Genomic DNA, 134,137 nt, shown 5'->3' on the forward strand with positions numbered 1-134,137 from the left:
AGTGGGATTTGAATCTAGCAGTGTGACTCCACTGGCCATGTATTTAACCACTAGCCTATTTTTCTGGGAAGTGAATAATTTACGTAATCTGGGAAGTAAAAATTGAGACACAAAGAAATCAGGTAATTTGTCTAAGGTCACACGGTTATTAAGTGGGTAAAGTGGGATTTGAATCTAGCAGTGTGACTCCAGAGGCCATGTATTTAACCACTAGGCTATTTTTCTAGGAAGTGAATAATTTACATACAGTAAGACACAGTAGATAAAATATAATACCCATTAGCCAGCAATTTCCAAAAATATATAAATATATTTTAATTTTTTATATCTTTTTACTTATTTTGTTTATATCTTAGGTTGAGATCTCTAAAGAAAAATTTTGCAATTTAAAAATCTTTAATTTAAACTTTTGAAGAAATACCTGGTAAGCCTGAAGTAAGTCTACCTAAAAAAGGTATGTATATATGATACATATATACAGTCATGTGCCCATTAAATGATGTTTGCATCAAATACAGACTGAATATACAATGGTGGTCCCATAACATTATAATGGAGCTGAAAAATTCCTAACGCCTAGTACACTGTAGCCATCATCAAGACACACATTACTCATGTGTTTGTGGGGATGCTGGTCTAAACAAACCTACTGTGCCCCACTCATATAAAAGCATAGGAAATACAATTATGTACAGTATGTAATACTGGTTATGACAATAAATGAGTATGGTATTTACTACACTATACTTTTTATCATTATTTTAGAGTGTACTCTTTCTACTTATTAAAAAAGAGTTTGCTGTAAGAGTACGCCGTGTTACACCAGCAGCAGCCTCACACATCTCGTGTTTACCATGTCTCTTGACTTCATCATTTTCTCTTGTGCTTTATTTAGTATCATGTTGTTTTGCACAGTACTATGCTGTACAGGCTTGTAACCTGGGAGCAATAGGCTGTACCATACAGCCTAGGTGTGCAGTAGGTTGTACCAGGTAAGTGTGTAAGTGCTCTCTGTCATGTTCCCCCAAGGACCAAATCGCCTAATGATGAATTTCTTAGAATACATCCCCACCATTAAGCGGCACATAACTATACATACCTCTGTGACTAGTGTAAAACAGTATAATCTTCTGAAAAAGGTGATTGTTCAATCACATTCATTACAAATTCTTAAGGGCTATAGAGATGTTCATTTGGCTGACATGACCTAGGGTTATTTCTATTGAATTAGGGTGATTTTCTCTAACTTCTACCTTTAACATCTCCAAATCAAAAGAATATGGTTAATTTGTAAAACGTAACTGTACACAGAACAAAATAAACTTCCTAGGTCAAAGCTGGTTTAGTAGGACATACTCACAATTAAATTTATTTTAAAAATAATACCTTAACAAATTAGAGAAATCACATATAAAGTTGAAATGGATAATATTCTCAGAGACTGAAGTCATGTATTTAGTTTCACTTGTAAAATCTACATAAAATCTCTACCAAAGTGCACAGGTATACAAGGTTAACAGGATTTAAAAAACCAGAAATAATGATGCTAGGCAGCTGTTTATGCCTGGGTGGATTTATGCACAAAACGATTAAACTAATGACAGGGAAAGGTCACTACACCACTTCTAAGGTATACTATTTGTCAGGTACACGCTAGTCACTTTGAATCATTTACCTAATATATTTTTCATAGTAACAATCCTAGACAGGTATCATTCCCACTTTATGAATAATAAAATTAAGGTTCAGTATCTCCAAATAGCCCCACGGTACAGAATTCAATCCCAGGTATATATGGCTCTTTTCATAATTCTGTAAAACCTACATATATTAAATAACTAATAAATTTAAGAGACATGCCAAAATATCTGAATAATTTGGTGTCATGTCTTAAAATAATTTTGAATATTTTTTACATGTGCTGTTTTCCCCCAATCAGACCCTCAAACTCTTTCAGAATACTCTATATTGACTTAGAATTTTAGTTACTACAGTTACTCTTTATTGAGCACCATGCATCGTAAGAGGTGCTCCCCATGCATAAACTCTTTAAATGATCGCAACAACATTATGAAAATATCTTCCATTTTACAAGTGAGAAAACAAGTTCAGAAAGGTTAAGTAACACAGAGGTGACAAATTCAAAGATAGAACCCCAAGGTCTGTACAACTCTAGAACCAACAGTATTGCTATTATTCCAGATGGAATTAATTTTTTTTCAAACTGCAAATTCCTTTTCCCAGGTCATTTCCAAAAAGCAAATATGATCGTGCCTAATACATGTCAAGGAATGTCCACATTTATTTTCCTATTTAATCCTAATACTTCTCTGAGGAATGGAGAGCAATGTTTGTTAATATCCAATTGCACAGGTAGAAAAAATGAGGTTCAGAAAAGTTGTGAAGTGCCTTTTCTATGATGCATTTGCTGTCAATCCACTAGAAATAGAACTTTCTGAAAACAACACCAAAACTATATACACACATATATATATTCTTCAATACCTTGTTTGCATATATTACTAATTTTACTCAAAACCAAACACAAAACAAAAACTCCAGTGAAAATGAGTTTCATTGATGAAAGGAAGTCTCTAACAGGATACAATTATTCTCAACTCTATTATATATGTTCAAAGACATTAAAGGTTTTCTCTCATCTTATTTTTGAATTATATTATAAACTCAGGAAGCAAACTTCTTCAAATTTTTATGCAACAGAAATGTAGTGATGCTTGGGACAACTTTTGACTTCAAGTCTACTTTTCCTGACATTTGTATAGTCACTTATGCTTTCTTTTGTTTACTATTTGCGTGGAATACTGTTTTGCCATTCCTTCATTCCCCCCCCCTTCTTCCACCTCCCACCCCCCACTCTGGTTCAAGCCGTTGTTTCTCAGTCTAGTTGTGTAGGACACAGCTCCCTGGCCCACGCTGGTATTATGAGCCTTGCGCTCCCCCCACACCCGGCTGAGGCAGTCAGTCGCCCGTCTGTCGGCTGCTCACAGCAGCTCAGGGCAGCTATCGTTGGCTGATGGCTGCTCACGCTGGCCGCTCATGGCTGCACACGGTTAGCCCACCGCAGCACACAGCAGCCCGCAGCAGCCCATGGCAGCTCACGCCAACCTCCGGCTGCTCACAGCAGCCCAGCTCGAGAGAGAGCTGTAGTTCACAATCTTAGCTGTAGAGGGTGCAGCTCACTGGCCCATGTGGGAACCGAACTGGTGACCTCAGCGTTAGAAGCACAGCACGCCAACCACCTGAGCCACCAGACCGGCCCCATTCCTTCCTTTTTAGCTTGTGTGTCCTTAAATATAAAGTGAGTCTCTTGTAGATAGCATATATAGTTGGGGCTTGTTTTATTATCCCTTCAGTCTCTCTTTGTCTTTTGATTGAGTTTAATCCATTTCAGTTTAAGGTAATTATTGATAGAAAAGGGCACTTTATGTTGTTTTCTGTTTTGTAGTTTTTTTTTTATTCTTGTCTTGCTGTCTTCTGTTACTTTTTCGTAGTGATATTCTTTTATTCATTTTTCTTTTTGTGTATCTTCTGTATGCATTTTTTTTTGTGTGTGTGGTTACCATGTGGCTTGTTAAAATGTCCACCCAAAGTGATCTACAGATCACCATATCCATCATTTCATTGCTATCCCCATCACAATCCCAATGGCATTTTTGCAGAAATAAAAAACAAACAAACAAACAAACAAATAAAATCACAAGAGTCATATGGAACCACAAAAGACCAAGTATAGCCAAAGTGATCTTAAGAAAGAGGAACAAAGCTGGAGACATCACACTTCCTGATTTTGAACTCATTACAAAGCCATAATAATAAAACAGTATGGTAACGACAAATATATAGCAATGGAACAGAATAGAGAGCCCAGAAATAAAGCAACATATACAGTCCCCACATAATGGAGATAGGATAGTTTCTTCAACAAATGGTGTAGGGAGAATTGGATATCCACATGCAAAAAAAATGAAATTGAACCCCTACCTTAAACCTTATACAGAAAATCAACTCAAAGAGGACTAAAGATCTAAATGTAAGACCTGAAACTATAAAACTCCTAATAGAAAACATAGGGGAAAAGTTTCTTGACATTGCTCTAAGCAACAATTTCTTGGGTAGGCAACAAATGCAAAATTAGACAAGTGGAACCACATCAAAGTAAACAGCTTCTGCACGGCAAAGGAAACAATCAACAGAATTGAAAGTCAACCAAGGGCATGGGAGAAAATATTTGCTAACGATATATCTGACAAGGGGTTAACATCCCTTCTATTTGCTAATAATAACTCAAGATGAATAAGTCCTAGGGAACTACTGTACAGCATGGTGCACACAGTTAAACAAATAAATAGGGACACAAGGTATATATCTATTACCTTGATTGTGGTGACAGCATCACAGGTGTTTGCTTATGTCCAAATTCATCAAACTGTACATATTACATATGTACAGTTCTTTGTACGTTATGACTCAATGAAGCTGTTAAAAAAAAAGAAGTGTAATGATACATGAATGTGTGGTTACTCAATCAAAGGGGGTAACTAGGGATCAACAGAAAGCACACTGTAAGTTCTTTACCTGGAATTATCCCATACGTGAACTCTGGTTACCACGAAATCTCAGGTGAGTTAAAATCTTCAGTGATATTCCTTTCATAAACTTCCACCAACTTCTACCTTAGTTCATGAGATGATCTCTTTATTCATTTTTAATGTTTGTATGTTGGAAATCTGCCCCAGGTTTTACCGCATTAATGTGAATTCAATTTGCATTGTAACCCACTGAGGTTCTCTCTATGAAGATACTAGCTCCACCATTTAAAAACTTATACAATAATACTGTAATAACTACGTATGGTGCCAGGTGCATACTAGACTTACTGGGGAGATCACTTTGTAAATTATGTAAATGTCTATACTATGCTGTACACCTGACGCTAATATAAAATAATATTGAATGTCAACTGTAATTGAAAAATTAAAAAAGAAACTTATGAACTGTAACAAGCTGTTTTTTAACCACTTATCTAGTTGAGAGGCACAGTTGGGGTTAGATTTAAATCCAAGTTTTACCACTTATTGGCTGTGTTTATCACTGGCAAACCACAGCATTTTGATCCTTCACTGCCTAGTCTGGAAAACAGGGACGATTTATAACTACCCTTACTCACAGGGTTGTTGTGAAGATCAAGTAAGTTAACGTATGTAAATGACCAAGCACAAACAATGGTCCTTAATAATTACTACTTCAATTCTCTTGTTTCAAAAACTTTAAAGATGACACTTGGTGGGGATGGGAAGGAAAACAACAACAAAAAACACCGTGCCCCCTCAAAAAACCTGCAAATATTCATATATTATACAAATTTAGAACCGAATACATTCTCTTCCATCAGGCTCATTTATGCAAATTATCATAGCTTGAATGCAACATACTGAGATTTAAGATATTAATAAAAAAGAAAAAAAAAGACTGCATTTCATTGAGACAGTTTTGTTTAAATATTCACATAATACCTTACTTATCATACTAATTCTTAATTAATCAAGAGAGCCGTGGTTTCTAGATTAAGTAGGTTGGTTACATCTGAATGCTAGAAGATAGAGAATTATTCAATCCTTGAGTCAAAAATGCACTGCTTTGTGAATGACAAAAGATAAGACATTGGGAAAGAAAATATTTAAGGCTCATCTTGGAAACCAAGAAATTTGCATTTCATAGAAGGGATTTAAACTGCATTGGAATATAAGGCGCGTAAACAATTGCAGACAATTGCTTTCTTGGTCCATTGCCTCACCGGATACTTATCACTCTTTGCAGTAGCAGTTCAGGAGCTGGCTCTAGTCACCTGAACACTGTAGATCTTAGTTGGTTAGCCAAGAAACAGAAAACAAAAAGACAGGCTGTCATATGACTTTTTTCTTAATTTAAAAAGTACTCTTTTAAAAGAGATTTCACTACAGAAATACTCTTTCAACTGAGGACCGATACCTTCCTTCTTGAGGACCATGGTACAATTAAGATTTTTCTCTTATCTTTTCCATTTTTATCTCTTTGGCTACAGGTAGAGATAGACTAGCTGATAACAACAGACTTGTCAGGGCATCTTATTTCTTACATTCAGATAGAGTTAGGCTTTGCATTGTTTTTAGTGGCCCTTCACGTATTTTTTCTTTCATGCAGTCATTCAACAAACGTTGTATGTCTACTGTGTGCCATGAAAGCAGAGGTAAACAAGGCCCTAGACCAATAGAGAAAGACACTTAAGAAAGGCATTGATAATTCAGTTTTGCTAAGTGCTACAATAAAGATATGCCAAGATTGTGGTGCTGGGGCTACAAAGGTGAAGAAATATATTCTGTGTAGAAGAGCCTACACTGAATATGATAGATTGAAAATGAGGAAATCTATAGATGTAAGTGTTCACTTGTCCGACCTTCCATCAATAGTCAAGGTAAGCTTCTTGAGTTCAGGAACCCTGATTTATATCACTTACTCATGTTCAGTACTTTTGTGGAGGTGATCCATAGAAATATAGCAAAATGCATTTTCTTGAATATCTATATCCTCATAAAGACTTGTACACAAATGTTCAACACAACTCTGCTTCCCAGAACTTCCTGGTCTCTCGTGTTAATAAATTATACAGTTATAGAAACGTTGGAACATTTAAAAATTATTCTAAATTAACCTCTTCATCATCTTGTAGGTAAGAAAGCTGAGCTCCAAGAAGGAGAAATGACTTAACGAGGTTACATAAACAGTAGTAGAACCAGGGAGAAATCACTTTCAGTTCAATGATTCATTTTTTTCTTAGTTGAATTAACACTTTCCTTTGTAAAATCCCCCCCTTTTTATTTTAAAGAAAAATATATTATAAGGAAGAAGGCCTATTTATCTTTCATATTAAGTCCAATAACTATTACAAGATTGTGGGAAATACAGGGAAAAAAAGGCTAAGAGAATAAATAATTGCTTCTATCAAATGAGAAAAGACAACTATTCATATAGTTAAGGGTTTTACTCTTTAAAGATAATACAACACAAGAATTCACAGGAATAATTACAGACAGCAACAGAAACCATTTTTTCTCCAAGGGAATGAAAATAATCAGACACTAAGCAAACGTACTACATATCTGAAAATATGCACCTGATCCTTCAGAGAGATGTCAGATTTAATCCACAGGACAATGTCTTTCAGAATATCACTTTCTGAAGTTCCCCTTCGACACCCATTTTTTTTGTGGCCTTTGTCATAGTCAGTGGCAGGTATAGATACAATAAGTAATTTTGTGGTACTATTCACTTGAGAGATTTTCTATGGTAGCAAAACATTTTCTTTGAAGTTCATATTTGTTCTTTTCACCAAGCAGTAACTTTTAAATGGAGTTTTTCATTTGTCTACACACACACCCCAAATACTAAGTTTCACTGAGGAGGCACTTTTTTAAAAGCATTTTGCAATGTTGACCTTCAAAAGCTTATTGTACAAAACGTCATTATATAACCTACAGCCAGCGGTAACTCAGTGGTCGTGTAGTCTAGCATTTCCCCAACGGGTATCCATGTGCACCTGAAGAGGACATTTGAGAGGGAGTGTGGGAGGCTGAGGAAGACAGAAGGGGAGGGGAAAGATGACCTTAACAACAAATATTGCTACTTGCTCAATTTCATTTAGGAAATTCTGGGTTACGTCGACAAATATTTAATGAGCACCCCCTAGTGCCAGACTCGCTACTAGATGCTACAGCAGAACAGGTTTATACCAGGATTTTTTTTAGAGGCTCTAACATGCTAGTGTTTGCTATGACTATGACCACCGTATGTCTTAGTTTTTCCGGGACAGTCCCAGTTTACAACTGTCGTTTCAGCATTAATAGCACCCCATTCACTCCTGTCATCCTATGACTCTGTAAATGGGGGGGGGGGGGGGATGGTGAATATCATGCACGGATTTTCTTAAACTAATATGAACACTGAAATACTTGCATTTACAGTTCTACAACCATGTCCTAGAACAGTGGTCCACAGAATGTGGTTTGGGAAATGCTGATCTAGTCCAGTCTCTTCATTTCATAGCTGATGGAAACTAAGGACCAGAGAATTAAAGAGACTCAGCTAGAAAATGCCTGAGATGGGAGTAGAGCCCAGGATTCCTGGCTCCAATCTCTGATGCATTTTTCTGCTATATCACAGATTGCCATATTAAAACACTCAACATGAAGTTAAAAAGTCCTGTTATCAGATTGCAAGTATTATAATATTTTCTAATACAAAAATAAGTCACCCACTTTTATAAGTTAATTTCAATTTAAATGTAGTTCAAGTCCATTTTTTTTCTTTTTAAATCATAGAATTAACCAAAGATGCCGTCAATGCGGAAACATGATCTTGTAGTCAACTCTTCAAATTTATAAGCTAAGTTTTCTTATTTCCTATTCTCTGTTTTCCTTCTACTCACCCTCTGGTGAATGTGAGGTAACTGATTTCTTCGTATCTTCAAAGTGTTAGTGGCCTCAAAGGTGTGTGTGTGTAGGGGGTGGGGAAAGAGCTAATTTTATCAACCAACCAACTTTCCAGTGCCTACCACAAACAGTTCTGCTACATTTTATTCCTCTCTATGGTTCCAAGTGTTCTTTAAAGTGAGGATATTACTTTTTGGGGACCATTTGGTACCTAAGAAAACTCTAAATAAATTACAATGTAATTCCCTTGTTCTTTGAGTCTCTATACCCTTCCTAACAAAGGCTATTTTCTGATTCTGTTTGCACCAAAAGATATGGCCCTAGAAAAAAATCAGGCAAAGCGTTCTACCTTTAAAAATAAGTTATTCACATTTTGGATTATACTGGCTACTGCTATTTCTAGCCAACTGTTAGGCATTTTAGGTAACTTAGGTATTTCTTTTAGAGAAAAGGGAGTAAATGATTTATATAATCTTTAAAAAGAAAGCTATTTCTTATGTGCTTAGAAATATAAATAGCCTTTTCTGAGAAGAAAAATGTAAAAATACCAGTTAAAACGGGGTTTAAAGTCTTGGGAAATTCATTTCTGTACAGTATATCTTTTTGCTCATTACCAAGAAAAGGGAGTTAATATTAATTAAATCTTACTCAGACAAGATACCGGTCAAGTATATGAAAAGAAAATTACGAGGTGATTAAGGCAGAAGAACATTTCTGGAGAGAATCTATTCTTGGCTTTGTAGATGGTGATATGAGACACGTGTGACAGAACATCCTTCTCATGATCACAGGGGACGTTGTGACTGTGTCACAGAGCTTTGACTTTTGGACCATAGCACTCTCTCCTGTGATTAAAAAAAGGCTAGCCTATGATAATTTATTACCGTTTGAAGTAACAAACTTACTCAAGTCTAACTACTGTACTCAATTAGAACCACCTGTTTAAAAAAAAAAAAAGGAATACAGATATTGATCACATCAAATGTTTTCATTGAGAGGTTGACACAAAATCTCATACAGTTTATCGTGGATGGTCTTAGAAGCTTTCCTGTGTATGAGAAACAGAACCACAGGCCTTTTTGTATAAGTTCCTGTATAGCTTGTCCATGCTGTTCTCAAAGATGGGTCGGTGGGATTTTCCTTTATAAGAGGCTGCCCTGTTGGACCAGTATTCGCCATCATCCAAATGGAGAGTGCCATGTGGCTGCTGAAATGAGCTACAAAAAAGTATATGAAAGATTAAAATAATGGTGAAACTAGATGAGAGGCAGTACTACATAATTCAAATACAGAGTACTTCATGGGTGTGTGACCCTATGCTTGGGCTATGAGAAATAAAAGACAAAAAGATCTGTGCCTTCCAAGAGTGATGCTACTTGCATGGAACAATGACAAAACAATAAAATGAAAATTGCGCATGGCAGACAGAGTTATTAACAAGGAATTCAGAGAAGAGAGATAGGAGCAACATGGTAAAAGCAGAGCACAGATGCTGTGGTGTGGCCGGTTATGACAGTGCCTTGCCACTAAAGTCAGGCAGAGCTGGCACTGAATTCCACTCAATCCTTTGTAACTGGGGACCTTGGGCAATTTATTTAATTGTCCAATCTCAGCTTCCTTTTTAAAATTTTTGCAGTATTGTTGTAAGGTGCATACTACAGTATTTACCTTGCACATTGAAGTTATTAAGTCTGAGGCACTGAACTACTAGGTAATTTATATATATTTATGAAAAAAAATCTTAAAACCCTTTGAAGTTTGGAACTGTGGAAATTGAGCCTCTGTGGAGTAAAGTGACTTCCTAAGACTACTCAACTCTAAGTGGCAGAATGGAAAGGGGTGCCATTCATGTCTATGACTCTAAAGGCCCTTTTATTGTGACATGCTTCTATTGTCCTCAGGAGGAACAGAAAATTAGGCTGAATATGAACCACTTTTGGAAAATTGAAAACCAGGCAGAAATCTTTATTTGAAGTGATAGGATCCACTGTAATTTTGAGAGTTTTGAAGAAAAAGAGAGAAAACAGATAGGAAGTTATGAAACAGACGAGGGCCCCAATGGTTGTGATGGGAATAGAGAAGAAACGGCAACTTTTTCTGAAGGCTTTTTAACTAGAGTTATAATTTTACTATCATAAATGTAAGATTAACCATATCGCTTGCTAGAAATAAAATGCTGACTTTCTCAAAGACTAAGGTTATTTTTTGAAATGATTGCTCTACTTCAAAAAATTAAGTACTTTTTATAGGTAAGACCTCTCAGTCATGTTAGAGGTTATGAAGTTTGCACTATATAAAACTGTATGTCCTGGCTATTGGATGCTACAAATATTTTCTTCATATCTTTGGAATCTCACTTCTTCCTGGACTTATCAGTCCTATGGTGTTACTTCTATTGTCAATTGTGAAATAGGAACCCTTAGAGCTGTATATCTGTAAGAAGTATTTGTTATTTGGCCCGAAGTCAATCTCAACACTGGAATGCAATAAAAGTGACCAGGAACAAAGGCATAGAATGGCTGTTATCATTCCTAGAGTTTGACACAGTGTCACACAGGAGGTACAGTAGTAAGAACACTTATACACTTATTTTAGAAAACAGTTTGGCATGACCCAGTAAGGATGAATGTGCAATTTCCACCCAGTAATTCCACTCCCAGGTACCCCAGTGAAATTCTTGCACGTGAACCAGGAGAGATGCACAAATATGTTCCTAATAACACTCTTTGGAATAGAGCTAAGAACTAGGAGCAGCCTGAATATCCATCTACATTAGAACAGATCAATCAAATTGGGGCATATGCATACAATGGTATGGTATATAGCGGGGAAAATTAGTATCTGTATCTACATGCATCAATATGGATGAAACTGAAAAATCAACTGAAGGGAAAAAGCAAACTTCAAACAATACACAGTTATAAATACACTTATATAAAGTTTAAAACAAGTAAAATTAAATAATTAATTGATTAAAGATAGATACATGTGTGGTATAACTAAAGAAGAAAGGATTAACAGAAAAGTCACAATAGCCATTATCTTTGTGGAAAGAGATGCAATTGCTTATGGGCATAAGGTGGGTTTACAGGTATGGGTTATGTTCTAGTTCTTACGCTGGATGGTAAGTAGTTATTCAATTTTTTAAAATGTATTTCTTTTTAATTATTTAATTATTATTATTATTACTGTTATTATTATTTAGGATGACAAAGCTTAAAATACCTTCCTTTGTTACAGTTGATGCATTTTATATTAAGTTTTTAAAAATTCACTTCCATGAACTATGACAATGGGTCTTTCAATTTCCTGATGGCTTTGCTAAAGTGAATTCTACCTCCTATTTCCTACTGATATTTACTAGATTCTGTCAAACTTTCTTTACACTTGGTACCACCTCTTTCACCCTGGAAAAATTTGAAAATGATATAGTCTCTGGGATAGCAAAGGTATTTTAAAACATGATTATCATTACTTCTATCCTGTCAGTGTCAGAGAGGTAATTAAAACAATTTCTAATAATACCAATATAATTTAAAAATTTCAAAGGGTTTTAGCCAAGTCTCAATGCTATTGCTTTGATATAGTTACATTTTTTTTCATTGCCTTTGCTCAAGAAATAGTCTAGCCAACTGAATACAATTTATTTCATACCACTTCTCACCAAGCCTAACTCGTGTTGTCATTTGAAAGTTTTTTTTTGACAATTTGAGTCAAGTGATAAAGAAATGACACATACAAATACATTAACAGAAAGATTTCTGCATGCTCTTTGTATCTCTGCAGACATACCTACCAGTCTAAGTCTCCACATTTGCCTCTGTTCCCTCATACTGCCTTAGGAATCCCACATGTTGTGTTTGCTTGGTTGTATTTTGTTTATTTGTTGTGCAACAAGTCGTGCACTAATTAATATTTCACAAAACACAAATTTGTTCCTATGTCCCTTTTGCCCATAATCAGCAATTTTACTGCACACTGATGGCCAGATGATAATGTCCTTTTCTGAGCTCTATTATTTTGTTTAGTTGCCAGACTAGTTCTACAATAAACCTACTTAACAGAAGTTTGATTTCTAACACACATCATTACCAAACTCTCATCTCAGAAAGGTAAGCAGCAGGACTGCTAACTTCAAATACCACAGTGTATGTTTTTCTGAGATTGTAAAACAAATTCTTAATCCCTATCATAAATTATTGTATTTAATGTTACCAGGCATAGATTTGCTACTGTTTTGGTTCCATCAGACAGCATTTCTTTTCATGTCTCAAAACTACCTTAAAATACCACCTCAATAGCTTGCAATGAATAAATAAAATTCAGAAAGCTTTTTAGGAGCAACTGTGAACCCAATAAGGTTCTGTAAAGTGACCAAAATAGACATTCTAATGCTTTCAGATCTTGCAAAATTTATTTCTATTTAAAGTTGCAAACTTTTTCAATTTAGTAAACAATATTGTGACTCTCTGGAGAGAATTTGGGAATTGGTTCGGCTTGGAAGTCTGAATTGCAAAACAGAGATGTGAACACAGAACGAGTTCTAATATGGCTCATGGATAGACAGGTACAAGATCCTAAAAACAATCATTTCAGAATCCTAAAAACAATATTTATTTCCAGACATGGAAGCACTGGCTGTCTAATTCATGCACTGTGAACGTATTAAGGCAATTCTGATTTTCCATTACTGTGTATATTAATAAGTTTAAAATGTGTAAGTGACACTAAAAAGTCTTATTTCGGTAATAGGCTTTCAAAGACTGTATTTCTCTGTTTTACATGAGTATCTCGAGCATCCATTCATTCAAAGCATCTAGTAAGTTCCTATTACCCTCTACAAAATACTGTATCAGTGCTATATGCCATAAAATGGTTATCTTCAAAGCAGGAATAATACTGTTATTTTATTAAATGCAATGCATTTATTTTAGCAACTTATATTTTTGCTACTTGAATAGGGAGCCTTCTGTTAACTACGACAATGCTATTAAGAAAAAAAGATAAAAAAGACAAGAGATTAGGAAAATATCTGAGACATGGGCAGTTTCAAATCCTAACGTATACATTATAAATTTATTTTTTAAAGCCTAGCATATACACAAAGAAGAAAAATGTCTTAGGCAGCTTACCATAGACCAGGAGACAAAGGGTATGACTAGTTCTTTGTTTAGAAAAGGGTGAACTCTCTTGAAACCCTGACGGTGTTTTCTATAATCAGTATCAAATAAAGACCAAGCACATATTACTCTATACTTATGTTCAAGATAAACTATCTATAAGGCTATATACATAGAAGAGAAGGTCAGAAGGTAAGATGGATAGGCTACCCAAAGAATACTAATTCTAAAAAATAATTGGCAAGTCTTAAGAATTTTTTTAAAAATGGCCATTACCATTTGCACTCAAAGAACTAGAGTTGAAAGTGACTTTAAAATACAACAATGCATATGCTATACTTCAAACTTGTGATCTAAGAGACAATATAATCAAAGACATTTTATGAGAGATGAATTCCTTTCCATAACACTCAACAAAAGTTCCTATCAAGCAAAACTTTGATTGCAAAACATGTATGCTCTATACATACATTGGATGGATGGATGGATGAATGGATAGATTGAATGGACAGAAAGAAAAGTATTCAGAATCTTGGAGTTCAGAATAGATGCTAGAAAGAGGTTATATTATGGTCTAATAAAACCTAAAAGGCATTTTGTATTTTTAAAGATACCATATACAAATAAGATATCATTAAAGACATCAAAATTTACTGATAAATTATAGCAGAAGTTCTCAAATTTTAATATGCACCACAGTCATCTGGAGGGCTTATTGCAACTTGCTTGGACTATGGAGCCTCACCTCCAGAGTTACTGATTGAATATGTCTGAGGGGGGGTCCAAGAATTTGGATTTCTAACAAGTACCAGGGTAATGCTGCTGCTGCTGGTCTAGGAACTACATTTTTAGAAAGCACTAAATTAGAGGATTAGTTTTCTACAGAAAAAGAAGAAAGAAAACTTAGGGGAAAAAATTCCATGCTGTCATTTTTCTTCTATTAATTAGCAGGAACTATACAGTAAACATTTAAAGACATCTATTCAAATGAATTTACTAAAGACTGGTTATTTATAGCTTACTTACAGGTTACGTCTTTGCTTTCCCTGAGTAAAAATATGTAGAAATGAGCCACTGACGACAAATAAGTCCTAACAGCTTTCATCATTATTAATTCCACTATTGATTCCTTATCTAGAATGTTCTTAAATATCACAATTGTAAAATGAGTTTACCTAGGTAATGTCTTAGAGTTTCAGCAATGCAACTGATCATTATTAATAAAGGACCCAATTTTAACATTTGAACGATTTTAAAAAATTGAGCTCCTAGTACATTTCAGAGACCTTGATGGGCAGACAAAAGAAAAGTAAAACATCTGTGCCTTTAAGGAGCTCACAGTTAATAGGAGGAGGCAAGACAGACATATAAGGAAATAACTATCATTGTGAGATAGATATTACTAATTGAAATTATATATATGAGAGGAAGCAGCAGGACAAAGGAAAAATGCCTAACAGTCTGTTGAGGTCATGAAAAGTACCTCCGAAGAGGGAATAACTAGAACTTAGGCCTAAAGAATGAGTAGGCATTCACTAGATAAACAAGAAGACATGGGTTATTCCAAGGCATGGAAACAGTCCGGAATGCCATGAAATACCAGACATATCTGCAGAGGTAAGAATAAGTAAGATTTAACTATTAAGAGTCAAACAGATACACTTGACACTACTGTGTTTCCCTGAAAATAAGACCTAGCCAGACAATCAGCTCTAATGCGTCTTTTGGAGCAAAAATTAATATAAGACCTGGTCTTATTTTATTATACCAGGTCTTATATTTATTTTTGCTCCAAAAGATGCATTAGAGCTGATTGTCTGGCTAGGTCTTTTCGCAGAAACAGGGTAATAAAAAAATATTTTTTTAATTAAAAGAAAAAAGTCAAACAGAATTTTATCCTGAAAGGAATAAGGAACGTACAATAGGAGGATAAAAAAGGGATTTCAACTCTGATGGGAGATTGAATTAAGATTAAAATAAAGTCTCCTTAACCTCAAATATCATTTTTAGTGCACATATGGGTAAAGAGGATAAGTTGTCTTTATTTAAACACACAAAAATAGTATTTTGAAGTGACATTTTAAGTCATCCCTCTGGTTTCACTAATGCAGCTTACACTTAAGATTATTACCATGTCCATAGAGAACATCCCATTTGTTTTCATTATTCTTTTCTGAATTCCCTCCCATACTTCTAGTAAAAACAACAACAAAACAACTAGTCATAAAACTGACCTACTATGGAGTATAGCCAGAATACTGCAGAGTAGTTTCATAAATAAATAAAACAATGAACGTATTTTTTATTCTTAAAGGCAGTTATCACTAAAGCTAAAACAACTACAGTTTGAGCATAATATCACTAAATGTGACTTATTATGGCTCCCAAAGCTAACTTAGGACTGAGGCTAATAATCTTTCCCATGTCATCATTTAGCCAGCAGACCACCCGCCTAACATCTAGCTAAGGCCATAATTGGCCATGCTTGTTTATGAGAATGTCATAAAATCATAATTCTTACTAAAAGTTATATTTGATGTATTACTTTCTCATGATCTATTTAAAAAATAAATTAGGCTGGCAAAAATTGCTAGTCACAAAACCCTTCTGTTTGTCTACTGGTATTTTTTAAGGTGGCTACAAGTTAAACACTGGACCTGTACTGATACTGTCCAGATACCAGGCATCAATATTAAGTTGGCTAATCTAATTACCAACATCATATTTTTGTTTTTAAAGATGAATACAACACTTCCATTTTCTAATCATGAGAAACTTTCTAGATCCCTAAGCTACAATTTTTACAACACTTTGAAAAAATCATATAAATATACAGCAACTCAAATTTTCTGAATATCAATATACCTTCAAGAAAAAATTTTAAAAAAGAAAAACTAAACCTTTAATATTTAATAAAAAGAATTTTTATGATACTTGAGTTAATAACACAAGATACAATGAATTCAAATTACAATCAAGCAACATTTTCTCACTTAAAATGAAGGCTTATTCTTAATTATTCAAGGGATTTGAATAATATAAGTCTATATGTTATTTGGACGGTTTTACTTCCATTTGTTAATACTAAAGATAGCTTTTGGCTATTTATTACATCTTAGTAGATTCATCAAATTAATCAGATAGTGATCAATGGGGAAGAGATGAAAACTAAAGTTAATCCTGTGTTATTTAAAAACGTAGAGCCAACATTTAAACTACTCAGTTTGAGATTCTGTTATAATTTCATAATTAAAGCATTTATTTATATTGAACATATTCCTACTGTTAATAACTTGAGAAAATATGCATAAGCAAATAGAGAACAGTTTATACCAATAACTAATTTCATAAAAGAACAACATGGCTCAAAATTTTGGGTAATAGTCATAAAAGGCCAAGTTGTATTCTACATATGAACTTCAAATTATTTTTATCCTTATTTCTCTTTTTGTGGCTGAGTCACATTTTTATGAAGCATCATTTCATGTCTCATCTTTAATTAGGACTAATGCTGAAATAGGATAATAACGCCAGAAGTACTGAAGAAATTTTAGATATACATAGACAGTACTAAAAGAAGGGAAGAGCAGCCCAGGGCCCTGGGAATTGGCAAGGCTACCATAGCAAACATCTAAAATTTTGTCAAAGGTAGACAATATGAAAGTGAGAAGGAAGTCTGCATGGGTAGTAGATTCTTTCCCCAAGCCAGCTCCCAAATCCCAAAGTAGTGAAAGTAAAAGGTCACTTAAATAACTCCTTGATAAGAGATTTCTTCCAAATTAATTTCATACTCAAAGGTGGTGGAAGACATAGGACTACTAGCATGGATATATAAATACATCCTGAAATATGTCCTGAGTATGGGGATTTGTGGGGAAGCTAAAAAGACTAAGCGTCTTAAGTAGTATAAAAGCATCACCATTAATTGACTGTATTTGTTTTCATTTAAAAGTTTCAGTAATGCAAACATTCAAATATTTTACTAGGATTTTACGTAGTTAAGTACTTTATATATAAATAATTAATAATTGCTAATTTGAGTCTAAATTTCCTACAAATCCAGCAGATTAAGAAGCAGGTTATACTTGTATCAACTATGAGAAAGACCTCTATAAACAGAATTAACCAAGCCCATACCTGTACTCGGGGTCACTGTCATAGGCAGAGTCTCTGTATAAAAGACCTCTTTTCAGTTCCAGTTCTTCTTCTTTCTCTGGGTCTCTCTCATCCTGAAAAGTGTGAAGATTTTCATTAATTCGTTTTATAGTTAAAATGATGCTATGTTTCATTGGGAAATGCTCTCCCCCTCCCCCATTATAAGAAATTGAGTTAAATGTTTGGATGCCTTAGGAAAGAGACGAAAGGGTAGGTGAGAATTTATTATTCTGTTCAATAAAACTAATACAGTTTCATTATATGTCTGCTAATACTGCTTATCAAAGACTGGACACTCGGTAGGTGTTTCTTGAATCAATAAATGAATGGGAATGGATACTGTGTGTCAAGATACATAATAAGATGTGTATATCTTATACATTGTTATATGAACTCTCAACAGATTGTACCTGCACTTTGAAGGATAAGTATTTGGGAAAACAATATAGCTATAAGCATTCTAACACCCACCTATGACTTACAACGGAGAGGCCCTAGAATAATTACTCATAAGCCAAAATGCAATAATAAGCCACAATAGGCAAAAATGAAAGGCAAGCTAGTTGGAATCAAATATATGAATACTTCTCCTTTTATGGGCAGCTTGTTCTACTAACTGACACATTCAAAGGCATATTAAATAAGGTTCCAAAGAGATGGCTTTATTAACTATATCATTCACAGTAATTATGTTCTTAAGGTATGTTATTTTATATAATTTAGTATCAAATATCTTTCTCACCTACTGGCCAATACCCTTGTTACCTAGTCAAACTGTAACAGAAATAAAGAGAATTGATAACAAAAGCAACTAGTAAGCACAAATAGAGAGCTACACAGATTAGTATTAATAAGGGAGATTCATTCAGTTTATGAAAGAAATCAGCTGGATACAGATTATGAAGAAAAACGATTTTTGAAATTTGCTGATGGCATAAAATTGGGAAAAGAGGATTAAGTCAAAAATATAAGCAACAAATAATAGAGCAAGTTAAAAATTCACAGAAAATCTGAATATATATTTAGAATTATTAGAGCTTCTAGGTGAATCAAACCCCTTTATGATTATGAAGTAACTCCATTTATTTCTACTACTGCCTTTTCCCCTTAACTTTGTTTGGTTTACTATAAACATAGCTACAATGGCTTTCTTTTAGTTAGTGCTTAGATGGTATATATTTGATTTTTTATTTTAAACCTTTCCTTACTATTAGGTTTTAGATCTTTTTATTAAATGAAATATAGCTAGATGTTGCTGATTTTTGTCCAGTGTGATAAGTTAATAAAATGCAGCTTTATTTACTCTAACAATATTTCAGATAATGTAATTGGCTGTAGTAAGTGCAAAAGACGCTACAAAAGAGGCATAAGAAATTTAAAAATGTAATGGTTTCAACCGTAAGAAACAAATTATGTTGCAAGAAAAACTAAATGAAAGAGATATAAATAAATTTAAAAATTCTATCCCTGGGAAAAATGATCAATTTCCAGATTATATAATAAGTAGTATCATACATAAACATAAATCAATATTCCTTGCTTAATTTTGTCAATACAGATGAAAAAAGGTTTGGCCAGAAGTAACAAAAACGTTGACTAAATTTTTAAAGTTACAAATGAAAAAAACATATAACAGTATGTTTTTTAAAAATCTGAACCTCAATTATCATTACATAAAACCATACTTTGAATTGGCTAATTACTATCCTAGACTCTGAGAATAGAAAGATGACTAAGACATAGTTCCTGCACACATGTGGAATAAGGTTTGTTTATTCTATGAAGCTCTATGGATAGAATGGACCAAAGGGTTGAATTATTAGGAGGCATAATAAACAACAAGATAAGGAAGAACTTTCTAATTAATGAAGCATTCTAAAAACAGAATGGTTGCCTTAATAGGGAGTAACTCATGTAGAGTTCTGACACACATCTGGATCAAGGATTTCCTAGAGGGGAATTCTGCCCTGAGAAACAAAAAGGATGACCTTCATGGTTATTCCCTTCAAATTTTAAGACTCTATTTTTTTACATTTTATATATATTCAATACACATACATATCTCTTATAAGAGTCCTTGTATAGTTTTTTTTTCAAAAGTCAGGTTATATAAAAGCAGAGAGGCAAGAAACATCACATCTTATATGTTATTGACTATGGATCAAGCAAACATTTGAAGAGATGTATCATTCCTCTCAGTGCCAGAAAATACATTCCCAGGGCATGGAGAGGTAATTCCCTTCTTATTCCTTACCAGCATTCCCATTTGCCCACATGTAAATAAAGAAAAAGATGGATGACACCAGTATTTTTTAAGTACCTTCAAGGTATCTATGACTGAGTTAGGTATTTTTTTTTATATGGGTATCATTTAAGCCTTTAATAACCTTATCAAAAAGGTACTGAAACTCAGAAAAATTACATAACTTGCCTAAAGGTACAAGTTATTAAGTGGTAGAGCTGGAATTTAAATCCAGATCTAACTTGATTTACATTGTACTTCTTCCTAGAATGCAAGTAAACTGGACTATGAAATCTAAACCTCCATCCCAAGCCATTAGATTGTTCTCCTATATGAAAATTAGGCTTAAACCCTTTCAGCTAATATCTACTTAGTTTTTTTATGAAAGTATTCTGAAATAATATAGCTCAGAAGAAACTTTTTCAGAATTTCCATGAAGAAATATTTTCCTTTCAGCAAAAGTCATTAATAAAATGAAACATTATTAAAGAAAGCCGAGGCTTTCCTTCCCTGAGTTGGCAGTGAGTTAAATTGTTCTCTAAAGATTCCTTTCATCAATGATCACTATCTTACACCATGTAATTGACACCATACTTAGAATATCCCTGGAACAAAGACAGAAAAGATATCTACTCATGTTTGCAAACTTAAAAATTTAGGACAAAGGTGGTTAAAGAGTCTAAGACAAAGCCAGAAAAAAAGAGCAGCAACCTCACTAATTACATAGTATTTAAATAAAACATACCTGCCATACTAAAACAAATGAAATTCTCATATACAGTTAAAAATTCCTGTGAGAGTTTTATTGCTATCAAATTCAAAACATTATTTATAATGAATTGTGTATAAGGACAAGAATTTAAATAGAATTTGACCATTTGTTCTAATTTGCACTGTCACCTTGCACAAATAACTTAATCATAATGGTTTTAGTACTTTAATTTAGGTAGAAAATTTAGATAGAGTTGGTCAAAGTCACAAGGATAAAACGTTGCATAGCTGGCCTTGAACTCGGGTTTCTCTAATTCTATAACTTGGTTTATATTATAAGTATAATAGAAGATAAAATAAAGTCTAAAGAGAAGACCACATAAAGAACACTTAAATGGTAATTTTGACAAATTGCTGCGGGCAGAGTGTGGAAAAGCATGTGTGGTGGTTAATTTTATCTGTCAACTTGGCTCAGCTTATGCCCAGATTTTTGGTCAAACATTATTCTATGTGTTTCTGTGAGGCTTTTATGGATGAGGTTAACATTTAAATTGATAGACTTTGAGTAAACCAGATTGTCTCCATAATGTGTGTGGGCCTCATCCAGTCATTTGAAAGCCTTAATGGAACAAAGACTGATCTCCCCCGAGGAAGAAGGAATTCTTGCAGCACACTGTCTTTGGATTCAAACTGCAACTCTTCCTGAATGTTCATATTTTCTATTCTCCAAGCCTCCACAACTGTGTGAGCCAATTCTTTAACATTTCTCTCTCTCTCTTCCTCAATACACACACACACACAAACACACACACACACACACACACACACACACACACACACACACTGTTGCTTCTGTTTCTTTGGAGAACTCTGAATAATACAGCATGAGAATGAGAAATTCTTCAACATATTAGCTGGAGATTTCAATACTTCACTTTTAACAATGAATAGAATAAACCAAACAGAAAGAATACCAACAGGGAAACAGAAGACTTGAACAACACTGTAAACCAACTAAACCTAACAGATATCTATAGAACACGCTACCTAACAACAACACAATATACATTCTTCTCAAGTACATATGGAAAATTCTCCTGGAGAGACCATTTGTTACACCACAAAATGAGTCTCAGTAAGTTTAACACAACTGAAATCATACAAAGTATGTTATCTGGCCACAATTAAGTGAAATTAGCAAGTTATATCCATTATTGAAAACTCTCCCTCAAAGGTGGGCTGTCAAAAAACATTTAACCAAAACTAATCTTACATAAACTCTTCCAGAGAATAAATGAGACTATTTCCCAACTCATTTTTATTAGGCTAGACAAAACCTAAGGGAGGCACTGTAAGAAAGAAAACTTGCAGACCAATCACTAGCAACTTAGATGTAAAAATCCTAGGTAAAATATTAGCAAATTAAAGTCAGTGAGATACCATATACATATCTATATCTATATCTATATATATATATTTAAAAATTATGACCAAGAGTTTTGTTCCAGGAATGCAAACTTGATTTAACACTTGAAGATCAAGGAAGTAATTCACCACATTAAAATAAAGAATAGAAGGAACATCTGTACTCTGACAAAGAATATCCACAAAAAATCTACAGCAAGCATCATACTTAACATTGAGTCATAAGAAGCTTTCCTCTTGGTATGGCGAACAAGACAGGAGCCCTCTATCACCACTTCTATTTGATATTGTTTTGAAAATCCCAGATAGCATAATAAAGCAAAAAGATTAAAGAGGGAGAAATAAAAACGTCACTATTTACAGATTATATGTGTAAATATTGAAAAACGACCATCTATTAACATTAATACATGAACGGATACAAGTTACTGTATGAAGGAAAGTACATCTTTCTAGAAGTATTCCAGCAAATAAAGAATGGATGACAAAGTTGGAATAGCATCAGTTTTGTAACTCCTATGTAATGCATCTTGGAATTTGAATTGCGAGCGAGAAAGAGAGAGAGAGAGAGAGAGAGAGAGAGAGAGAGAGAGAGAATATGAGTATGGATAAATTAGATATTATATGCCTGCTGGCTGATGAAAGACCTAACATGACTTGGAAAAAAACCCAAAAAGTTGAATCTGATTAAGATTCTAGATCCTACTACCAATTTAAAGGAAATACCTCAGATAAAGAAACATGTTTACACCATAGGAATATCAACAAAATCTTAAGGAAATTCAACAGACAAATAATCCTGTTTTTTTTAATAAATAAAAATTGCAAGAGTAAAATACAGTGGCAGAAGAAAAGAGATAAAGAAGGAGCCTATGGACTAATAGAAAATTAAAAGGTATATTTAATTTTAAAAAATGATCACCCAAAATACCTATTTATTATCTGGCTCTTTGCAGAAAGTTTGCTGACTCCTGAACAAGAGTAGTTCTTTTTGGTTTTAGTCTTACAGTATCTGCCAAAAACACCATATTCAAAAGTTACTGAGGTAAGTTAATTTAAAGATATGTCTGACATTTTTAATACTGTTAGATTCATTTATTATAAGCTGCATTAAATCCTCAGAATCTCCAACATCATACTTGCTATTTTCTTCTAATTTTCATACAGTAAAGTTCACTATTTCTGAGGTACATTTCTAAGAGTTTTGACAAATGCACGTAGCTCTGGGGTTCTAGCTTCCTTCATTTGGTAAACTGAATTTAAGATTTATCATGTTGTATTAATAGCTAATTTTTATTATTTTATTTTATTTTTTTATTGCTGAGTTATATTCCATTGAATGGCTGTACCAGTTTGTTCACCATTTACCACTGATGAGCAACTTGGTTGCTTCCAGTTAGGGGTGATTATGAATAGAGTTTCTATAACCATTTGTTTACAGGCTTTTGTGTGAACACGTTTTCAATTTACTTGGGTAAATACCTAAGAGTAGGACTGCTGGGTTATATAAGTATATATTTTGCCCCATACAAAAGTGCCAACCTGTCTTCAAAAGTGGCTGTACCATTGGGCATTCCCTCCAGCACCGAATGAGAATTTCTGTTGCTCCATAGAATAGCATTTGCTACCATAAATTTTGGGAGGGGGTTTGTTATTGTTTAACAATTCTGAAAGGTGTGTCCTGGTAGCATATCTATGTTTTAATTTGTATTTCTACAATGACTATTGAGGATCTTTCCATGTATATTTGGTGAAATGTTTGTTCAGCTCTTTTGTCATTTTTATTTTTTTTTTGCTTATTGTTGAATTTGAAGTTTCTTTTTTTTTTAAATTCTGGGTACAAGTCCTTACAGATATATGAAATTTGTAAATATTTTCTTTCTATTCTCTTATGTTTCTATTCTCTTAATAGTGCCTTCCATAGAGCAAAAGCTTTTAATTTTAATGAAGTTCAATTCATCTTTTTTTTCTTTTATGGGTCATGTGTTTGTGTCATATCTTAAAAGTTATTTCCAAACATAAATTAAACAGATTTTCTATTATGGTTTAGGTCTATTTTGAATTATGTGTCAAAAAGCTTCTTCTTTTTAAAATCCAGAACCATGTGTTGAAAAGGTAACAAATAAAAAGTAGACACTTAACAGACTTACGCACTTGTGAGAAAAATCAGTTGACAAGTTTTGTAGGTCTATTTATGGGGTATCTATTCTATTCTTCTGACATACTTGTCTCTAATTTAGTCAATACTACATTGTCTTCATCGCTGTGACTTACAGTAAGTATTGAAATTAGAAAGCGGGCCCTGTACCATTATTGTTCTTTATTCATAATTGTTTTGGTTTTTAAAGTTCTTTTGCCATTATGTACACTTTAAAAAATCAATTTGTCAATATCTATTTAAAAAGGTTGATGGGGTTTTTATGATGATTGCCTAAAAATGAGATCAAAATGGGGAAAATCTTCATTTTAAGTCCTCCAATCTGTGAATATAGTATATTTCTCCACTTAAGTCTATCTTCTTTGAGTTTTTTCAACAGTGTTTTATAATTGTTAAAATGCAAATCCTGAACATATTTTGTTGGAATTATACCTAAGCACTTCAATTTCTGGTGCAATTGTACATGGTACAGATTTTCTAATTTGTAATTTCAACTGTTCATTGATGGCATACAGGGAAAAAAATGACTTTCTTTGTAGTCTGTGATCTTGCTAAATTTACTTATTACTTCCAGGAACTTCTCTGTAGGTCCTTTGGCATTGTCTACAAAGAAAATCATATCCTCTGCAAATACAATTTTGCTTCTTGCTTTCCAGCCAACATACCTCTTATTTCTTTTTCTTGCCTTCTATCATCATCCAGGACTCCTGGTATGATGCTAAACAAATAGTGAGGGGAGGGGATATCCTTGCCTTGTTTCTAAACTTAGAGGAAAAGCATTCAGTCTTTCACCATTAAGTACAATGGTGACTATAGGTTTTGTAAGGATGTTCTTTATTAGGTTGAGGAAGTTCCCGTCTACCTCAACTTTACTAAGACTATTTATGATGAATAGAGTTGAATTTTTTTGGATACTTTTTCTGTGTCCATTGAAATGACACAGAGAAGAATATGTGTTGTTGTTTTTTTATTTAATCTGTTAATGGGATGAATTTACATTGTATTTCTGGAATGAGCCCTCTTGATTATGATGTACTTTCATTTTTACATGCTGCTGGATTTGATTTGCTAATATGCTGTTGAGGATTTTTACATATGTATGTTCATGAGTGATTTAGGTCTTTTTCTTTTTTTGTAATGCTGTTGTCTGGTTTTGACATTAGGGTAAATGTTTACCTCATCAGATCACTTGGGAAGTTTTACTTTCATTTTTAGGAATATGTAAGATTGATATCATATTTTCCTTAAAAGTTTGCTACAAATCACCAGAGACTTCATCTGGGCCTAATGTTTACTTTCATGGAAGATTCTTAACATCATATTCAATTTCTTTAATATATATACAACTATTGAGATTATTTCTTCTTGAGTTCATTTTGGCAGTTTGTCTTTTCAAGTTATATCTTTCAAGAAGTTTCAAATAGTTTTAACAGAAACGTATACAGAGCAGAAGACAGGATTAGCAATCTAAAGGACATTTCAAAAGAAAATACCCAAACTTGAGAGAGATAAAAAAGAATTAAAAATATCAAAATAAACATAATATCCATATGCGATACAGTAAAAAGATCTTATATAAATGTAATTGGGAGTTCCAGAGGGAGAGTAGAGATATTGGGGCAGAAGCAATATTTAAAAAAAGAATGGCTATGGGTTTTCCAAAACTACAAGTTTCACAAGCTCTGAAAACTTAACATGGAATTAATCCAAAAGAACCATATCAAGGTATATAATAATAAGACAACTGAAGACCAAATCTTAAATGCAATGGGGTAACCCCCCACATTATATCAAGGGAATAACAGCTGACTTTTTAACAGACATGAAAGAAACCAAAAGACAATGGAATGGCTTCTTTAACATGCCAAAGAAGATAACTACCAACCTAGAATTTTATATGCAATAAAACTATCTTACATAAAAGTAAAACCAAGATGTTTTCAAGCAAACAAAATCAGAATTCACAGCCAGGAGTATTACAGGGAATTCTTCAAGAAGAAGGAAAAGAAGTATTACAGGGAATTCTTCAAGCAGAAGGAAAATAACTCTAGAATCTAGATACCATGTTTCCCTGACAATAAGACCTAGCTGGACAATCAGCTCTAATGCGTCTTTTGGAGCAAAAATTAATATAAGACCCGGTCTTATATAAGTCCCGTTCTTATAGTAAAATAAGACTGGATCTTATATTATATTGTTATAAGACCGAGTCTTATATTGTTTTTTGCTCCAAAAGACGCATTAGAGTTAATTGTCTTACTTTTGGGGAAGCATGGTAGGAACATGGAATTGCAGGAAAGAATGAAGAATAATAGAAAGGGTAAATATGTGGTTAAAATGAATAAAAATTACTATACAAATAAAATTTCTTGTCTGTTTTATATATGTACAATTAAAATTCACAGTAATATACAAAAAAGGAGGTGGGTTAAAAGAGTTAAATGTGTGTAGATCCCAATATTATTGGGGAAGTCAACAAAGAAATAATTTGTCAGTATGCATGTTAAAATCTGTATGGCAACCAATGACAGAATATTAAAAACATAAACAAGTTAATAAAAAGGAAAGTAAATGGCAAAAAATACTCATTAATCCAAACAAAGTTTCATCAATTGACGTAAAAATTCTAAATTTTCATTTTTGATTTAAAAAAAAAAGCTCATGTGCTATTTATGAGATATGCACTTTAAGTATAATGATAAAACACAAAGGATGGAAAAATATACACCTTTCATATACAAGCCAAAAGAAAGCTGCTATAACTATACTAACATCAGACAAAACACTGTGAAACAAGGAATAACACTAGAGATGAAGCGGGAAGCTGCACAATAAACGTTTCAGATCACAGTCTGAAATCTGTATTCAACCAATGACACAGTTTCAAAATAAATAAAACAGAACTAGAAAAACAGATACATCCACTATCATGAGACTTGAACCTTTCTTTTTTTTTCTTTTTATTAGTTGCAGGTGCACAGAACAACAGTTAGACATTTATCATTTATATCCCTCACACAGTGACAAACCCCTTACCCCATCCACTATCCCTTTGACATCGCACACAGCTATTACAATTCCACTGTCTCTATTGCTAATGCTATACTCCACTTCTTGTAACTATATATATACATATATAAAATTGTAGTTGACATTCATTATTGTTCAGCTTCAGCTTCAGGTGTACACTGCAGTGATCAGGCATCTACATCATCCCTGAGGTGGTCTCCCTAACGGGACAAGTGTCCATTGGATACCCTACAAAAGCTTTACAACATTATTGATTACATTCCCCAAATTGACTTTCGTATCCCCGTGGCCATCTTGTGGTTACTGACTGTGCTTTCTAATCCCCTCACCTTCCCCCTTTTTCTCACCTCCCCTTCCCATCTAGCAACGCTCAGTTTTTCCTCTATGTCTCTGAGACTGTTTCTGATTAGTTCATTTATTTTTTTCTTTAGATTCCACATATAAGTGAGATCATATGGTATTTTTCTTTCTGTCTGACTTATTTCACATAACATAATGTTCTCTAGGTCCATTCATGTTGTTGCAAATGGTAAGATTTCTTTTTTTCTTTATGGCTGCGTAATACTCCATTGTATAAATGTACCATAGTTTATTAATCCAGTCGTCTACCGATGGGTATTTCGGTTGTTTCCATGTCTTGGCTATTGTGTATAGTGCTGCAATAAACATAGGGGTGCATAAATTTTTTTGAATTAGAGATTTGGATTTCTCCAAATAGATACCTAGGAGTGGAACTGCTGGATCATAAGATAGTTCCATTTTCAGATTTTTGAGATACCTCCATACTGTTTTCCATAGTGGCTGTACCAATCTGCATTCCCACCTACAGTGCACAAAGGTTCCCTTTTCTCAACATCCTCGTCAGCACTTGTTGTTTGTTGATTTATTGATCATAGCCATTTTGACTGGGGTGAGGTGGTATCTCATTGTAGTTTTTATTTGCATTTCTCTAATGATTAGTGAGGTTGAGAATTTTTTCATATGTCTGTTTGCCATCTCTATGTCCTTTTTAGAAAAATGTCTCATCATGTTCTCTGCCCATTTTTTAATTGGGTTGTTTCTTTGGAGTTGAGTGAGTTTTTTTAATAAATTTGTGATATTAACTTCTTATTGGATATATTATTGGCAAATATCTTCTCCCATTCAGTAGGATCCCTTTTTGTTTTATTGATGGTTTCCTTTGCTGTGAAAAATTTTCAGTTTGATGTAATCCCACGTTTATTTCTTCTCTTACTTCCCTTGCCCGAGGGGATATATCAGTAAAAATCTTACTCCGGGTAATGTCTGTAAAGTTTCTTCCTATATTTTCTTCGAGGAATTTTATGTTTTCAGGTCTTACATTTAAGTCTTTTGAATTTATTCCTATATATGGTATAAGGAGGTGGTCCAGCTTTTTTTACATGTGCCTGTCCAGGTTTCCCAGCACCGTTTATTGAATAGATTCTTTACCCCACAGTAAATTCTTGCTTTCATTATCGTAGATTAAATGACCATATAGGCATGAATTTATTTCTGGGCTCTCTATTCTGTTCCATTGATCTATATGTCTGTTTTTATGCCAGTACCATGCTGTTTTGGTATCGTTATACCTCCCACTTTGTTCTTATTTCTCAAGATTGCTGAGGCGATCCAGGGTCTTGTATGGTTCCATATAAATTTTAGGATTATATGTTCTATTTCTGTGAAAAATGCCATTGGTAGTTTGATAGGAATTGCTTTGAATCTGTATATTGCCTTAGGCAGTATGGACATTTTAACTATATTACATCTTCCTATCCATGAGCATGGTATGTGTTTCCATCTATTTGTATCTTCTTTAATTTCTCTCTTCAGTGTCTTATAATTTTCTGAGTACAGATCTTTTACTTCTTTGGTTAAATTTATTCCCAAGTATTTTATAGTCTTTGAAGCAATTGTAAATGGGATTGTTTTCTTAATTTCTCCTTCTGATATTTTATTATTGGTATATACAAATGCAACTGATTTCTGAATATTAATTTTGTATTCTGCTACTTTACTAAATTCATTTATCAGCTCTAATAGTTTCTTGGTGGAGTCTTTAGGGTTCTCTATATATAGTATCATGTCATCTGCATATAATGACAATTTTACTTCCTCCTTACCGATTTGGATGCCTTTTATTTATTTTTTCTTGTCTGATTGCTGTGGCTAGAACTTCCAGCACTATGCTGAATAGAAGTGGAGAAAGTGGGCAACCTTGCCTTGTTCCTGATCTTAAGGGGAATGGTTTTAGCTTTTCCCCATTGAGTATGATGTTAGCTGTGGGTTTATCATATATGGCCTTTATTATGTTGAGATATGATCCCTCTATTCCCATTTTATTAAGGGTTTTTATCATAAATGGCTGCTGGATTTTGTCAGATGCTTTTTCTGCATCTAATGATATGATCATATGATTTTTATTTTTCATTTTGTTAATGTGGTATATCACATTAATTGATTTGCGGATGTTGAATCACCCTTGCATACCAGGAATGAATCCCACTTGACCACGGTGTATGACCTTTTTAATGTATTGCTGAATTCTGTTCGCTAATATTTTGTTGAGGATTTTTGCATCTACGTTCATTAGAGATATCGGCCTATAGTTTTCTTTTTTTGTAGTGTCTTTGTCTGATTTTGGGATCAGAGTGATAGTGGCCTCATAAAAAGTGTTTGGGAGCCTTACCTCCTTCTGGGTTTTTTTGGAATAGCTTGAGGAGAATAGGCGATAATTCTTTTTCAAATGTTTTGTAAAATTCACCTGTAAAGCCATCTGGTCCAGGGCTTTTGTTTGTTGGGAGCTTGTTGATTACTGATTCGATTTCCCTGGTGGTAATCAGTCTATTCAGGTTTTCCGTTTCTTCTTGAGTTAGCCTTGGAAGGTTGTATGCTTCTAGAAAATTGTCCATTTCTTCCAGATTGTCTAATTTGTTGGCATATAGTTGCACATAGTAATTTCTTACATTTTTTTTGTATTTCTGTGGTGTCTGTTGTCACTTCTCCTCTTTCATTTCTGATTTTATTAATTCAGGTCCTCTCTTTTTTTTGATGAGTCTGGCTAAAGGTTTGTCGATTTGGTTTATCTTTTCTAAAAAACAACTCTTGGATTCGCTGATCTTTTGTTATTGTTTTTCTGGTTTCTATTTCATTTATTTCCACTCTGATCTTTATTATCTCCTTCCTTGTATTCCCTTTGGGCTTATTTTGCTGTTCTTTTTCCAGATCCCTTAAGTGTGAAGACAAACTGTTGATTAGTCAGTTTTCTTGTTTGTTTAGGTAGGCCTGCAATGCTATGAATTTCCTTCTTAGGACTGCTTATGCTGCATCCCATAGATTTTGGGTCGTCGTGTTTTCATTTTCGTTTGTATTGAGATATCTTTTTATTTCTTCCTTGATCTCATGGTTGACTCATTCATTATTTAATAACATGTTATTCAGCCTCCATGAATTGGTGTGTCTTCCAGTTTTTTTCCTGTAGTTGATTTCTAATTTCATAGCACTGTGGTCAGAGAAGAAAATTGATTTCATTTTCTTAAATTTATCAAGACTTGTTTTGTGGCCTAACATGTGGTCTATCTTGGACAATGTTCCATGTGCTCTTGAGAAGAATGTGCATTCTGCAGCTTTGGGGTGAAATGCTCTGAAAAGTTCGATTAAACCCAAGTGGTCCAATGTCATTTAAGGCTGTTGTTTCCATATTGATTTTCTGTTTGGAAGACCTGTCCCTTGTTGTCAGAGGTGTGTTGAAGTCCCCTACTATGATAGTATTACTGTTGATCTCTGTCTTTATGTCAGTCAATATCTGTTTTATATATTTAGGTGCTCCTATGTTGGGTGCAGAGATGTTTACTAGGGTTATGTTCTCTTGTCAGATCGATTCCTTTATTATTATATAGTGCCCATCTTTGTCTTTTAATATATTCTTCATTTTAAAGTCTATTTTGTCAGATATAAGTATTGCAACTCCAGCTTTTTTCTTATTTCCATTTGCATGAAACATCTCACTCCAACCCTTCACTTTCAGCCTGTGTGTATCTTCTGATCTGAGGTGAGTCTCTTGTATACAGCATATACAAGGGTCTTGCTTTCTTATCCACTCAGCCACCCTATGTCTTTTGATTGGAGCATTTAATCCACTTACATTTAAAGTGATTATTGCTAGGTACATAGCTATTACCAATTTTTAAATTTGTAGTTAGATTGCTTTCATCTTTCTTCTGTTTACAGAAGCCCTTTTAATATTTCCTGCAATGTTGGCTTCGTGGTAATAAATTCCTTTAACTTATTCTTTTCTGGGAAGATTTTCTCTCTCCTTCAATTTTAAATGATAGCCTTGATGGATAAAGCAATCTATGTTGTAGGCCTTTGTTTTCCATCACTTTGAGTACCTCTTGCCACTCCCTCCTGGCCTGCAATGTTTCTGTAGAAAAGTCATTCGATAGTCTTATAGGAGTTCCCTTGTACGTAACCCTCTGTCTTTCTCTTGCTGCTTTTAGGATTCTCTCTTTGTCTTTAACCTTTGCCATTTTAACTATCATGTGTCTTGGTGTGGACCTGTTTTGGGTTTATCCTGGTTGGAACTCTCTGCACTTCGTGGGCTTGTATGTCAGTTTTCTTCACCAGGTTAGGGAAGTTTTCAGACATTATAACTTCAAATATATTCTCAATCCCTTGCTCCCTCTCTTCACCTTCTGGTATTCCTGTGATGCACATGTTGTTGCACTTGATGTTATCCCAGAGGTCTCTTAAACCATCCTCATTGTTTTTTATTCTTTTTTCTTTTTGTTGTTCGGTTTGATCTCTGCTAATTTGTCTTCTAAGTCGCTGATTCGATCATCTGCTTCATCTAACCTGCTGGTAATTCCTTCAAGTGTGTTCTTTATTTCAATTATTGTATTCTTTAGTTCTAACTGGTTGTTCGTTATGAGTTCTCTATCCTTCTTTATGTCGTCACTAAGCTCCTTAAACATTCTTATCATTAGTGTTCTGAACTCTGTCTCTGATAGGGTGGTTACCTCTATTTCATTTGGTTCCATTTCTGGAGGTTTCTTCTGTTCTTTTACTTTGGACATGTTTCTTTGTTTCCCCATTCTGGCTGACTCTCTGTGCTTGCTTCGATGTATTACGTAGATCCCCTAGGGTTCTTGGTTTTTGCTGGGTTATCTTAGGTAGTATGTGTCCTTTATATTTGACTTGCACCACTTCCCTGTTCTCCTCTGCGTGTGCTCCAAAGGTGACTCTTGTGTTGTGTATATTGTCCTGTTAAAGTTGATCTTTAATTGCTTTTGGCTTGTCAGTAGGCGGGATTGACTCCTAGGCTGAGCAGTTAGTTGTGAGACTTGGCTCTGCCCACAGCAGATGATCTGCTGCATGAGGGTTGACTACTCAAATGAGGCTTGGCCCCTATGGCTCTTGTGCCTGTAGAGAATTCCCTCTGGGTGTGTCACTTGTAGGTCACTCTGGTTTGGTCTGGAGTTGGCCTCTGGGTATGTTGAGTCTTGCCCTTCAATACAAGAAGGGCAAGTAATGGGCCTTCTTGTAATCCTCATACGAGAGTCTTAGCTGTTCTGTGTGATGAGCAGAGAGTCCTTTGATGGGTTACAGATGTTCGATTTGTGGTAAGTTCCGGCAGCAAGAAGTCCACCTCGCTGCTGCCATTCCTATGACGTCACCCCTTGAACCTTTCTTGAAACTTGAAACCTACTTACCACTCACCATACAGAAAAAAAAATAATTCCAACCCAATCATATAGTTAAATGTGGAAAAAAACCAAAAAGCCTTTAGAAAAATATAAAGGACAAAGACTTGAAGTAGACAAAAAAATCTTAAAATGCTAATCAAAAACAAACAAAAAAAGAATTAGATTCATTAGAATTAAGAACATCTTTTCATAAAAAAAGATACCATTAAGAGATTGAAAAGGCAATGCAGAGTGGGAAAAGAAAAATGCAAAACATATGGCTATAATTAAGAACTCATATAAAGAATCTATATGGAATTATTAACAAGCCAAAAAAGAAAGGGAGACAATGAGTGCAAAAATGGGTAGATGACTTGAACAAATGCTCACAAAAGAGGATATCCCAATGATCAATGAACATATTCGTTGTCATCAGGAAGCAGCAAGTTAAAACCATTAAGTGATAAAATGCTAAACAAAATGAAAACACACACACAACTGACCAAGTTGCAGTGAAGATGTGGAACAAGCAGAACTTACACACACTGGTACTGATAGTATAAACTGTTGAAGTCATTTGTTGAAAAATCTCTGGCAGTATCTACCAAAGCTGAATGGACACATACCCTATGATGGAGTAATTCCACTGGTGGGTGAGTATCCAAATAAATGTACACAGAGTTACCCAAAGACATGCATAAACTTCTAATAGCAGCTCCAAAAGCAGAAACAATCCAAATGTTGGCAGGAGGGATGAGTAAATCAATGGTAGTATTTTCATATAATGAAATACCATGCAGCAGCAAGAGTGAAGAACTACTGCTACATATAACAAGATGTCTGCATTGCAAAAATGTCTGAATTGTAAAAACAAAGTGAAACAAGTCGTAAAAAAAAGGAATAGACACTGTAGGATCTCATTTATACAAAGATCCAAACACACAATACTAATCCTGCTATTAGAAGTTAGGATAATGTTTACCCTCAGAGTGGCAATACCTGTGAGAAAAAAGTAGGGACTTCTGCAGAGCTGATAACGTTTTGTTTTGTGATCTGGTAGACAGTTTATATGAGGTGATTTTATTATAATTCATGACACTGTTACTTATCATTTTTGTATATTCTATACGTATAATATACTTTGAAAACAAGTTTAATTAAAAAAGATTATGCATATAGAAACTTAAAACAGTACAAACTGGTGCCAATGTCGCATAACCCATAATTCAGGACTGGGCTTAATTCCCAACGTGAAACTCATAATAAATAATTGTTTTTAAAACTACTAAATGAAACAAGAAATCAAACACAAAAAGAATATACTGTATTTCCTAGCTGTCATTTATATGTTTGTTATTTTTTTCCTTATCTCAGAAAATGTTCTCATATTGATGTTCTCTTAATATTAAACCTCATAGACCTGCCCTTTCTTTTCCTCTTTTAAATATTTAATTAACATAAAAATTAGCTGAGAAGTTTCTTCAAAATACATATTTCCTCACCCCTTCCCAAATTCTACCACGTAGAAGCAAACCTATTTCCAGGATATGAAATTGCTTTGTACTGGGCCACATATTTTGAAGGCCATGAAAAAAATATAAAGTCACTATTTACTGACTCTTTAGGAGATAATTATCACTAACTGTTTATAGTCCAGATGATCTGTGTCAAACATTTTGTATAAGGACTCACGTCAAGCAGGAAATTAGGTATGGAGGCTTTATATTTTCCTTCCCAGTGATTAAATATTGCAACTTTTAAGCATCTTGGGTGGTTTTCATGCCCAGTTATAAAAAGCCTTCAAGAGAAAATTTTAGGAACTAACATATAAATGTCTTTGATGAGCCTGATGTGATTTCAAGACATGTTTTACCCGATCATGGATCTCATCGCAGTTTGAAGATGAACACCAATCAGAATGGAATCTGTAGGCATAAAAAACAAAGGTGACTTGTAGCTAGAGGGAGAGAAAAAAATCATTCCAAATGCCAGACACTGAAAGTCATTTTTTTCATATCCCTATCTTATAACATATAAAGATTAGAATAACATATTTTCTTCCTTTGGCCAATGCTGAAAGGCAGATATAAAATCAGGCACTAATTGCCCGCTGTAGTATTAAGTCCTCACAATATGTTCAAGAAATAGTCTTAACAATACAGTTTGACATGCATTTGGAAGACATATCCATATATCTGACCATTTTAATAATTTCCATACATAATTCTTTAGAGCTCTATCTCTACCTAAAGATATAGATTTTTCATATTAGAACAATAATTCCATGTAGAGGGCGTTTAAAATTAGTTATTTCCCAGTAATTTAATCATACTCAAACTATGTGGAACAAATTCCTTTTAGCATACAGAAAAATAAAACTAATTTTGTGAAATGAAACAAAACATTTATTATAGATGAAAATATTTATAATCCTGTCATATTCTTATTCCTTCAGCATACAGGGGAACAATACAAATATCGAATCATCATCTTGTACACCTGAAACTATTATAATGTTGTGTTAATTATACCTCAATAAACAAATAAATAAATAAATCATACAGGGGAAGATAAAAATTGAGTGTTCACATCTCAGGACAGACAATATCACTTGTCTAGTCTCTGCTATGATGTAACTGTATGTTTTTAAAAATAGGAAAGAAAAATAATTTTATTAGAATGTGAGTGTTGGAATTATAGATGTCGAACAATAAAGCAACCATTTCTCTTTCTTATGCCCTTCCCAAACCCAAAACTGACCTGAGTACAAATTAAGCTACTTTATTTGTTTTATACAAGTCATAATTAAAATTTCTACATCTCTGTGATTAGAGTACCTCTACATGAAATGCTATTGATAATACCTTTATAGAGGAATGAGTACTGAAATGCTAACAGGTTGTTTGAAACTTTGCCTTTTCATCTCCCAATCTGTTCTTAAAAAGTTACAATTTTGTATGTTTACAGAGAGTACAGACTATTAAGCAGGATAAATGATTTACATAATCTGTTTTAAAGAACGTAATCATTAACGGATGATCAACTCTATCTAAATTTTGATCTCCTGCGTTTGTGAAAGGAAGTGTTATTGCATCTCTGCAAACATACTGGCAAACTGTGTTATTTGTCACACATCTTGAAAGTCTGAGATCCGTATGTAGTTCCAATGGGATCTCTTCAATGAAACTGTGAGAGGATCCACTAGTCTGTGCTGTGGTATAAGAAATGATTGCCTAACGATCTTTAACTCCATTTACAAAAATCAAAACCTTAAGCACGATTTAAAAGAATATTAGCAACTTTTTAATTAGATTCGCTAGTATTTTAGCAATAACTCTACAGCTGAATATAAATTATAAGTCATAATATTAATATTTCTACTTTGAGGAGAAAACTGCTTCTGAAATGTAACACTTATCAAAACTGAAACCATTTTATGGCGTGCTAACTCTCTTGGAGGTATTTTTAAAATGGGCTTAAAGCAAAAAGAACCTTCACTATAAATAAGAGAAATTCATTTACTTAGAGTCACTGACAGAGTTTTTAAAAGTCTATTTATTCATATACATTATTAAAGATTTAGTATTTTACAGCAATTTCAGAAAAAAATTAATTTTAATGACTATTTACCGAGATAAACTCCTATAGCTGTATGTTCAGTCATACTCCCAATTTTGCCTGAGACATATAATCTACATTTCAATCAGTTTAAATTGCTTATTATTCCAATGGATTGCATAAACACCCTATAAGTATATTGCTCAGTGACCTAAAACGCCAGATCGGAGAATGTCTTATATTTAAAGATGTGGTGCTGAGTGTGCCAAAAAAAACAATTTTTTTTTGGTTCCTTGTGGTACGTCTCAAAGGTCTTTTATTTTCCATTATAGTCTAAATCTAGAACTTTTTTTGAAAATATACTCAAAGTAGAAATGTTTTCCCTTAGTGAGAGCAATAAAATTTATCTACTCTACAGAGTACCCCTAAAATTTTATTAATTAATTTAGATGAATTCAAAATTAAAAGTACCTCAACCTTCTTCAAGTCAGAAAAAATACATACTGTTTAACATGTATTAGAATTACTATCCACATCTACTATCCAGCATCAAAATAAATGTCTAAATGACACTATTTACTCTAAGCCATGCCTTGCACTGAACATGAAAAAAGGACCACTGGCTTTAGCAATCCTCAATGAAAACAATGTGAATATCGCCTCAATAAAGAATTTATCAACCTTGAACGGACAGGCTTCAAAAGCTGGGACAAAATTACATACAACAATGAAATAACACAAGACTAAAACTGGTATTATACTATAGTGGTAAACAACTGGAGAGTCCTGCAAAGTATGTGAAAATGTAGAAAATAAAATAATATGTATAAAAGCATATCCAAAGAGATAAAGGTAAAATAATTCTTGAAAACCTACAGACACTGGAAAGAACCAATCAACAAAACCACAAGTGCTTAATTCTAAAAGCAGGTAAAAAGAGAGTAGCATCAACTATATGTCTGAACATCTGAGCAGACATGGAAATCAAAGAAAATCCCGATACTGAACAGAATTTAGCAGAAAACCTCTTTTCAAGAGCTCCTCTTGCACTTTTAAAGATTATAGATCCAGATATATATAGACAGATATAGATATAAACACAGACACATATATATCTGTATCTATCTCTGTATCTATCTCTGTATCTATCTATCTATCTCTCTCTCTCTCTCTCTCTCTCTCTCTATCTATCTATCTATCTATCATCTATCTATCTATCTATCTATCTATCTATCTATCTATCTATCTATCTATCTACCTACCTACCTACCTACCTACCTACCTATCTATCTATCTATCTATCTATCTATCTATCTATCTATCTATCTATCTATCTGAACTCAATGATCCCACAGGCATGATTCTAATAAACTAGAAGCAACATTAATAAAAATTTCCTATCTCGGGATTGGGGTCTCTGGCATACCTCCATATATTCATTTTGAATGCTTATAGGGCTAATGAGAAAACAGACAAATCTATTTGTTCAGAATAGGGATGTTTTAATATAGCCTCCAAACTGACACACTCTTATTCAAAGCATCAGTTTTAAGATGAACTTTTGATAGACTCTCTATAGTTAATTTAAACTTTGTCATTAAGTCTGATGGCCCTAATGTGTTGTAGAAATGTAGCGTGCTACTTTAGCTATTTTATATCATCTGTAAAAATAGATTTTACTTCCATGTTGTTGATGGTATATCTGTTAGGTTTTCAAATTTCTACACAATTTTTAAAATACCCAGGATGGGTGTTTTCTTGTTTTGTTTTTTAATTGATGACAGCTATTGTTCTGTTACTAACTACTTGTGAGCGGGGCAAGGAATTTCCAATATGGATTCAACAGCAACAACAAAAACAGATGAAGAGGAATTACTTCTATCATATTCAAATTATAACTACAGTCTAACTGTGGCTTCAAAAGCATTTTTAGAGGAAGACCTGGAATCTTTACATGATTAAGATTCTTTTGAGGATTTGGAGGGAGATTATTTGAGGAAACCAGGTACTTTATACCAACAATATATAGAATCATCATAACCAAAAGGAAAATATAACCCTTTTGCATTTTTATGCATGAGCCATGCCTATAATGTTAAATACTTAGGAATCTACTAAAAAAAAAACCTATCACATACTCTATTTTTCACTTTTATGAACTACAATACTTAACTAGGGCTAAAGTGACCCTAATTAATAAACTCACTAACAGTATACTCACTTTGAGAGAACTGGGCTGGGGAGGAGTATTTAACGCTATATAATACACACTATGTTCTAAACAAAAGCAATTTAAGTAAGCCTCCTAACATCAAATTATATTTTTACAAATAACCATTTCACATACATAATTGCTACCCTCTCTTTGCTAATGACAATTACTCAAAAAAGTAGTACAGAAATAGAGACTAAGCATTACCTTTCCCTGAGAGAAGCTCGATTTAGCACAGGACTTGGAGAATGCTTTGGTGCTGTTGAGGGTGCTGAATGCACTAGTAAGGTCCTGGCTGAATGCTGGGCCTTGCTACATGACCTTGGGCTCAAATACTCATCACACCTTTCCAAAGAGTCATCGAAGTCTCTCCCATGGGATGTCCTGATAACCTGCTTAAAAAATTATATATGTATACATATAATATAGTAACATAACACAAACAGACACACACACACACACACACACACACACACACACACACACATCCTTTGTACAAGTAAAAAAACATATGTATAATGCCACATGAATATTTGAAGGTAAATTTCAGAAGGTAGCAATCATCGTGATCATTTTAAGATTAAACATTAAATGCATCTGGATTGTTCATTCCACATCTAAAATTTATAAAACTTTACCAATTCTAAAAGCTCTTGAGTAAGGGTGATGTAAAGGTAGGGGTGTACATATAAAACAAAGCACAAGTAAACATAAACTAATAATAGCTTAGTTTAGTTACAAGGCCAAACAGAACAAAATTCTAGCCCTAATACTTATACATTGCTGCATTTGTCCTGGAGACAGACGAATGAATAAATCAGGATAGACAAATTTATGAATTCCTGCCTTTGTGGAACTTATATTCTAATAAAATTTATATTCTCGTAACGAGTGATAGATTTACACACACACACACACACACACACACCAAGATAAACAGGTGAAATATGTAGTATGTCAAAGGATGGCAAATACCATGGGAAGAAAACAAAGCAGGAAAGGAAATAAGAAGTGCTGGTGGGTGGAGCAGGAGAGGTATGTAGGGAAGGAGCTATAATTTTAAATAGGATAGTCAATGGGGACCTCATAGAGAAGAGGATGTCTTAGCAAAGACCTAAGGAGTAAAGGCCTGAAGACCTCAGTAGTTACAGACCACAAGACCTAAGTCATGGAGACATCGCTGGGAAGAATATCCCAAAAATAAATGCCAAGATCCTGAGGGGTGGGGTGGGCACTTGTCTGATATATTAGAAATAGCAAGGAAGATAGCAGAGCTGGACTGAATAATAGGAGATGGTCAAAAAGGTAGATTTTAAAGATTTAGGTTTCTATTCTGAGCAGAGAAAATAGGCTCTTTTAAAAAAATTAATGAGATCTCCTTGGATATTATGCTAAAAACAGTCTAGAGAGGGGCCAAGGGCAATGACAGGGAAATCAGCTAGGAAACTATTACAACAAAATAGAGAAAAGGATGCTGGTTTGCATCAGAGTAAGAGCAATGGAGGTGAAAAGCGATCAGATGCAGAAGGAAATTTGAAGATGGAGCCAACAGGATTTGCTAATGGATTGGGTGTCAAGAATGATACCAAAGTCTTTGGCCCAGGCAACTGGAAGAGCTGAGTTTGTATGAATTCGTTCTAACCTTCCAGCTGGAACGGGTAGAAGAGTAAGATATTGGGAGACAGGTTTTGGACCTGTTTAGCTCCACATATCTATTAATCTATTAACCAGCCAACATATTAAAGTGGAATTCCGGGGAAGAGTCCGGGATAAAGACATAAATAGTATCACCTAGGAAGTGAGGATAAATAGAAAGAAAAAAACATCTGAAGACTGAGCCTTGGGAATACGCCATCATTTAGCGATGGGAAGATGAGAAGGAAACAGACTGAGGAGTGACCAGGGAAGAAGGGAACAAACAAAACAAAACAAAACAAAACAAAACAAAACAATAGAATGTGTTATTCTGGAAGGGAACTAAAGAATGTACTTCAAGGAAGGGGAGTAATTGAGTCAAATATTGCTGATAGGTCAAGTGAGAGAAGACAGAATGAACCTTTGGATTTTAGCAATAGGCAGGTCATCAGTGACATCAACAAGAGCAGCTTTGATGTTGTAATGGTAGTGATAATATGGAGTTGAGTTCAAGAGAGAATGAGAGAGACGAACTGCATTCATTTAACACATAGTAAACTTACAGTCACTGTGTTAAGTGCTGGGACTACAACAGTTTATACTGTAGTAGTACTATTTACTAAATATTTGACCGTTAAGAAGGTCAGTTTGACCATTAAGAAAGCTACCTAATCTCTCTCAGATTCATTTTCCTCTATGTAAAATAGGGTTAATAACAGCTAGTTTATAGATTTTCCATAGTTTATTTAAAGTATCTTACAGAATGCCTAGATATATGAGTTACAATAACTAGAAGTAATGTATTGCACTGGTCCAACAGCTTTTTTGAATTGATACTACAATTTTCACTGCTTTGCAGAATTATAGCAACATATGGTGAGTCAACAGTCAGCTGAGAGAATCAAGTTTTCATTGCAGAACCAAACAGCACGTAACTCATATGACTCAGTTAGAGTCCCAAATAACTAAGAAATATGTGATGCAGATTGAATAAAAGAAACAACTGAAAATTGCTCCAACATTAAGTGTTCAGAGAGACAAAAAGCAAAAACAGTGAATGTCAAAAATAAGACCAGAGACCTCCATGGTCAACAAATCCAAGTGTACATTAAGAGAATGATAGCAAAGGGGGCAGGGAAGTACTATAATGCTGTTTCTAGAACTATGTCCAAATATGAACCACTTGGCTTATGTTAGAGAGATTATTTTCTCTTCATTAATTTCAATGCCAATTGAGTCATGTTGGCTGGCAGAGCATTGTTTGTCTACTAAAATTTTTCCCAAACTAGTCAGCAATGCTTTCAATAAAATCTCTTCTAGGTGACTACAACTGATTGTTTTCTCTATTTGTCAGAACATTCACTGAGAATCTCTCGAACAACATGCAAGCTAATACTCAGATCTAGAGAGGTACAGGGATTTGAACTCACAATCCAGATGAGACAGGGTGTAGAAAGATAACTGAGACGGAGATATGCTAAGTGTCAGATACACCCTAATGGTAAAAACTGCAGAAGGCAATTCAAAGACTTCTAATGATCTGAACGGTGGAGGTCTCGTGGAGGAGGTGAGATTGGAATTAAGGCCGTAAGTAGAGAAAGGGCGAAACAGGGCATTCAGAATGGGGAAAACGGCACCAGGACAGATGAACAATGACTACAATCACTTGGCTATCTCTATAGGAAAGTCATAGGAGAGAATATCAGAGACGGGAAGGGTACCTTGTAGATGGTTTAAAGGATATAACTCAATAACAATCAACATTTATTAAGCATCTTCTATGTACTGTATAAAGTACTGAACAAGGTAGGAAAGAGCAATGTAATAGGAGACCTCAAAGATGTTACAATCCAGAATGGGAGACATTAAAAAACGAGTAATGAGAAAACACCGAGGAGTGAAATTAGAACTAAATAGACATATAATAAGTAGCTGTGCGATGGGAACACAGCTGGGATGTATTCTTTCCATAGAATTAGAGTAAACATTTGTCTTGGAAAGGTTTATATATAAATGGGGGACTGGGAGGTATAATGAGGGGGTAAGTCCTTGATAAGAATCCACTTCGAACTTTTACCTTAAGCCTTGGTTTAAGAAATGTTTCAAAGAAACAAAAACTCATAGACACAGGTAACAGTTTGGTGGTTACCAGAGGAGAAGGGGGAAGGGGAATTAGTAGGAGAGGGAAAAGGGGATCAAATACATGGGATGGAAGGAGAACTGACTCTGGGTGGTGAGCACACAATGTGATATATATTAATAGATAATGTATTATAGAATTGTACACTTGGAAACCATGTAATTTTACTAACCAATGTCACTCCAATTAAAAAAAAAAAAGAAATGTTTCCATAGATCTTGTGAGTTTTCCACAAGTTACTTCTTCTCTTCCAAGAACCCAATGCAGTATTATCTCTGGCTCATTACAGAAGAGTTCCATTTCTTGGATGACTCCTCAAGAATACTGGCATAGAGTCCAAAGACGTGGGCTCACATCCCTCCTAGTTATGTGACTGAGCAAAGTCATTTACTCTATCTAAGCTTGAGTTTCCTTATTTATAAACTGGGGAAATAATCTTATAGGTTTGCAACAAATATAAATGAAATAAAATTAGTGAACACATAAAGCAGAGGGCTTGGCTTATGAAAGACAATAATATTTATTTCCTCATATGTCAGCATAAAGAGGTTGGCTTTTTTTTTTTTTTTTTTTTACAGTTACGGAAATAGTTCTTTAAATGCCTTTTCTAAGATCTCAGAAATGCAACAATTCCAACATTGCAAATATTCAAATGTATCAAGATTTTTTAAGAAACCCAGTATTTTTAACCAATCTAAAACTTTTACAAGTAGAAAAGAAAATTTCATATTTTAAATTCATTGTAATTATATAAATGTAATGTGATTATGTAAATGACATACTTTTCAAATCTGTGATATATAACGGTTTGGTTATACCACACTTATGAAATAAGATTCCAGAAAAGTTGCTTATACAGTAAGTTAATATATTAATGGCCATAAAATTTTTATATTTACAGTAACTTCAAGGTCAAGTTAATGAAAGAAAGACTTTCCCTAAGTATAATGGGAACCAGTAAATTCACTTGTACAACAAGTATTTGTTGAAAACCTCCTTAGTACCTGGTACTATATACCATGCTCTAAAATTTCTCTTTTATCCGGGGGCATAAAATTTAAGAAATAAATACAAATAATTCTAATGGAAATAGTGGGAAGTAGTTGAGAATAATAAGGACTATAGGAAAGAAGTGCTGTATAGGTACTACTTTCAGGATGGTAAGAAGAAAGTATGGTTCTGACTCAAAAAGGAGAAATATTTTGGTAACTGAGATTTTGGTAACTGAGATCAGTTTCTCAAATTTGCTGAGAACGGTCCTTAGTGAATCGTACTTTAAGTGAATGATCAATTCCTATCTCAGCCAATTTAAAAATCCATATGCTCAACTAGCTGGTTTGTTCTAAAGAAGATGCACTTTCTTTACACTGTTGAAGAATTTAGAAAAAATTCCAAAATATTGCAACAAAAATGATAAGTAATTCCTAAATATATCAATGCTTGGTGTGTGTGTGTGGGGGGCACTTCCTTCTTGGGCCATTGCTCTATGCACTTGTATAAATAACTTTACTCCTCACAACAACCTTATGAGGTAGGTATTTTTATTATCTACACTTAACAGGAGAGGAAACTGAAGCAAACTCAAACAGCTATTAAGTGGTAGGGGTCCAATTCCAGAGACATATGAGGCATCTACGTCAGAAACAAATGAAAAACTCCCCCCACCCAAGCCTCACAGGATGCCTATAAGGAAAGTCCCACAAAAGATGGGCTCTCAATCCAACTTACTAACAACCCAATATACAGAGTCAAGGAATAAACTGACAAACTATCCCCAAGAAAGAAGGAAAACATCTACCAACTAACTTCACGATTTGACCATAATAATGCCACCAAACTTCTCAAGGAAAGTATAAGAAAGGCATTTACAGACCATCCTCACTAGTGACCATATATAGACAAAAAATCTTAAATATTAAAAATTAAATTAAGTAATGTTAAAAAAAAAACACCACAACGAATATAACATGACCAAGTTGGGTTTATTCAAAGGATACAAGGATGGGTTACCATAAGAAAATCTATTAATCCACTATAAAAAAAATTATCAACTCAACAGATGCTGGAAAAAAGCATTCGATAATATTCAACATACACCTATAATTAAAAAATAGATATTCTTTGCAAACAAGGAATTTCAAAGGGGATTACCTTAATGTGCTAAAGGATATCTAACAAAAATCTACTGCAAATGACATTCATAGGTGTGAAAACTTGGACGTGATCCACGACGAGAATGTGTATCAGTCTGTGCTGTGACATGTTAGGCTGCACTGCAGTGGAAACTGGGGCTTGGTTAACACTTTGCAAGACTCCCCAAAGACCCGTACCATCTAGAACACGAGGCCTTACTGTCACTGTGACAGGAGAGAGTTCACAGCAGTTCTTCTATGCTTCACCCTGGAAAGGGATCCACATAATTTCCATTCACAACCTATTAACTAGAACTAGGGCCCCAAACACCTGCAAAAGGCCCTGAAAATATGGAGAGGACACGAATAGCCAATAAGCAATAAATGTTTCTGTCACATCTACTATCACCACTTTTTACTCAACACTGCATTGAAGATCCTAGTAAGTTAAAACAAAGAAATAATTTGAAAGTGAGAAATAAAATTCACTATTTGTAGATGTGTACCGTTTCCTCTATTAAAAAAAAACCTCAAGAATATCTATGGCAAGAATGTTATGTAAAAATCAATTAAAACACTCAAAAATGTAATTTTACATAAAACACTATTTCCAATAGGAACCAAAACTATAAGGCTTCTAAGAATAAATCTCACAAACAATGTGTAACACATTAATGTTTTGGAAAGCATATTTGACTTTAGTGAGACCTGAGAATTGATACTCTGCAGTCACATGGCTTAACTATCAGAACAAAGAACTGAGGCCCACCTACCTCAACTTGACTTTACCATTAATTCCAGGAAATTCTTGCCCAGCAAAATAAGCTATAAACGAGTAAATAACTTCACTATTTGCTTTGGGACCTTCCCATTGAGCGTGTACCTCTCAATAAGAGCCTGCTAAATCACTAACCAGCTCCCTTCTTGTAACAATAGGTTCTTAATCTGGGCAAACAGTCCTCTTCTCTGGACAATGGATCAGTCAACCAGACAAATCCCTTCCTTATCACGACTTAACTTTAAGACACTAAAACCTTTGTATCCATTAATCCTAACCTTTTATATCACAAAGTTTACTGATTAGATTCCCTTATTAAAAGCCCTACCTTAAAACACTGAAGCCCAGACTTCAAAACCCTATGAATACCTGCCCTTAACCTTCCCCTTTCAGAGACAATACTAAATAAGACTGTCAAGGTGGTCTCCCCCTTGTGGTATTATGTCATAAACTGCTCTAAACAGCATAACTTCACCAAGGATATTTTAAAACTACAGTGGCCACTTTGGAGATTTTTTTTTTTAATGTGAACAAAACTCTTCATTTGAAAAATGCCTTAGAATGAAAAGGAGCAAAAATCCCACACATCCAATGGTCTGCATTTCTTAACTGGCATGACAAAAATTCCAAATAATTTTTCAGATTCCAAAAATTGCTTCAGACTTGCTGGCCGAGGCAAATAAAAAATGAGAAATTGAAAGCTGTCTCTTTTAGATACCCTCACATCCCAACTTAAAAGAAATGTCCTTCATCCCACTATTCTTACCTTCTGTTCTGTGTTCCTCCATTATCTCAGATCCCTACCCTTCCTCCTATCTGCCTTCTTCCCCATCTGACCTTTCAGAAACAAAAGCTAAGTAACTTCTTAAAGTTAATCCTCTTCAGAAAACAAAAAGTACCATATGGTTGATTTTAAGCTCTGTTCTGTTTGTGAGCTGAAAGCCATCGTCAGAGATTCTCCAAAGTCTAAACAAGATTAAACAGGAATTTGGAGCAGAGTTTAAAAATTCTGTGAACTCCGACCTCATCTTTACATATTTTCCTATCTTAATAAATGGTGTCATCAACACTGGGTTGTGATAATCAGAAATCTAAGAGTCATTCTTAACATTTACATGGCTAAATTCCTTTCAATGCTTTCTGCTTTCAAAGTTTTCTTGGCTATTTTTGCGTAGTTCCTGGGATTTAAAAAAAAAAAGCCTGGAGATATTTTTAGTGAGACTTATTAATTTTCAAATTAGTCTAAGTAAAAGGACATCTTTATGACACTGAGTCCTTCTCTATGAGAACACAGTATATCTCTTCCATTTTTCAAGTCCACTTTTCCATCAACATTAATCCCAAGTATCTAATATCTCCCCTGCTATCAATCTCCATTCCTACCACCCCAATCCAAGCTATCATCATTTCTCACATTGACTATTCAATATCCTACTGACTTGTCTACTAGTATCCATCTGTTTCCCAGTCCAATCCATTTTCCATACTGTAATCAAGAGTGATATTTCAAAGTACAAATCTAACCATGCCACCTTGTTGTTTAAAACAATTTCATTTATTCTTGTTGTACTTAGGGCAATTACCAAAATTCCTACAACATGGCCTAAAAGCTTTGATCTTATCTACTACTCCAGCCTCAATTTATACCATGCAGCTAACGCATGTCTTTCCCTTCTGGCAACACTGGTCTTTCAGCTTGCCTAGCCACTAAACCTTTATAAATGGTATTTTCCCCTTTCCCTCTCACAGGTTCTTCTTTCCTTTTCATGTAGCAAATTCCTATTCACTTTCAGAGCTCAAGGGCCATCACTCATCCTCAAGACGCTTTTTCCATTCTCCTTCACCAGATCAAATCCCCTGGTACATAACGTCTAAGCTAGTGCATGCCTTCCATGATATTTATCAGTTCCAAATATATACTGATTTTTGTGATTTTGTTAATATCTATCTCTGTCACTATTATGAAATATCCATGAGGGTACAGATGATTTCTAGAGTTTTACTAATTTTTTATTTCCAGCATAATAGTTTCTGTCACATCATCTTTCTTAAAGAGAAAGAAAGAAGTTGGGAGTGGGGAGGGACAAAGCATTCTAGGTGAGGCAGAGATAGCTAGCTTTCCACCACAATTTATCTTTCCCTCCTCCAGAGAATTGTTGCTGAGAAGCAGTCCTTGCTCTGACCAGGAACCAAAATGGCTGCACCCTGATCTTGCCCTCTAGAACGCTGAGAAAATAAATTTCTATCATTTAAGCTGCCCAGTCTATGGTATTTGTTACAGCAGTCCAAGGTTACTAAGCTCTCATTTTAAAAAACCGATATTTTATACTACCCTCTTCTATATCCTTAAGTGAAATGTATTGAAAAATGTAAATTACATACACACATACTTTTAAATAAATGTATTGTCTTAACTGTAGTATAAAGAGAAATTAAAGGAACATGACTTAAATTATGTATGTCACTACATTAATGCCCAAATGTGACTACTCCAGAAAACATAATGGAGTCAATGTAAGAGGATCATAAACCATTCCATACAAGAAAACCAGGAGAATAAACAAGCAGCCATGACTTCATCATGGTGTTATAGTACACCACATATTTTTAACCAAGGTATAATCTTTATACTATACTTGTATTCCTTTAATAAACAGTGTATCTCAAAACAATGTAAAAATATTGTGTTTATGTAGTTGGACTGGTTCTAATAATTATTAACATATTTTTCACCGCCATACTGGTCAGTGAGTTAGATAGCTGCAAGTCCTGAGGGACATGAGAATTCCTCATTGTTTGGAACTGTCCCCCTCTTTGTAGAATATCTAGCTTCCCTACTCATTAAATATCAAGAGCACTTCTCCTCAATAATTATAATAAAAAATGTCTAAAATGCCACCTTGAGGATGGTACAACCTCCACTGAAAACAAATGTATTAAATGAATGCCTACTGTACACAAAGCAAATGTGGGGGAGAGAAGTGATTCGTGGCACAGTAATGACAGAACAAAAAAAGAAATGAGACTGAAAGAGTGTAAGTATTTATGAGACAACAGCTGATTATAATGTATCTAGGATGAAGAAAGTTGAGTTTGGCCAAAAGAACAGGTATAACTGAACAATGAGAAATATTAAAAAGGGAAGCAGAGATATAATAGATATGGAGAAGCAGGAAAAATAGAAAGTAAAGATGTTAAAAAGCCATGATCACTTTAGCCAGACCAGTAGCTTCTCTTTTTCCCAGGACACTGTACTTACTTCAAACTCCAAATCTTTTTCATGTTGCTTTCCTTCTAAAGATACTCTACTCTCTCTTCTCTTGCCTATGCAAAATATTTCTCAAATTCAGGCAAAGCCTCACTTTTCTAGAAATTTTTTTGCAAGCACTCGCAGCTTCATGAATCTTTTCCTCGTAGAAATCCTATAGTGTTCCACCAACTGAATATTAACCGGCTCCTATGAGCCTATAAAAAAATAATCCTTTCTTCTTTCCATAGAAAAGTTAGTTGTGTCCAATGCTGTATATGTATTTCTATGAACATCCACCCCTTGAATGCAAAAACAATCCTGTGAGCTCACTTAACCATCCACTACCTTAACAAGGGTAGTATGAATTACCAACTTCTGCTCTAAACCTATAAAAGTGAAGAATCTGGAGGTGAGAGTGGGGGTGGAATTAAAGATGGGTGGAAGTGCAGTTCTGTCAAAGAACTCATTTGGAAAAGAGGATTCTAAATACATACACCTGTTTTTAAAAGGACTAGCCAAAGTAGAGCCGGATTATAGTTACCTTAGTACAAAGATTAGTATCGTATGAACTTTATCCCTTTCTCTCCATTTTGTATTTTCACATATTTGGTTTACTTGTTTTCTCTTCATAATCCACTCACACAATACACATATATTAAGAACACACTATAGAGCAGACAATATGCTAGGTACCGGCAATTATCAACAAGTAAGATCAGTAAGGTCCTTACCATTCTAGAATGTTCAGATTAGTAAGACAGGTGGATTTTAAACAAAGATATATATATATATATATATATATATATATATATATATATATATATAATTTTAAATTGTGAAGCATGACTTAGGAAATGTGCAAAGACAAGCTTGGCCCTTAGGTAGGACAACTAAGGAGGCTTTCCTGGGCCCCATGCAAGACACTGAACATTATGCTTTTTGATGTGTGTATTTGTGTGTGTGTGTGTGTGCGCGTGCACGCACATATATATATTATACACATCAATGGGCACATATATGTACATGTGTGTTTGAGTAAATCCTACATAATAGGATGGGTCTGCACCAGTTGAATTATGCCTGGCCCACACTCCTCTTGGGGCAGCCTTAAACAAACCCATACAAACACTATTCAAGGGGCAGTTCTAATAATGTAAGTGCTATATTCATAGTCTATAGTAGTGGTTCTCAATTGCCAATCCTTGGATAAATGGCAAGAGAGCTGCATAAGAATGACCTCGAAACTTGTTAAAAATGAAATATTTCCAGTCTCCATTCTCAACGATTTCAATTTAGTAGGCCTGAAATGAATTTTTGTAAAGTTCCACCTGGATGATTCTGACACTCGGGCTGATCTGAGCCCTCAGTCATACAGTGCCCTGACTCATTACTTAACTGTTCTATTATTTCTTTTATCGCACTCAAAGCATGGCAAAGTTCTATGTTATGTGGTGCTAGCAAGCATGAAATTCATTGTTTTCAAGTAATAAGCAAAGCTATAAGAAAAGCTATGTTTCTTGTTTTGCTTTGTTTTCCCAAATATAATAACACTTATTATCAAGAAGCTTCCATTTAGGGATGAAAAGACAAACTCTGAGGCAGTACTTCTCAAACTACAGGACATGAACTACTAGCGGTATAGCAGATAATTAATATGGTACCCCAAATGATTTGAGATGGTACACAAGAATATTTTACATGGCACATGGACATACATTAAATAATACGGCATCACAAAGGAAAAAAACGTATTTTCTTTTCAATTATTTTTCAATCAGAAATCTTCAGTTAGCTATTTATGCCTCCTATACCTCTATCATTGGTCATCTCATTTTAAGAAATAGAGAGCATGCCTCAGAGTCTTTGGAAAAATAACAATTATCTAGCCAGAATTTAGTAACATTGTTTTGTTTTCACTTTATTTTTTAAGACTATCCTCCATTCAAAGCATGTAATATTGATTTTTCATTTATAGCAATGAAATAAAAAGAAAGGGAATTTAAAGAAAATAGGATCAATCATATGTAGTCATTGCAAAAATTATGAGGATGTTCTGTGAATGACTGAAGTTTAGAAATAGCACTCTGTGAGGTATTACTAAAACTAACAACCAATTTCTCTGTCTATCTCTCTAACAGAGACACGCACATATACATACAAAAACATATTCAATAAGTAATTAAACCAAATGAATGATCAAAAGCCACAAAACAGTTGTAGGAAGACATGCAATGAAAAGTCTATTCTACCAGTTGACAGTGTAGCCAAAATAATGACATTCATGATATGACAATTATTGTTTGTGCATTTTCTTGACCATAATAATCTCTGACTTATGCTTCTATCTGAAAGCAAGGACAATTATCATTCTGAAATTTACACTACATACCTTATAATCCTTGGGTCGGTAGCAGCCAAGATGAGAATGATCTGAAAAAGTATATACAAAAGAAACTATAAATATTTCATATCAAAAAGAAAATTTTGTTTCATCCTAGATTTTTTGCTATCACTCTGCTTCTATGATTATAATTCATATAGCAATATTCAGAAACATCTTAAAATCCTTCAACACACAACCAAGATGATAAGCAACAAGTTAAAATGTTGTGTCAGTTCTTTAGTAATTGATTTCACAAATACTAATTTCTTTACAGTAGGAAATAATCTGAATATAAACCAAAAAAATTTTTAGTTGATAAATCAATTTATCTCCATGAATGGTTATTAAATTGATATGGATGAAACAGATATAATTTTTAGCTGATAAACGGGTTTATGATGAAATGTAATTTGAATATATAGATTGACAGATATTGTCAAACTACATGTGTTCTTATTCTTGGAGTCTGTGCTAGAACCAAGTCTGTACAATGAAAACAAGGCCAGCTTTCGAGGGTGGTAGATACTTTATTTAGTGCACAGACCTTGTTGACAAGTAGATCTACGTTACAGCCCAGCCCCCAGCACTTCCTGTATCACCTTGGGCATATTACTTTATCTTTCTAAGTCTCAGATTCCTCATCTGTCTGATGTGCCTCTTTATAATGTGTCTTAAAGATTATAGTAGGTATTACACATACGGCAATAAAGGTTGACTATTATTACCCCATCACCAACGATTACTATCAAATTCTAAGTCAAACAAGCCTAGGTTCAATTTCTAATTCCACCATTTATCAAATGCATTACTTATATTTGGTCAAGTTATACAATTAATCTGCTTCATTCCTCATTTTAAGAATCTGAAGACAATGCTTACTTTACCTCAGGGAGTCATAGTGATAATTAACTTATGCAGCTTATGAAAGTCCCTGGTACAGTATCTGTTACAAAGTGGATTAGAAAACTATTCCAAATCTCTCTCTGAGATAATGACCACTGCTTTGTAGATGAAAATTGGGGGTTTTATTCGTTACTTAAAGGATTCAACTTTCAAGAACCAACTTTTAAGTATTATAACCTCTATTATATTGACAGTCAAGCAAATTAGAGCCATAATTCGCAATTCTATTTCCTTACTCATGCATTCTGGTCAAAAGCATTCTACCATTTTATATTTTATCTTCTAAACAGCTTTGTCCAGAAAAAAAATGTATCTATATGGCTAGACACCTAGGATAGTCGCTATTCAGTTAGTTAGCTTTTTTTATGGTACAAGATGTTCATTTCAAGTGTCGTGAAACATTACAGAGAAAAGTTGAAACATTAATGTCTTTTACACAAGGAAAATTTTGTCATTTAATTCAGTAATATTCAACTTACTTCAAGTGTTTTTCAAAATTAAAAATGAAAGTAAATCACAGCCCAACTCCTCTTCTGTAAAGTCTAATGTATATCATGGCCACAAGTAGCAGAAGAAACAAAAAAACGATAAGGACATACTGAGCTTAGCTCTCCAAATATGCTACCTTTGAAAATTAAGGTATATAGAATGTAAATAAACACTGCTTTTTTTATATTGTAAAAAAATTAAGGTAATAATTTCTGGACGTGGTACGTATTTCTTCTGACAGCTAATGTAATATTAAAAGTATCAATATAGTAAAACACTGGTATGTCTTCTGCTTCCCACAAAACATTTTATAAACTTTCCCTGATTCAAGCAGATTTATAATTTTCCTTCATTTTTTACAAATCAAGCTGTTACTTTGATCTGAGGTTTCCCAATGTTCACATTTAATCATTCTTACCAATATTACTAACTATATTCTAAATGCACGAGACAAAGGGAATAAGAATCACGGCCCATGGTCGTGAGGTACTTATAATTTACTTTGACTATGTTACACAAAGGTGAATAATAGCAGCATAAAGGAACAGGCTAAGTCAGAATGGTACAGGCAATTGGTGCTATTAAAAAGTTGTATCAGAGGTCAATCTCTCAAGGTTGAAGGCAATCAGAAAAAACTTCCTGAACGAGGAGAATGTTGAGTTGGGCCTTAATGAATGGGTCACATTTGAGAAAAGCATGAAGAGCTAATTCAGATCATGTGTGTGTGATCTTGACCAACTTACTTTACTTCTTTAAATCTCAGGTTTCTTCATCTGTAAAATGGGGATAAATAATGGTATCTAAAATTCTTGAGGTTACTATGAGTAATTAACCAATGAAACATAAGTCCTTAGATAGCAGCTAGCAGAAAACATACATTCAATAAATGTTAGCTCCTATTTGATTCTCTAGCAAACTCATGAAATAGGTGTTATGGACTGAATGTTTGTGTCATCCCAAAATTCGTATGTTGAAGCCCTAATCCCCAAAGTGATGATATGTGGAGATTGGGCCTTTGGGTGGTAATTAGGGTTAGGTGAGGTCATGAGGATTGGCCCTCAGAGACATCAGAGAGCTTGCACTCATGCACATGCTCTCCTGCTGTTGTTTTCAATCTCTTTCTCCATGCACACACAAATAGGTCATGTAAGCATACAGTGAGATGGTAGCTGCCTACAAGAGAAGGGATCTTAAAATGAAACCTACCTTATCAGCACCTTGGTCTTCGATTTCCCAGCATCCAGAAATGTGACAAAATAAATGTCTGTGGTTTAAGCCCCTGGTCTATGGTTTTTTGTTATGGTAGCCTAAGCAGACTAATGCAGTAAGTAAGACTAATTATTACTTCTACTCTACATTTCAGGAGACTGACTTCCTGTATAGCTAACAAGTAATGGAACTGAGGTCTTTAATTATTAGTTCAGTGCTACTTCTACTAATATAAGCACAATAGATTTCCTTATTATACAACACAAGCACACAGAATAAAGTGACTTTAGTCTCAAAAATGACATCAAATTATGGATTTGTTAACCAAATGGACGTGATATATAATCAAATTAATCAAGTATAAAGTAGAGACTAACAGTACACATTAAAAAAAAAAAGTGGCCATCAGTCACCAAAACATTTCCTTAGCAACCATCTAATATAGGATCCACTTCGTATTAAGGTCACCATTCCCATTGAGAGGAGCCTGATAACCTAGAGCCTCTGCATCCTTCAGTCCTCCATCGCTGACGCTCACCAACAGGTTCAGAGCTGTCTGACTCAGTCCTAAAGGACCAATCCCAACTTCAAGCGGGACTTAAAGACCTTTAATCTAAAACTCAGCATCTTGGTATCAACTTTCATTCTAGCAAAGTAATTCTTGAGCCCTATTCTGAGCTAATGATTACCACTCTGTGTTTCCTCTGAGTTAATCCCTATCTTGGCAACCCCCACTGTACCCCACTATATCATCTTCCTTTCTCATAACTTCAAGGAGTGAAACGCCATTCTGGTAGTTAGCGCTACTACTGTTGTAAAAGGTACCTAATGCTGAATGTATACACCTATTTGAACCTTCAACGAGAGGCCCCTGGAGTTCTTTGTCAGCACTTACCCCAGTGCCCACGTTAACATTCTAAGGTTCGCCTCTGCTGTCCTGTGAATCTCCATGGAGCATATGGCCAATGCATTTGCCATATGTCAGTCCCTATAACTGGAAGCAAAGTTAAGATGTCTAGCTTTATAAAATAAAACTAGGGTTAATCTCTCTCAGGAGAGCCAACCTTCTAAAAAGGAAAGACACTTAAATAAAGTGTTTTATATTTCTTTCTCACTTGTGATGTAGTCACTTGAAACTGTTTATTCTGACCTTTAATATATTTTTCTTTCTTATTTCTATGGCTGTCAAAGTCTCAGTAGCAAAAGTCTCAGACTTTCCTCCCTCATTTTGTTTTCTTGTCTGAAGTTTAGGAAAGAGCAAGTTTCCCACCAGTGACTGGAAGAGTAACGATCATCAAAAAAGATATACAAATGACTAACAAGCATATGAAAAAATGTTCAGTGCCATTAGTTAAATGCAAATTAAAATCACAAAGAGATAGGACTGTGTACCCACAGGGATGGTTATAATAATAATAAAAAAGCAATAACAAGTGTTGTCAAGGATGTGGAGAAACTGAAAACCTCATACACTGCTGGTGGGAATGTAAAATGGTCTAACCACATTGGAAAACACTTGGCTATTACTTAAGAAATTAAACATAAATTTACCATATGAAGCAGAATTTCATTCCTAGGTATCTTTCCAAGAGAAATGAAAATATATGTTTATTCAAAGACTTCAGCGTAAATGTTTAGAGTAGCATTTATTCATAATTAGCCCCAAGGTGGAAAAACAATCCAGGGGCTGAGGAAGGAATGCAGATTTACTGCAAATGGGTATAAGGAGACTCTTCTGGATGATGCAAATGTTCTAAGAATGAATTGTAGTTGTTATACAACTATGCAAATGTATTACAAACCATTTAATTGTACACTTAACACAGGTGACTTTTACGGTAGATAAATTATACCTTAATAAAGCTGTTAAAAATGTTTGCTAAAGAATAGAGAAATAAAGAAAGTAAAAAAGGAGTTCCTAAACATGGCACTGTTTAGCTGCCTATTGCTCTAAGATGAGGAGACACACATTTCAATAAAAGCTGAAACAAATGAGACATTTTGCTAATAAGTATATACATGATGATTACATGTTATTTTATTCAGAAAACATTAAAATATTACCATTTATTGCTATCTACTCAAGATATGGCATATTAAGATTTGAATATTATTTCAAATTTATTTTACTTTACAAATAACAACCATCAAACAAAGGGATTAGGGAAAGCTCATAAAAGATTACAATCTTATGTAGAAATGAAACTCATAAAAGAATCTTCAAAGAGAAGTTTCCTCCAAGGGGGAGGCAGAATCTAACATCTTTCCTAAATTCTCAGCAAATAAAAGAGGCCAGAATGATGCCCTTGATTTCCTCTTCAAAATACGTAAGTGACTGGATAAAGCTTCCAAACATTCTTGAGGTGTAAGACATATTAAGTTTCTTCAACAGGACTAAACAAATTACAATTAGAATTATATGCCATGGCAATTCCAGGTAGAGCAAATGTGCTTGAAAAATTTATCTAAAAAACAAAAAACAAACAAAAAAAACTACATACTTGAATGAAAATAGAGAAAGTAGTAGGACAGTGCTAGAAAACAAAGGAACTTGTGGTTAGAAGACCTGGATTCTAGACTGACCATGGTTATTTTGCAGCTCTCTAACATTAATCAACCTTTCTAACCCTCTGTCATTTTTCTTGATCAAATATAGTTAAATTCATCTTCACGTGATTATTCTGAAGACTAAAACAATCAATGGTGATGGAAATGGTATCCTATAAAAACTTAAGATATATATTAGGCAAGATAATTTGGCAAGAAAATGCTCAAGAAGAATTTCCGTTAAAGTAAGATAGTCATAGGTGAAAATTCACTTTTAAGAGACTCTATCATAAGAAATTCCCATATGCACTTAAATAGTTGAGGAGAACCGAAAATCACAAGTGCTCAACTGCCTGCCAGGAAAACAAAAACATTTAGTCAAAAGAACAGGGGCATTAAAATTAAAGAAATGATAAAGGAAAATCTTTATAGGAGAAATGCAAGTAATAAATGTACAAAGAATAATGGAATTTAAAACAATTCACTATTTGGCAAACATCACAATATAAATTGTTTCAGGCAAGAATCCTTAATGTACGCTAACAGGGTCCAAGCTGAGGAGTAGCAGGACATTACATGGTCACAAGGCATGTGCTCATAATCACAAAGGGAAGAAACAGCACCTTTCTGATGGAGAAACCTAGCAAGTACCATCTTATTAATCAAGTGAACAAATTAACATCACCAGTAACAAAGCAACATCATGCACCTCCAGACATGAGGTACTAAGAATAACACATCACGTCTGTTGTATTCTGGGGAAAAATGAATAAGCTAATCTAACCATGAGGAAAAATCAAACAATCCCCAATTGAGGGACATACTACAAAATAACTGGCTTGTACTCTTCAAAATTATCAATGTCAAATACAAAGAAAGACGAAGGAACTAAACCATGTTCAAGAAAACTAAAGAGACGTGGCAACTGAAGGCTATGCATGATGTGGGGTTTCTTTTGCTATAAAGATATTATTGGGACAAGTGGCAAAATCTGATTTAGGTTTATAGGTTAGTTACTATTCCTATATTGTTGTTAATTTCCCACTTTTGATAATTGCATCACATAAGATAGTATCTATATTAGTCTCCTCAGGCTGCCATAACAAAATACCATAGACTGGGTGGCTTAAAACAACAGACAGTTATTTCTGCTAGTCCTGGAGGCTGGAAGTCCAATATCCAGGTGCCAACACAGTTAGTTTCTGGTAAAAGCTCTTGTTCTGATTTGAAGATGGCTGCCTTCTAGCTGTGTCTACACATGGCAGGGAGGGAAAGCAAGATCTCTGGTGTCTCTTCTTATAAGGACACTAACCCTATCATGAGGGCCCCACCCTCATAACCTCATCTAAACCTAACTACCTCCCAAAGGCCCCACTCCAAATACCGTTACACTGGGGTTAGAGCTTTGACAGAGGAATTTTGGAGGGACACAGTTCATTCCATAGTGGTGTCCTTTTCCAAAAAAGCTTATACACAGGTCCTCATACAGAGATGTAGGCAGGGAAGGGAAAGAGATAAAAGGAGAGAAAAGCAAATATTTGTGGTATTTGAGAATACTTTGTACTTTTTCAACTTTTCTGTTAAGTCTGAAATTTGGCAAATGTATAACTGTCAAGAGAAATCAGATGCTTAAGTGCATTCCAAAAACATCTCCCAAATAAACATCTATATTGAAGTTATTTGTGATTTTCTTATTCTTGAAGCTTATTTTTGATGCCCATAAATTTCTTCCAAGAGGGGAAACAGTACAACATCTGTTCCTAATTTCATATAAATTGACATTCTAGGTAGAAAAGACTTATTGATTACCACATGTATCTCCCTGTTAGTGCTAGAAAAGCAAAATAAATGAGCACAAACACTGCATGTTCTCAGAGAAGAATATTTCATTTCCTCGTTTTTAAAAAAAGAAATTATACACTACAGTGTAGAAACAGAAATAGACAGAGCTCACTAGATGTCATGATTATATATTTTTTCAATCTATCTCATTTTTCTTCCTCTATGCCTGTCTCAGTGTGTAGTAAATTAACTCAAAGGCTGCCGGTGAATGCTTGCTGAACTGGCTAGCCAACGTCTAAAGATATTAACACTCAAATATCCCTAATTATACACTACTATTTAATCTTCATAAAAATCAACTTCATGTTGAACTTAGGAAAATACTTATCTAACCATTAGGACCAGGGCTAAAGATAAAAGAAATATTCTTATTAACTAAACCTAAAGGATCTTTAGGTTATCTTTTCAGAAATATAAATGATAACCATATTTATTTATTTATTTATTTGTCTATTTATTTATTTATAAGTCCTGTGTGCTAGGGCAGTTTACATGGTAACATTTACCAAACTATCTTCATTCTTTAATATATGAACTGATTATCAAAGTAGTTAAGGATATGTCCAAGAATGTCTACTTTATAAATAAGTGGCAGAACAAGTATTTAAATGTATGTGTAAATGTATGTCCAAAATATAACCTTGAACTCTTTTTACTATGCTATTTCCCAAAGCCTGTTCCACAAACCTAAGTAGTAATATGTGTTAAGGTGAGAAAGGGCTCCCACAGTCAAATAAATTTAGACAGCATTGAGCAAAACAAAATCGAGTTTTGTTTTTTTACTAGAAAGTGTCAGTCTTTATTTAATATGCTAATACCTGTTTTGAATCTCAAAAAAAGAAATGGTTTATAGCAGCACAGAAATTCTATTATTTTTAGAGAGTATCTATAGGGGTGTCCCACAAGTTATCAAAAGTGGTGTGGTATAACTATAATGCGGTATTACTATACCACATTATCCAGTAATACAGCAAAGATTCTGTTTTTGTTTATCAATGCCAAGTCAATTGATGCTTGAGTGTAGCAAAGGCAGCTAAAGCAATGTAGAGAGAGAACTTGTAGCTTACCATTGTGTATCCTGGACCACCCATCTCTTTCACAGTCTCTGCCAGAAGATCCAAATAAAGTATCAGCCCTGGGACTTGGGGGATCGACCTAGAAGGAGAAGGATCTCAATTAAAAAAAAAAAAAAGAGCTTAAATCTTCTTTCAGTCTCATGGCTAAAAATCAACTAAAGTACACGGACCACATACCATCAGGTTAACATGAGAATGACTATATGGTTCCGGCATGATTCAAAGTCAGAGAGTTTAGTTGCATATTTTGCTGTCTGTTTTTAAACAAAATGAAAATTAAATTCCAGAGATTTTAAATTATATATATATATATATTATGCCTACTTTAAAATGAACAGATTTACAGTTGAACTATCCATTACTCCATTGCCTAATTTCCTTTCCATTACAAAGTTTAAAAAGGGTAATCTACTTTGCCACATTTAAAAAACAAGTTTAGTCATTTGTTACTTATCTCTTTAGCATATAGATTTTGAATTTGAACAGTGTCTTTATGGGGCTCTGTTCAGAGCCCAGCATGCCCAGCAGCTTACAGATAATAAGTCAACCACATTTTCTAACCAAAATTTAAAAAGTCAGAGTGATATAAATCTGTATAAAAAAGACAACTCTGTTCATCAAAATTTAAAACTTTTTGCATAAAAGAACAATGCCAGGGGAATGAAAAGACAACTCACAGGAGAAAATATTTGCAAATCATTATCTGATACACAAGCATTAATGTGCAGAAAAATAAAGAAACTTCTACAACTTAATTTAAGAAACTCAATTAAAAGTGGGCAAAGGACTTAAACAGATATTTCTCCAAAGGACATACAAATGACCAAAAAGCACATAGAAAAATGTTCAACGTCACTAATCATTGGGGAAATGTAAATCAAAAGCACAGTGAGATAATACTTCCCACCCATTGGGATCACTATTATAAAAAAAAAAGCAACAACAGAAAATACTAAGTGTTAACAAGGATGTGAGAAATTGAAACCGTTTTGTACTGTTTGTGGGTGGTATGTAAAATAGCGTGACCACTACGGAAAAGAGTATAGCAGTTCTTCAAAAAACTCAAAATAGGATTGTCATATGATCCAGTAATTCCAATTATGGGTATATACCCAAAAGTGAAAGTGAAGAATTAAACAGATATTTTTACACCATGTTCACAGCGGTATTGTTCACAATAGCCAAAAGGTGGAAGCAACCCAAGTGTCCGTCAATAGATGGATAAATAAAATGTGGCATATACATGTAAAAGAATATTATCCTGCTGTAAAAAGGAAATTCTGACACACGCTATAACATGAATGAGCCTTGATGACATTATGCTAAGTGAAATAAGCCAGTCACAAATGGATAAATACTGTATATTCCAATTATATAAGAAACCTAAAGTAGTGAAATTCATAGAGACAGAAAATAGAATGGTAGTTGCCAGGGGCTGAAGGGGAATGGGAATTGTTTAATGGGTACAGAGTTTCAGTTTAGCAAGATGAAAAATGTTCTGGAGACAGGCAGTGGTAATGATTACTCAACAGTGTGAATGTACTTATTGCTGTACACTTAAATATCATTAAAATAGTTAAGTTTTATATTGTGTATATTTTACTACAATTTTTAAAAATTAAAAAAAATAGTTAAAAGACAAGCTACAGAATGAGGAAAAAAAATTTACAAATAATACCTGATAAGGTTGTAGAATCCTAAATATATAAAGAAAACTTCCAACTGAACAACAAAAAGACAAACAAACCACTTGAAAATGGGCAAAGAACTTGAACAGACATTTCTCCAACGAAAATACACAAATGGCTCTCAAGTACATGAAAAGATGCTTAACATCATTAGTCATTAGGGAAATGTAAATCAAAACCATAATGAGATACCACTCCACATTCCCCTAGGACAGCTATAACAAAAAGAAAACAAAATAGAAAATACATGTTACTGAGAATGTGGCTAACTGGAACCCTCATACATCGCTGGTGGGAATGTAAATGTGGCAACCCCTGTGGAAAACAGTTTGACAATTCCTCAACAATTAAATATAGAATTATCTTATGGCCCAGAAATCCCACTTCTAGGCATTATAGCAATTAGGAATTGAAGCAGGTATTCAAACAAAAGCTTACGTACAAATGTTCACAGAAGCACTATTCATATAACCAAAAAATGAAAACAACCCAAATGCCAATCAACAGATGAGGGCTAAATAAAATGTGGTGTATCCATGTAATGGATTATTATTCATACATAAAAAGAATCAAGTACTGATACATGCTACAACATTAATGAAAACTTGAAAACACTATGCTAAATGAAAAGAGCCAGACACAAAAGGCCAAATATTATATGCTTCCACTTATATGAAATGTCAGTAGGAAAACCCATAGAGATAGAAAGCAGATTAGTGGTTGCCAGGGGCGGGAGAAAGGGAGGAACGGGAAATGAATGCTTAATGAGTATAAGGTTTCCATTTAGGGTAATGAAGTAGTTCTGGAACTAGACAGTTGTGACAGTTGAACAACAATATGAATGTACTTAATGCCACTAAATTATACACTTTAAAATGATTAAACTGGTAACTTTTATATTAGGTGTATTTTACCACAATAGAGAAAACGATCCTATTTTGCATAAATGAAATCCTATTCTTCATACATGAAAAAGAAAAAATGCTGTTTAGCTCTCCTAGAATGGTTGTGCCAGTTTGTTTGGGAGCATGTTATTGCTTTCTTGAAACTGCTCCATATTCTTTAAGGGTATTTTCATACAATGTGTGTAAAACTAGAATGTCTTTCCTAAAAGTGTTAACTTTTTGCCTATGCATGTACCAAATTAAAATTTTGTTTGGTTATCAGTTTGTTAAGTACTTTTAAAATCATGAATGTTTTTCTGGGGAAAAAAGACATGTCTATGTTTACAAATACAATTGGAAAAATCCAATTTCCTATATAATAAGGAAAGCAATTTTCTAACTAAAGGCTTAGAAGTATGCATTTCTTTCTATTCATTAGAAAGCTGAGAGGGAAATAATTTAAATAAAAATGTCAAAGTTTATACCAAGCTGTATTAGAATTATTCTATTTTGAACACTAATGTGAAAAAAATAATATAGTAAACATTATAAGAGCAGTTATTTCCCTAGACAATTTTTATGTGGCTAACCCCCAAAAATCCCTGGTTATCTTTGTACAAAGGCATCTTAATTAAAATGCTACTATTCCTTCAGATTAGAATTTAGTATGTCCTTTCTCTTCAATTTAATTTAAAATTGAGGGCACATATAAAATTAAAGGCATTCTGAAACTGCCATCAAATAAGCAAGTAAACATTATTTGGATACTGTTTATACAAACAACCACACACAAAAAAAATGTGACCAGAATTTATAAATAAATTCTACAGAAATAAGACAAACATAATCACAGTAACCTCAATAAAACATTAACATTTAAAAGTACCTATTATAGTATACATTTTCTTTTTACAATAAAAAATCATATTCCTTTAAGTTAAAAAATAAAGGATTCATAGTCAAAATATAAAGATGGAATGAAATGTTGTTTAAGGCATATCTAAATTTTAAAGAAGGTATCACAAAGAAAATCTGAACCTAACGGTGATGTATATTCAAAAAGCGATTAGACCATCAAAGGAGTATATTTGCATGTTTACATTTATATTTGCATTTTAGAATTTGGGACAAATGAATTAGAGGCATTAAAATCAGAAATAATTTTATAGATATCCAAAAAGTTGTTTTGCTTCTCTAGGTACTTCAATCTAAAAAATTATTATTATTATTTTTATTATTATATATATTTATCAGCATTTGTAAGCTTTTGTTAAAGAAATACTTTTAAGGTAAAAATTTTCATAAATTTTTTTCAAGAAACTATGAAGAGTCTGAGAAGGTCCTCTATGAAATATTCTGATTATAGACATTTCAAATTAACGGAAGTCTGCTTGACCATCACATGGACAACTTAAACCACAACAAAACCAGGTTTCTGTACAGAAAGAGTAGAACTAGGCGACTCTCAAGTTAACTCTCTTCATTTTCAAAGGCCTTCCCATCTCCATCAAATAATGATTTGCTTCAAAGATCCATTATGTAAGGTTTACCCAAGCGACATAATTTCAAAAGAATCTTACTTTCCAATATAATTTTTAAAAAGGCTGGGGGAAGCGGGTCTTCCTTTTCATAAAGAAAACTTGGTCCTCTTTTAAAGCCCTACTCTGCCATTTTAGTACTAATGTCAGTAACACTAAGTTCAATTTGTAGAGTTATTAATATTGCACTGTCCACTGTATAAGAAGAAAGGAAATGGGTACTGAGAGGATTTAACATGGCGGGCATAATGGAACTTGATCTCTGTCAGGTTTAAAGACTGACAAAGGAATGTTCTTCTTTTATTCTAAGTTAATGTTCCATTTTAGATTGCTGGGCTAACAGTTCAGGAAAGAAAATTATTAATATAAGCTAGAAATTGAAAGAAGTTTTAGAATAATATTTTCGTGGAAGAACAGATTAGATCAGTTTCAAATGGAAATCTTTAAGGGAACACATACATGTCTAATCACAAACGGAGGTCTGTCTGTTTCTCTTTTGAATTCATAGGGTCCCAGGTTTAAATGGGCCAGCCGCCGCCTGGTGTCTTCAGATAGCTCACACATGCGTCTTTTTGTGTAGGGAGATGGAGAGTGTGATTTTGAAGAAATCGTAGGCTGTTCGTAGCTTTTTGCATTTATGCAATATTTACTTCTCTCAGGTGACTTGGACTTTTTCTTCTGTGATCTTGATGTTCTGCTTTGCAGTTTGCTGTGTGATTTTTCAACTGGAGCAGTATGGTAAATATATTTATCCTAAACATAAAAAAATAATTCAGTTGGGTAGAATACAGACAGACAGACAGACTGAGACAGGCATACACTTTAAAAAAGTAATTTAAGGCACAAATAATTTATCAAAGCCAACTAGATCAGTCTTTCCCTTCTGTACAGATCCTGGGGGAAGTCAAATCCATATTCTCCCAGATAACTCTGCGTCCAGCAGTTAGTAAAGTATACTGCATCAGACTTCCTTCTTAAGTCTAACAAGCACTTTATGAAAATGAAAGCCCAGTATTTCATTTGAAAAATCTAAGAAACAAAGTCAGAAAAATTATTTTTCAATATGCTAAAAAATTAATGCAGACATTGATTTATCATTTATAATTAAGTATCCAAATAACTGGGTATATAATTTAAGAGGGCTGTGTTACAAATGTCTAATTAGTTGATTATGAAATACTTATGGAGAAAACTATTAAGTTTCATTCATGCTGCTATGACTATATGTACTACATATGTACACGTATAATGTGAAAATTTGAAGAACAGGTTGATACATATTTTCATGAAATACATTACTTGGATTATACAGGTGATTAGGATTTTAAGATCTCTTCCAAAGTATAACTTTACAATTCAAGGACAGATAATCATATCATCTTAATTCTGGTTCCGTGTTGTTATAGAAGTAAAAATGTATTAAGACAGATTATAAACTTAATGACTAGTACTCTATCTTCTAAAACAACTGGTTAGCAGTCTAAAATTTAAAAAAATATGATATTTCTAAATTTTTTTTTGCATTTTAAGGATATTTTATGTAATCTTTGTCTTTTAAATGCATTAAAAGTTGGATTACAAGTAAATAAGGCTTCTTCTCACGATCTATAATTATGAGCTTTTCAATAATAGAGAAAATGGACAGTTGAGAACCTTCGAATGTTCTCCTAACTTTAATCACTTAAAAAAAATAAAATCACTAATCCTCCCTCCTCTCTACTTTCTCAATCCCCCTCCCTATTTTTTAAATGCCTCTATCCTAAGAAAATAAAATACAAATGTGAAATAGAAGGGAAAAGAGTCAAATATTCTTTAAAAGTAGGTAAACAGGATAGAAAATATACTTTCCTAATTGGAAAAGTAAGTCCAGGAGTTTGTACAAACAGCAGCATCAGAGTATTTCAATCATCTTTCTTTCTTCTATAGCTCTTGAAATGCTCCTGGACCTTCTCCCACCTCATTCAATGACTTCAACAAGTAATTCAGAATTTTCCCTTGGCCCATTTAATCCATCTCTATGACATCACACTGGCTCAGGGAAGCAGGAATGTTAGCGCAAGAAAGGGCCTTTGAGGTTTAATAAAATGAATCTCTCCGAAGCCTTGGACTTAGACTTTCTATTTCTCACTTTAATTATCTTCTTCTACTTTATCTTAGATTTCATCATTTTGCGGATCCACTGCATCCCAAAGTCTGAAAATCCCTTGCTGACCAACACTTCTTTTCCTCAACCTACTTCCTTTATTCTCATTGAATCTGTGACTTGCCTTCATCACCTCCTCAGTGTCTAGACCTTTATCCTCCAGTCATCATAAATGTTTAGTATATCCTACCTCCAGACCCAGATGAACCATAATCATCCATTTCAGCAATGCTGTCAAGTTCCTACTTACTCACCTCTGATTATACCAAACCTAAAATAAGTAACCTCGTTGTCTTTCTTTATGATTTGAATGCTGAACACTACTAGAGGAAGTCATAAACTGTGGTGTATCTACTACAGATACCTGCTGTCTAACTCTACTCAATTGTTAGTTAATGCATCCTATTAACGCCCAATACGTAGTGGTTGTTTTATACTGTTGACATTATGGCTCCCTCCTTTGGTCAACAGGACAATAGCACACTTGACAGAAGGAGAGACTTCAAGTGTTTGTAGTCTTTTACTCCTGAAAACCTTCCTGCCCCTAAGTGATTGAGCGAAACTGACCTAAATTGTCTACAAGATGATGAGAGTTTTGTGGCCAACACCCCAGCTGAAATCAAGCCAATTACCAGAAATGTAAAATGCCTCCTGGACCAAAAAGGCAGCCAAATGCCAGACATGTGAATGAAGCCATGCTACATCATTCAGCCCTAGCCTGCCCAGTACAGACTAAAAGAATCTCCCAGCCAAACCACAGAACTAAGAAACATTTTGTTTTAAGCCACTTAAGTTAGTGTGGCTTTTTACACAGGAAACGCTACCTGATATATCAGATTAACAAACATATACAGAGGGTGCCAAAAAAATGTAGACACATTTTAAGAAAAGAAAACTGTATTAAAATTTTAATACTCAATATATACTAATAACAAAAGATGAATACAAGTCACATTTGACTTCTGCAGTTACAAGAGGTGCTCAAAGTGGTTACCATCAGCGTCCAGACACTTCTGATTACGATGAACTGCTGCTTAAGCAACATTGACCAAAGTGTCCACTTGTATATATTTTTTGGCACCCCGTATATAAAGCTACAATTGATATTTAACTAATAATAAATTCTACTTTGCAGTAGGTAAAAAGAGTAAATAGAAAACTAGTTGTATTGAAAATCACAGTAATATGCTTAATTTTTTTAGTCCATTCAACTGATGACAAAACATCCAATTTGAAAACAATGTGCCAAAACAAATAAGGATCTATATAAGTATTTGTAAACCTCAATAATTTCATCATTCTACCAAATCCTCTCTTAAAAAATGGTTTGTCTTATTCTTATATTTGACTCTGAAAATGCTGCTATATGACCATTAAAATTTTACTTGCAGCTAATATTCACTTGAAAAAAAAAGTAGATTGATGATATTCTCAAATAAGGTCAAATGAGATTAAAATTCTGACTGTTCACATTAACATTCAGAATTTTAATGTAGAAGTGTATACTGTTGTGCCTACCAGACAATGCTTTTTATTTTATATTTCAACTATTCTAATCTCCCCCAATTATCTTCATTAAAAGATAGTAACCTAGTAACAGTCAAGAAATTCATTAATTATATGTTATGTGCCAGGCACATTGCATATATTCTCCATTTTAATCTTTAAACCATCCTTATGAGAAACTTGAACCAAAATCTGTCTGATTCTAAAGCATACTTTCTTAAACACTGACACTAAGCCCTATTCTCTTATATCTGTGTTCAATAAAGAACAAATGACGAATATTGAAATAGCAAGTTAAAAAAAAATGTAATGAAAGAGTCTTCCCAAAAGTTTACAGTTTAAAATCTTAGTTCCTATGTTAGTTTCAATGAAACTACTAACGGGGTGACAGTTTTACATTTAGAAAGGACTCTTCCACCAAGCTGTACACTTATAATGTATATACATTTCTGTGTATATGCGTATGCTATACTTCAGCCAAAAAATGAGTTTTCGACCCACCCACTAGAAAGGCATACCCCAGTATGGAGAGAAACATTTTGTCTGAATCCAGGTTAGACATTTCTAACAAATTACAACTTCTAACCAGCAGGCGCAGTGCAGTGTACATCTCAAAAACAAGTCAGTAACATAGCTGTGCATTTGGAAAGCACAGGTTGTTACATCTCTAATACTGTGTTCCAGCTTGCATTTAAACAAGATGAAGAACTACAGTCAAACTCTGATGTACTAAATATCCTGCTAAACAAAATATGATATCCCCTTGATAATTTTATAACTATATTTTACCTTTCTTAGCGTGAGTCACAGTTATCATCAACAGCAAATTTACTCTAACACTGATAAGGTGGTAATTTAACAGTCCACTCTTCCCATCGCAGGTCCAGTCCCGCCCTGTTGGGGCCCTCTGGGCTTTATATCTATTACTGGCTCTGCATCACAGGCTGCTCATTGTTACCTGGTCATAATGCAACCACAGATGAGTGATGCCTAGATATTAGTAGATAACCTGTGGACAAGGCAGCAGGACAATCCTGGTGATTCAGTAAGAAAGACCAGAATGGAATGCTAGGGCCAGATATCTCAATTTACTAAAGGCAGTTTTCACAAGTATAGAAGGTACTTAGGCTGGAGTGTCCAGGCTTCCCTTGATCTGATGGTACCAGTATGGCCACCAAACTGAGCAACAGTCCCTTAAGGAATTAGAGACACTCAAAGAAAGCATATTCATTAAACGGCAATATTCCGGCCTGAGCACCTCTGGTCATATTTGCTAAAAAGGTATCCTTTGAACTTTCTGCAGTAACCTGTAACTGCTGTAAGATTTATAGAAGCCTCCAATCTAGTTCTCGTGGTACTTCTTGATCTCAATTTCTTTCTGACAGCCTGATATCTTTGCATTTAAAAAAAAGGGCCATAAAGTAAAAAAATAAAATAAAAAAATAAAAATAACAACATCATGGTATCATCTATCATGTGTACCAAACTCTTCACTCTCACATTTATTAATATGTAACCAAGCTGCTAAAACCTATAATAATTGCTTTACCTAAACAAGATTGACAAAAAAAGTGAAAGTAGCCGCAGTCAAAATAAAAAAAAAAATAATGCTTGCCAAGTGCATAAACATGAACAAATAAATTAAGCGATTATATACTTTAAACGACATTAACCTGAGCGCGGCACTTCCTTGAACTTATCAGACATTCAGTAATCACTGAGGTTGTAGAAAATTCCATCTTTGGAGCAATTCCCTGAGGGGAGAAAAAGAGGGTATTATTAGACATTTCAATTTAAAAAAGGATAATTATTAGTGATGAAAATATGACCTAAACTAATAAACACTTGTCAAGGTTCAGCTGCTTCATTTGCCGGTCTGCACATCTTATTAAAGATAAAGACAACATAATAATGCTAAATGTTAGCTAGAGACAGTTTCACTGCTGATGATTCACTTATGACTTGATTATATTACTTTTAGGGAATAATACAGTTTTTTCATTTTCAAGTATTTTCCTGTTAAATTCTTTTAAGATTTTTTTAACTATGATACAATATGAAAGTCATAAATATATGAAAACACTTAATGAATTTCACCTTAAGACATATCTAACTACATAATCAAGAAATACTTTGGGTAGTCTCATGTTTAAAAAACAAAACAAAAAACCACAGCTCCTGGGTATACAGTTGTTGAAAACAGAAGAGAGGTAAGTCTCTATCAATTCCTCCAACATCTTTTCCCCTCAATGTAGCTTACATTCAGATCTATGAATGAATCTGGCTTCTATTTCTTGTAACATTTCAATCATCAGCTTGAACACAGTTTTGAGACAAGTGAAGACAAATGGTGAAATTCAAAGGGACAGACACAAAGCATCTGAGAAAATACTGTAAGCACATGAGTTTGGCGCTGACTAGAACATTAAAGGATATTGTCTGTGCGCAGCCCGGCTTCTCTCTAACATAACTGGAAGTCAGGCATTGACCAAAGGTGCCCACATGTGACCTCTCTAAACCCAGCTTTGACCTACTAAGTTTAAAGTTTCAAACATCACACATTACAGAAAAGCAAATACAATTTGCCCAATAATTAACTGAACAACTGTGTTTCTGCAAACATATCTAGTTATCAATGATGTCCACTATGCCTCTTTGTTAGTTTTCTGTTGCTGATCATGTATTACGTAGCAATTGAAAATATCAGTAAACACCTACTATCTCACATAGCTTCTGTGGGGCAGGAATCTGGCAGAAGCTGAACAGAGTGGTTCTGGCTCAAAATCTCTCATGAGATTGCAGGTAAGATGTCATTTGGGCTACAGTCATCGGAAAGCTGTACTGGGGCTGGAGATTTTGCTTCTTGAAAAGGCTCATTCACACACACTGCTTTGGCTGAAGGCGTCGGTTCTTTTCTAGCTTTTAGCAAGAGGACTTAACTCATCACATAAGCCTCTCCACAGGCTACTGGAGTGTCCTCCTGACATGGCAGCTGGTTCTCCCAAAGAGAGTGATCCAAGAGCAAAGCAAGGAGGAAGCCACAGTGCTTTTTACGACGTGGTCTAACACTGACACTTCTGTCACATTCTATTCATTAGTCACTAAGTACAGCCCTAGGAGTTAGGTCACCTTTTCAGTAGAATAAAAAAAAAATTGTGGACATGTTTTAAAACCACCACAGTTCACCCTATGATCACAAACTACTTATATTTCTCTCATGTGTAAACTAAACTCAGGCACTACCAAAAGAGAGCGAGAGAATGCAGTGCGACAGAGAGAGAGAGAGAGAGAGAGAGAGAGAGAGAGAGAGAGAGAGAGAGAGAGGAGGAAGAGAATTCTCATTCTTTTAAAACTTCAGCTTGAAGTCCAAGATGGTGAAATCCAAATCAAATCCTTGTTCCAATTCCTCAGGTGTAGTTCTTGAAGTAAAGCTCCTAGAGTACACTTTCTCACAATCAGAAGACCTTTGAGCTAAAGAGATAAGTTATCTGCCCCACACATTCCCAATGTACACATGGGCAACAGGCATGCAGGAATCACTAGTGCACAGTAATTCTAAAACACAACCAGTAAAATGATAGAGGTTCCTTTATTAGAAGTTTAGTCTTATTTCTGCTCAGAAGTAACTAACTATCCATGGTTCTTGGCTCTACTCTCTGGGCATTTGTTTCATTCCTTTGTAATGAGAGGTAGACCATGTTTGGAGCTGCACGTGGGTCCTGCAAATAGAATTTTGTGGGCCAAAGCCTTTTCATTTTGTAAGGTCTCTCTCCCTTTCAGACCAAGCTGGTATTTCTGCCAATATAATGCTCTTAAAGTTATTTTTGGTTCTCATGTGACTCTTATTAGAGTTCACACCTTTAGACAAAAGTCGCATTGTTCTCTACGATGGGCTTCTCCTGCGATTGCTAAAGGAGAATGCCCTGACCCATCTTCAAAAAAACCCTACGTTTGGGCCGGCCCAGTGGCTCAGGCAGTTGGAGCTCCATGCTCCCAGCTCCGAGGGCTACCGGTTCGATTCCCACATGGGACAGTGGGCTCTCTCTCTCAACCACAAGGTTGCCAGTTCAACTCCTTGGGTCCTGCAAGGGATGGTGAGCTCCGCCCCCTGCAACTGGGATTGGGCACAGCACCTTAAGCTGAGCTGCCTCCCGGATGGCTCAGTTGGTTGGGGAGCGGGCTCTCAACCACAAGGTTGCCAGTTCAATTCCTCGAGTCCCGCGGGGGATGGTGGGCAGCGCCCCCTGCAACTAAAATTGAACATGGCACCTTGAGCTGAGCTGCCACTGAGCTCCCGGATGGCTCAGTTGGTTGGAATGTGTCCTATCAACCACACAGTTGATGGTACAACTCCCGCAAGGGATGGTGGGCTGTGCCCCCTGCACCTAGAAAACGGCAACTGGACCTGGAGCTGAGCTGCGCCCTCCACGGCCAAGACTGAAAGGACAACAACTTGAAGCTGAACTAAGATTGAAAGGACAACAACTTGACTTGAAAAAAAAGTCCTGGAAGTGCACACTGTTCCCCAATAAAGTCCTGTTCCCCTTACCCAATAAAATCGTTAAAAAAAAAAAATGTTGCCAGAAAATGCCAATCTTTAAAAAACAAACAAACAAACAAACAAAAAAACCCTATGTTTGATTACATTGTTTCTGGGGCAACATCTTGGATCTTTCTGAGATATTAATAAAGGACTTTACAGTCATACCCTTAGTTTCACCATCAGATCACAATTTCTTGAAAGTGCCCAGGAATGCTGTTTGCTCAGAAGTCATTCCTTAATTTTAGCATTATTTGCTATGAGAAAGGCTGAGAATCTTCAGAAACAGTAAGTTCCAGCTCCTTTTGGTTTAACAACAGCCTTTCCTTTTGCTTCTCTCTCTCCTCTTATATTTGGCCACAAGCAGCATGAAGAAACCACTCTTTCTGAAAGTCTCCTTATACAGACCACCATTTCACTGGGTATTTTTCTAGAGCCCACATTACTACAAGGGACTGCAGTTGCTAAGCTTTCTGCCATTACATAACAAGGATTCTTTTTCCCTACTTTCCAATAACATTTGCCTCACTTTCCTGCAAACACTCATCTGACAGTTTCTTCAAGGCTCTTCAATCTTTCTAACTCTCCAGCAAAGTTGTTCAACTTCTGCCCTTCCCATAGAGATGCTTGAATGTCCTCATATACATAGCAGCTGGCTTCCCCCAGAGTGAGTGATACAAAAATCACTGCAAGGAGAAAGCCACAATGCATTTAACGACTTGGTCTCTAAGGTCCAATACTGTCACTTGACCACATTTTATCTGTTAGCATCAATAGAATTATTAGGTTGGTGCAAACGTAATTGCGGTTTAAGAGGTTAAAAATAACAGCAAAAACCACAATTACGTTTTCACCAACCTAATACCTTTGCCTTTTGAAGAGTGGAGTATCAAATAGTTCATGGACATACTTTATAAATACTCGGTGTTCAGTGTTTTAGCCATTATTTTTACTGTGCTTTTAAAACCCAAATGCATCAGTTGGGGTTCTCCAAGGAAACAGAATATCTATATCTGTATCGATCTATCGATCTATCGATCTATCTATCAACCTATCTATCTATCTATCTAGAGCACTTTAAGGCATTAGCTCCCAAAGTTGTGAATGTGGCAAGTCCAAAGTCCATAGGGAAGCCTGGCAGGTTGGAAACTCAGGCAGAAGTTGACAACACAGTCTTGAGTGTAAAATCTGTAAATAAGTGACGCAGTGTTTCTACATTACAGTGTTGAGAAAGAATTCCTTATTCCTTAGGAAACCTCAGTTTTTGCTCTTCAGGCATTTCACTAATTGGATGAGGTCCACTGACATTACCAAGGGTAATCTCTTAGAGTTAACTTATTGCAAATATTAATCACATCAAAAATACCTTCACATTAACACCCAGAATAGTGTTTGACCAAACAGCTGGGAGCCATAACCTAACTGACATGTAAAATTAATCATCGCACCATCTCAAATATCAGTTCCTCTATGAAGTCTACAATAACATGTAACTCATTCATTCAAGTCAATCGAGAGGCATTTAAGTACCTACTCCAGACAAAGTACGGTGCTAAGAGTTAAATTCAAAGATGAGAAAGCCACAGATTCTGTTTTTATGATGTTCACAGTATAAAGGAGCTATTATCACCACCACCACCATCATTACCACTGTCATGACCTCCACAACCATCATCATATCGCTCACTTTTATTGAGAGTTCTCTATGTGCCAGGTACCACTATAACCATTTACAAGGTTTCATTAATCCATCCAGCAATCCTACGGTATCTCCATGGTATAGTGCTTTGCTCAAGTTCACTCCGGTAGTCTGCGATATGCCAGGACTGAATCTCAGATGTGACTTGAATCCTTGCCACAGTCATGGGTTCAGGAGGACAATCTAAGACTCAGACAGATGTCTATGCAGAATCACAAGAATTGTGATTCTGAGGAAGCGTACAGTGTTGCCTGCAAAGACTACTGATTGGAGTGTTTTGTCCAACATATTTAAGTACAGTAATTGATATAACTGGATTTATATCTGCCATTTTGCTGCTCAGTTTATTTCTGTCATGTCTTTTTACTCTTTCTAGGAGTCTCACCTGTGTATGCATAGTTTAGTGGTCATCCAGTGAACCCATGAGGGTTCCACTCTTCGTTGATTATCTGGGTATGGGTTAGGGAATGCATTCAAAGACACAGCCAGGTCTCTCTCTCCCTTGGCTTTCACTTTCTACTGGTCTCTCACTGTCTCCCCTGAATAGTTTCACGGTCAGGCAGGAATGGGTGGACAGCTTATCTTAGCCCTTTTATCGCTCCCTTACTTTCAGGATCTCCCTGGCAACTTTCTGGCAGGTGTACTGCTCACTCTAATTGTAACTGCAGTTGGCTGAGCAGAGCTGTGTGGTTTCCTCATCCACTTCCATCTGAATCCACCACATTTAGCTATATTATTAGTCTCTAGAATTCTGACACCAATTCCAATGTGTGGGTTTCCCAATACTACCAAGCAATTCTCTATGACACCAGCTGGATATCCTACAATTTAACTCAATTCTGACATTATCCCCCTGGTGATAGCATCAGATAACAAGGGTGTAGTCCCACAAGACTGTCCCCACTCCACTTCAGATGCCAATTAAAAACTCAGATTGTCGCCTGTGCTTCTGATTAATTGGCTATAAATCGGAGGTTCCCATGACCCCCTCTTCAAATTCAATTAATTGGCTGGAGTGGCTCATGGAACTTAGGAAAACAGTTTATTTACTGTTTACCATATAAAGGATACAGATGAATGTCTAGGAAGATACTTGTAGGTCAAAGTATGTGGGAAGGGGCACAGATCTCCCATTCCATCTCTGGACACGCCATTCTCCCAGCACCTACCTCCATGTGTTGTTCACCAACCCGGAAGCTCTCTGAACCCAGTCTTTTTGGGTATTTATGGAGGCTTCATTACATAGGCATGATTAATTAAATCATTGGCCATTGGTATCTGAACTGCATCTCCAGTCCCTCCGCTCTCCCTAGAAGTCCAGGGTAGGGTTGAAAGTTCCAACCCTCTTAATTACATGGTTTGTTCTCTTGGAAACCAGCCCCCCATCCTTTCCTCATCTAGGGGCTTCCCAGAGAAAACCTCATTAACAAAAGACACCTTTATTGATCTCATCACTTAGGAAACCCAAAAAGTTTTAGGAGCTCTGTACTGGAAAGGAGATGAAGACCAAATATATATGTATTATAAATCGCAACATCACAGTCTCACTGCCCAAAATTAATTCTGACCTCTGTGGTAACAAAGCTGCTGATTTTTCTTCACCCAGTCCCAGGCTTGGTGAAGACACAATACTCACAGAGGGTATAGTAGTAGTCCCAGGCAAGAGGGCCACATATGCCACCATTTTTACCCAAAGCTTTAGCAGTTATTCAAGCATACTCTTAATTTGTCTTGCATTAATTGTTGTAATTGTCAGTCAGTTTCCATTTTCCTAAAACTGTTTGTGACAACTTTGCCCAGTTTTATACTTATTTTGTGTGGAGATTGGAATTGGCCAACATCTTACCACCACCATTACCAAAGGTCCATATATACCTTCTTTCCCCCAAAAAAAGACCTAACGGGAAAATAAGCCCTAACATGATTTTTCAGGATGACATCCCCCGAGCATACAAGCCCTTTGTGTTTTACAGCAAAACTTAATATAAGACCTGGTCTTATTTTCGGGGAAATATATATATAATATATATATATTCCTTTGAATATATTCCTTTGAAGATATATATTCAAAGGAAGAAAGATAACTGTTAATGGTCCATACTCTTATGTTTGCATTGCCAATTTGGTATAATACAGCATTTTAAATTACTTTTAAAAGACCAGAATTTAAAATCAGATTATTTTTTTCATTGCAGATTTCTAAACAGTTGCTAAAACACTCTTTGAAAACTTTCATAATATAGAAGGTGGCCAATGGACACTGAAAACATCCCAAAGAAGGCATATTTTCATAGATTTGCTAGTCAATTTTTATACTTTCAGCAAGCTAAAGTTGCTATTTCCTCTGACAGAACATATCATAAACCTAGACTTAACAGGGAAAATTATTTAGTTCACTATCCTGGCTCATATATATAGCACCCCACTTTCCTTACTCAGACTACTCTAATTTTTTATAAAGTTAGTAAAAAAAATGTCCAAATTATTACAAGCTGGACAACTTTTTCTTTTTTCTTCTCTGAAACAGCAGGGGATTCACTCACTTTCTCTAAGTGGAAGACATTTTCAGGGATGAAAATATTTTGAAATCATCCAACGAAAGCTGAAGGAAGTTGGAGGAAGGATGGAAGAGTCAGCTGTCACAATGTAACTTTCACTTTTAGGTGTATGAATGTATATTTCCATTACATGAACATAATAATTAATCTACCCAAATTCCTACTAATGAACATTTCAATTACTTCCATTTTTCACTATTATGAACAATGCTACACTATTATGAAGGTTCTTAGTGTATCAGAGAAAATACATCTCCAAGATATACACCTATCCTATAAGGTCACACATAGGCTATGAGAATCTTCGCCTCTACTAGATGATTTTGAATTGTGGTTGTTCCGATTCACATGGCATAGCAGCATAAAAGAGTTTCCGTTTTTCATGCTTTTGATATTGTCAGATTTATTAAATTTTACCATTATTATGGCAATAAAAATTATACGGTTGTTTTACTTTGGATTTCCTTAAGTGGTAATGAGATTGAGCATCTTCCCAAATGTTTACTGGTCATTCTTTTGAGAGAAAAATTTAAAAAGAGAGAGAAGAGGGTAGTGGAGAAGAGAGGGAGAGAGAGAGAGAGGAGAGAAATGTGAAGACTATAAGGCAAAATAACACTTGTTAACTTTAGATGATAGACACATAGGTTTTGTTAAATTATTTTCATTTAATTTCAGTATGTTTAAAATAACATCAAAATGTCAGAAAATCACTATGTTTTAAATCAAATTAAACTGTGAATTAGTTTCTCACTTTGTAGGTATTGATTCAGAAAATAGTAAACACTTACTCGAAGGCCAGAAATCCTCCTCATGGTAACCTGGCGGTTTGAATCATGGTGTCCAGAGATTTGGTTAGGACCCGGGAACATAAAATCTCGTGTGTTTTCATCATATGTAGACAGTGTTTCACCCACTACAAGAAAGATATCCTATGATTCAAATTATAACAAAATATCCTATTTAGAAACAAAATCATCAGGTAACAATATATATAATGCCTGATGCTTTACTGAAATACTTCCTACAGGGTCATTTTTTTTTCTATGAAAGAAAAATTAAAATAGTTATGTTATACCAATTAACACATTTCCTTATTTAGACATGTAGCACATATTACTAATAATCCATCCCCACTTTTATAGAACGGGGACTATTAATCTAAATTTAGTGAGTTCCTTTAAGTTCCTAAAAAGAAAATTATTTGTAAACATATCAAGTTGGTATAACATTTACACATCTGAAACTTAATTACCATCTCCACAAATTTTTCTATCTTCCATTCTTTTCTACCTGCCATTATAAGGTATTAGGTTACATATTGAAAAAAATGTAGATATTTTCTGGAATTTGTAGTTATCTGAATTAGGTATCTATTCAATATCCAAAAATTTTTAAATTACTAGTTTTCAATAAAACATAGCTCTCATTTTTCACATAAGTATTTTATTAAGATAGATTTCTTTTATAATCACAGACATCAATAAAACTATCCTCCATATTTTAACTCTATTTGTAATGTTTACCAAATAGATAAGGTTTTATTCCACTCTATTCCCAATAATAGTCCACATATAAAACCAAAGATAATTCACTACTATTTTATCCACAAAAATTTTAGAAAAATCACAAAAACTTACGAATGCCACATAATATGCCAGAATGATATCAGGTTATTTTTCACTTTCAATTATCATTATTTATTCATTTTTAGAGCAGTGTATTCAAATGTCACTTATGTCAATCTTTCTGTACATATGATTTTGGCCTTCTGACATTTTACATGTAGTGGACCAATCCTAGCAACTCAACATTGTTCTTAATTTGGGAAGAAGGAAAAAAGATGAGATATTTAAAAAGCATTTGATTGAAATGGGTTCACATGTCAATTACCTTATCAATATATAATACAGTACCTGGTGGAACTAGCTGAATCAACTCAAACAATGCTGTATCATCTGAAAGTTTAAAAAAAAATTTCCTTAAATAACAAACAAAACGTTTAAAGAAAAATTTCCTTAAATAAATTAGTAACATTAGTTATTTTATCATGGATGTATCTTAAAGTCAAAGTAATTGCTGGGTAGACTACATATGTATTTTAGTATAATACTGTACATATATTTGGTATGTCTCTTATGGCTTTACTCATCTATAGTAGAGATTAACCCTTCAATCCTTCTGGGGTATTTTCTGATATTTTTAAGACTTTATTTTTTTTAGAATACTTTTAGGTTTACAACACATTGAGACAGAGGTACAGAGATTTCCCATATATCCCCTACCGCTACACATGCGAAGCCTCTCCCATTATCAACACACTCACAGGAATGGTACTTTAAAAAAAAAACAAAAAAAAAAAACAAGGATAAACCTACATTGCCACATCATAATCTCCCAAAGACCATAGTTTGCCTTAGGGTTCACTCTTGGTGACGTATATTCTGCGGCTTTGGACAAATGTATAATGACATATATCCATCATTGTAATATCATACATAGTATTTTCACTGCCTTGAAAATCCTCTGTGCTCTGATAGCTTTTGATAAGCTCAATAAGTAGAGGAACAAAAATTGGAATATCGTGGTATTAGGAAGACTTGGGAGGGGAGGACTGCAGGTAGAGAGACAATGGCCTGATGAACTAGCTAGGCTATAGCGCTGGATCTTGACAAGATAAACCATAAGAGTAAAGAGTAAACTAAATATAGATAGCCAGTGCTATCTACTGAGTGTTTGTATCCCCCAAACTTCATATACTGAAATCCTAACCCCCAATGCAATATTTGGAGTTGGGACCTTTTGGAGGTAATTAGAGCAAAGTTCTCATGAATATAATTAGTGTCCTTCTAAAAGAGACCCTAGAGAGCTTCCTTACCCCTTCCACCATGTGAGAACACAGAGAGAAGACAGCCATCAAAGAATAGAAAGGAGACCCTCACCACACACTGAAACAGCTGAAGCCTTAACCTGGGGCTGTCCAGCCTCCAGAACCGTGAGAAATAAATTTCTATTGTTTTATAAGCCCACCCAGTTTATGGTATGTTGTTATACTGTGTTTCCCCGAAAATAAGACCGGGTCTTATATTAATTTCTGCTCCAAAAGATGCATTAGGGCTTATTTTCAAGGGATCTCTTATTTTTTCATGTACAACAATCTACATTTATTCAAATGTCATCTTCTTCTGGAACATCGTCATAACGTACTAAATGCATCCGTCGGGTTGACGATCTTAACTGGGGCTTACTTTCAGGGTAGGTCTTCTTTTCGAGGTAGGTCTTTTCAGGGAAACATGGTAGCAGCCCAAACATAATAAGACTGCCAACTAGGAACTAAGGCCTACAGTTGAATCGTCCCAAATCCTGTCTGAATTAAGGTGATCCAGAATTGTTACTGCCCCCTAGCAATCTGACAAAACAATCGTAAACTGTCTAAAGGAAAATGTCCTCATCTAAGGTTTCAAATTATTTCTAAAAATTTTACATTTAAAGTCTGGCATTCAGTGAAAGCCGACGAGGTAAATAGGAAAAATTATCTTTGGGATCAAAAACTAAGAGAAACAACAGAAAATAAAAACAGATAAGAGATTCAGAAAAAAAAAAAGTTATCAGACTGAGACTTAAAATATACTTAATATGCTCAATAAAATAAAATGCAAGATGTTAGCAGAAAACCAGAAATAATTATAAACAACCAAATGGAAAATTTTTAACTTTACAAAAAAATAACCAAAAATTAAACACCGTAGACAGATTTATCAGAAGATTGCAAATGACCCAAGAGGGTTTACAGAATTGGAAGACAAAGGTAAATATTTGAGAGAAGCACAGAAAGCCAAAGGATGGAGACCATAGAAACAAGAGAAAACGGATAGAGTAAGAGGGTCTAATAACGTGTGATTGGATTTGCAAAAGGACAGATGAGAAAGGGACAAATGCAATGTGTAAAAAGTTAATGTCTGAAAATTTATCTAAAGAAAGATATTAGGATACAAACACCAAAGCAGAATACATTTTAACACACACACACACACACACACACAGGAATATTATTCAACCACAAAAAAGAAGCGAGGAAATCCTACTATTTGCAATTACATGGATGGAACTTGAAGGCATTACACTACATTAAATAAGTCAGACAGAGAAAGACAAATGCTGTATGATCTCAGTTATATGTGGAATCTAAAAAACAACACCCCAAACTCAGAAAAAAAGTCATATTTGTGGTTACCCGAGGTGGAGGAATTGAAGGGAGGTAGTCAAAAGGTATACCTTCCAGTTATAAGATCAATAAGTATTAGGGATGTGATCTACAACATAATGGCTATAATTAACACTGCTGTATAATACAGAGAAACAGTTGTAAGAGAGTAAATCCTAAGAGTTCTCATCACACGGAGGCATTTACGAGTATTTTTCTTTTCTTTTTATTGTATCTATATGAGACGCTGGATGTTAACTAAACCTGTTGTGGTAATCATTTCACAATCTACGTCAGTCAAAACCATCGTGCTGCACCTTAAACTTATACAAATACATGTCAATTAGTTCTCAATAAAACTGGAAAAAAAATAATAAAGCTTTTAAAAGAGAGGCTAATAGAAGCAACAGGCTCTTACCAAGAAGTTAATCGCTTCCTTTTAGTCTCATGCCATCTCATTTCGACAACTGTTCATCCGCTTCCTCACCACCATCTCTTAACCTCCAAGTCCCCACCACTTTTTAACTGAAGATAAAACAGGCCTACCTCCCCCTCAAACCTAAGACTTGCCGTAATTTTGAGCAATGGCAGCTTCCATGTGAATGCCTCATCCAACAGCTCTCTGACCTCCTCAAATCTAGTACACTCATGCAAGGGTTTTGGTTATTTATTTACATGTCTGATTCTTCTTTTACTAAAATGGAAACTCCTTTGAACATAGAGTATTGCATTCATTTCTGAATACTCTGTGTTCTCTCATAGCGGCTGAGTCTGCACAGGCAATCAGAAAGTTTAAAAAAAAAAACAAATTTTAGTCCTTATCATAGGCCAGAGGAAAAGGAGCTTCTGCTTAAGAAAACTTTCCTATCGCCCTTGCATCACACATACTCCATGACTACATCATGCTGTTTCCCATCCCATTACAAATAAATGCAAGAAAAGAAAAGGACTGATGTTAAAGATGGTACTGGGGAAAAAAATAGACTTTTAAGAAACTTGATCTTCTGCACAGACAATAATTATAATACCTGATCACAGAGTAAGGCCCTGTCTTTCAGAAAATATCTGAACATAAACTAAAATTTAATCAGAAATCAAACAAATTAAACAAACTTAGGATAAACTCAGTGTCACATTTTCTATACAAATTAACACTGTGTTTTTCCTGAGGTCACTTATTCTGGAACCTCAGCTCTTTGAAAAACATGATTACACACTAAAAAATACATTAAAAAAAGAGCATGGGTAGTCAAAACAATATTATTTACTAACATTCAGAGAATATCTTTTGTGTGTCAGGACTGAGCTCCTATAAGCTTCACACAAATTCCCAAAACAACCCTAACAAGATATTGTCTTGGTGTAGAATTAACCCCTGGCCATCAGCAGAATGTAAAAGCATTTATGAGACTCTACAAGAGTAAGCCGATTTACTGAAGGTAACTGGCAGAAGTTTTGCCAGTGCAGTTTGAGAGGGAGAGCTGTGGAGACAGAGGGGTAAGAAAATGATACCGGCAGACGTTTGCCAGGGCAGAGCCCAATAGGGACAGCTGCACCGATGAGAAGGAGTGCTCGGGTTCTATATTTTTCTAAGCAGGAAGTAGATTGCTTGTCAGCTTGCAGGGGGGTTGCCATTACAATGGTCTTCTCCTGGGAACTGTCCTGTTTCCATCTATGATGGGTGTTTGTTAGTGTGCAAGGGGTTGCCATTGCAACTGGGAACTGTTCTGTTCTCACCTATGATGGATGTAAGGTGCTTGTCAGCTTGCAGGTGTAGTGCTGGCCAGGGGAGTTAGAGCCAAGCGGTTGGTGTTTAACCTCCCTCCTGTTAACTCTTTGCCTTTTCCATCTTGCCAGCTCACAAGCCCACTCCTGTTAACTGTTTACTTGTCTCCATTTTACAGATGAAAAACAGAGACTAAACGTTAAGGTTACCAAAGATAATAAGTTCCTGTGCTGAGATTCGCGCTCAGCTACAACTAATTGTCTTCCAAACGTGCACTGTTTTCATTAACAACTCCACTGCAACTAGGAAGCAGTGACTTACAAAATAAATGTGAGGTGACGAAGTTGTATTTTGAACGAGGAGTAGAATAAAGAGATAGGACGATAGCTAGCTAGCTGGGGGCAAGGATGAAGATAGGGAATATTTCTTTGTAAGATGAGAATGGGCAACATGTTTACATAGGGTGAGGGTTAGCAACGAGAGAAATTGAAGACACAGGAGGAAAAGAAGGAAATCGAATGACCAAGAAATGAGAAATGGCATGAGGAGATGGGTAAAGGGGTAAGTAGACAGAATAACTTTGAGCAGAACAGAGAAACCTCATCCTCTCAGACCAGGAGAAAGAAGGTAAGAATGGGTAATGACATAGGTGACTTTTAAGACAAGACTGCAGTAAACTGAGACATATCACTACTATGGCCTGAATTTTGGTCAGTGAAGTAGGACGTAGAGGCATCTATTCATCTTAAGAATGTTGGAGTTTAAACAAGAGACACAGATGAGAAATGACGATGCTTAGAATACCTATAGCTAATGAGAAGTTAGACAGAAAGTTCTCCAAGAAGTAAAGAGACTGACAGGCGGCACTGAGAAGCAACTTGTGTTGGCACCAATCTGAAGTTCATGAGAGTCTATCAGTAACATCGAACTAATGCTTTCAAAACAGATGTTTGCGAAATAGACCAAATCTATGATTTACTATTTGAAAATTAATAAAATACTACAAGATATTGAGGAACTACATAAACTTAATTTAGGAAAACACAAAAGTGAGATGGTATAACTTAGGAAAGAAATGGAAATAGAGGAAGTCATATCAAAAATGAATATTAAACTAAAACAAAAGCAAATAAACACAACAGATAATACCTTAAAAGAATAAAGGGGGATTTAAAAAAATAAACAAAAAAAGATTTTAAACTATGAGAGAAAATGACAAATACTAAACAGGCAAAAAAGATCTAACATACTAAAATAGTAGAGCCCAATGGCAAAGGAAGAAAATATTAAATAGTACAGTTCTGGAAATGTGGCAGAAATGAAAAAAGATTAGAAACTACAAATGAAAGAGAACACACTGTACCTAAGAATACCATTAAAAAAACAACAACTTTGGGACATAGTCTAGTAAAATTACTAGGCTTCAAAAATATTTCAGGCATCTAAGCAAACAAAAACAGAAAACAAACAAACAAACAAAAAAACCACAAATGATTTATAAGTGAAAAACATTAAACTTTCAGAAAACGATTTAAATGCCTTAGGGAGAATTGGGGTTAAGTGAAAACTACAATAAACTATAAAACTAGGCAAAGGAGAGAAAATTATTAATTCAAGCGAAAACAAAATTCTTGCAGGAAAAGTAACATATATATATATGTATGTGTGTGTGTGTGTGTGTGTGTGTGTGTGTGTGTGGTCAGCTATATATATATATATATATGTACATGGTTCAGCTATAAAAACTTTTAACATGGTCATAAAAATATAAATCAAAATTTCAATATAACTGTAGTAAGAGGAGAAAAACACAGAAAACGGGCATGTGTATGTTCTGAGGGCAAGCAGAGAATGTAGGAAAAGTATTTAAATCCTCATTTTCCATAAGGGAAAGTAGAGATAATATCTAAAATTGAAAATCAAAATGTTTCGAATGTAATATAAATATGTTAGCGCTATGAAGGTGAGAACAAAGAAAAAAAAAGTTTTTTAATGAAAAATAGTCCCTAGGGGAGTAGGAAATGATGAAGGAGAGGGATGTTATAGGAATGATGTTTTCTGTAATAAGCTTTGTAGACTATATATATAACACTGATATAAAGAAAAATAACATAATTCTATCACCAGTTAAAAATAGTACTTCAATATAATTAAAAAACAAGTTTAAAAAGGTTGACATTAGCATTTCCATATATGTATGTATTTACAGATAAGTATATAAATGCACGTATGTGTATATGCATATATCTAGTCTGAAGCAAGATATACAGACTAGTAAAATTAATGCAAAAATCATTACATGAAGAAAAGTGAAAGGCTGAAAATAAAGTCAAGGAAGGAAACAGGGATCTAAGTAAAACGAAAATGCCCCACCCTAGTCAGAATCATTCTGCCTAGGGTGGGGCCTAACACAAGCAGAATACAGTCAATAAAACATTCATCGAAATATTACATGAGGACTTAGTATTGCCAGCTATTATTGCTGTGAATTATTTAGACTGAAAAAAGAAAAATGCAGCTGTTAACAAAATATATTTCCAAATATTAATTTTTAATTTCAACAAGTTTGCTAAAGGTAGCAATGGTCTTAGAAGTATCAATGGTCTCAGGAGTATAAAGTTTAAAAACAAAGGGTTTAAATAGAAAACAAATTTAAGATTTCTGTCAAAATACTCTACACCTTCTAAATCTACCACTGACAAAGTGAGTACCTGCCACACAAAGTGAAGTAATGAAATAAACTACATAGACCACATTGTTACTGAAACTCCTCAGCTGTAAAGAAAAGGCCTGAAAAGTAATTGCTTGGGTTTGTTTAGTTCATATTTTATCGTAAGAATACAGATTAATTTCTTCGGAGAAAAACTATTTCCTAGTTTCTATAAACAACTTTTCATTCCTTTATATTTAAAAAACTATATTTTGGCAAAAATACTTCAGGAATAAAGACCTTACATTGTAAAAGGAAAAGCTTAATAGAGAACTAATGCTGTTGGAAATCAAATACTAAGTTAATGTAAATTACAGCTACTGGAACATGTAGTGTAATGAACCTCATTTTATAGTTGCCCTTCATCTTATAACTAAATAATTACAATTTTCCTCCTTCCTCTGTGAAAATTTTTGTTTTCACATGTACTTTTAATGTGAGTTACAAGTAAATGCACTGCAACACTCCAGAAATCCTTGTGACATATAGCAAATCAAAACCTACAATAAATACCTTGAGAGAGCGCCAGAATGCTGTTAATCCTCTGTACCAGCCAGAACAATTGCTATCATCCTCTAAGTGCCCATTTACCTGCCCTAACTACAAAGGTGAATGGTTGGAAGGCATTTGCCATTGTGGATTTAAAATATGCATCCTGAGTCAGTCCTACAAGCTCTTCTGAGGATCCAGGCAAAGATATTCTCATGCACAGACTTTGAGGATTTATTCTCAGCCTTCAAATCTTTACCTGAAAACATTTTAAATACCCCAAACACAAGGTAAGCACTAATTCCCAGAAGCTGAAAAGCAGGTGCTCTAATGAAGCTGCTATTTTTCCCTAGAGGCAAGAGAAAGCAATAGGGACACATAATAATCTACTGCAATATAAATAAAGATCATATCTTCTTTTTATCCCAGTGTTGAAGGGTATGAAGCCATAGCAGCTATTACGTTGTACATTTTCAAATACAAAATATATTTCCTAATCGAAGTATTATAACACTGCGAATAGGTATCTCTCAATAGGATAGTTCCAACACTCATAAAAATAATAAGATAGTTATTACAATATTTTATATTTTATTTAACTCCCTGGATATCAAATATTTTCAGTTTTTCTAGTATATATTGCCATATGCACTAGAGATAAAGCGAATAAAACAGGAAAAGTCTTTGCTCTTATAAAACTGTCATTCTAATTCCACTCCTGGGTATCTATCCAAAGAAATCCAAAACAGTAATTCAAAAAAATATATGCACCCTATGTTTATTGCAGCACTATTCACAATAGCCAAGATATGGAAACAACTGAAATGCCCATCGATAGACAACTGGATAAAGAAACTGTGGTATTTTTATACATTGGAGAATTACTTGGCCATAAAGAATGAAACATTACCATTTGCAATGACACGGATGGACCCAGAGAATGTTATGCTAAGTGAAATAAGTCAGACTGAGAAAGACAAATGCCATATGATCTCACTTATATGTGAAATCTAAAGAACAGAATAAATGAACAAATAAAACAGAAATAGACTCAGAGATATAGGGGAAAAAACACACACCTGAGGGTTGCTAGATGGGAGGGGGCTGGTGATAGGGGAGAAGGTAAAGGGATTAGAAAGTACAAATTAGTAGCCACAATATAGCCACGGGGATATGAACTACAGTTTGAGGAATATAATCAATAATGTTGTAAAGATTTTGTAGGGGGTCAGATGGGCACCTGTCTTATTAGGGAGACCACTTCATGGACTGTGTAGATGTCTGATCACTGTGCTATATCCCTGACGCTGAAGCTGAATAATACTGAGTGTCAACATTAAATAACCATGTATGTATATATATATATATATATATATATATATATATATATATATATATTCACAGGATATAGAGTACAGCACAGGGAAGAGTCAATGGAATTGTAACAGCTACATACGATGTCAGAGGGGTAGTAGACTGGGGAGGAGGGGTTATCACTTTGTGAGGGGTGTAAATATCTAAGTATTACATTGTTTTGTACACCCGAAACTAATAAAATAAAATAAAAAAAGAAATGCAAAAAAAAAGAAAAGAAAAAACACCTGTCATTCTAATGAGAGAGAAAACAAAAAATAAATAACATATCAGCTCTAGGAAGAAAAACAGGAGGAACATTTATCACTATTTGCCCTGAGCAGTACCTTCTTACACCTGTTGTCTTGGTAGAAATATTGAAAGCGTACTCTTTTACTCTGAAAATATCCTGGTGTAGAAGATATAACAACTCTAAAGATAATGGAATACAGATTGAAATATTGACCAAAAGGTGATGCTATTTAAGATAACACTGGTGAGAAAAGCCTTCTCATTATGACAAATTTGAATCGTGACTGGAAAGGAGGGAGCAAGCATATGTTTATCTGTATGAACAGGTTTTCAGGCAGAATACTCTGTGTGTGCATGTGTGAGAAAGAGAGAGAGGGGAGAGGGAGAGAGAGAGAGAGAGAGAGAGAGAGAGAGAGAGAGAGAGAGAGAGATAAAGAGAGAAAGAGATTTTGAGTTTGCCTGTGTATGTGTATGTGGGTGGAAAAGAATCTGTGACCCTTCAGTGAGAAAGAATGAAAATCCAGTTTGTCAACGTAATTAGTAAAAATTTTCATTCTCTGTCTTGCCTAAAAATGGTTCGCAGGGAGTTCCCTTACAGGTATAAAATGGAACCAGTAAATTCTCCAATAATAACAATAGTAACAGCACATCACCAATTATAATAAACAAGGGACATTAAATGTTTACTGTGTGTCAAGGACTGTTCTAAGCACTTAAGCTGAGGTTACTCAAGGATCTGACCATTTCTCAGACTGTCCGGCTAAGGGGGTCCTAGAACCTCCTTGAGCATGTGGACCGTGCTTGGTTTGCTTTTAGATAACATATTCTTAATTAATGAATTTTAGATTTTAGACAGACAGACACGCATGCATTGGTTTTGTATGTTACGCAATGGAAAATTATATATGTGACTCACAATTCCTAGCAGTAGAATAGGTAGGTGGAAATTCTGGAAAGGTCCACATTGATCCAGTGTTTCCTTCCTTGGAACACTTTCTGTTTGCTTCTGTTGACATAAAGCCTGCTTTACTTCTTTGGGTTCAATTTTATATTCTATTTAAAAGGGCTAAAGGCGCAGGACTCTGGAGGCTCACTGCAGGGACACCTATGAGGCAGCTCCACAGCAGCCAATCCCCCTCCGTCCCCCTTCTATTCGAGACCCACGTGGTTCTTACAAAGCTGATGCACCACCCGAAACAAAGGTAGAACGCATGCCAGCTAAGCCAACAGCATACTGCACCCCCCCATCCTATTGTGATTAGAATAAACCTCAAGACCTGATGAAAATTATGGAACACAGGCCTCTTATTCTTAAGAACATGGGAGGAAGATGTGAGGCCTGAAACTGCTGTAACTTTGCTACCATGAATTTCATACCATAAATGAGGTCCAGATGTAGCAATTATAAATGTATAAGCAATAAAAACAGAACCTCAAAATAAATATGTCAGTCTGGGTCCAATTAAGAATGAGAAACCACACAGGGAAAGTGTAATGTAAAGAACTATTAACTACCATGGGGGTTAACGTAATGAGGGATCACCTCGGAAGCTGGACAGAGAACTTAAAGGACAGAGGAACAGCTGACAGAAGAAGCGCCACTAGCCCTAGGCCTCAGACAGAGCACCCGAGGAAGAGCTCTCCCCTGGCTACCCTCCCCAGTGCTAAGACCCAGAACTTGTTAGCAAGAGGACAGCCTCGATGCACTGAAAGAGAAAAGTTCCTCGACTGCCATGCCAGTAGAACTGACTGGAAATTCAGAATTCATCCCTCTAGGGAGGTGAATCACCAGAGGCACTTCACTACAAAACCACCCAAACGGGGATTTTTAAGGGAAGCTGCTATTGGCCGCCATGTCCTATAATATCTGGGCACCGGAGAGGCTGCAAGGCTACAGAAGTCTGCTCCTGGAAAAAACCTGGTACAACGCAGGAGCTTGCCAAGCAAGCACACTACATCTGGAAGCAAAACTCTTTCCCTCTACAATGTTACTCCAGGGCCCTCCGCTACACAAAGCTTCAGTGCCAGCTGGACAGAAAAAAAAATATTTAAAGGGCCCAGACCAATTTCCATAGATCAGGCAAGAACATTGAATTGGAACTGAGGGGCAATAAATCAACAACCAGCACATTATATGAAGCAAAAAACTGATATAAAGGAAAGAATAGAAAATTCAATAATTATAGTTGAATGTTCAAATGCTCTTCTCTCAGTAATTGATAAAACAAACAGACCTCCTCTAGCCCTCGAGCAATACAGTCAGCAATAATACAGAAGACCTGAACATTATCGATCAACTTGACCTAAGTGATAGAAATAGATTGATACAGAATAAATTCAACCAACAATAGCAAAATACTCATTCTTTTTAAGTGTACTTGGAATATTCTCATGGATAGATCTTCGGATAGACCATAAACAAGTCTCAGTAAATATAAAAGGATTGAAATCCTACAAATTATGTTCTCTCACCACAGCAGAATTAAATTAGAAATCAACATTAGAAAGAAATATGAGAAATCCCAAAGTACTGTGAAATAAAAGAATATATTTCAAAAGAACCCAAAGATCAAAGAAGTAACCATGCACAAAGAATTAGACAATATTTTTAATGAAAACAAAATATAACATCAAAATGTAAGAAATACAGCAAAAACTGTATGGAAGAGAAATTTATAGCTTTAAATATTTATATTAGAAAAGCAGAAATATCTAAAATCAATCATCTAAGCTTCCATCTCAAGTTGCTAGAAAAGAAAGAACACATCACACACCAAGTAAGTAGAAGAAAGGAATAATAAAGATCAAAGTGAAAAAAGCCAATGAAATAGAAAAGAGGAAAATAATAGGAAAAAAATCATTGAAGTAAAAAATTGGTTATTCAAAAATATCAACAAATTTGATAAACTTTCAGGCCAACCATCCAAGAAAAAAAGAGAAAACACAAATTACCAAAGTCAGGAATGAAAGAAGGGACATCACTACTAAATCTACAAAAATCAAAAGGATCATAAGGGGAAAGTAAGAATAACTTTAAGCAAATAAAGTAGACATCTCAGATGAAATGGACACATTTCTTGAAAGAGACAAATACCAGAGTTAACTCAAGAAGAAGAAAAAAATTTATATATATATATATATATATATATATATCAAGAGTTAGATATAGTAAGTTTAAAACCTTCATCCACACATTCCCCCCATCCCGCCAAAGAAAAACCACAGGTCCAGATGGCTTCACTGATGAATTCTAACAAATATTTAAAGATGAAATAATATCAACCCTATACAAATTCTTCCAGGAAATAGAGAAAGAAGGAACATTTCTCAATTCATTCTGTGAGGCCAGTATTACTCTGATAACAGAGCAAGACAAAAAAACTACTAACTACAAATCAATGTTCCTCATAGACACAAAAATCATTAACAAAATGTTAGCAAAATGAATCCAGGAAAATATAAGAAGGATTATATACCATGCCCAACTAGGATTTATGCCAGGAGTGAAAGGTTGGTTGAATACTGAATACTGAATACTGGAAAAACCATAATGTAATAAATCATATTAATAAAGAAGAAAAATGCATGATCATCTTAATACAGAAAAAGCGTATGACAAAGTCTAATACCCATGCATGATAAAAACTCTCACCCAGTGAGGAACAGATCGTTTCATCTTCTATTAATAGAAGATCTCCTGATAAAGAGCATTTACAATAAAAACTACAGCTAACGTCATATTTAATATAAAGAATGTTTTCTCCCTAAAATCAGAAACAAGTCAAGAATGTTTGCTTTCACCACTTCTTTTCAACATTGGAGGTTCGAGCCAGGGCAATAAGGTAAGAAAAAAATTAAAGGCATGCAGATTAGAAAGGAAAAAGCAAAACTGCCTTTATTCTCAGACTATATAACTTTGTATATAAAAATTAATCTATAAAATATCAACAATAACAAAAATCCCTACTTGAACTAAAAACAAATTTAGCAGGTTTAAAGTTCAAGATAAATATGTAAAATCAATTTTATTTCTATAGAATAGCAAATAAGAATTCAAAAATGAAATTTAAAAAACAATTCTATTAATGATAGTATCAAATAATAAAACACAAATAAATGTAACAAAATAAATGTATAACCTGTATACTGAAAACTCCAAAACACTGCTCGGAGAAATTAACTATCAGCCAAAAAAACAAACAAACAAACAAACAAAAAAGGGACAAACACACCATATTCATAGATCAGAGATTTGACAATTTATGAAGAGTTTATGAAGGCTGTTCTCCAAAAACTTATCTCTAGATTTAACATTATTTCTACCAACACTATTCCTTTTCAATACTCTTCATATCAAACTTCCAGCCAGCTTTTATGTAGAAATTGACAAGCTGACTCTAAAATTTATATAGAATGCAAAGAACCTACAAACAGCCAAAAACAAAGCTGAAGAAGTTAACCCAATTTCAAAACTTACTATAAAGCTACAGTAATCAAGACAGTGGTATTGACATAAGGATAGCCACACAGATGAATGAACAGACTTGAGAGTCCTGAAGTAACCCTCATATTTATCATCCATTGGTTTTAAATAAAGGTGCAAAGGCAATTCAATAGAGGAAAGGATACTTTCTTTAGTAAATGATGCTGGGGAAACTGTATAACCAAAGAGACAGAGGGAGAGACAGGGAGAGGAGGAGATAAGGAGGAGAGAGGGGGTAGGGGGAAGGGGGTGGGGAGAGAGAGGGAGAGAGAGAAGAAGACAGGAGAGTGAGAAGGGAGAACTGGACCGTTACCACTCACCATACACAAAAATTAACTCAAAATTGATCATAGGTGTAAATGTAAGGAATAAAACTATAACATTTCTAGAAGAAAAGTAGGAGAAAATTTTTGTGACCTTGGGTTAAACAAAGATTTCATAGATATGACACCAAAAACATGATCCATAAAAGAAAAAAGATACGCTGGCCTTCATAACTTTTGTTCTTCAGCAGACACCATTAAGAGAATGAAAAGACGAGCCACAGACTGAGAAAAATATTTACAAATCATACGAGTGATCTGATAAAGGACTTACATCTGGAATATTCTTTTTAAAAAAGAATAAAACCTTACAACTCAATAAGACAAACCACCCAATTAAAAAATGGACACAAGATTTGAATAAGCATTTTATAAGAAAAGATATATAAATACTTAATGAACACTTGCAAAGATGCTCAACATCATTAGTCATTATTGAAGTATGAGATAGCACTAAACACCCACCAAAATGGCTATATTCTAAAAGACTTGGGGATGATGTGGAAAAATCTGAACTGTCATTTATTGCTGGTGGGAGTGAAAATGGTACAGTAACTTTGGAAAACAGGTCGAGAGTTTCTCAAAAAGTGAAACATATACTTAGCATACAACCCAGCATATAGCCACATCATAGAAAATTGTTTATAATAGCCAAAAACTAGAAACATTTCTAATGTCCATCCAAATGTCCATAAAATAGAAACAGTGTTAAATCTAAAGATAAAATTTGGGCAAACTGCCTTCAAAAATCTCTGATCTATGAACATGGTATGTCATTGCAGTTTTTAAAAATTTCTTTAAATTCTTTAATTTCTCTCAGAAATGTTTTGGAGTTTTTGGAAGGGAAAAAAAGTTCCATAAAATGGATTAATATTATTCATCAATAAAAAGGAATGAACTACTAATGCATAGAACAACATGGATAAACTTTAAATACATTATTCTACGTGAAAGAGGCCAAACACAAAAAAACACATATTATATTAATCCAGTTATATGAAATTTCTAGAAAAGACAAATATATAGAGACCGAAAAAAAATAAGTGGTTGCTGGGGACTGAAGTGGGCAAAGGGAATGACTGCAAATACGCATCAGGAAATCTGGAGTGATGGAAATATTCTAAACCGGATTGCGATGATTGTTCAAAACTGTTTAAACTTTCTAGAAATAATTCAATTACAATTACCATGGATGAATTTTGTGAGATGTAAACTATACCTCACTAAAGCAGTTAAAATAAGGAAAGGAGAGAATTATGCTTTCCTGTAAGGACTGTATTTCAGGGTAACCCACTTTCTCACAAGGAAAATTTCTTTTATAAAAGAATTCCAGCTAACAAATACAGAAAGAATGACAATATTAGGGGGGGAATCACATTTTGTAACCCCCAAGGGAAAGATGGATGTCAACGGATGCCAAAGCTATTAAACAAAAGGCTGATGAGGAGCTTCATAAAAGAGGAATCAGGCTGACACTACCTAGAGCCAAACAATCAGTCTTAACATTACTAAGTTTAATGAAACTTAAGACAATCAGACATTCTGTGACACTTGCTTTGATGCAATAATAAGTACACAGCACCAACTATGAACGATTCTTTCCAAAAAATAAAATAAGCCCGAATCTAATCAAACCTCTGGATCTATTTTCAATTTGTATACAAGTGATTAAAAAGCTAACCAGCACTTAAAGGAAAGCAATTCGTCAAATGTACCCTGTAGGACATTCTAAAGGACCTGGTTTTTCTAATTCACAGCATTTAAAACTAAAAAGTGAGGGACACTATCACAGAAAAAAGCTTAAGCGCTAAACAGCCATACAGGATGTATGACCCACACCTTGACTTGATCCTGATTTCAGCAAACCAACTACAAAAACACATTTTGGTGACAACTGGGGAAATCTACATGACGACTACATATTTGATGTTATTAAGGAATTAAGGACTTATTATTAATTGTGTTAGGCATGATACCAGCACACACACACACACACACACACACACACACACCATGTTTCCCCAAAAATAAGACCTAGCTGGACAATCAGCTCTAATGTGTCTTTTGGAGCAAAAATTAACATAAGACCCGATCTTATTTTACTATAAGACCGGGCCTTATATAATACAATATAAGATCGGATCTTATATAACACCAGGTCTTATATTAATTTTTACTCCAAAAGACGCATTAAAGCTGATTGCTAGGTCTTATTTTCAGGGAAATATGGTGTGTGTGTGTGTGTGTGTGTGTGTGTGTGTGTGTGTAACTATCACTCTGGCATGACCTCTAATTGACAAAGACCATATATGACCATATATGTGTATATACACTCTGGCATGACTAGTATTTGCAGTGAAATGATGAATGTACAGAATTTACTTTTAAATATTCCAACAATTTTTTTTAAGTGGCAGAGTGAACAAGTAATGAGATTGGCAATATGTCAAATATTGTTGAAGCTGGGTAATAGACATATGGGACTTCAATATTCCTGCCTCTCCATTGTCAGTGTTTTTAAATTTTCATATTAATAAGGTTAAGGGACAATGCAATATTTCAAAACTGAGGGGGGAAGAAAAGTAAAGAAAAAGTAGCTCAAATCTCCCAAGAGAAGTCAGGGATAAAGACTGATGTGGAAGTCATCAGAAGATAGGTAGTACATGAAGTCAAGTCTTTGGACAGCATATAAGGAAAGAGTAGAAACTAAGTAAAAAGACATCAGAGAAGTGAAGCCAGTAGAATACCAATATTCAAAGACAGGGCAGAGAAAGATGAATTTCAGAAAGATACCAAAAAGCGAAATGTCAGCAAGGGGAGAAGAGACCTAAGAGAAAAAAACTGAATCAGACAAATCAAGGCAAGATCGTTTCTAAATAATGATAACCACTAAGTACTCTTTTTATAGCCCCAAAATTTCAAATCAAATAGAAAAAAAAAATTCTTGTGTTTTTTAACAGAAGAATTTCAGAATAATAAAATAATTATCTTCATACTTTCTAAGATACACAATTTCCCAGATACTAAGACGGTCAGGAAATATTAAAAGTCATATACCCACTGGCACCAAATTGCCACCTAGCTAGTCTGCAACAGTGAAAGACAGAATACCAAGTGACAGAATAGCTATAAAAACAATGAGACATTGACACAGGCTATAAAGAGTTCTCTGGAGAAGAGTTGCGAGACCATAAATTCCCTGAATATAAGACAATGAGCCAGCCCTATTCCTCCCTATGTGCCCAGACTCTACCACGGTGCCAGGTTTCATGTTCCTTCACCGCTCGTGTCCCAATGGGGTGAGGAGGGAATAAGGAGTGGAGGAGACAGGTGACATCAATGGTGCCCAACACCGTTGACCTTCTGATCCAGTTACCTATTAGACCAATCCGGTGATCTTTTTCTAACTACAAGGATAAAAAACAAAGCTTTTAATGTCATGCCCAGAGCTCGAATAATTTATTCCCAAGTGTTTACCTGTGCACTGTTGCTCTCAAACATAGTTGTACCTTTTTATAGTTGATTCCTAGTACTTTGAAGAACTTACTGTTATCCACAGCCTTGCAAATGTCTTTCAAATAATTTATTAACATTAAATGTAATACAAAATGCAAAAGCACATATATTTTAAGCTACCATTATGTCAATCTTCTATTATTTACACTCATAATTTGCAATGCAGTGAAGGTAAAGACATAGTTTTGCCTGCAGGGCAGTCCCACCTACTATGAATCTCTATCCTTACATCATAAACACCCTATTATCTAATCAATAAAAAGTTCGAATACGTTTTTTTGTTTTCCACAGACTAACACAGAAAAGTAAAAAATCCCCAGCCTCTCTGTAGCACATGTATTTTTTTATTATTATTTCCAGATATATTCTGAAATTCTAAAAAGTACCAAAAATGTTCAAGACTTGAAAAATTCTTATTAGACCCTTTTAAACTTTTATCTAACCCAGGATTAAAGAGCACAATTATAAAATGTCTTAGAATCAGAAACTAAAAGTTAAAAACTTACATTCAAGCTGGGCAACCACATCTCCAGGGTCTACTGCTTCAGGGAACACCTATAGCGAGTGGGAGAAGGGAGAACAGGAAGTGAAAAGAACTTAAAAATGAAACAGTCCCTGTGTTTTCCCTCTTATTCCCAAAATATTCCTTTCCCAACCAAATAAACTTTTGACGTTACTGAGAACTGTCACTTCCTCTCAACTTCCCAAGGTCACTACGGAAGACTTTACAAACAAACAAACATTACAGCTGGCTCGGTCTCCCTCTTCCACTTCATCTGCTGGCGTTCTTCCCTGTTTTGTTACCATGGTCTTACTGGCCTTCTTGATGTTCCTCCCATTTATCAAGCTCATTCCCAACAACACGCCTTTACAATTGTTATTCCTCTATCTAGTTTTTCCCTTATACTTTTGAATGACTGATAATTCAGGCTCAGCTTAAATGTTTATCGCCTTCTCTAAACACTCATTAAAACAGACAATCACCCTAATCCGTCAGTCCCTTTCTGTCCCCTTACCCTCCCTTTATTCTCTTCAAGACACTTTATCACGATCTAAAATTATATTATTCATGTGTTTACTTGATTATTGTCTGTTTCTTCTATTACAATGAAAGCTCCAAGAGGGGAAGATGTTGGTCTACTCAGTTCCTAGAAAAGTGCACGGAACAGAGCAGGTAGTGGGTAATTATTTGTGGAGAAAAGGAAGAAGGGATGGAGAGAAGGAAAGAGGGAAGGAAGGAGGGTGGGAGGCAGGCAGGGAAGTAGAGAAGGAAAGGAAATTTTAAAAGTGAGAAATATGTTTGGTAATAATTAACCAAAAGCAGCAGTTTTAGGGGAGAAAAAAGAGAGTTACAGAAAGAAGTACAAGACAGTCATAAGTAAAATACGACCTATTCTTACCTGTTAACATCTCCTCCCTCTTTTTTATGAAAATGATTATTTAGAATTCAAGATGCTTTATTTTCATAAAGCTCACTATGACAATTTTAGAAATAAAATGACCAATCATGAAAGAGAGGCAACTGATTCAATGTACAATATAATACATATTTATTTTCAAGCTTCCAGATTTATGTTACAAATCTCCTTTTGAAAATTAAATCAAACTACATAGACAGCAATAATAATTCGTGTTGTGAGATTTTATTCAAAATTTGGAGCCACTTTCACTTTTGCTTGTTAATTTTGATTAGAGATTTGAACTCACCCTTTCAAACACCATTCTGGCATTGAAGACCAGTGGGAAAATGGCTGGGACACATTGTGTCTTTTTGTATTGGCCAAACACACAGATGCTAAGATAGATGTCCTCCTTGTCTTTCAGCACCACTCCGGGACATGTTACCTGAAAGATATTAGATAGAATGATGTAACTGCTTAATGAATTCCCTGATCTAGCCTGCTAACGTGACTTACAAAACATTACATAAAGCACCAGTCAGCTACGCTAATAAAAATGTGCACACATACAAAGGTCGCGAGAGGTTCTGGCATTTATAGAGTTAAATGAAATGTCCTCACAACTTCCATCCCTCTGAGAGAGCTATGATTTTCCACTTGGTTATTTGTACCACATTTGAAGCTGCACGAGTGTACTGGCTCTTGGGACAGATACCAACAGTTTGAAACAGTCATTCTTAGGCATCCACTCTATGCTGAAAGCTTCTACAAACTTATTCAGTATCATTTAATCACAAAGGATTAAGACTCAGCACTATATTATAGGACAAAAAATAAATAAATAAACCAATTTAAAAAGCACAAATTTGACATGTATTACCCTAAATAGCAGGCCCTACACTCCCTCAGCATCAAAAGCAATATGACAAAGTTTCAAAGCAAGGGAATTCTAAGTTTCTAACCCAGTGAAATATTCTTAAAATAAGAAATTGCATTTAACTATCCTCATGGTTGACAGGAAATATAGGCATAAAATGTGGGGTTTCTAAAAAATCCGTGGCACGCTCTCTCCAGCCGCTGCAGTATCTCATTGTCAGTGATAGGCATGCCCTCAGCAGGGACTGGAAGGCTAAGATTTGAATCCAACCTACCCGCTTAGTACTATTATACACCAACCTCCAATCACAGAATCAAAGTATATCTTTCATTGTTCTCTGAACACACACATTGCTTTGTTGCCTCACGTTCTTCCATTATCTGGATTACTATTTCTTTCTACTCCATTCCGTCTTCTCATTTACTCCCATCGCCTGCCAAGGCTTACACCAAGTGCCATCTCCTACACAAAGCTTCTCTTGATTCACCAGCTGTCATTACTCAATTCAATCTAATTTTGACATTTGTGATGAATTTACTACATCTAAGTAAATATGTTTTAGAGTCTCGTAACATTGTATAGTTCTCTTAAGGTCCTAATTATTGTCTCCTTGCATTTGAATTAAGTGGGTACATTTCACCTCTTTTATTTGACTATAAATTCCCTGAGGACAGAAATTTTGTTTTCCTCGTCAGTGTATCCAAAAACACTGCCTTTCTGTATTAAGAAGAAGCTCACAGATTATCTAGTATAGCTTTGGATTTTTTTTTATATATGAAAACAACAGACCCCAAGAAAGGATTGGTGATTTACTTACTTAAAATCAGACAGTAAATGAATCAACACAATACACTCAAAATGCTTAGAACAGTGCCTGATAGAGCATTTATTCAATACTATCACTGACTCTATCTACATGTTATTAAATTTTCCATTTTTGTCCTAATACATTCCATACTGATTATTAAAATCAAGGTTCTCCAGCAAATCTCATTCTGTATATCAGCTTCATTTACTACCCTGCCTCATTAAAACCAAACTGTCTTAGAGTCCCTCAAATTTGTGCTCTCCAATATGATACCTGCTAGCCACTTACGCCTATAGATATGGCTAGTCCAACCTGAGATGGGTTGTTGTTCTTGTAAAATATAAGATTTTGAAGATTTTGAAGAATTATTTGAAAAGATTTTGAAGACTTGTTACAAAAAATATATAAAATGTAAAAAACCTGCCATTTGCCAACAACTTGGATGGACCTTGAAAGCATTAAGCTACGTGAAATAAGTCAATTAGAGAAAGACAAATACTATATGATATCACTTATATGTGGAATATAAAAAAGACAGACTCAGAAAAACAGAGGAGAATGGTGGTTATCAGGGGTTCAGGGGTTGTGAGGGAACAAGATATTGGTCAAAGAGTACAAACTTCCAGTTATAAGATTAACAAGTTTGGGGATCTAATATACACCAGGTGAGTACAGCTAATAATACTATATTATACACTTGAATGTTGCTAAGAGTATAGATCTTAAATATTCTCACTACAAAAAAGAAATGGCAACTATGTGATGAGAGGAGGTTGTAGCTAATATTATGGTGGTAACCATTTTGCAACTTTTTAAGTGTATGAAATCAACACATTGTATTCCTCAAGCTTACACAGTTCTGTGTCAATTAATATCTCAATAAAACTGGAGGAAAAAACAATAGCATTGATAAAGAACTACTGTCTCACAAAACAACAAAGATGAATTATCATAAAAACGTTAGAGTTAGTTCATACTGGAGAGAGAGAGAGAGAGGAATGGATATTTCAGAAGTTCAAAATCTATTGTGACCGAAGTCAAGTTAGTGGCTACCTCCGGGATGGGAAGGGGGCAGGTGGAGCGGCTGGGAGGAAGGGCCCACAAGGGGGCACTGTCGGTTGCTAATAATATTCGAATTATTGATCTGGGTAGTGATTACACACTTAGGATTTGTGTACTTTATGAATGTATGCTACAGTTCCATAAAAAGTTAATTTAAAAAGATAATAGCATTCTTTGTTTACCAGCGACAACAACAAAAATTAGAAAATGAAAAAAGGCATTACTAAAAAAAGCAAAACTAAAGTGAAAAAATAAGCTTCAACTAGACTTCGAAATTTACATAACATATATCCAATAGAGGTTAGCATCCAAAACACTATTTTACAATTTACCTATATATATGTAACTGAAACATAAACCAATACTCTTAACTGAAAAAAAAAGAAATAATTTATAATAAAATATACTCGTATATTCGACATGTAAATGCTCAAGCAGGACTAAGCTAAAAGATAAATTTGTACCTATACACAGAATCTACATGAAATAAACAGTTTCAAAAGCAGAATGACAGGTGTCACCTATTGGCAACTCAAATACAAGCAGTGCTGCCACTGGAGCCATGATTTTCCCAAAAAAAAAGTATATTCTTACCAGAGTCCCACACAAAACAAAGTACACTATTTCCTCAGTTTACATGGTAATTGCAATTGTATTCTGGGAAAATTCATGGTATTTTAAAACCTTTCAAAAAGAGAGACTTTGTGTGTATGCATAAAGCAGAGTTAGGTTCTTAATATCTAATAATTATAAATAGATTTCCATCTACATATTCTATGGAACATTCATGTCAAGCAGAATACCAGACAACTAACACCAACAGGACCCCACCACCAACAACAACCACTATGGCAAACAAGGTCAGCACAACAAATTTCTAAAATGCTCCTTAGAACACAGTACCTGCTTTTGAAAACAACTTGACCTATTGACAACAGGAAATAAGTACAAATATACTAATTGCGACATTGTAATATTAAAAAAAGAGGAAAACACTGGCATTTAAAAGTTCATTAACAGGAATAAAAATTAAATCACTGTCATATAAACATACCGCATTACATAGCAATTAAGAAAATGAACTAGATCTGCAAGAAACACTGACAATTCTCAAAACCAGTCAAGTGGAAAAAAACTGGTTTGCAGAAGGATACATACAGTATGACGCCATTTGTGTAAACTGTTAAATAAAACTATAGTATAGGTAATACATAGACATACACAAATATGTAGAAAAGTACAAAAGCCTGAATGAAAAGTATACACTCCAACTTCAGGATACTGATTACCTTAAATCCAGGGAGGGAGGGAAAATTGACCGGGTTCAGGAAAGGTGCAAAGGGGCCTTATCTAGATCTGTAATATTTCATTTCTTAAAAACAGAAATCTGCAGCAAGCACATAAAATATAGCATTTGTTAAATTGGAGTGGGGGGAAACCACAGTACTCAGGCTTTTTTTTTTTTTTCTGTAAGTTTGAAGTATTTTATAAAGTTTAGTTTTTTACTTTTCTTTTTTTTTAAATCAATATTCCAGGGAAATGTACCACCAATTGTAGCGTAACAGAGAAACCACTCCACAGGAACGTGGATAAGGTTCACAAATGTTCATTTTTGATTGAAAAGGACCCAAATCTGCTTGCCCCAACACTATCAATAATTTGAGTGAGGTAATTAGATGAAGTGAGTGTAGAGAAGAAATACTGGGAATTATATATAAACTAACCCCAAACTGACACTACTCAGGTAAAGCAAATGGGCCGGTTTCATGAATTTTACTCTTGTATTCCCAGTTTCTTCCTCTATTTTCCCAAATAATCTCATGAAAATTGAACTAGTGAATAATGACAAGGAGACAGATAGAAGAAAAAGCAACAATACTTTTTCATATCACAGATAAAATGTTTCAAATATTAAAAGTATAAGTGATGGGAAATACAGATACAGAGAACAAACTGATGATTGCCAGAGTGGAGCAGGGATGAGTCAAAAAGGTGAAAGGATTAAGAAGTACAATTGGCAGTTACCAAATAGTCACGGGATGTAAGGTACAGCATAGGGAATTTAGTCAATAATATTGTAACAACTACATATGGTGCCAGGTGGGTACTAGACTTATTGGGGGATCATTTCGTAAATTATATAAATGTCTAACCACTATGCTGTACACCTGAAACTAATATAAAATAATACTGAAGGTCAATTGTAATTGAAAAAATAAAAATTGAAAAAATGGTTAAAAAATAAAATGTTAAGTGATAGGAAATATAATTCTTTTGCTGCTCTTTAAAAACAAGTTACGTGATATGTTATTATTCCATTCTCCAAAGATTCACTAAGAAAAGTCACACTTTCTTCCTGGCAATATCTTTTTCTTTCAGGTCATATGTCTCTCTCTGTTGAGGAACACAAACTGTTGTTATATACCAAAACCTTTCATGTTTTACTGTGTTTGCTCTCGTATTACCACAGTATTAGACATATTAGGTTACCACTAATAGACGATTGCAGCAAAAATAAACATGGAGGGCGAAGACAGGAGAGATGAGAGGTGAATGGAGTGCCATACTTTCAATAGGAAAATCAAAGTAAAACATCTAATTTCCAGTTTATAGGAATTGGGAACAAATTAAATGTTACCACAAAGAGAAAAAATTAAAACCATAACACAACAGGGGATATTCTATATCTGAGCATAATCTCTTCAAAAGGTAATGTGCACAAAAAGATTTTTACAAGAAGGAATGTTCATACCGTGTTTCCCCGAAAATAAGCCCCAGTTAAGCCCAGGTGGACGCATTTAGTACATCATGATGATGTTCCAGAAGAAGATGGCATGATTGTATTTGAATAAATGTAGATTGTTGTACATGAAAAAATAAGACATCCCCTGAAAATACGCTCTAAAGAGTCTTTTGGAGCAAAAATTAATATAAGACCAAGTCTTATTTTTGGGAAAATACGATATAAGATCCGGTCTTATTTTCAGGGAAACATGGTAGTAGCTTTATCCATGGCAACCACAACCTGATAACAACCCAAATAATCATCAGTAAAGAAAATAAACATGTATGGTATGCACATACAATAGAATTCTACTACTCCACAATCTATTAGGTTGGTGCAAAAGTAACTACGGTTTTAGCAATTATTTTTAACCTTTTAAACCACAATTACTTTTGCACCAACCTAACAGAAAAATAAGTTACTGATAAAAACACCAACATGGATGGTGTGTTTCAAAAATATGCTGAGCAAAAGAAGCCAACACAAAATAAGACGTACTACACGGCTCCATTTAATATTACGTTCAAGTACTAGCAAACTAATCTACAGTTATAGAAATCAGAATAGTAGTTCTCTCTACATGGAGCTTGAAAGTGGTATAAGGTAATTTCCTGGGGTCAAGGAAGTGTTCTAAAGTTTGATCGAAATAATGGTGACATGAGTGTATAAATATATCTAAATTCAATTTAAAAAAAGGAAACATCATGGGAATGAAAACATAGAACTGCTCTACATAAAATGGACTAAAAAGAGCTAACAAGAAAATGCAACACGTAAACTTTCAAACTGGTTTGAAAAAGTTAACTACACAATTCATTTTTGGGGACAACTGAGGAAACTTGAATAGGAACTAGATACTAAGAAATGATCACTAATTTCTTAGGTGTGATAATGGTTTTGTGGTTATGTACAACCACCCTTATTTTTAGAAGATGTATACTGAAGTATTTAGGAGGGAAATATGACATCAACGACTTACTTTCAAATTTTCAGCAAAAAACATTTATTTTATACATATGTATATACATTTAACAGGGCTTGTGCTGGCCAGAAAGCTTAGTATCCTGTTGCAGATGTGCCTCATAATAGTTGTGCAACCTTAGAAAAATAATCAGTTACGCTAAGCCTGCATGATTTTCTCACCTATGAAAAGGAGTAAATTCCACGGTAGCTAAGATGTCTTAGAAATGTGAAATTCTGTAACTCAGAGGTTTGAAAAAAATAGGAAACGTTTACACTCGCATGATTTCTTAAGCTTCCATGAACCAAACTCCACTTTACAGTCATTCACTTTCTGCAGTACAACTAATACTGAGGAGGAAGCGTAATGAAATAAATATCGTTCCTCAAACTTCTTCAGGCAGTCATCAGTTACAGTACAGCAAAGTACTTCCTCTTGGAAGGTCTGTGTGGCCAAGGAAGGGACACAGCTGCAAGCCCGTCAGGCAGCTGCACTCACCAGGCTGCAGTACCCCATTGGTTAGCCGGGGAGGAAGCAGCAGCCAGTAACAAAGTCTGCTGAGTTTTACTAACTGCCCTGAGCTAGCGGTTTAGAAAGCTTCGTGTATTCTTTCTCTGAACAAATCTGACTGTACAAAAAAGTTGCCAAACTTTGGCAAGCTGTGGAAGGAAAATATCTGAAGCTAGGGCTATGGAGTTTCCAACAGAGAAAAAAAATCTGTGCTGGCTTAAACGGAAAGTACCAGAAACTTGCATGTCTTCCACCCCTGCCTCCTACTCTGCCCTACCCAGCCTTTCCTTCTTTAAGACCTAACAGAAGACCTAAAGCAGTCTTGTGACTTCCCTGGAGGTTTGTTTCCTGGACAGTGCTGCAGCAGCCTCATTCTACTGGGAGGAGGCACAGCCAGGAAAGAGGGGGACCCTGGAAGGGTGGGGCAGGTGGGGAGGGAAGCCTTGCCTGCAGGCTGTGCAGGAAGGAAGTGGGGGGAGGTACTTGGTGCAGCACCCAGGAGAGTGGTGTTGGACATTTAAGTACCCTCACAGCCCCCCACCCCCAGTTTTGCTGGGAGATGGAAGGCTGAGTTGAGAGAAGGTGGGAGGAAAGAAAAAGGACTGAAGGAGGAAGTTTGGTTCCCAACAGCTTGCTGATCTAAAATGGGGGCATGGAAAGACTCTTCCAAGCTGGAGCTCTCATCGGAAGAGGAAAATGAGGGGGTTCTCTAAAGAATGAAGGGGAAGGACGTTTTCTCAAGTCCAAGCCCCCTCACTTGAGGAAGACTTCGGGTTCTCTGCCTGGGCTGCATTTGCACAGCAGGTTGGAGGAAAGGACCCTTTTCAGCAAGTCTGCAGAGTGACTAGGTGGCTTTGCAAGCCCTGCAGAGCGACTTCAGCGAATGAGTAGTTTCCCTTTGAAAGTTGGTGCCTTTCTTACAGTGACAGGAAGAATGAGGGTTCTCTCTCAATGTCGGGAGGATTTCGGGACTGGAGGGGCCTGAAATGATTTCTGAGGGGTTGGCTCTGGGAGAGGCTGGGGTTGATGGCAACGTGCTTTGTGCAATGACAACACACTTCAGTAGTTGGGTGTGGGGATTGTACATTGAAGACTGAAAGCAAAGGACGCGAATCAGAAGCTTGGAAATTTGAAAAAGTCTGGCCTGCAGTGATTTGGGAAGAAATGCCCCCCTCACCCAAGACTGAAGAGAAGCGGGACCAGTGATACTCGCTCACTAAGAAGAGGGGCAAAAAAAGAGGAATTTAAAGAGAAGCCCCTCCTCCCCCCCAAAAAACAATTCACTGGAAAGTTGTGGGCGGAAAGAGAGTCTCTGAAGCGGTTCGGATATGATTCCAAGAAACTCCAACTGGAAGTTGGGATGAAGCGAAGAGAGCTGCGGTGGGGGGTCAGACCTCTGCGTGGCTGGAGTGGGAGGGCGCTCAGGAGTTTGGGGAAGACCGAGGTGACACGGGGTTCGCCTCCCTAAGGATGATTTAGAGGGTGAAGGAAGTTTGGAGGTGACTCAGGGTTCTCGGAGGTGAACAGAAAAGGCGATGCGAGTCAATTCCAGGGGCTCACTGACACCCAGGGCGGCGGGGGCTGGGGGAGCGACCAGTACTCACGGAGCGGATCTCCAGCGCCAGGGCGCATTGCAGCGCCTTCACCTTCGGCATCCGCGCGGGATGGGGCGGCGGGGAAGGACCCCGGCCTCGGGCCCGAGAGAGGCGAGGAGACGCAGGGCGGGGCGGGGACGGGGAGGAGACGAGGTGGCGGCAGCGGTGGCAGCTGTGGCCCCCAGGCCGGGGCCCGCGGTCCAGCCTGGGTCCCGCCCGAGCAGCAGCTGTGCGCGGGGCGGGGACTCGTTGTCATGGCAGCCAGGAGGGGCGGGGCCGGAACAGGCGGAGCGGGGACGAGCCGAAGCCACCGCGCGAGGGCAAACGGCTGGGGGCGGGGCTCGGGGAACGCCCGGCGGGGCGGGGCCGCAATAGGAGGCGGGGCTTCCAAAGGGGCGGGGGGGGGCGGTTCTTCTGTGACATCAAACTGGGCCCAAAGCTGGACAAAGGACAGAATAGCTGGTTGTATAATGGGACAGTGCACAGATCAGGGAGTTGGACCTAAACTCAGGAGTTCTCAAGTTGCCTTCCTGAGAAGAGAAGGATCATCTTAAATCGGATCATCATTTTCCTCTTCCTAGTCTCCTATTGTGATTTCCTCTTTGTTAGTGCCTCCCTGTCCTCTTTTTTTGAAGTTTCCTATGGTCATGCAGGGTCTCAGCTCCTGCTCCCCACACAAGAACACAGGATATGGTGAGGCCAAAAAGGAACACCAACGGAGCCATAGATAGGGGAGTCACACCACTATAGTCTCGCTGGCGGCTGGGTTGGAGACACAGGAAGCAGGAGCACATGATCTGCAACCTGCCATCCGCTTCTCTGCCAACCAACCCACTAAACAACCAACCAACCCCCCAACGTAGCCACGGCAGTTATATTAGTGGCTAATGGCTAACCAATAATAGCTGCTGACCACCCAGCCACAGCGGATGGCCATCTGATTCCAGCTGATGGCCATCTAATAACCGAGCCAACACCTTTCCACGTGAGGTCAAGAGCCTGGGAACTGCTCTCTGGGACTCTGTCCCCACACCTATCTAATTCACCTGTACATGCATCTCAGTGTAAATTGCTTAAATTGAGCTGTCGATGAAGGGCCAACAATAAATCCAGTTGGGAAGGGCCTGGGCCATATACCATCAAAGATGAAAATAATCTAATAGATTGCCCAATCCAATCGCTTTAAAAATCATTTTTAGTGCAAAATATACATACAGACATTAGAACATAAAACATATTCATCTTAAGTATTAACAATAAAGCATATACCTGTGCAACTAACACGCAGCTTAAAAAATAGAACATGACTAGACCTCAGAAATGCCCCAAACATTGCTTTGTCTTTCTTTCCCTGGAAGTAACCACTACCCTGACTTTTGTTACAATAATTCCCTTGCTTTCTAAATACTTCTGCTATTCATATATGTGCTTCTAAACAACATTTTGTTTAATTCTTTCCTGTTATGTTACATAAATGGAATTAATACTAGATGTCTTCTTCTGTGACTGGCTTCTCTCACTGTTATGTTGTGGAATTCACCCAGTGTTGATGCTGTGTAGCTGGAAGTTTTTTCCATTGACAGATAGCACTCTACTACATATATGAATATATATTGATCTATTTATGTTTTCTACTATTGATGGTCACTTGCACTGTTTCCATTTTTGGCTATTAAGAATGTTATGATGAACATTCTAGTACATGTTTACTAGTGTACACGTTCTAGAGTGGGAGTGGATTGATTTTTAATGGGTTTTGCACATGTGGGACTTTAATAGGTAATGCTACACTATTTTCCAAAGTAGTTTTACCTATTTGTATTTCTGTAGGGGGTATATAAGAGTTCTTATTTTTCACATCCTCACCAACATTTGGTATTGTTGGTATTTTTAATTTTTGTATATTTGGGTTTCTATAATTCAGGTATCTCACTGTGGGTTTATTTTGCATCTCTGATTACTACTGAGGTTGTGCACCTTTTCATGTTTTGATTAGTCTTTCCATTTTCTCTTTGCGAACTGCCTAGTAGTTCTATTGCTCATTTTTCTACTGGATTCATTCTCTCTCTCTCTCTCTCTCTCTCTCTCTCTCTCTCCTGTTTTACATGAGTTCTATATATCTTCTAGATATGAATTTTTTGTCTATTATATATGTTGCATATATCTTCCCCAATTTGTGGTTGCTTGGTCTTTTAATTTCCCATGTAGTGTGTGGTGAACAGAAAAGAAATTAAGTCATGGAGTATGAGTATTCTTAGTTTGACCAAATAATTCCAAGTTGTTGTCCACAGTGTCACACTAGTCTACCAATGCTTGAGGGTTACTATGCCCACATTCTTCTCAACCTTGGTATTGTCAAGCTTTCTTGTTTTCCCCAGTGTAACAAATATAAAGTACCATCTCACTATTGAATTTCTGAGATTACGGATGAGTCTGAGCATATCTTTATGTGTTTATAAGAGTTTTCTGCTTTCTTTACTATATAAAAATTGTCTGCTCATATCCTTTGCCCGTTTTTCTATTGGGGTTTGTGTATTTCTTAGAGGAGTTTGTGGGTACTCTAGTTATTAATCTCCTGTCAACTATAGATATTGCAAATACCTTCTTCTTTTACCTATTTATAAACATTGTCCAGGGTATACTTCACCTATAGAAATACCTTACTTTGATATAAATCAACCAATCATTTTTGCCTGATATTTTGGTTTTTGTATTGTATTTCTTACATTTTAAGAATCTTTCCCATTCCTAGATGACAGAAATATTTTGTTCCATCACCTTCATAGTTTTACCTTTCACATTTTGATATTTAACCCACCAAGACTCAATCTTTGTACATGAGGTTAAATAGAAACCCAGGATCCATTTTGTTTATTTATTTTTCCTCTAGAGAGTGAGCTTGATTTACCAGCAATATCTCTAAACTTTCCATTCTTCCCCTGACTGATTTGTGGCACCATTTGTATAATACAAAGGTCTGATAATTAAGTTCGTGAACTTGTAACGATGTTACTAACCTTTTTTGATATCAGAGGGACTGTTCATTATGAATTTGTACCAACTGGACAGTTAACCAAGTTTACTATTTGGAAGTGCTGAAAAGCCGGCATGAAAAAGTTAGACTACCTGAACTTTTCACCAATAATTCATGGCTCTTGCATCATGACAATGCACCAGCTCACATGGCACTGTCTGTGAGGGAGTTTTTAGCCAGTAAACAAATAACTGTATTGGAACACCCTCCCTACTCATCTGATCTGGCCCCCAATGACTTCTTTCTTCACCCAAAGATAAAGAAAGACATTTTGATGATATTCAGGACATCAAGGGTAATATGATGACAGCTCTGATGGCCATTCCAGGAAAACAGTTCCAAAATTGCTTTGAAGGGTGGACTAGGCACTGGCATCAGTGCATAGCTTCCTAAGGGGTGTACTTCTAAGGTAACTGTACTGCTATTCCGCAATGACATATGGAGCCCTTTTTCCTAGAATGAGTTCGCTAACATAATTGTCAGACTTCATATATTAACTACCTAAAGCTTTGTATTCAAACTTTCTATTCTGTTTCAGTGTTCTTTTTGTCTATTCTTGCAACAATATCACACTGCTTCATTACTATGACTTCTTAACATCCTGTTCAGCAAAACTCTTTTTTTATGAGATTGATTTAGCTATTTGTGATCCTTCATTGCTTAATTTTATTTTAGAGTAAGTTTATCAATTTCTTCAAACAGTCCAACTGGAAATTTTATTGTGATGTATTAAATCTATAAACTAATTTCGGGAATTGACATCTTGGAAATATGACATCATCCTATCCAAGAACATAAAATGCTTGTTCATTTATCACATCATTTTCAATGTCCTTTATTAGAGGTTTCAAGTTTCCTGCATAAAATTCATACTTAATTCCTAGGTATTAGGTTGGTACAAAAGTAGTTGCAGTTTAAAAGGTTAAAAATAATTGCAAAAACCACAATTACTTTTGCACCAACCTAATATTTAATTACAGACAATAAGACATTGTGTCCCTTCTCAGGTGATGCAATCAGGAATACACAACACCACTTTTCATGCCAAAAATCAAACTTAAATCTGACCAAGCATTCAAATCTATCACCAAGGTACAGGAAATATAATATTCAAAGTAACTAACTTGTTAATTATGGTTTCATAATGATGCAAACAGAAAAATAACAACAATATGATTTCTTCAAACAATTGAAAAGGAAGAAATAAACAAGGGAGACCCTATGTATCAAAATAGATTAAACAGATGTAACCTAATATAAACTATTTATGAGACAATAGGGGAAATTTGAATGCTGACTGGACATATAATGATTTCAAACCTTTTTTTGTTAAAATATTTTTAGGAATGATAATAATTACATAATAATAACAGGTACTGGGGTCCTGTTCTTTAAAAATAAATTGCCCTTATTTTTTAAAAAGTCATGCATACTAAAGTATTTATGGATGATATATGATGTCTTAGATTTGCTTCAAAAACGTCAGTGGAGGTGGGAGGTGGTAATGATGGAAAGTCGATGAGGGTATGGATGAAACAAATTAGCCATGTAATTCTTGAAACTTGATGACAGGTATGCTGGAGTTCATTATACTATTATTTCTACTTTTGTATATGATTACTTCCATATTAATCCTTACAAAAGTAAATAGGTATTGAACAGTGTCAAGTGATCTTTCTATACTGATTGTTGAAATAATCATATGAGCTTTGTAAACTTTAGCCTATTTATAAAATAAATTACTTTGATAGAATTTTCTGTGGCTGTGCCTTCCTGTAGTCCCATTCAATATTATTTTGTGAATATGTTTTTGTATTATGTTAGCTAATATTTTTTTTAGGTTTTTGCACCTATGTTCATAAGATAATTGGACCTATAATTTTCTTTTCTTTATTTTCCTTTCCCAGTTTTGGAATCTAGATTATACCAGCCTTATAAAATAAGAGCATACTTCTATATTAGACAATTTGTTTGCTCCTGTCCACAGGTCTCCAAAGTTCTCTTCATTTTTCTTCAATCTTTTTTCCCTCAGATTCTTTAGTTTGTATATTTTATATTGATTTGTCTTCAAGGTAACTGACTTTCTTCTGCCATCTGCAATCTGTCAGGCCCATCCAGTGAAGTTTTCATTTCAGTTAAATGTATTATTCAGTTCTAACATTTCCATTGGTCTTTTTTTTTTTTTGGTTTCCACATGTCTCTGAGATCCCCTATTTATTCACTCATTAGGACCGATTTTCCTTTACTCTTTGAACATAATTTCTTTAATTTTTTGAACATGTTTACAAGAACTGCTTTAAAGTCTTTAGATGCTATATTCAACATTTGTGCCATGTTGAGTTATGTTTCTACTAACTGCATGTTTTCATGAAAAGAGTAAATAGGTCACATTTACTATTTCTGTGTATGCCTTGTGATTTTTATTGAATACTGAGTATTTTGAAGAACAGATTATAAGACCCTGGATTCTATTATCTTTTTCTGAAGAATATTGATTCTTGTTTTAGCAGGCAGTTTAATTACTGGCTGATTATCTTAAACGTGTGTAGACTTAGTGATATATTTATTAGTGCAGATATGTGTAAAGCCCAAGATGTTTTTAAAGCTCCTCTAACTTGATAGGACTCAACTTCTAAACTCTGTCTCACCTACAGGTTTTATTAGGCTTGGTTATAGACTTTGTTAAGGCAAATCTAGTGTGGGCCTTACTATAGGGTATGGTCCTTTCTGGTAAAGTGCAACCTTTCTGGTCTGTCAGTTGGAATCCAGGAGTAATAACAAAGTGTTAAAAGGATTGCTCCACATGGAAGGTTCACAACTCTGATGTTCCCCAGCAGTGCTTGATCTCAAGAATCTCTGTTCTGCTCCCAACCTTGTAGCAGATGCTAACTAGAAAGCCTCAGGTGGTCTCACCCTGCGCAGGTAAAGTTTATCCCTCAGCCTTGAACGTTTGGGGAAATCCCTCATAGGTTTCCGGGCTATCTCTGCACAGCTCTCAGTCAGTTTGGGCTGCTATAATAGAACACCATAGACTAGGTAGCTTATAAACGACAGAAATTAATTTCTCACTATTCTGGAAGCTAGAAAACAAGATCACGGTGCCAGCATGTTGGGTTCTGGTAAGAGCCCTCTTCTGGGTTGCAGATGGCCATTTTCTCTTTGTATCGTCACATGGAGAAGTGGGCAAGAGAGCTCCCAGGTGTCTGTTTTATAAAAGCACAATCCCATTTGTGAGAGATCCCTCCACGTACAAATATCATCACATTGGGGGTTAGGAGTTCAACATAGGAATTCGGGGTGGGATGGGGTGGGGGGAAACACAAACATTCAGTCCATAGCAACTAGGTGTTCCCTCTGTCTTCAAGTTTCAGCCTCATACAAAAATTCAGCTGCCAATTTCTAAGCCCCACACATAGAATTTTGGTGAAAATTCTAATATGTTAAGTAGCGACATTGTGAATGGCACTCCTATAATTAATGACATCTCAGGAAGATGTATAATCACAGGTAGCAGATAAAACAGAAATAGTACTGCTTCTGCTAATCCCCTCCTTTTTTCCTCTATAAAATTTTGTGGGCAATAAGTCCAATAAAAAATATAAGCTCTTAATCTTTCCCAGAAATCCTAGTTCATTTGATAAATGTTTTGAGGGAATAAATTAGAGCTTTTTTTTTTTCTTTTATACAGTCTACTTTGCATTTATGAAGTGAGGGTGGTAACTCAGACTCTAGGCAAATGGTCAAAAGATCAGAGGCATTTTTAAAGACCTTTATTCTTTTTCATTCATGTTCAATCTCCATAAAGGAACTGATTTCTGACAAAGTCAGTGTTTTCATTAGTTATAAGACTATTCACAGTAATAATGGCCATAGTTACCATTTAGTGACAGTACATTATATATCAGGGATTGTACAAGGTCCTTTATATATATAATTACATACCGCGCACATCTCCACAAGGTAAATATTTAGCAAATGAGGAAACAAGCTCAGAGTAAATTAACTTGCCCATGCTCACACAGTAACTGGCATATCAAGAATTTGAACCTAAGTCTTCTCTACTCCAAAGGGAGCCTTCTTTCTCCTATAAAATGCTGCCTCTCGTTATTATTTTAATATTATCAATAACAAACATACCAATTAGTTTTGAATGCAATGCAAGCAAATAATCATGACACAGTAATGATTACATTATTCTATTAGATGTTATGGAGATGTGATAAAAAACTATGGTGAATGTTTAAATTTTTAAAAAATTTTACTGCAGTAAAAGACACATTGCCATTAATCCCCCTCCAAATACTCCCCTTGCTTCAAACGCACTTATCTCATCATTCTTGCCACTTTCTGAAGCAGTTCTGGAAGTCCTCTTTTGTGAGTGTCTTCAGTTGTGCTGTTATGGCTGCCTTGATGTCCTGAATCATTTTGACTGGGGAAGCCAGAAGTCACATGGTGCCAGATCTGGTGAATAAGGTGGATGAGGACACACCATAATGTTTTTATTTGACAGAAAGTGCCTATCGAAAGCGATGAGTGACATGGAGCGTCGTCATGATGGAGGATAAAGTAAAGACACTCACGAAAGAGGACTTTCAGAACTGCGTCAGAACGTGGCAAGAATGATGAAGGCATTTGAGGTGAGGAGGAATATTTTCAGGGGGATTAATGGCAATGTGTCTGTCATGCGAGGTGGCATGTGGGACGTCATGCGGGATCTCTAGTCCCACTCCCCGAATAAGAATGCAGGACATGGTGAGGCCAAAAAGGAACACCCATGGAGCCATAGATAGGGGAGTCATACCACTATAGTCTCACTGGTGGCTGGGTTGGAGACACAGGAGGCAGGAGCCACACGATCCGCAACCTGTCGTCCGCTTCTCTGTCAACCAACCTCACTTGATAGGTGCAATCCTCCGTGCTAACTGCAATCTGCTCTTGCTAGCTCAGCCACCATCTTCTTGCTAGCCCCCCATTTGCTGCTAGCGTAGCCACAGCAGTTATATTTGTGGCCAATGGCTCACTGGTTACAGCTGACAGCCAACTAGCCACAGCTGATGTCCATCCAATCACAGTTGATGGCCATTTACTACCTGAGCCAGCACCTTTCCACGTGAGGCTGAGAGCCTGGAAACTGTACTCCTGGCTCTGTCCCCTCAGTTTCTTTTACTGTAGCAAATTTTTTTATTTAAACATTCACCATATTTAAACATTCACTGTATTTTAAACATCACACCTCGTATATAATATATCATTATGATCTTACATTTGAACAGAAATTTGTTTCTGAAAGCAAGTGTCTGTCCCTTAAGTTGATTCTCAGAATGCTCCTATATACATTAAAGCAGAACTATTTATAAACCTATAACACTAGACTGTAGACTTATTTATCACTGAGAATGGTATAAAAGGTTTAAGAGAAACAAGACTTGTAAAATTTCTAATATAGTTTGGAATGAAAAGATAAAGCAGAAATCACCCTAGCTGGAATTTTCTTATATAGAATGGGATGAATTGTACCCCTTGGAAAAAAACATGTTTTGACTTAAAATGTATTATGCAACTATAATAAGAAATACCCAGAAGAATGTTTTATTTTATTAATCTTGTCTCCCCATGCAAGATATGCTACTTCGATCAATAATAATTAGATTGCCATTCCTCTGACTGAGGTTTAGAAAGTAATAAGCCAATGAAGAATCACTTCCAATTTCTCATATAGCAGCCTTAGGGAAAAAGGACGTGTAATAGAAGAGCTTGCTTTTGAAAAACAAGAGGTGGGCATAGGAGAACTGTAAAAGTTCTGAACCCTAGTTACAAACTGGGTCTGCTGGAATTTGGCATTACTTCCAACCTACTGAGAGGCCTACTGAGACAACCGTACTCTCATTTCAGGAAATATAAGGAGCTGGGCACCTGCACAAGGGTCCCCTAAGGGCTACAGCATTGCATTTGCTGTAAATCACATCCAGCCTAGGGAAGAATTTCCGAATGAGAAAGGGTCCTTTTGTGGTTTTAGAACTAGATAGCTGTTGGGGAAAGAGGGAGATTCTGATGTAAATACCATTTGTTTTGTCCACAACTCAAGATGTAAGCACCTGGGACACTGAGTACTTGTGGTGAACGGAATAATGGCCTCCAAAAGATATCTACATCCTAATCCCTGAAACCTGTGAATGTTACTTTCTATGGCAAAAGGACTTTGTAGATGTGATCAAGTTAATGATCTTGAGATGGAGAGAGTATCCTGCTTGATCCAGGTGGGCCTTATGTTAATTACAAAAGAACCAGAAGTCAGAGTCAGAAAGAGGGCAATGTGATAATAGAAGAAGAGGGAGAAAAAGTGATGTGATATGGGGCCATGAGCTACCAAACGAGGGCAGCCTTTAGAAAAGGCAAGGAATGGAATCCCCCTGGAGACTCCAGAGCACCAGCCCTGCCAACAGTTTGATTTGAGCCCTGTAAGATTCATTTTAGACTTCTGGCCTCCAGAATTGTAAGATAATAAATCTGTGTTGTTTTAAGCCACTAAGTTTGTGGTGATTTGTTACAGCAGTGAGAGGAAACTAATCCAGTACTTGGTCAAAAACTGCAGGTGGATTAGGAGTTAAACAAGCTGACTGTAAAATTTTTAAACTAGTCCAGAATTAATTTTGCAACTGAAATTGCAAATGTAAAAATCAGGACACAAGTAATGTGACCTCAGAGACTTTTGAAAGTCACACTCTCAGGAAATAAATAACATCTCTGCAGTGACTACTGGAGTTGGTTTCTTAGCACTGAGAGTGACAAACAGTCCCTTCCTAGGCTACCTGACAGTTTCAACAAACTAAAGTCTAATAACAGTACCTGAAAATAAATCAGGCCTATTAATGAGGGAATTGGGGGTGTGGACAAAAAAAAACACACCAGAAGGCCATATTTGTACTGACTGCCCTCCCACCTCGTGCACCCCTGGATGTTCCATTCTGACTATTCTTCCAGAATATAGCTACCAATGCCTTTGGGTGTCTTCATTTCCCCCTTGTTCTTACAGGAAAGAGGAGTAGAAATGAGTTGGCCTCTCTCCGTTTTCTGAACAAGATGTGCGGCCTGACCCCTACACTGAAGACCCCTTTCTACATGACTCCTCCCCCAGCTTCTGTCCATCAGAATGAGACTGGCTTCTCACCTGACCCTCAAAGTTTGGGGGACTTTTAAAAATAAATAAAGTAAGGAGCTTTTCTTTCATTGGTTTAACCAACTCGCAGAGAAATAATTGTTGACTACACCTGAAATTATATAAATCTGGTCCCACCCAGACCAATTAAATCAGCACCTTTGGGAGCGAGGCCTAGGTTTAAAATATATAGATATATTTTTAAAGTGTATCTAGATAATTATAGTCATGATTGAGAAACACTGGTCTAAGCCAACCAGCAACATCCTGTTCCTGGCCACATTTTAATCACTAGTATTATGGGCTGAATTGTGTCCCCTGTGATTCTCAGGTTGAAGTCTTGACCTCTAGTACCTCAGAATGTGACTGTATTTGGAGACAGGGTCTTTAAAGAGGTAATTAAGGTTCAATGAGGTTATTGGGGTGGCCTAATCCAATGGCGTCCTTGTAAGAGGTGATCAGGACACAGACACATACAGAGAGGGAAGATCACGCAGAGACACAGAAGGCAACCATCTATAAGCTAAGGAGAGTGGCCTCAGAAGAAAGGAACCTTACTAACACCTCCATCCTACCTGGACTTCCAGCATCCAGAAATAGGTGAAAATAAATGTGTGTTGTTTAATGGCAGCCCTAACAACCCAATACAACCAGTAAAAAAGTTGATCTCAAACCCATTGTACATTTTCATCGTAGGAACCCTCATTTGCTGAACTCTGAAGATTTGCATGGGCCATACTTCTCTTTTTCCAATTATAATAGCTTTCACCATAAGAAAATATCAAATGCTCAGGTAAATTGCTTTTACTTGCAATAATATAGAACACAATCATCATTGGCTTAAAAAATAAAGATAGTTATCTCACATGACAAGAAGCCTGGAGGTAGTCAGGAGAGGGTTGCTGCAGAAGCTCGCCTGGTTTGAAAGCCGAGGCCTTACTATCTTTCCATTTCACATTGTGGTTTTAATGCTTTTTTTGTCTTCATGCTGGTTGTCTTCAGGCTTGTTGTCTAAATTCACACTAGGAAAAAGGCAAAAAGTAAGCCCTAGCAACCTAGAAAGTCATGCCCATCCCTTTTTATAGGGAAATAAAAGTTTTTTAGAAGCATCCCTACAGACCTCCGGTATAGGTCACAGGAACTCCTGCAGCTGTAGGGGAGGCTAGACGTGAAATAGCTCACACGTGAGAAAAGGAATTTTATGACTGAGAACTAGTGGTTCTCAATCCTGACTGGAATCTCCTGGAGAAATTTAAAAAATATAGGTGCCTGGGCTTCATTACCAAAGGTGCAGATTTTATATATGTATATAAAATATATATATATATGGGCTCTATAGGTGATTTCATTGGTAAGCAGGTTGAAAACCACTGAAAAGAACGATTAGGGTTCAGCCCATGGTTTCACCTTGAACAAAAATGGGACTCAAATAGCAAGCAGGACAGAAGAAATAATAGGATAGGGATTAACATCTTGTGGCAGATAGGGTTAGAAATTATTTGCTCATAAATGAGGGCAATGCAGCTGGATTTGGGATATAAGATTAACATGATAAATCAATCTCTTTCTCTGCTCTCTCACTTTCTCCTCTATCTCCCTTCCCCTTCTTTTCTCTTCCCCTCCATTTTCCTTTCTCTCCAGCTCTCCACCTCGCATCCCACTTTAATTTCTCTTCATCTCCCTCTCCCTCTACCTAGCATATCAGCGTTAGATAATCATAAGCAGGCTTATAAGAAATATTCCCTACAGAACCAGAACAGATCGTCCAGTCATTGGTTGAATGCTCCCAGTGACAGAAGGCTCACTACCTTCCAAAGAGTTACCACATAAGACAGGGCCAGTTGTGCTCCACACTAGGGCACCTGCCCAAAGTAGCAAGTGGGGGCTGAGTGCCATTGTTTTAGGCTTTGACCAGCTGATTCACACAAAGATGCCACATAGGCTAGCAGGGGTCCTGGCATCATGAGACTACCTTTCCCAGGGCCACATGGCTGTGCCTATTACAAAGTTCTCTTTTACAATGAGACAAAATCTACCTTCTCCAGGTCCCACACAATGATCCATTTAACGGTTTGGAGCTACTTAGAACACATTTGCTCCCTCCTCACCAGTCTGCATGACATTTTTTCTTCTCCAGGTTTCTCAGCCCCAGTTCCTTCAGCCATTCTGCATCACCGCAGCTCAAATTCCCTTTATCATGTCCCTTCCATCTTCTTTGGAGACCATGTGAAGTGATCAGTCGCCCTCCTAAGCTGTAGCACTGCGGCTGGAGTGTTGTAATACAGTCTACCCAGAGAATGGGGTGACTTCATTGTCCTTGAAGAGGAGAAAAAGGGGGTAGAAAATAAAAGCCTCAATTCACAGAAATCACCTTGCTGCCCAGGGAAGGAGGAATACTGTACACATAGGAAAGTGGAAGACTTCTTTCAAATGAAGACACAGAAAGGTTTGGGGACATGTCTTTTATAAAATAAAGTAATTTCAGTGCTAGTATGTCCCTCTATCCCTCTCTATCCTCCCTTCGTTGAATACTTATTGAGTCCCTGCCACCCAGCATTGGAGATACAGAAGAGAACAAGACAAGCTTTTGTGCTTACAGAGCTCCTGGTCTGGACAGAGATGGCCCAGCTCTTCCCCTGGCGCTCCCCACCACCAACAGGACCCAGCCCAACTCATGTAGGCCAGGGATTAGAGAAAGCTCTTTCCTCACAGCCCATGACATCCTATTTCCTTTGAATCTTTCTAGATGTTCTCAACTTTCTAATCATATTGTCAGAACTGTATAGGAAAACACAGCTCACTGGAGGTGGTCGCATGAGGGAAGAGGAAAGAGAGTTGGGATAGACCAAGTGGGGAAGAAATAAATTATCTTAAGGCAGATGGCCTAATTCCTCTTCTGGAAAGAACTGTGTCTGTTTGGAAAAACAATTTCAAGACTTTTCTACAGGTATGAACAGGGAAACCCAGAGGACATAGGAGGATAGCGCAGCACAGTTGTGCTTTGCACAGTGAGGTGGAATGAGTTCTGAGGTTTGGGTGTGAGGAGGAGAGGAGTCTGAGAAGGCCTCAGATGTGAGGGGGAGAACGGAGGGATAGAAGCACCGTGAGAGCAAGCAAGGTACACTAGCCCCTAACAATTCATATCTGAAGAAGAAGAAAAAACCTGAGTCAGGGGTCGGGAGGTTGGCCAAAGCCCTGAACTTCCTGGTGACGCTCTGTGTAATTGTTGGTTTATGTACAGGGCTGGCCAGGCAGCCTGTGAGTTCCTTGAAGTCAAGGGCCAGGTCTTGGCTGTTTCCAGTAGCTATCATTGTGCCTCGGCAGTGCCAGGTTTTGTGGACCCTGAAGCTTATATAATTTGCAGAGGACTCTTTAAGAAAAAGAATATAAAATTTATTAATGGAAAATTAAATAGGAATGTGAATATTTATTTAACGTGAAAGAACAAATCACAAGTTTAATTTTTTTTTAAAGCCAAAATCCAGAAAAATCACAGGATAATTTTGTTAATTAACTACTTGACATACCTCTGTGATAGTTTTCTTCCTGTATTTCCAGTAGTTTCTCTTTGATCACCTCTTCATATGACTATGGTTTTTGTAAGATCATTTTCTTTTTACAGAACAGAAAGATAATTCAGTCTTTCTTCTAGCATGATTGATCCAAATTGAGTTTTTATTTTCTGGAATTCAGAAAAGTTCATTTTAGCTTCACACCTCCTTAATGGTCATGTTTTGTACATTTTTCAGACTGTTGTTTTGGAAACCTCTTTCAAGTTCCTTGTGTTGGGTGCTGTGAGAACTCAGGGCATCTTGCATCTCCTGTGCAGTAGCGATCGTGCACACTCTCTGAACTGACAGCACTCACTCAATGGCTAGTGGCCGATGGATGTCTCTGTTACAGAGACCCTGCACTTTTGGGTGGCAGTGCTGGGTGAGTGAGTCCAGTGGGCAGTAGCAGTGTTCCTGGAAGCTGTCCCTATACTGGGGATGGCTGGCAATAACTGAAGTTTACTTAGGAAGTGACAGCGAAGCCCATAAATATAACCCACTAAACCCAAACTTCAACTAGACTTCCCCTTAGCTGGATCCCCAAAATGCCATGTGACTTGATTACTACCATCTGTGAAGGCAACTGAGGCAGAGGAGACATTGGAGTGGAAAGAGACAAAGGTCTTAGAAGACTGCCATTAAAAACTTCCTTATGCAATTTACAGAAGCATAAAACAGGTGAACACAGTACTGGGGAAGGAGCAAGTGAAGGGTCCTGAAGCCTCTGGCATCTACAATAAATCTGTTTGTCGTCACATAGTGGGCACTCAATGAATGAATAGATGTGAGAGGGAGGGAAAGGAGGGAGAGGAGAAGACGGAACTGTAGTGCTGACACCTGAGAAGGTTGTTGGTGAGGTGTCATCGGTACCTCTGCCTCACCTGAGCTGGGGAACCTCACTTTGCTCATCCACTGGGGCGTCTGACCTCCTGGGTATGCTGCCTGTTTCTCTCCCTCCTCTTCACCCCAGCTGTTCTAGCCATGCAAAAGGCTATATTCTCATTGCTATGGCAGGGTTGCTATGCCAATCGCCAACTGGCCCTGTGTGTCTCTTTGATTCAGAACATTTAAAGGGCATGAAGAGCTGCATTCAGAGGCGGGCTTTTAAACCTGAAGTGTCCCAACTGAAACATCCTCACTGGCAGTAACCGCTGAGCACAGCTGGGCGGATGGCAGCATTTGCCCTATAAAACATTTGATACTTTGCCAGTAAACCGTAAAGAGGAAAAGAAAGACTCTGTCTAGTTTGAAGTTACAGAGTAGCTTTGGAATGCACTGACCAAAGCAAAATAGGCCACTTGCTGTATCAGATTGTGGGCCCCCAGCTCTGCCAATGCATACAAGTGTCGTTATCAGCACCCAAGGCCTCTGACTCAAGCCCCCACTCAGCAAAGCCCCTGGGATTGCAGGGCCTGCCCGGGATCCCTCGCTTCCCCATCAGGGTGGGCTGGTGAAGGGGGTCCTCAGGAACCACTGAGGCCGGCAGCCATGGGTGCCACAGTCATTCTCCACTGACTGTGAGGCTTTGTCAACTGGTGCTACTACCCCATGAAAAGAAGGATAGAGACCTGAACCTTCACTGCCCTCACTGACATTCTTTAGAGCGGTTTCTTCACCTTTGCTTCTCTGCTTTCCCTACACGGGCCCTTGAAGGGGAAGTCTCTCCAGCCAGTGAAAACATCCCCCTCAGTCACACTTCAGAGGGTTTGGTAACCTACTGACAACAGTTATTTATAAAGCTTACCAAAGGGAAATGCCCTTTCTGATGCTCATGTCCATTCTTGAAGAGTGGGGATCATGTTCTCCAGGGCCGTTGGAAGTCAGTTGAATGGTAGCATCCAGTATCAAGGGCAAAACATGACTTCCCTGACAGCCCAGAGCTACAAAAATTCCACGACAGGAGTCACAGGCCTCCTGCTGTAGGATGAGTTCCTTGCAAACCTGTGGGTCCTGCTGGAGGGCACCCTGTGAGAACCAATTTACTTGAAGATTCAAGTCCTAGGAATCTGGGCCCAGCCATCAGGTTCAAGCCCCACTCATTCTTTCTCCCCAGGAGTCCTTATGCAAACAGGATTCCTGGAAGCTTTGCTCTCCCAGACTTCCTGTCTTAGCTTCTGTTTCCCCAGAACCTTCAGAGAATTATTTGAGTACAAGTTGTTTATTGAGGTGGTGAGCCCAGGAAATAAATCAGAGAAGGAAGGAGGCCAATAAAGGGTGTGTTTTCAAGCAGGTTACTATTGTGGGCAGCTGGAGCTTAACTCCACTGAGATCCAGTGTAGAATATACACCTTAGAATGATCCCGTCCAAGGGGTGAGGAATCTAGTGTCTTTATCCATCTATCCCGTCAGCCATTGGTTAACAGTGGTAAGTCCAGCCCTTCTTGGCCTGGCATGTGGGCAGAGTGGGTTCCAGTAGCTGCAGAAAGCAGAAAATTACAGGTGCTGGCAGTTGGAAGTCTGGCCAGTGAGCACCAACATGGTACATACAAGATAACAGGTGGGACACTGCCATGAGAGGCTGCAGTTCCCACGGTGGACGAGCAAGACCCTCTCATGATCCATAAAGGCTACAGCCATAGTTCGTATGATTTTCAGAGTATGATGACATTCTATATGGGAGCCCTGAGTAATCTATCCAGTGAGGAAAAGCTGAGAATAAAGGAACCAGTCCAGTCCTACTTCCCTAGGCCCCTGGGCACTGATAAGAGGAAGGCAGGGAGCTGAGGTTTAGGAAAGAAATCCAAAAAGAATTGGGGTTGGAAAGAAGGGAAACTGAGGCATAAATCTGCATTGCTATAGATAAATGATTCTCCAGGGGATGATATCACCTTGTGGGTGTTTCAGAAATATGTGGGTCTTTGAAAAATAACTGTCACAATAATTGGGGGCTGCTCCTGGCACTTAGTGGGAAGGATTCAGAAATTCCAAGCAGTCCTACAGAACGAATTGCCCAAATCATACTCCTTCGCATATTCTTATAGGTGAAAAGCTTATTTAGAAACATCTGAATTTACAGCCTAACTTCATTTCACATATAAACACAAAGTAGTTTTTGGCACAACTTAATACAGAGCAGTTTTTCCAGGAATAATGCATTTTTTTTTTTTTTTAAATCAAGAGGAAACTATATTTTGTTCAGCATTCTATCAGAGTTTAGAAAAACACACCACTCTCAGCTACTGGTAGTATTTGCATCGCCAATTCAACACACCTGACTGAGTCAGTTTGCATCTGCAGTTCTCACAGGCAGATAGTTTTATAAAGAGATGAAAGCATGCGCTACTTCTTCACATGTTTTTATGTAGTTGTGCCAGAGAACTTACCTATGGAAATATTATTCTACCACATGTTACTTCTCTTTTATTTCTCCTTTGTATTGCAGCTAGAATAATATATGAAGTTTCAAAAGTTGTACATGTATACAAGTTACATTTTCTGTTTATTTCCTATAGAAAAAAAAAAGTGTTACAACATATTTGTTGTAAAAAAGGAGCATTGGGTCTGATAGGGCTGAGACTCACTGCTGTAAGCTTATCAGAAACATAACAGGAAGAGCAAAGATAGCTCCAGATACCCCATGCTGGTGAGGACCAGCTGCCGCCATCCTGATAGCCTCCTTCACCCTGCATTGTGTTGATTGATGCGGGACTTTGCCTTCAGATTTTGGTATTTGCTTTAAAAAAGGCTCTCAATAAATCCTAAGGTGTCAAGGGATCTGAAAAGAACAAACATGGTTGAGAGGGAGTGGAGGGTTAGAGGTTCACCTTGGAAATGTGATTCAGGAGTGAGTAAAGGTGGAATGAGGGAATTAAATGCTATCATTTAATTTCGGAAGGGCTGACATAGAGCAATCTGGAAGCTTGCTGGGAGAGGGGAAAGCTAGGACCAGTGGCCACCTAACTGGGATGAACACCTCCAAAATGTTAGGGTGCAAATATAGTCACGTTTTTTCTAATCAAATAATCACATTCTCCCTTCCCTCATCCCTTAGAAGAGTTATTTTCTGAAATTCCAGTATCTCTTTCCAAAATCCTCTCTTTCTTCCTCTGATTGTCTAAGGATCAAATCCAAACGTGGGTCTGTTAGGCTGTCACAGCCAAATAGTGGCAGAACAGAGCAGCGGGTATTCCACTCCTGCTGTTGCCTCTTGCTCCCACGTGGTGGCACTGTTGAAGACAGCCCAACAGAGTACAAAAGATGCTGCAGGCCTTGAAACTTGACAGGTTCTTCGAGGAAGGATAACCCTATCCTAAAGAAACCCCATACTTTGGCCCTAATGTTTTCAATTCTTATTACTTGCTCTTCCAGCTTAAATACCCAGCCACCTTTGAAGGAACAAGCCAGCCGTATTTGCACGGTGACTCTGGTATCTGACCTTTCAGACCCAAACCTCTGTCCCTTCCCCTGCCCCAGTATTCACCTTGGGTGAATGGCAGCTTTTCCTCTTGAACTCTCAAAAGTCAGAGTCTCAGTCACCCCATTTCTCAGACCATTTGCCCTCCTTTCCACTAATTTCTATTCCTGCCTATTCTGGGAGGTCAGTGTTTCTTATTACATAATAATGGTTATCTCATAATTATACCCCTGGCAAAACATATTCTTTAGCAGGCAAAACAATCTACCACAATTGATGGGTGGGGGGTGGGGGAAAGGGAGAGCAGATTATAAATTAACATAAGAAAGAACTTTTAAAATCCAGAGCTCTATAAAGTCCCCCTCAGGAGGTACTAAGCTCCTCATCTCCAGAAATACTTAAAAGAGGCTATTTGAGCAACTCCCAGACCAATATCCCAACAGGTGTGCAAAACAGAAGCACCTCCTGCCATCCTGACGGCGGCTCAGAGAGGACAAAGCTGGCCAGTGTTAACCGTCAGACCCCCCAATCCCCCCAAATGTAACCATCACAGTTTTCCCCTTTTTGTTGAAACTAATGAGTCACGATTCCAGTAATGTTTTTCTGTGACTCCAAAACCATTTTGCTTAACGAGGTACTAAGTCTTTATAATTAGGCCCAGAGGGAAACGAGGACGTGGCCCTTAAGAGCAATAATTATTTCAGTTATTTATGGTAATAAAAAATTGAAAATAGGAATTCTTCCTCAGAATGTGACTATTTATTCTTTTACATATTGCCTAACAGGCAATTACCCTATTAAGGCGGCGTTTTGTCGCTAAAGACATTAATTGAAATGTAAATTAAATGTAAATCAGCTAATTAAATTGATATGTAATGAACTTGTCAGGCGGGCCTCTCTGATCAGATGCATTTCACTAATAAACAAGCCTTGTAGCCGGCCCAACACGCAGCTGGGGTGAAGGGTGCCTGAGCTGTTCCCTCCCCCAGACCCTTGATGAAGAAGGGAGGGGCTACACTATCCAAATCCAGGAAGGAAGAAGAAAGTTTTGTCAGGCCTTCAGAAACGTGTTTCCCTTATGATACCTCTCTGAGCCTCACGTGTGTGTGTGTGTGTGTGTGTGTGTGTGTGTGTGTGTGTGTGTGTGTGTGTGTGTGGTTTCAGCAGATACAATGCCTTCAGATGCAAACACTAGAAAATTCAACTCAAACTGGGTCAACTGAGTAGAACATCCAGAAATAGGATGAATTTCAGAGCGGCTCCGTCAGGGGGATGTGACTCCATTTCTCTCTAGTTCTTTCAGCTGTGCACTTCTTCCCGAGTTGGCTTCGTCTTTAGGTTGATATCTTCATGGATGGACACATGTCATGTGCAGCGGGAACAGGCTGCTATTTCCACAATCACTGAAGGGCTTGTGTCAATTGAACCAGGGCAGCTTTGCAGCTGGTGTGTTCTGGTACAGGTACAGCTGTACCAGTTATTAAAATAGTGAAACACTTCTCTACAGTTGGTCAATAGTTACTCCCCATCCCCAATAGCTGCTCCCACTTAAATGTCCTTCCTCTACCCTGGTTCTCTGGCTTCTCCCCCAGAACCCTGCAGACCAAGCCAGGATTCAAGGAAAGGTGTCCTGCGGGGACTCAGCTCCAGCTCCCCCCACAAGAACGCAGGATATGGTGAAGCCAAAAAAGGAACACCCACGGAGCCATAGATAGGGGAGTCATACCACTATATTCTCACTGGTGGCTGGGTTGGAGACACAGGAAGCAGGAGCCACACGATCCGCAACCTGCCGTCTGCTTCTCTACCAACCAATCAACCCCACTTGCTAGCTGCAATCCACCATGCTAACCACAGTCCATGCTTGCTAGCTCAGCCACCATCTGCTGCTAGCCCCCATTTGCTGCTAGCATAGCCACTTAAGTTATATTAGTAGCCAACGGCTCACTGGTTACAGCTGACAGCCAAATAGCCACAGTTGATGGCCATCTGATCACAGTTGATGGCCATTCACTACCCGAGCCAGCACCTTTCCACGTGAGGCCGAGAACCTGGAAACTGCACTCCTGGCTCTGTCCCCACAAAAGGGTTAGTGCCTGATGTAAGAGGGCGCTTTCAGAACCCTGATCTGTGACCTGGCTGGCACTTACTCTGATCAGTTGGTGCCCTTGCTATGCGGCTTGTTAAATATTTTGAAAAATTTCCCCATATCAGATCACTCCTAAACCAACCCTTGTGATTAAGGAAATTCTATTTACTGATTAGCTATACCCTTAAATTTACACTGTGGCCATGGGAAGAATTTTTCTTGATTACTCCAGACTCCAGACTCTCAAACTTGAGCTCGCATCGGAATGCCTGGAGGGCTTGTTAGAATGCAGACTGCTGAGCCCCACTCCGGGAGTTTCTGATTCAGGAGTGGGCACCGAGACTGCACACTCTTATCAAATGCCCAGGTGATGTTGATGCTGCAGAACTGAGGACCACACTTAGAGAGCCTCTGCTCGCGGGCTCTGCCATCCCTTGGGAGAACTGAGAGCATATCATCGGACTCATCTGCTATGTTTGGTGATTCAAACCAGGACCTTGGTTGAGAAAAGCTGCTCTAGGCTAGAGGTGAGCAAACGACGGGCCGCAGACCAAAGCTGCTCTGCCACACATTTTTGTAAATGAAGTTGAATTAGAACAAAGCCCTGTTCATTTGTGTATGGATTGTCTACAGCTTCTTTCATGCTCTATGGGCAGAGTTGAGTGTATTTGGTACAGAGATCTTAGAGCCTACAAAGCCTAAAATACTTACTGATTCTCTCAGAAAAAAAGTTTGCCGGCCTCGGCTGTAGGCTAATGCAGGCCCACCTCTTTAGCTGAAAGTGGGGGTAAATCTCATCCATTAGCCTGGCGGCTACACAACCGAAGACAAGTGAAATGGATGGAAAGTAAACAAACCATGTCCACCATAGTCCTCATCTATTAAGTGAGTAATCCTTGCTCTAAAGAAGGTTTATTATTTTGCAATCAATCAAGTTTATACAAGTACCAGCAGAAGCAAACAACAAGGTTCATTTAGCATTGAGGATATGGGTATAAGGAATAGCAAGATTTATATTAGTACAGTCCCCTTAGGCTACTTCAGAGACCCATTCACCAGCAGATGGAACTCTCAGCGATGTCTGCAAATCCCCTCAAGGGCTGGGGAACCTCGGAGCTTCCTCCAGGCTTCTCCTACACACCATGTTCTGGAGATTGAGACAGATGGTTCTTATGAAGGCATCTGAAAACATTCATTCATTCATTCATTCATTCATTCATTCACTTAACAGGTATTTACTGAACACTTATTTCAAGTAAAAACTGGTTAAGGGAGTAGGGATTCAACAGTGGTCAAAATGGATTATCCTGCAGTAAAATTCACCAGTCGTTCAGATTTGCCCATGCCCATAGAGCTTGTGATCAATCTTTCAGTGGCCACCCTTTTCAAATCTTTTTTTTTAAAATATAAAATGTAACACATCCTTAAAAAGAAATAGAACATTTCCAGCATCCCTGGACCTGCCTCCAACATCTTCCACCCCTGTGATCCTAACATCCAACCTCTCCTCTCCTTAGAGGTGACCGACCATATCCTGACTTTTGTGAAATTACTCTCTTGCTTTTTTCATACTTTTACCACACAAATATATAATACATGCCTAAATGATTTGATTTAGTTTTCCCTGTTTTGTAACTTTATATAGATATAATCACCCATGATGCACTTTTTTTTGTCCTGCTGTTTTCAACCAATAATGTATTAAAATTCATTCATATTTTGTGAGTAGCAATATTATCATAGTTGCATAGTGTTTCATCATGTGGATACACTATCTTAGATATTAATTCTATAGGTGGTGGACATCTGGGCTGTTTCCAGTGTGAGGCTATTGCAAACAATGCTGCTAGGAGCACGCTTGTGCAGGCCTCCTGGTGCACTTGGACATGCCTTTCTCTGGGGTATGTACCCAGGAGTGCAGTTGCTGGGTCACAGCATAAGAGCAGTAGATAATGCCAAAACGTTTTTCAAAGTCATACCAATTGACACACTTAGCAATGGAGGAGTGTTCCCATTGCTCGGTATCCTTGCCAATACTAGATACTATCAGACTTTTAAATTCTTGCTCATCTGATTAGAGTCATTTCATGTGGTTTTAATTAGCATTTCCCTGATTACAAATGAAGATGATCTTTTCATATGAGTTTTGGCCATTTAGATTTCCTTCTTTGTGAATTGCCTGTTTAAGTCTTTTGACAGTTTGTCTACTAGGCTGAGGAACTGGGCATCTTTCACTTGCCACTTCAGGTTCCCTCACAACTTCTTCACTGTGCTCTGTCTCTGAAGGCTGACCAGATGGATTACAGCAATTCTTTGACTTCAGCCAACGGGTAGCATTGGAGGATGGGAGGAATGGGAACTAGGGGTATTTAGCTCGCCTATTCTCTCTCTGCAGAGTCACAGGGGTGACTGCCTTCTTTGACACAAGGCTACAGTTCCTGGCAGGCTGCTGTCTCCATCTCTTTCTGTTTCTGAGTTCTAGAAACTGTTACCTCCCCTTGTCCTTTCAGACCTAGAGAGGTCATCTTGTTGTATCTCTACACCCTATTCTCAACATTGTAAATTGTCTATTTATGTAATGCTCTCCACAAGTTTACCAATATGAGTTTGCCAGCTATTTCCTGACACAGTTGATTACAATTTTCTAAGAACTTTCTGGAGTTCTTTATTGTGTTTTTGTTATACTCCTTCCTTTGTGGGTTATATGTGTACAAATATTTTCTCCCACTCAAATCACTTTCTTCATCTTTCTTCATAGTGGCTTTTAAAAAAACCTTTTTTTATTATAAAATAAAATGCAGGTATGGAAAATCACATGAAACAAAGACTAGTTTAATGGATGAAGACAAACCCTCTTGTAAACACCATCAAGGTCAAGTAATGGAACTTTGCGAGCTAACTCAAAGCCTTCCATATACTCTATTCCAATCAGTTTCCTCTCAAAGTAACTATTAGCTTTAATTTTAATAGTTATCACTCCCTTGCATTTCTTTATAGTTTTATCATCTAGGATAAATCCCTAAATAATGCAAATTCCTTTTGCTATTTCATATGTTTCCTAAGTCGCTTAATCTAAAATATCCCCCTCTTCCTCTATCTTTTTCTTGCAATTTATTTGTGGAAGAACCTAGGTTATTTGACCTGTAGGTGACCTAAGTCTGGATTTTACTTGCTTCCTCATGGTACAGGCTGATATGTTCCTCTGTCCTCTCTGTATTTCATAGAAATTGGCAGTTGAATCTAGAGTCTTGATCAAATTCAGGTTAATTTTTTCCCCCAAAAAATGTTAAGTGGTGGTGTATGCTCTCAACAGAAGGTACATCATGTCTAGTTTTCTCTCTTTTTGTTGTTAGCACATTTTCCAGTTCAGGAAAGGCAGGATAGAGTTTTCACTCTTTCCCTCCACCAGTTTTCTAAGAGAATGAGTTTTCTAAGCTATAAGGTTCCCCATCATTCAACAAAAGTGAATGACTTTATTATATTTTTTATGAACATATAATGTGTTTAAATATACGTATTGTTTTGCAGCCATTGTAGCTGTTGTCCTTATTGAAGCTCCAAGTGTCCCTTCTCTGACCACTGGGCACCTCATAAGTGGACTCCTGAGCCCTTCTGACGGGATACTTGTGGTCTCTGGTAGTCTTCCTGCTCTCTAGTGCACTTCCTGCCTCAGTCCCAAAATCAGCCACTTTTCTGAAAAATGCTGGTTTCTTTTAGTGAGAAATGGTATTTCAAGACCACAGTACAAGGGGAGAAAAGACCACAATATAGGCACCAGGGATGTTCATTGCTACCGGGTCTGTCATTGTTTCTAGGCCTAGAAAAAAATCCACACTAGGAGCCCTTTGTCAGGTTAGCTGAGAGTTTGCTGAGAGAGGTTTTCATATTTTGGTTTTAACTATGAATTGGTATTGAATTTTTGTCAGTGCTTTCTCTGCATCCATTGAGAGAATCATATGGATTTTCTTTTTTTATGGTGAATCATACTGATTTCAAATATTAAAAGCCAAGCTTACATTCCAGGCATACATCTGGCAAAATGTTTCATCTTTTTATATCGTGCTGTATTTATTTGCTAAACTGTTTCTAAGGGTATTTATATCTGCATTCATAAGATATATTGGTCTATAGTTTTCTTTCCTTAAATATCTTTGTTTTTATTTATTTATTTTTAAATCAGGATAGTATTAGCCACATAAAATGAACTGGGAAGTATTGCCTCCACTTCTATTTTCTGGAAGAGTTGGTATTATTTCTTCCTTAAATGTTTGGTAGAATTGACCAGTGAAACTATCTTGGTCTGGAGTGTTTTGGTGGCAAGGTTTTTAACTATAAATTCAATTTATTTAATAGCTATAGAACTATTTGTGTTGTCCATTTTTTTTTCTTAAGTGTGGGTAGTTTGTGTATTTCATACAATTTTTGGATTTCATCTCATTTGTCAAATTTATTGGCATTAAGTGGTTTCATAATATTTCCTTATTATTCGTTATTATTTCTAGGCTCTGTACTCAGAGGATACTCTTTTTCATTCCTGATATTGATAATTTGTATCCTCTCACCTTTTCTTTTTCCGATGAGCCTAGCCAGAGGTTTATTTATTTATTTTTTTTATTCTTTTCAAATAATCAGCTTTAGGGGACAAAAATATTATTCACCTGGTTAATATGCACCACCACAAATTGAAAGTACATTCCTAGGAATGCATGCTAGGGAACCAGTGCAATGGGGGTTAGGGATGGTAGCTGCCTATGACTGGATCAGATTCTATCAACATGGGGGCATTAACCTGTGACTGAGGACTTTGCATCCTGAAAAGATATCTGAAGCCAGTCCTAATATGCTGTTTTCTGGCGCCTTTAATCTTGAGCGCGTGCACGCACAATGGCTTGCAGCAAATGAAGTAAGATTCTAGGACTGCCTTGGAAAAGTACTAAGAAAGGGCCAAAAGGTGCAAAGAAGTGTCAGTGCTAAAATAGATTTACTATAGAAATTCGAGAACCCACCTACCGATTGTGTTACCTCTGAGGGCCCCGAGGACAGCCTTCACTGATGCAATTAGAAATATGCTGGTGAAAGGGACCCCAGCACCCTAAGTGCTCAGTGTTGGTTATGCTCTGTTGGCTGGGGTAACAGTAAGGGACACTGCTATGAAACTGTCCCTAATATTAATGAGCGTGACAGAATTGTGGAGTAACAGAGACCAGGAGTAACAACTATCAAAGTGAAGGCAGATGGGATTATACGCCGGGCAGCGAAGCCACGATGGTGACTACGGGGACCTCACCCACAGGGACCTGTGGTCAAATGGTAAGATGGATGGGTAAACAACGAGAATTTTTCTTGACTTAACCAAAAATATTGAGAGCAGGTAAGCAGAAGCCTGATGTCAGCTACCAGGAAGAAAAATCATGATCCTTCAAGCAGTTTCCAGACTTGAGCCAATTCTCAAATCCAGACCTCACTGACCAAAGGTGAGGCCAGCTTCCCTTTAGGAGGGACTCTACAAAACCACAGAAAGTACATACAGTTGTGTTCCCCAGTCTTGCTCCAAAATGGCTCCTATAGCCATTTTTCAGAGTACTGAACACCAGAGAGTGAGGAGAACCCCACTTTTCTGAGAGCTGCTATAGAATCTGAATTGTTTATTTCCAGGAAACCCCAAATGCCAACATGACTATTTTATTAGCGTGAAGGCCTGGAGAAGCTAGGAATAAGCTGAGTCCTGATCCATTTCACAGTAGATCCAATATGGTCATTTCTCTAGGACCCAAATGCGTAACTGAGATGCATATACTTATCAGCTCACAGAAATCTCATGTTCATTTTATGATCTGTGAAGGAAGAGTCACTATGGTGGGAAAGGAAAGTGCCTGCCACTGAAATTATACCCCACCCCAGCAAGGGAAAAAATCAATAACAATACTGATTCTAGTGGAATGGTAGCTATTAGACTGATATGTATTCCCATTTAAGTCACCATCCTGACATCTGAACAAAAAAAAGAATGATTATGGTGGAAGATGATGGATTACCATAAACATAACCAAATGAAAGCCTAACTGCAGTTATACAGGATGTGATATGTTCACTAGAACACATCAAAACAGCTCCTGGCATTTGGTATGGGCTACTGACCTGGTAAATGTATTCTTTTAAGCCCCATCATAGAAAAGAATCAGAAGCAAGTACATTCACTTAGGACAGCAGGACATACTCAGTCTTGCCCCAGAGCTACATTAATGCCCCTACTCTATGCTACAGTATAATCTGCGGGGCCTTGATGGTTTGAACCAGTGGAATGTCACACGCATCCACTATATTTGTGACATCACAGTAAATGGAGCTGAGAGCAGGAGATGCCGAGTAGTCTGAATGCCCTGGGATACATACTTGCATACCAATATGCTGGAGCAGACCAGGCAGCCACAGTCAGTTCACTGGTGTTGGGTGTTCAGGGAAAGGCTCTCTGAAGAGGATGCGTGTAAGCAGCAACCAGGGGAAGGAACCGCTAGTGTTGTACCCCTCAATCCAAATGAGTATGGAATGTTTGAAACACAGGAAGCAGCCCAATGTGGCTGGAGCATAGAGGACGAGGAGGATGAGAGAAGAGGTTTGAGAGGTGGTTAGGGGCCACACCATGTAGGGTTATGGGTGCCAAGCTAAGATGTGCTTTTCAATTGACCCATTTGAAACTATTTTTGATCTAAGTGTGGTGGGGGTAAAAAATGAAAGGCTCTCTGCAGGAAAGTGATGATGTCTCTGTCCGTTTGGGCTGCTATAACAAAATTCCATAATCTAGGGGCTTATAAACAACAGATTTCTCACAGTTCTAGAGGCTGGGAAGTCTAAGATCAGTATGCTAGCAGGTTTGGTGTCTGTTGAGAGCTCACTTTCTGGTCCATAGATGCGTCTTCTGGCTGTGGGGACGAGAGAACTCTGTGGGTTCTCTTTGGTCAGAGCACTAATCCCTTTCATGAGGGATGTACCCTCGTGACCCAAGCATCTCCCAAAGGCTCCCCCTCCTACTACTATCCCATTGGGCATTAGGTTTCAACATATGAATATTGGGGGGAAACAAACACTCAATCTGTAGCAGATGACATGATTTATGTTTTTAAAGAAGCGCACTTTGGTTGCATGTAGAGAATGGATTGTAAGAGTGGAGGTGAAAGCAGATTCCTTAGGAAGGTTTTGCATTCACACAGGCTGGAGGTGGTGGTGACTTGGTCTAAAGTGGCTAAAATGGAGATGGGGAGAGGTGGATGGATATGGGGTATATTTTGTAGATGTATTAATGTATTTGATATGAAGGATCAAAAGGGAGTCATCAGGAATAACAACAAAATGTTTGGCCTGAGCAACCAGATGGTAAGACCTTTTTTCATGGACAAGAGGAAGATATTTGGGACAGGGATAAAACATACATGGAAATCAAAAATTCTGTTTAAGTTTGAGATGCCTGGTAATCAACTGACCATAGGAATCTGTATTTCTGGGACGATATTAGGCTAAAGATAAGTGCCTGGAATTGCTGGTACAATTTGTGAGTTTTAAAGCTGCATTTTGAGGCTGGGGAACATCTAGACAGTTGGAAGTTGTATCCTGGTGTCAAAGTGCTTAGGCTTTGGAGCCAGTCTGAAGTGGGTTTGAATCCTCTCCCTACCACTTACTAGTGATGTGGGCCAGGGCACATTACTCTGTGTGTCTACAAAGCCTCATCTACTGAATGGGGACTGCAGTGCCTTCTATCAGGGTTGTTGGGAGGATTAAGAACAAATGTAAATCTCGGGGCATTAGCAGCAGTAGACGTTGGAGACCCTGGTACCCTCATTCACCTACTGAAAGCTGTGTGAATTATAGCCTTACTGCCTAGGAATAAACATACTGATTTTACTAACCCAAATCTTTGACACATTAATTCATGTTCCATACTACCAAAAAAAAAAAAAAAAATCTAGGTAAATGGTTATGCAGACCCGGACTAGAGGGGGGCAGAATGTAGAAATCTCGGTGTAAGTAGTTGCCACATAGGAATGGTTCTGTGCAACTAATTCACACTTGCTTTGCAGTAGTTGGTAAAGCTATAAAACATCCTCAGTGTTTTGAAGTCATGGCTTGAAGCTGATAGCTTGCAGCCAGCCAGACCAGGGTTTAAATCTCTAGTTTGTCTTGACCAGCCCCTTAAGTACGGACTTCAGTCAGTAGGAGGGCTGCAGCAATACTGACTTCCCATCTGTAACCGTGCTGGCATGAGCAGCCCACGTCAGCTCCTTCAAGATCTGCATATTTAATAAATATGTCAACTGGCATCTTTGTCATTTTTACTTTAATGCAGCTTAGCGTTGAGGAGCCCTTGAGTTTGAAGCTTATGGAGCAATTAAGCTCCCTCCTGGGAGAATCCAGACCTGGAGACTGTCAGTGCATGGAGATGAGCAATTGTACATTTGTTTCCCTCTTGCCAGAAAAATGGAACACTCTAAAGTTCATCAAGGACTTATACTGTATTTCAGTGAGCTGTATGTACATTGCAACTATTAATCTAGAAAACGGCTCATCTAATAAACTCAGGGAGCTGTCCCATCTTCTATTAATTTCTTTTAATTAGCTATAATCAGGAAATCCCTGAGTGTCTGCTTGATATAATTCCTACCCACCTGATGGGAATGGTCAGTAGTGCTGACCCAACAAATAATCACTGGGTATGCAACTCTGCAGGCACTGTGCTAATTCTCAGGATGCAGAGCTGACTTAGACATTGTCCCTACCAAACTTCCCAGCCACCCCTCACTGGAGGGACATTCCCCTCCAGTGAGGACCCTCCTGTGCCCATGTGTAGCAGGCACTGCACTGCCTGCCACACGTCTCCCCCACTCACCTGATTTCAGCACAGCCATGGTGGACAGTTCCATGCACTTGGCTGCCATCCCTTATTGAGCGGACCTGAGCTGCCTTGGGGATCAGCCTTCCAGAGGAACAACCGGGAAGGGGAATTTATGCCCAAGAAAGCAACCCTCAACTGTCTCCTTGTTCTAGGGGGAGACAACTCTGGGCAGTGTTTTTATACCATTTCTAAGAAACTCCCAGAGGGATTGAGACTCCTTTCTCCTCAGTGGTAATTAGCTCATTGCCACACCTTTTACTGTGTTTTGTTTTTTTTTTTCCCCTCTGTCCTGTCCTG

At 36.4% G+C, this 134,137-nt stretch overlaps 1 protein-coding gene across 4 annotated transcripts; it reads right to left on the minus strand.

Moving 5' to 3' along the window:
* Nucleotides 1-7,024: 7,024 nt before the first annotated feature.
* On the minus strand, nucleotides 7,025-105,020 carry SPATA6 (spermatogenesis associated 6). 4 transcript variants are annotated; one of them, XM_019710877.3, is made up of 13 exons: nucleotides 104,782-105,020; nucleotides 96,482-96,619; nucleotides 95,281-95,329; nucleotides 77,635-77,676; nucleotides 76,510-76,634; nucleotides 68,598-68,678; nucleotides 63,735-64,028; nucleotides 59,157-59,244; nucleotides 51,106-51,146; nucleotides 38,989-39,173; nucleotides 34,885-34,936; nucleotides 17,744-17,835; nucleotides 7,025-9,703 (listed from the first exon to the last, which is right to left on the minus strand). In XM_019710877.3, the coding sequence occupies exons 1-13, from the start codon at nucleotides 104,830-104,832 to the stop codon at nucleotides 9,523-9,525; spliced, it is 1,419 nt and encodes a 472-aa protein (XP_019566436.1). In that variant the 5' UTR covers nucleotides 104,833-105,020; the 3' UTR covers nucleotides 7,025-9,522. The 4 variants fall into 4 exon arrangements, with proteins under 4 accessions (XP_019566436.1, XP_019566434.1, XP_019566435.1 ...); XM_019710875.3 differs by having other exon boundaries at nucleotides 34,837-34,936; XM_019710876.2 differs by having other exon boundaries at nucleotides 9,456-9,703; nucleotides 38,989-39,176.
* Between the last annotated feature and the right edge of the window lie 29,117 nt (nucleotides 105,021-134,137).

Source organism: Rhinolophus sinicus, chromosome 14 (assembly GCF_057876585.1).
Source record: "Rhinolophus sinicus isolate RSI-liver-muscle chromosome 14, RSI-T2T, whole genome shotgun sequence".
Classification (NCBI taxonomy): Eukaryota; Metazoa; Chordata; class Mammalia; order Chiroptera; family Rhinolophidae; genus Rhinolophus; species Rhinolophus sinicus.

Coding starts and splice junctions, on each gene's coding strand:
- SPATA6 (XM_019710873.2), bottom strand. CDS start 104,832: ATGCCGAAGGTGAAGGCGCTGCAATGCGCCCTGGCGCTGGAGATCCGC. Junction 39,177..51,105: donor ACCGACCCAAGGATTATAAG/GTATGTAGTGTA, acceptor TAATTTTTTAAG/CAGGTTATCAGGACATCCCA. Junction 34,937..38,988: donor CGAGCTTCTCTCAGGGAAAG/GTAATGCTTAGT, acceptor TTATGCCTACAG/ATTCCATTCTGATTGGTGTT.